Source organism: Palaemon carinicauda, chromosome 23 (genome assembly GCF_036898095.1).
Source record: "Palaemon carinicauda isolate YSFRI2023 chromosome 23, ASM3689809v2, whole genome shotgun sequence".
Taxonomy (NCBI): Eukaryota; Metazoa; Arthropoda; class Malacostraca; order Decapoda; family Palaemonidae; genus Palaemon; species Palaemon carinicauda.
This window is the reverse complement of record NC_090747.1, coordinates 81,143,764-81,287,942: the sequence shown is the minus strand read 5'-3', so window position 1 is coordinate 81,287,942 and position 144,179 is coordinate 81,143,764. Positions and strand designations below refer to the sequence as shown.

General features: G+C 43.3%; 1 long non-coding RNA gene across 1 annotated transcript; it reads right to left on the bottom strand.

The window, feature by feature from the left end:
• Positions 1-80,586: 80,586 nt before the first annotated feature.
• On the bottom strand, positions 80,587-130,265 carry LOC137616973 (uncharacterized). Its single transcript, XR_011039535.1, has 2 exons — positions 130,150-130,265; positions 80,587-80,999 (listed from the first exon to the last, which is right to left on the bottom strand). It is a non-coding gene; the product is annotated as an uncharacterized lncRNA (long non-coding RNA).
• Positions 130,266-144,179: the final 13,914 nt, after the last annotated feature.

Sequence of the window (144,179 nt, the reverse complement as noted above, 5' to 3'; positions counted from 1 at the left end):
GGGTCCCGGCCCTTCGGTCCAATTCCTTCAAGATTTCGAGTCTCCATTCTGTATCTGATGTCCCAAAACCTTCTCCTTCTTGCCAGTAAAGGAATCGAGGGGTTAGCTTTGGGAACAGCTGCAGTTTGTCCTCAGTTGCAGCCGATTTGGGAGCACAAGGAGGACACGGGGGAGAGTCACCAGTATACCTCTTCAGCTCGGACTCAAGGACATTCATCTCGACCTGTCTCCAGACCCTCCCCCGTCACGTCGCCCTACAGCACGATGTTGGATACGTCGCAATGTCCCTCACCTTCGAGTAATACTACTCTGTGACGCAGGTGCTACAAGCTGGAGTCTGGAAGCTTCTAATGACCTTCGCAGCCCGCTTCCTGCAGGGCGTGACCCACAGGAGTTTCGATACATTTTCTATTGCTCTGTGGTGGCTACACAACAGCTGGTCTAACCTCAGGCTCCTTTTTGGACAGGTAGCAGAAGGTTGAGGGAATTGTTATCAGGTTTTAGTCTGCATGAACGAAAGAAGTATGCCTGGCCCTTACTTCTTTCTTCATCATCCCCTCTATGGGGAAGCAGCATCCTGGTCTCTGCATAGCTGACCTCGAACCTCTGCAGGTAAACCATGCTTCCTTGTAATCCGAGTATTGAGTCAATACTGTCGCGTCCCCCATACCCTGACGAGGTGGTATTGGGAACGTCCTAACCCAGAGTTCCTTCTGGAACTCCAGGTCAACTGCCTAGGACGGGTCACACTTCTTCCTTCACACACAAGCTTATGTAGGCCACACGGTTCCTTGCGGAGCAAGGAACTTGTGAGGTGCAGGGACTCCTCTTCTCGAGTGCGACTCACTCGGATTCTGAGTCCCCGGGTAAAGCCAAAGCCAGTATGGCTGGGGACTTTCCACCCTACCTAAGGGGTAAGTCACTAATGTAAATAGCGTGGTTTGTATTTCGGTTACGGAACAAATGACAAATTCGAAGATAATTTGTATTTTTCCTAACCATACAAACCTTAGCTATTTACACACATTTGCCTGCCAGCCCTGTCCCCCAAGACAAGTCCTACCTCTAAGTGAAAGTGAGCTTCACCGGTGTGTGAGGGGGGGGGAGGGGTAGCTAGCTACCACTCCCCTACCCCCTGCTAACTAGTACGGGGGTAATACACCCTCGTTAAATTCTAATGGCTCGCCATTTCAGCTACGCTAAAAGGTAAACCCCCCAATGTAAATAGCTAAGGTTTGTATGGTTAGGAAAAATACAAATTATCTTCGAATTTGTTATTTTTAAAGAATAGGGTTAATATGAAAGCACCAATCTCATATTATACATGACTCCTATCATAGTTTTGGATAATTATCCAAACTGAACATTGTCTTATTCTTTTTTTTTTTTCTCAGAAACTCTGGTTAATAACAGTTCTTCGTTCAGATGTTTTAGTTAAGAACATACTGTAGCAGCATAGTCAAGTTTATCATTCAGAAGTGTCTGTTATCTTAATCTCTAAAGGTCTGTTATCTTAATCTCTAAAGAGGAAGTTGAATATGCTAGTTATACTAAAGGATAATCATAAAAGGTGACTCTACTGTATGTATCAAATTAATTATCAAGAGACAGGTTATAACTTGAAGGCAAAGAACATTTGGAATAAAGATATTTTACTTTTCTTTCAGGTGTGGTTATGTACCTGCACATTTTAAATCCAAAAGCTGAAGCCGGTAAACAAAAAAAACATTCTAGTGGCCAACCCAATTCCCCTAATGAGATCGGAAGGATATAGAAGCTAAAGGAATGCTTATTGCACAGAATTAAATTAATACAGTATCTAAATCTAAGCTGATAAGAGAGAGGGAGGCTGTAATATTTAACTGACATCACTTTAAAAGTTAAGTTAAGATTTTCATTATTTAATTTTCTTGTTCAAAATTTTAAATCCAAAAGCTGAAGCCGGTAAACAAAAAAAACATTCTAGTGGCCAACCCAATTCCCCTAATGAGATCGGAAGGATATAGAAGCTAAAGGAATGCTTATTGCACAGAATTAAATTAATACAGTATCTAAATCTAAGCTGATAAGAGAGAGGGAGGCTGTAATATTTAACTGACATCACTTTAAAAGTTAAGTTAAGATTTTCATTATTTAATTTTCTTGTTCAAAAGTTTACACTTCAGTTAGGTTACATAGTAAAAAATATCTGTAAGGTACCTAATGTAAAGTGTACAATCTAGTGTTGAGCTTAAGTGCAGTATCGCAGAAATTCTCTTGCAAGTGATATTGTTCTCAAATAATTTTTTGGTCATTACTGTACATACTTTACATTATCAGTTTAATGTCTTTCAACTATTGGGTCATTCTAGATATCCAAATATTTCTCAAAATTCTTATTAGGAAAGCAGTAGGTAATGTATACTTTCATGGGTCATAGATTTTAAACACCCAGCCTTATGGCCATAGAATTCCATATACAGGTATCTTAAACCTGTAGTATGATACTTGTTGAGTAATTAATAATTACTGTATATTTGTTCCTACACAGAATACAAACCTTATAATATTTACATGAGAGAAGAAATTAGTGCTAGCTGTCATATGGCTATAAAGCTTCTAACGAGGTGTAAACAACCGTTATGATGTTACCAAAGGTAGTGTGGAGAAGCACCATCCCCCGTTCAATCATACCTTCTTCACATTGGTCTCAGCTGTGGTTGAAGACAGACGTCACCTTCCATATTCCTAACTGGGTGGCAAAAATTTAAACTTTTCCTTTCTTTCTCTTCAGATTGCTGTGTGAGTGTACTGAAGGGTGCATGAGAGGTTCTTTTGCCCAGGCAAGGAGGGCTGCTTCTCTGGTACTTGCATCTCTCGGGAGGATATGGACCCTCACCTCTTAGCCGTTCGTACAGAAGACACTCCTGCACAAAGTCTTCCCCTTGCCAAGAACGTTCGAAGTGGCTATCCTCCCAGTGGGAGTATTATGATAGGTGGCAGAAGGAGAAGTCAAAGAGGGATTCTTTGCCCTTGGTTTCATCCTTGAGATTAAAAAAGTCCTGACTTCTCATCCTCACCCTCAGTTAGGCTAGCCTCCTCACTGATTATGCTCGGTCGGTCTCCCTGGGGAACAATTGAGTAAGAGCGATGGTAGTTTGACTTGGTCAACCTTTAAGTCAGACTGCCTATTCTTCCTTCCCTAGCGAAGAGGAAGACGTAGTTTCCCATAGGGGGATGACGCCTTGTTTTTTCTGTGGCCGTCCTTAGGATTAGGCTCCACCCTCTAGGCCCTCTTAACGAGAGAATGCCTTGATGAAGTCATTGGGCTTCAGCACGGCATATCATTCCCGTGCTGAAGGCTTGTGACGTGCAAGAGGGCTCTCGAACTGGGGAATTTCTTTTCCTCAGTTTGACTAAATTTCTCTCATTCTTTTTCTATTACCTCTTATTGCTTATTCCTCCTTCATAATTATCAGCTGTCTCCAACCTTGCTGTCAAAACTCTTTTACCCATTTCACTGTCCAGGTTTTTTAGAGGGGACATTGTATCCATGATCGGTTTTTATTTCAAAATCAATTGTGGGAGCTGTGGTGGTCTTGCCAACTGCCCGAAAATGTTTGGACACCTAGGAGTGTCAGTATTCCCATACTGGCACGCGGAACTATCTCTTAGGAAATTTGGCCTTCGGATTCCAGGGGTTGGCGATTTTATAGAGATAGGACTCTCGGCATTCTGTCCGGTTTGCCTGCCACTATGATTAGAGTGGGGATGATTGTATTCTTGAAATGCTCTCAGTCCCATCAAGCGGGTTTGGCATACGCTTGAGCCACTCTAACCATAGTGGTACCATCCCTTTGTGGTAGGGTAGGGAGTGGACATTTGGTAAGCAGCTTTCACAGGTGTCATTGGTGGAGAAATTAATCCCAGGAAAGGCTAACGGTGTCTTCTTTGGAATTTCAGACAGTCTTAATTTTTTCTCTCCCTTAAACTATATTTTTTTCCATTGTTTTTTTTTTTCCATTGTTATTATGACCCCTTCCCTCCCCCTGAAAAAATAATTAATGAGTAAACTTAATAGTCCCCGTACCCCTGGATCAAATGACGAAGCCCAGACACCGTTGACGACTTCTGCTTGTTTAAATAGGGAAAGCTCTGTTGACAACCTCGGCAATAAAAAGGATTCCTCCAACAATACTTCTTTGACCAGTGTTGTTAAAGACAATTTATCGGCACTGGTGGAAAATGAGGCTTGTAATAACCGTAATACTTTACTCTCTGGTTCTGGCTCATTACCAGATCCAACAAAAAATCTGAAAATTCTCCACTTAAAAAACATACCAATTGGTTGTAGCTATGACATAATTCATGAACCCTTCTGTAGATTTGGAGCAATCAAAGAAATTTTAATGGAGCTTAATGGTAGTAAAGGCCTTTGGGAAACTTGGGTATCATTTTCAAGTTTTGAGATTGCTTTAGAAGCAAATAAAAATTTAGAGAGCATAAAAATTGACAATTGTTTGATTTCTGGGGCTTTATGTGATAAAGCACCAAGACACCTAGAGGTATATAAACCAGAAAAATGGATGGAAAAAGAAATAGAGCATAGACTTCCAGAAGTAAGAACCCCCAAGCCCCCAACATGGATAATTGCATCTGGAAAGATAGATAATTATAACTATTATAAGATTAGTAAATTTATAAAAAAAAAAGTTGGTTTAATTAAAAGTAAGGATATTAGTAGATACAGTAAGCAATCTGTTTTGATTAATGCAAAATCAGATACTCAAGCTCACATGCTTTGTGGCATGAAGATTGCAGAAATTGATCCTATTAAGGATATTAAACCACATATGAGCTTCAGCTATGGTAAAGGAGTAGTTTTTGATAAAGATCTATATGAATTCTCAGAACCAGAAATTCTGGACATGTGCCCTGCTAATGTTTGGAAAGTAAGTAAGATCCCTCAAACAAGCATGGTAGTTTTAACATTTGAAACCCCTGTTATACCAGATCATATAATTATTGAGAATGAAAGAGTACGTGTTCGAGAATATAAACCTAGGCCTTTACAATGCTTTAATTGTTTCAAGTACGGTCACCCTTCCCGGTACTGCAATAATATGAAGATCTGTATTAACTGTTCTTTGTTAGAACATGGCCAATGCAACAGAGATACAACCTGTGCAAACTGTAAAGATAATCATAAACCAAATGATAAAAGATGTAGAGAATACAAGAATGAAGAAGCTGCAATCTTGAAAGCAAATGCTGAACATATAAGTGTAGGTTATGCAAAGCATTTACTCAATCGGCAACTTAATTTTGCTCGCGCGGTTAAGATGCCAACAAAAGATTATAATCCACTACCCCTTACTACCACAGGGGAACCAGTGGCAGCACCTGGCCCGTCAGGTGCATCTCCCTTAGTGGTAGTAGCCCAGCCATCTAGGTCAAGTGCTCAAGCTATAAAAGCCAGAGCACAAACCTCCAAAGAGGTCAATATGGTGTCCAACACACCAAAAGTATTGTCACCGATAGGAGCATCTCCCCTAGAGGTAGTAGCCCAGCCTTCTGGGTTAAGTGCTCGAACTGTTGAAGTTCTAGCACAATCCTCCAAGGAAGCCAATGTGGCTTCCACCACCTTAAATGTATTGTCTCAGGCAGAATCTCTACCTGATTTGATGGAGATTGGAAAACAAGATCTTCCAAAGAGGAAAAGGTCCCCATCATCCTCACCTTCATCTAAGTCAGGTAAGTGCCCTACTGCTCATGATCCTAAGGTTGACTCTTATAAAGATCCTAGAAAGAAAGAAAAGAAGAGTGGTGGCCTAGTAAAGCCTTCCATCTCCAGGCCTTACATGGCTTCATCTGAAAAGTCCCAAAAGACAAATGAGACAAAGAAAAATAATAACAAAAGATAATGTCTATCATCCAGTGGAATTGCAGAGGTCTAAGTACTAGCATTGAGCAAATAAAAACTTTAACTAGGGACTCAGACACGAAGGTAATTTGCCTACAGGAAACCAAGATCAGTGACAAACCATTTAATCCTGGACTCAATTATCATTTTTGTAGATCCCCTCCTTTGCAAGCTGCAAGAGCTCAAGGTGGTACAGGTTTTATTATTCACAAATCTGTAAAATTTGAAACAATCCCACTCAATACACCACTACAGGCATGTGCAGTTAGAACTCATATCGGGAAAAAAATTACTTTATGCTCGCTATATATTGAACCATCCTTAGAACTTTTCCTCTTAGATCATGCTGGTAATCCAAGAAGGCAGCACCTGGCCCGTCAGGTGCATCTCCCTTAGTGGTAGTAGCCCAGCCATCTGGGTCAAGTGCTCAAGCTATAAAAGCCAGAGCACAAACCTCCAAAGAGGTCAATATGGTGTCCAACACACCAAAAGTATTGTCACCGATAGGAGCATCTCCCCTAGAGGTAGTAGCCCAGCCTTCTGGGTTAAGTGCTCGAACTGTTGAAGTTCTAGCACAATCCTCCAAGGAAGCCAATGTGGCTTCCACCACCTTAAATGTATTGTCTTAGGCAGAATCTCTACCTGATTTGATGGAGATTGGAAAACAAGATCTTCCAAAGAGGAAAAGGTCCCCATCATCCTCACCTTCATCTAAGTCAGGTAAGTGCCCTACTGCTCATGATCCTAAGGTTGACTCTTATAAAGATCCTAGAAAGAAAGAAAAGAAGAGTGGTGGCCTAGTAAAGCCTTCCATCTCCAGGCCTTACATGGCTTCATCTGAAAAGTCCCAAAAGACAAATGAGACAAAGAAAAATAATAACAAAAGATAATGTCTATCATCCAGTGGAATTGCAGAGGTCTAAGTACTAGCATTGAGCAAATAAAAACTTTAACTAGGGACTCAGACACGAAGGTAATTTGCCTACAGGAAACCAAGATCAGTGACAAACCATTTAATCCTGGACTCAATTATCATTTTTGTAGATCCCCTCCTTTGCAAGCTGCAAGAGCTCAAGGTGGTACAGGTTTTATTATTCACAAATCTGTAAAATTTGAAACAATCCCACTCAATACACCACTACAGGCATGTGCAGTTAGAACTCATATCGGGAAAAAAATTACTTTATGCTCGCTATATATTGAACCATCCTTAGAACTTTTCCTCTTAGATCATGCTGGTAATCCAAGAAGGCAGCACCTGGCCCGTCAGGTGCATCTCCCTTAGTGGTAGTAGCCCAGCCATCTGGGTCAAGTGCTCAAGCTATAAAAGCCAGAGCACAAACCTCCAAAGAGGTCAATATGGTGTCCAACACACCAAAAGTATTGTCACCGATAGGAGCATCTCCCCTAGAGGTAGTAGCCCAGCCTTCTGGGTTAAGTGCTCGAACTGTTGAAGTTCTAGCACAATCCTCCAAGGAAGCCAATGTGGCTTCCACCACCTTAAATGTATTGTCTCAGGCAGAATCTCTACCTGATTTGATGGAGATTGGAAAACAAGATCTTCCAAAGAGGAAAAGGTCCCCATCATCCTCACCTTCATCTAGGTCAGGTAAGTGCCCTACTGCTCATGATCCTAAGGTTGACTCTTATAAAGATCCTAGAAAGAAAGAAAAGAAGAGTGGTGGCCTAGTAAAGCCTTCCATCTCCAGGCCTTACATGGCTTCATCTGAAAAGTCCCAAAAGACAAATGAGACAAAGAAAAATAATAACAAAAGATAATGTCTATCATCCAGTGGAATTGCAGAGGTCTAAGTACTAGCATTGAGCAAATAAAAACTTTAACTAGGGACTCAGACACGAAGGTAATTTGCCTACAGGAAACCAAGATCAGTGACAAACCATTTAATCCTGGACTCGATTATCATTTTTGTAGATCCCCTCCTTTGCAAGCTGCAAGAGCTCAAGGTGGTACAGGTTTTATTATTGACAAATCTGTAAAATTTGAAACAATCCCACTCAATACACCACTACAGTCATGTGCAGTTAGAACTCATATCGGGAAAAAAATTACTTTATGCTCGCTATATATTGAACCATCCTTAGAACTTTTCCTCTTAGATCATGCTGGTAATCCAAGAAGGCAGCACCTGGCCCGTCAGGTGCATCTCCCTTAGTGGTAGTAGCCCAGCCATCTGGGTCAAGTGCTCAAGCTATAAAAGCCAGAGCACAAACCTCCAAAGAGGTCAATATGGTGTCCAACACACCAAAAGTATTGTCACCGATAGGAGCATCTCCCCTAGAGGTAGTAGCCCAGCCTTCTGGGTTAAGTGCTCGAACTGTTGAAGTTCTAGCACAATCCTCCAAGGAAGCCAATGTGGCTTCCACCACCTTAAATGTATTGTCTCAGGCAGAATCTCTACCTGATTTGATGGAGATTGGAAAACAAGATCTTCCAAAGAGGAAAAGGTCCCCATCATCCTCACCTTCATCTAAGTCAGGTAAGTGCCCTACTGCTCATGATCCTAAGGTTGACTCTTATAAAGATCCTAGAAAGAAAGAAAAGAAGAGTGGTGGCCTAGTAAAGCCTTCCATCTCCAGGCCTTACATGGCTTCATCTGAAAAGTCCCAAAAGACAAATGAGACAAAGAAAAATAATAACAAAAGATAATGTCTATCATCCAGTGGAATTGCAGAGGTCTAAGTACTAGCATTGAGCAAATAAAAACTTTAACTAGGGACTCAGACACGAAGGTAATTTGCCTACAGGAAACCAAGATCAGTGACAAACCATTTAATCCTGGACTCGATTATCATTTTTGTAGATCCCCTCCTTTGCAAGCTGCAAGAGCTCAAGGTGGTACAGGTTTTATTATTCACAAATCTGTAAAATTTGAAACAATCCCACTCAATACACCACTACAGGCATGTGCAGTTAGAACTCATATCGGGAAAAAAATTACTTTATGCTCGCTATATATTGAACCATCCTTAGAACTTTTCCTCTTAGATCATGCTGGTAATCCAAGAAGGCTTAGACTTTCTGACCTCCAAGACTTGATCAATCAGCTTCCTGCCCCTTTTATTTTAATGGGTGATTTTAATGCAAAGCATACTTTATGGGGTGGAAATGTGTGCGATAGATGGGGTAATCTTGTTGAAGAATTGATCGACAACAATGATGTAATACTAATGAATGATGGTTCTCCAACTAGGTATGATGTATTCCACAACTCTACATCAGCCATTGATTTGTCAATCTGTTCCTCATCCATTCGATTGGACTACCTTTGTTCAGTAAATGAACACCTACATGGCAGTGACCATTGGCCAATAATGTTAAATTATGTCCATAATCTTCCTTCTCAGTGTCCACCAAAATGGAAGATAGACGAGGCAGACTGGGCAGCTTATGAAAACTGTTCACACACCGATAAAGAGTATGATGAATTTACATCTCCAGTGCATGCCTATCAACATCTTGAAAATAATATTGATGATAATGCTAGCAAGTTTATACCTAAAACATGCGGTTTACCTCATCGCTCTGTAGTTCCTTGGTGGAGTAAAGAATGTGCCAACGCAAGAAAAGTGACCCGAACTTGCTTCAGAAGATACTTGAGGACAAACTATTTAGCAGATAGAATAGCATATCTCAGAGCCTGTGCCAAACAAAAAAGAATTTTTAAAAAAGCAAAGAGAGCATCTTGGAAGAAATATATATCTAATATTAATACCAAAACTCCTTCAAAGGAAATATGGGACAAGATTAGAAAACTTCAAGGTAAATTCGTCCCTAAGCCTCTACCAATATTAAGGGAAAATAATAGATATATATCTGACTCCAAAGATGTAGCAGAGGTTCTTGCTAAGCACTTTGCTCATGTATCAAGTGCTGACAACTATTCCCCAGCATTTCAACAAATTAGAGCATCAACATCTGTTGTTCCTCCTGCTTCTTCAAATACTGAAGCTTTTAACCTGCCTTTTAGTATGGAGGAGATGCAAAATGCTATCTCTAGCTCTTCTTTAACTGCCCCAGGTGAGGATGGCATCCGGTATGAAATGATATCACATCTTCCAGTGGATACCAAGGAATTTTTATTAGAAACCTTTAATGGTCTATGGGCTTCCCATACATCTCCTGATTCCTGGCATACTTCAATTGTAATTCCAGGCCACAAGTCTGGTAAAGACCCAGAACTGCCATCTAGTTATAGGCCCATATCCTTGACCAGTTGCATATGCAAACTATTTGAGAGAATGATCAACAACAGACTTGTGTGGTATCTAGAATCAAAAAATCTTTTATCTAACAGACAGTTTGGTTTTAGGAAGAACCGAAGTACTCTAGACCCTTTGCTGATGTTATCAAGGGAAATTTCAAATACTTTTTCTAACCAAAACCAGGTGGTGGGTGTCTTTTTTGACCTCGAAAAGGCATATGACACCACCTGGAGGGGTGGTATTTTAAAGCAATTGGCCTCGTGGGGTATAGGAGGACATATGTTCTCTTTTATTGAAGAATTTTTATCAAACCGCTCCATTAAAGTGAGAGTAGGGTCAGAACTATCTTCATCCTACATGCAAGAAGAAGGTGTCCCCCAAGGCAGCGTATTGAGTGTGACCTTGTTTGCTGTTGCAATTAATAGTCTCATTAGTCACATACCTCCTGGCATACAAGGATCACTATTTGTCGATGACTTTGCAATTTATTGTAGTGGATCATCTGCACTACAAGCATGCCAAAATCTTCAAATTGCAATAAATGCTGCTTCCGCATGGGCAAATTCTCGCGGATTCATGTTTTCTCCTCAGAAGACCAAAGCCATTCGCTTTACTCGTACTCGTAAAAGGGAAGAGATCCCCACCCTTTTCTTAAATGATTGTATTTTGCCATATGAGGATAGTGTCAAGTTTCTTGGAGTCATTTTCGACAAGAAAATGACATTTGGTCCCCATATAAATGACCTATCTATCAGGGTTAAGAAGTCACTGAACATTCTGAAAGTGATATTGCATTTTGATTGGGGTGCTGATAGAACAACTTTGCTTAGAATTTATACATCTTTGTGTCTGAGCAAGTTAGACTATGCATGCCAAATATATGGGTCAGCTACAAAGACTTTACTTGGAAAACTTGATATTGTTCACAATGCTGGGCTTCGCATCTGCACAGGTGCTTACAGAACATCTCCCATTGACAGTCTCTATGTTGATTCTGGCATACCTCCCCTTTCCATTCGCAGAGAGGAGTTGAGTTTGAGGTTTTTAGCTAGGTCCCTTGCTGTGAGAAACAATCCTAACTGTAAATATGTTAGGGCGCCTTTAGATCGGGCTCCTAACAGATCTAGAGTGCCTAAGCCTTTGGAAGTACAGCTGAAAAATGATGCTAGAGAAGTAGGCTTGTTAACAGCACAGATAGCAGAGGTAGGATATCCCAAGTCTCCTCCTTGGTGTAATCCACCTGTTAAAGTATGTTTTATGGCAGGAGGGAAAAATACCTTACCTAGTAGGGTAATGAAAAGTGAGTTTTTAAATCATGCCGCTCAACATCATGGGAAACATGTTTTTACAGATGGCTCCAAATCGGCTGCAGGAGTTGGAAGTGCAGCTGTGGTGGGGGATATTGTTATTAGAAGGAAACTCCCATACTCTTGTTCAATTTTTACTGCTGAGCTGTACGCAATAATTCTCGCAGTCCAACATATTTTTAAAAATGGCAACCAAAATAGTTTTTATACAATTTTTACGGATTCCAATAGTGTTTTACTCTCATTAAAACAAATTATGCCAGGCCATCATCTAGTACAAGAGGTGCAGGACTGGTTAGTACTTCTGCAATCTAGGAAGAGTATCAGTGTTCACTTCTGTTGGGTCCCTGCCCATGTTGGGGTGGATGGGAATGAACAAGTAGATAAGGCAGCAAAGGAAGCTTCAGGGCTAAGTAATCCATCCCCCTTGAGTATTCCTTACTAAGATCTTAAAAGTGAGATTCATCTTTACTGTAAAAATAAGTGGCAAGCTCGATGGTCTGAACTGACCACCAATACAAAATTGAAACAAATCCACCCATTGGTGGATAAATGGTCATCTTGTAATTCTACAAGTAGAAGGGATACCATTATTTTAACTAGACTGCGTATTGGCCATACACATGCAACGCACAATTATTTAATGAAGAGTTGGGAAGGGAGACAGGCCCCTCTTTGTAATACCTGTCAAGTGACAATGGATGTTAAACATATTTTAGTCGATTGTCCTGTTTTTAATCTCCAGAGGAGGACACATTTACTCCAGGACAAACCGTTAAGAGATATACTGGGGGAAAACTGTAATACCCTGAACTTGAGAAAATTTATACAAAGTATTGGGTTATATTACGAGCTATAATTGATTTTTTAATTTATTTATTTATTTTACCCTTTTAATCCCTATTTATTTCACATCTAGATTTTATTGTATGAAAGTGTTACGATTTGTATTAAAGGTTAAAATGATACTAAATGGTGTGAGTGTACAGATATGATTGAATGATTTTCGTTATATAGCGCTGAATGGCCTTTGATGCCCCAGTGCTTGGCTTAATGCCTAAATCCCATATTCAATTCAATTCAATTACAAACTTACCTGTCCTCATTCGGAAGTGAGACCTCCCCCTTGGAACGTGGTTCGTGTTCTCCGGTCTCTAAAGAGGCCTACTTACGAACCATTATGCCAGGCAACAGATCGCCACCAAGCTTGGAAGACTGTGTTCTTACTCGCTTTAACCTCAGCCAAACAGGTTGGTGAACTTCATGGTCTCTTATACGACATTACCCATTCAAGGGGAAGGGGAAGGTAACGTTCAACTCCGTCTCTGAGTTTGTTGCCAAGACTCAGAATCCCAGGGTGTCGGATCCTAGATTCGACTCCGTCCGGATAACGAGTCGCCGCTCTGTAACTGATGATCCAGATCATCTGTTACTGTGCCCAGTGAGGAGTTTGAGGCTTTACCTTAAGAGAACAGCAGCAGCAGCCCACCCCCAGGTGCCTTCGCTTTTCGTCAGTACCGGGAGAAACAAGAGGAGGATCACCATGAACATCTCTGTATGGATTCGTAGAGTCATCGATGACGCTCTGAATCCAGATCCTTCTCCAAGACGTTGACCCAGTGGTCACGATATCAGGGGCATAGCTATGTCCCTAGCCTTCAAGAGAAATTACTCTGTGACGTAGGTTCAGGTTCTACAAGCAAGGGTGCGGAAGTGCCGGATGACTTTCACAGCCCATTAACTGTAAGCCGTGACCCACAGGAGACTTGATATGATCTCTTTCGGTCCTGTTGTGGCTGCACAACAACTGGTTTAATACCTCAAGCTCCTTATTGGACAAGTAGTAGAAGATTGAGGACACTGTTACCCAGCTTTAGTCTGCTTGAATGAAAAGGAATGACTGGCTCTCTCCATTTCTTCATCCTCTCCTCTCTTGGGGAAAGCAGCATCCTGGTTTCTCGACACAATCTGGTGGCAACTACTGTAAGCAAATCATGCTCCCTTGTGTACCTAGTATTGTGGCAATACTGTTATGTTCCCATACCCTAGCGAGATGATATTGGTCAACTCTGTTATTTCTAACGAATACTCTGAATGACTTTTACCGTGATGGTCACACTGCTATTATCTCAACACACAGCTTGCGTAGGCCGCAGACCTTGTTTAGCAAGGTTTAGCGAGATGTTAGGGTTTCCTTATTTTAGTAGTAGCCTACTCATAAAAAGGAGACCGTGGGTAAAGCCAAAAAGCTAGATTGACAGGGACATCCACCCTCGTAATGGGTAAGTCACCGGCATGATTTGCCAACCCTGGGAAGGTCAAAGGAAGCTCACCAAGAATGCTTTCTTGACTGGGATCCACAAGGTCATGAACTGGACATTGAATCCTTATCCTTCTTCTTGATTAGGTCTACCTCCTGTTCGCCCCTTTTAGTCTTCTGCTGACGAAGAGTCTTCTCGCCTTCTGCCGATCTCCTCGTCTCCCAAGATTTTGCAATTTTTTCTCTCTAACTACAGGCAATGTTTCAGCCCGTGTATGCAGCTCCGCCTGTCGAGGATTTCGAGATCAAGGACGATCGTCAACCCATGGCTTGCTCGACAATCGCCGGATCGACGGACTTTCCTTCTATTTAATGATTGCAGGGGCGAAACTCACCACCTCGTCTTCCTGGTTGGTCAGGATGTCATTCATGACAATCCAATGATGAGTTCAGAATTTATTCTGTTCAATGATCTTAGGGGCGAGACTCATCACCTTGCCTTCCTGGTTGGTCAGATTTTCGTTCGCGACAATCTGGTGTTAGGCACCGTCTTTTGTGATGATCAGTGATAATCACAGATATCGCTACGATCATGGGATTGTAGGTTATCGCGATCTCAACGTTCTTCTTGAAGACGAACGCCTGATCACGTTATTACTTCCTCAAAAACTTTCAGCAATCAGTTTCTGTCTTGACTACTATTTATATTATCCCAAGTATCATTTGATATCCATGGCTTTATCCTTGTAACTGTAATGTTTCAAATCTTCACTACCAACTGACTGATATATATGTTCATAATATCACACCATTCTTCATTCATTGTCTGCTCTGCATTTCTCACATTATACCTAATTATCTATTCATCAATATAATTGTTAGATTTTAATCTTATTACTTTCCTAATACTTCAAATGCCATGTTATTAGTGTAGTGACGATACTGGTAATCTTATCAAGAATAGTACTAGTATAACCATTTTTTAAAGAATAGGCTTAATATGAAAGCACCAATCTCATATTATACATGACACCTATCATATTTTGGGATAATTATCCAAACTGAACATTGTCTTATTCTTTTTTTTTCTCAGAAACTCTGGTTATTAACAGTTCTTCATTCAGATGTTTTAGTTAAGAACATACTGTAGCAGCATGGTCAAGTTTAACATTCAAAAGTGTCTGTTATCTTAATTTCTAAAGAGGAAGTTGAATATGCCAGTTATACTAAAGGATAATCATAAAAGTTGACTAGTGTATGTATCAAATTAATTATCAAGAGACAGGTTATAACTTGAAGGTAAAGAACATTTGGAGTAAAGATATTTTACTTTCCTTTCAGGTGTGGTTATTTACCTGCACATTTTAAATCCAAAAGCTGAAGCCGGTAAACAAAAAAAAACTTTCTAGTGGCCAACCCAATTCCCCTAATGAGATCGGAAGGATATAGAAGCTAAAGGAATGCTTATGGCACAAAATTAAATTAATATCTAAATCTAAGCTGATAAGAGGAGGGAGGCTGTAATATTTAACTGACATCACTTTAAAAGATAAGTTAAGATTTTCATTATTTAATTTTCTTGTTCAAAAGTTTACACTTCAGTTAGGTTACATAGTAAAAAATATCTATAGGTACCTAATGTAAAGTGTACAATCTAGTGTTGAGCTTAAGTGCAGTATCGCAGAAATTCTCTTGCAAGTGATATTGTTCTCAAATATTTTTTTTGTCATTACTGTACATACTTTACATTATCAGTTTAATGTCTTTATACTATTGGGTCATTCTAGACATCCAAATATTTCTCAAAATTCTTATTAGGAAAGCAGTAGGTATTGTATACTTTCATGGGTCATAGGTTTTAAACACCCAGCCTTATGGCCATAGAATTCCATATACAGGTATCTTAAACTTGTAGTATGATACTTGTTGAGTAATTAATAATTACTGTATATTTGTTCCTACACAGAATACAAACCTTATAATATTTACGTAGGAGAAGAAATCGGCGCATTGGTCTCAGCTGTGGTTGAAGACAGACGTCACCTTCCATGTTCCTAACTGGCTGGCAAAAATTTAAACTTTCCTTTCTTTCTCTTCTGATTGCTGTGTAAGTGTACTGGAGGGTGCATGACATGTTCTTTTGCCCAGGCAAGGAGGGCTGCTTCTATGGTACTTACATCTCTCGGGAGGATATGGACCCTCACCTCTTTGCCGTTCGTACAGAAGACACTCCTGCACAAAGTCTTCCCCCCGCCAAGAACGTTCGAAGTGGCTCTCCTCCCAGTGGGAGTATTATGATTGGAGGCGGAAGAAGTCGAAGAGGGATTCTTTGCCCTTGGTTTCATCCTTGAGATTAAATAAGTCCTGACTTCTTTCCCTCACCCTCAGTTAGGCTAGCCTCCTCACTGATTACGCTCAGTTGGTCTCCTCCGGGAATAATCGAGTAAGAGCGATGGTAGTTTGACTTGGTCAACCTTTGAGTCAGACTGCCTATTCCTCCTTTCCTAGCAAAGAGGAAGACGTAGTTTCCCATAGGGGGACCTAGCTTCATGACGCCTTGTGTTTTCTGTGGCTGTCCTTAGGATTAGGCTCCACCCTCTAAGGACTGGAAGCTGGAGGTGTTGGCAAAGGGTGCACAGCAGGAGAAGGTTTCCGCTCCTGTTGGGATTGGCTTCAGCACCTCCTCTCTACAGTCATCAGGGGGGAGTCCCTCCTTTGCAGTCTTGTACGATGCAAACCTTAGTTCTCTGTGGATCCTCTCCCACTTCAAGATTCACAGGGTGGTTCTCATCAGAGTTCCTCCCTAGCAAACTCATCTGTGGTTAGTGCACTTGCTGAGCTTTCTCAGCGCGAGGAAACCTTTGGTTTTCCTCCCCATTCAGAGATTGCCATCCCTTTGGGGTTTGGCAGATACCCTCACCATGAAGGGGCTTCCCCACAGTCAACAGGTCCGGGGTGTCCTTTGGGAGGCCTGGTGGTGGAGATCACCTCCTTAGGGGGAAGGCTGCCTCGGTACCTGAAACTACGTACATATACCAAGGCACTTCCCCCCAATTTTGGGGGGTAGCCGACATCATACAAATGAAAAAAGGGGACCTTTCCTCTCTATGTTCCTCCCAGCCTGACCAAGGACTCAACGGAGTTTGGCTGGTACTGCTAGAGTGCCAGAGCCTACCCTCCCCCGATATCCACCACAGATGAAGCTTCATAACACTTAATCCCCTACTGCTGCTACCTCCGCGGTCACCCAAGGCACCGGAGGAAGCAGCAGGGCCTACCAAAACTGCGTCATAATCGCTCGCCATTCATTCCTATTTTTAGCATGCTCTCTTGCCTCTCTTAACATCTATCCTCCTATCACCCAGAGCTTTCTTCACACCATCCATCCACCCAAACCTTGGCCTTCCTCTTGTACTTCTCCCATCAACTTTTGCATTCATCACCTTCTTTAGCAGACAGCCTTTTTCCATTCTCTCAACATGGCCAAACTACCTCAACACATTCATATCCACTCTAGCTGCTAACTCATTTCTTACACCCGTTATCACCCTCCCTACTTCGTTCCTAACCCTATCTACTCGAGATACACCAGCCATACTCCTTAGACACTTCATCTCAAACACATTCAATTTCTGTCTCTGTCACTTTCATTCCCCACTACTCCGATCCATACATCATATTCAATTTCTGTCTCTCTGTCACTTTCATTCCCCACTACTCCGATCCATACATCACAGTTGGTACAATCACTTTCACTTACAGAACTCTCTCTACATTCATGCCAAACCCTCTTTTTTTTTTTTTTTTTTTTTTTTTTTTTTTTTTTTTTTTTTTTTTTTTTTTTTTTTTTTTTTACCACTCCCTTCACTGCCCCCAACACTTTGCATCCTTCATTGACTCTCCGACGTACATCTGCCTCCACTCCACCATTTGCTGCAACAACAGACCCCAAGTACTTAAACTGATTCACCTCCTCAAGTAAGTCCATTCAACATGACATTCAACCTCGCACCACCTTCCCTTCTTGTACATCTCATAACCTCACTCTTACCCACATTAACTCTCAACTTCCTTCTCTCACACACCCTTCCAAATTCTGTCACTAATTGGCCAAGCTTCTCTTCTGCTTCTGCAACCAGTACAGTATCATCCGCGAACAACAACTGATTTACCTCCCATTCATGGTCATTCTCGTCTACTAGTTTCAATCCTTGTCCAAGCACTCTAGCATTCACCTCACTCACCACTCCATCAACATACAAGTTAAACAACCATGGTGACATCACACATCTCTGTCTCAGCCCCACTCTCACCGGAAACCAATCGCTCACTTCATTCCCTCTACTAACACACGCTTTACTACCTGGAACTGAGGGGAAGAAAGCTGCTTACCTTGATCAAGTCGAACAGGCATCTGCATGTCTTCCTGGATAATTTGGGGAAATGGGAACACCAGGAAACTTATTTGGTGGTTCCCTGAACCCTTTTGGGAAGGGGATAGGCTGTCCACCTCTTGCTGGTGAAGCTTGAGAAAGGTGTAAGCTGCTCCACTACTGCTACTATCTCTCTACTGGGTTGTTGGGGGTGCCGGAACTTGATTGCTTGCGAGAGCATGAAGCGTTCGCGGGAGTGTGTGAAGCACTCGCGGGAGAGCGTGAAGCACTCACAGGAGAGCTTGAAGCACTCACAGGAGAGTGCGAAGTGCTCGCAGAAGCGCATGAAGTGGGCGTGAAAGAATGGAAATAGTGTGCGGGAACTTCAATTTCACGTGCGGGAGATGGTGAGTGTAGCAGGGAAGGCAGGGTAGGTTTCGGAGACCTCTGATGGGCTGGAGATTGACGATCACACTCTCGAGATTGATGAGCTACTAGGAGCTGCACAACTACTTGAAAGCAACTGCAAGGCAGCTCACTACTTGCCCTAAGTGAGCAAGTAGTAGGTGCGTGCAACTGTCACTTAGGCAAAGCCGTCAGGCAGTCCATGGTTGACACAATCCGTCAAGGGCAGAGGTGCATGCCTCCAACACAACTTCCTAAGCAGAGGTCGGCAGTAGTTTCCAACCCGCGGATTCCTTTATATAAGTTGCTGTCCTCCTCTTCTTCTGCTTCTCCAACAGACCCTAGGAAATCCGTTTCTAGCAAGGCCCCAGAGCCCCCCATGGTTCTCTAGCCCATTTGAATACCATGTGGAGCTGTGAGAGGGGGTTGTTGCCGGGATTCAGCAAGACTTCTCTTACCTAGAGTTAACATCGATCCTTAACACGAAGTAGAAGAGGAGGATGCCGAAGCCGACCCCGCCTCACGCCGATCTTCACCATCCTCGTTCAAGCAGGGGCCTTGCTCATGCCTTGCGTCAGACCCTCTTCTGTAGAGGTCGTGCCACCGGAGCTCCGACCCGTCTCCAGACCACCTCCGGAGGACGAGGAACCTCCTGAAAGAGATTTTTAGACCTCTACAGAATGGCAAGGACCTTCCAGACCTCTGCTAGAAGAATGATTCACCTGCTGTCTCGCAGAGAGTCTAAGAACACCAAGGCGATCCCCAAGAACTCCAAGGTATGAGCAGCTCTTCTGTAAGAGAGAGCTAGGAGATCTTTCCCAGTAAGAGGAGTGTCGGCAAGCAACATTACCACGGTTGACAACCTTGACCCACCCTGGCCTCCTATGGGTGAGAGCTTGGAGGTGGATGATAACATGGACTTGGAAGATGACTACCTCCCTAGGGCTGCTAGTCCTAAATTCCACTCTGAAGCCGAGCAAAGGGATCCAGAGTACACCCTCTGGGAAGTTCTAGCCTGCATGAGGGCATCAGTGGGTTGGCTAACCCTGAGATGGCTCCTCAGGAAGGCAAGAACACGGTCGTGGATCATGTATATGGTACCCAACAACCGCCTAAAGCCAGTACAACCTTGCCGCCCTGTTGTAAGGGTTTGACAGCAGCCAGGAAGAAGGCTTTTTCTCAAGTCGCTTGTTCGTCTAGCTCTCTTTGAGCAGGCTCGTCCTCCAAAGTCCTCCCACCTCCCTTCATCCAGCAGAGTAGATACCACGAGGTCACGGATGATTCCCTCCCGGCTTTGCTTCTGGATCCATCCGAGAGGCTTTCTGGGCTGTCAGCCATGTTTTCAGCGTTTGAGATCCTGAACATGAGAAGGTGGTGATGTATGCCATGCAGGCTACTTTGTGGCTTGATCTGTGGTTGGGATCAATGGGCCACCTAGTTAGAATCGATGATTGGTCCAACGAATCTACGAGGAGGTCCATGGAGAACTTTCTCGTCAGGCACTTGCACCTTGGAATTCCTCTCCCACCATGGATGTCAACCATACTTAATTTTTACTTTGATGGCTGCTTTTCCAGTCCCATACAGCAGGGGAACCCCACTCTCTACAGGACCTCCACTGTCGTTTTACCTTGTTCGTTCAGAGTATTTAACGTTTCATATCGCGTATTGTTCATTTACTGTTAAATCGTCACTGTCAAAAGACTCATGAAATAAGAGAGTCTTCAGTTTCCTCTTGAAAGCTCTAATGTCTTCAATCATTCGAATGTTTCGTGGGAGCTTATTATATGGTCTCGGGGCCCCATATTTAAAGGCTCTGAAGCCTAAAGTAGACATAAATCTAGGTTCCAACAGTTTGAAGCCATGTGTAAATATTCTCGTGTCGACACGATTTGTTGACTGCGCAATATGTAGTAATTCTCTTAAGTATTTTGGATGACCGGTACTGATAACTTGGTGGGTTATTGTACATATTTTAAATTCAATTCTCGATTTAATCAGCAGCCAGTGTAAATCGATTAGTATAGGGGTGATCCTTTATCTAGGTGGGACACCTTTTATCAGTCTTGCTCCTCTGTTTATTATGTTTTGTAATTTCTTAAGTTGCACTTTTGGTAAATTGTAGTAGATAGAGTTGCAGTAGTCAATCCTGGTAATAACACAGTTTTCACAAGTTTCTTCACAAAATTTTTGTCCAGGTACTTTTTTATAAATGCAATATTTCTTAGATGATAACCAGCAGTTTTTATTACATTATTTATTTGGATGTTTAGAGACAGGTTACAGTCAAGAAATACACCTAGATCTCGAACTTTACTAGATATCGGCATCAAGTTATTATTTATGTTCATTTGAATATTGCCTAAGTTTCTCACGCTGTTTCTCTTGCCCACCACTATGAATCCAGTTTTGTTCTCATTTAATTTTAAATGTCAACCATTCTCTAACACTATCAAGGATTCGGTTTAGAGTTTCAGTAGTGTCATGTATATCATTTATGGGTGAATGCAATTCTTAGAGGCGTGATGCCATGATTGAAAGGTTATATAGGCAGGTCCCCAAGGCTGAGATTACTAGGCTCAGAAATTCCACCCTTGACTACTCGGTGCTGTTTAAGCTAGAAGAGGTCAAGAGGGCGGCTAAGCAATGGAGGAAGTCCACCAAGAACTCCCTTCTCCACTAGGCCTTAACATCCTGGCCTTATGGTAAGGCTCCTCCACCTACCAGAAAGCAGCCATAATCCTCCAAACTCTCGACCAGCAGGACGGCAGGGTTCTCTTAAGAAAATGTCGAAGCAGCCCTTTCCTGCCAAATATCCTAAGAGCTCCAAACCATCCAGAGGAGGTAATGGTGGTAAGGGAAGTGGCAGAGGCTGCTCCCGCAAGAGAGGGCAATCATCTCACCTGCCCACTGGTGGGGGATACCTGCAACGCCACTGGCAGAGGTGGCTGCAGCACAGGGCCAATCCTTGGACAGTCTCCGTGATTTGCTTAAGGTATCGCATCTTGTTCATTCAATCTATCCCTCCACTGACTCGGGATCCAGTTCAGCCAAGCTCCTATGCAAAGGGATCCGCAAAAGAGCTGGCCCTCCGCGCCTAAGTCCTGACCATGTTGGAGAAGGGTGCTTTTCAAGAGATCCTAGACTCTTTCATGTGAAAAAGGCTTCTGGAGGTTGGAGACCAGTCATCGGTCTCTTGGCTCTGAACAAGTTTGTTCTTCAGACTTCGTTGAAGATGGAGACGGCAGACACGGTCTAAAAACGGTAAGACCATAGGACTTCATGTGCACTCTGGATCTCAAAGATGCATACTTCCAGGTCCCAATCCATCCATCTTCAAGGAAGTATCTTTGGATCATACACGAGAACAGGCAATACCAGTTCAAGGTGCTGTGCTTCAGTCTTTCCACAGCACCCCAGGTCTTTACAATAGTGTTTGCCCTAGTGTCAGCTTGGGCTTACAGGACCGGATTCGTCTCCCAAGATACTTCGACGACTGGCTGATCGTAGCAGACTTGGAGGCAATCCTTTTTTAACACCAAGACAGACTGCTCAGGTGGAGCCCGCACACTTGCTCCCCGAATACGTTGGTTCCTATGAGACAGGAGCAACTGACAGATCTCCAGTTGTGGGTGACTGACGAAGATGGTTTGGACCTTTTTGGCGGAACTATTCTCAATTGTTGGGTCCTCGGAATCCAGAGGGATCCAATGCTTGGGGTAGGACTTTCGGCTTTTGGCCAGAAGACCATCATTACAGCTATGGGGAGGATGATTCCATAGTTTCTTGGTCTCGGTCCTAACAGGCGGGGTCAGCTTACACCTGTGCCTCTGTATCTGTTTTGGTGCTATCCTTTGTGTAGGGTATGGTGTGGACCATCTGGGAAGTATACTCTCATTGTGCCAATAGTGGAGAGGGCAAATTTCCTTTCCAACATGTGATGCCTTAGTACTCTCGAGCTGGTGAATCAAACTCATAATATTTTTTCTTATCTCAACACTTATGGATTCTTCAAACAACGGACCCCCCATCCTCTAGATACGCTGACTCTTCCTCGGCACTATTGATGACCTCGGCACTATTGATGACCTCTGGGAAGTCTAATAAGGAAAATTCTGTTGATGACTTCGGAACTGGAGAGGACCATTCAACTATTCCAAAATTGAGTAATTTGGGTAACACTAGGAAACTTTGAATCGTTCATATTATCAAAATTCCAATAGACACAAATTATGATAACCTATTTAAAGCATTTGAGTGCTATGGATGTATAAAAGAAATAAGGATGAAACTTGAAAATGATAAATGGGATTCATAGATATCTTACAGTAGTCATGATGAAGCATTTAAAGCAATAAGTAACATGAATAATATTAAAATTAATATCTTTAATGTAGCGGCTGCTCTCTGCGACAGAATCGAAGGGGGTTACAGGGAATTATTTTAAAATGCGCAAATTAATTGAGGAAAAAAGTAGGAACTATTGCACCAGGAGATATATTTTATGTTGAAATAATAGTTTCCATATCCATGGCAAATCAAGCACACAATCTGTAATACTGTCCAACCTAAATACAACTAACGATGATATTAAGTTTGATGTCAAACCCTACCTAAATTTTAGTTACGGAAGGGGAGTAGTTTTTAACAGAGATCTGTATGAATTTACAGAGGAGGAGATACTGGCCATGTGTTCACTAAATGTATGGAAAACACATAAGATTCCTGGAACATCAATAATTATACTTACTTTCCATGATGCTGATGTACCTTTCCATATTACTATTGAAAACAAAATAATCAAGGTACAACCATTCAAGCAGAAGCCACTGCAGTGTTTTAATTTTTTAAATTTGGACACCCGTCCAAGGTTTGCAAAAAATGAGAAAATATGTGGCATTTGCTCCAAATCTTACCATGGAGAATGTGCACTTGGAGAGAGGTGTTCAAATTGCAACTTGAATCATAAATCCACAGACAAAGAGCTGCAAGCTGTATAAGTTGGAAGAAGTTGCCTTTAACAAATCTAGTTTGGAACCTGTAAGTGTGGGACATGCCAACAGACTATTAAATAAATCAAATAGGTATGCTAAGGCATTAATATCAAACCCACTTGGTACTGCCAATAGCTCTAGTAAAAGAAATATACCCTCTGATAAAATTTCAAATGACGAGGTAAGCATATTACCTCCTGAGGCTTTACCACGCTGTATTAACACTAGGGCATTCCCCATTTCTGTACAGCCTTCGTCCCTCATTACAAAAACTAGTACAAACCTCTCTCAGGCCATGTCCTTGCCTGATTTGATGGAGGTTCCACTAAAAACCAACTTACCTGATGCACCTGTAGTGGGAAAGGTGCAAAAACCTAGAATCCCACCATCTATTAATCGTAAAAGAGAGACCTCCATCTCTCTCACCCCCCTCCATTAGAAACATTAAAGTTATGACATCAAATAAATTTGATGTTTCTAATGAACCAGAAGATAAACTGAATAAATGAGAAATTCAAGTTGAGGTCCACCATCCGCCTCAACAAATAGATCAAAAGGACACAAACGTAAAACCCAATACAGTATATCAAGACCATCTCTGAAGAAACCTACAGGTAATAATGTTAGATTAAAAAACGCTACTGGGAAGACCTCATCCAAGATGTCTTCCAGAAATAATCCATAGTTTTCTCCTCCATTTTGCAATGGAATTGTCTGGGTTTAAGGGCCAAATATGAAGAACTTAAGATCCTAATTCATGAACATTCCCCCATAATTGTATGTCTACAGAAAAGTAAGCTTGATGCTAACACTCTTAGTCCTCGAGAGTATGTTAACTATAGAACACCATATAATCAACAAGCAGGGAGCCATGGCGGAAGTCTCATGTACGTTCATCGAGATGTTCCCCAAATACCTTTGTCTATTCGTACACCCCTGCAGGCTGTGGTTGTACAGATTGATATAGGGAGAAAATATACAATATGCTCTCTGTACTTACCTCCAAATTATATTTTATATGATGATTTAGTAGAGGTCATTCAACAACTCCCTCAACCTTTTCTCTTACTGGGAGATATGAATGGTAGACATCCTTTATGGGGTGATGTTTTGGCAAACACAAGGGGCAATATCATCTCGTCAATTGTGGAGAATGAGGATGTGGGACTCCTTAATACAGGAGAGCCCACACACTTCCATATTCAGATCGGTACCTTGTCATGCATTGACCTTTCAGTTGCAAGCTCTAACTGCCTTCTTAATTTCGATTGGAGGACATTAGTTGATTGGCATACTAGTGATCATGATTAAGGATAAAACAGAGAATGCAATCTTGGAAATAAAGTGGGGTTTTAGAAGAGGTAGGGGATGTATGAATCAGATTTTTACTGTTAGGCAGATATGCGAGAAATATTTAGCAAAAGGTAAGGTGGTGTATGTTGCGTGTATGGATCTGGAGAAAGCGTATGGTAGAGTTGATAGGGAAGCAATGTGAAATGTGATGAGGTTATATGGAGTTGGGGGAAGGTTGTTGCAAGCAGTGAAAAATTTCTACAAAGGTAGTAAAGCATGTGTTAGGATAGGAAATGAAGTGAGTGATTGGTTTCCGGTGAGAGTGGGGCTGAGACAGGGATGTGTGATGTCGCCATGGTTGTTTGACTTGTATGTTGATAGATAGAGTGGTGAGAGAGGTGAATGCTCGAGTGCTTGGACGAGGATTGAAACTGGTAGACGAGAATGACCATGAATGGGAGGTAAATCAATTTGTTGTTTGCGGATGATACTGTGCTGGTTGCAGACGGGGAAGAGAAGCTTGGCCGATTAGTGACAGAATTTGGAAGGGTACGTAAGAGAAGGAAGTTGAGAGTTAATGTGGGTAAGAGTAAGGCTATGAGATGTACGAGAAGGGAAGGTGATGCGAGGTTGAATGTCATGTTGAATGTAGAGTTACTTGAGGAGTTGGATCAGTTTAAGTACTTTGGGTCTATTGTTGCAGCAAATGGTAGAATGGAAGCAGATGTACATCAGAGAGTGAATGAAGGATGCAAAGTGTTGGGGGCAGTTAAGGGAGTAGTAAAAATAGAGGGTTGGGCATGAATGTAAAGACAGTTCTGTATGAGAAAGTGACTGTACCAACTGTGATGTATGGATCGGAGTTGTGTGGAATGAAAGTGACGGAGAGACAGAAATTGAATGTGTTCGAGATGAAGTGTCAAAGGAGTATGGCTGTTGTATCTCGAGTAGATAGGGTTAGGAATGAAGTAGTGAGGGTGAGAATGGGTGTAAGAAATGAGTTAGCAGCTAGAGTGGATATGAATGTGTTGAGGTGGTTTGGCCATGTTGAGAGAATGGAAAATGGCTGTCTGCTAAAGAAGGTCATTAATGCAAGAGTTGATGGGAGAAGTACAAGAGGAAAGCCAAGGTTTGGGGGGATGGATGGAGTGAAGAAAGCTCTGGGTGATAGGAGGATAGATGTGAGAGAGGCAAGAGAGCGTGCTAGAAATAGGAATGAATGGCAAGCGATTGTGACGCAGTTCCGGTAGGCCCTGCTGCTTCCTCCGGTGCCTTGGGTGACCGTGGAGGTAGCAGCAGTAGGGGATTCAGCGTTAGGAAGCTTCATCTGTGGTGGATAAAGGGGGAGGGTGGGCTGTGGCACCCTAGCAGTACCAGCCGAACTCGGTTGAGTCCCTTGTCAGGCTGGGAGGAATGTAGAGAGGAGAGGTCCCCTTTTATGTTTCATTTGTTTCATGTTGGCTATCCCCCAAAATTGGGGTAAGTGCCTTGGTATATGTACTGTATGTGTATGTATTACTTGCTATGCTACAACCTTAGTTGGAAAAGCAGGATGCTATAAGCCCAGGGGCTCCAACAGGGAAAATAGCCCAGTGAGGAAAGGAAACAAGGAAAAATAAAATATTTTAAGAAAAGTAACATTAAAATAAGTATTTCTTATATAAGCTTTAAAACTTAATGAAAAAAAAGAGGAATTAGATAGAATAGTGTGCTCGAGTGTACCCTCAAGCAAGAGAACTCTATCCCAAGACAGTGGAAGGCCATGGTACAGAGGCTATGGCACTACCCAAGAATAGAGAACAGTGGTTTGATTTTGAAGTGTCCTTCTACTAGAAGAGTTGCTTACCATAGCTAAAGAGTCTCTTCTACCCTTACCAAGAGGAAAACGGCCACTGAATGATTACAGTGCAGTAGTTAACCCCTTGAGAGAAAAAGAATTGTTTGGTCATCTTTGTGTTGTCAGGTGTATGAGGACAGAGGAAAATATGTAAACAATAGGCCAGACTATTCTGTGTATGTGTAGGCAAAAGGAAAATGAACAGTAACCAGAGAGAATGATCCAATGTACAGTTGTACTGTCTGGCCAGTCAAAGGACCCATAACTCTCTAGCAGTAGTATTTCAACGGGTGGCTGGTGCCCTGGCCAACCTACTAACCCAAGTGTTTGGGAACTAGCCATTATTTTAGCCTTTTTAGAATCCGGTAAGGACAAGTTTTTAGTAGAAAACTACCGACCTATTGCATTGACATCTTGTTTATGTAAAATCATGGAGAAGATGGTCAATGCAAGACTGATGTGGTACCTTGAAAAGAAGGTTATTTTATCACCCATTCAATGTGGATTCAGAAAAATGCACTCAACGACATGAGTTGATACCACTTGCGTCCTCTATTTGTGAAGCCTTTGCTTCCAAACAGCACCATGTGACAGTCTTTTTTTTTTTACCTTGAAAAGGCATATGATACCACATGGAGATATTGTATACTTAAAAAAATTCATGAATTGAGATTAAGAGGAGAGCTACCACTATTTATTCAGTCATTTCTTTCACATAGAGTTTTTCAAGTGAGAGTGGGGGGGAAACTTTTCAAGTGAGAGTGGGGGAAACTCTATCAGAGAGTAAATTTCAGGAAGGAGTTCCTCAGGGTAGTGTGCTGAGTGTAACCCTGTTTGCACTAGCAGTTAATGGGATATCCTCAGTCATTTCCCAGGATGTTCTCTCAACATTATTTGTGGATGATCTCTCTATATCATTTGCTCATTTGCTGGAGCTAGAATGGCAATGGTTGAGAGAAAAATACAACTCTCAATTGACAAAATTATCCAGTGGGCCAATATGAATGGATTTAAGTTCTCGACAAGTAAAACTACTATTGCTCATTTCTGTCGTATCCTGGGAGTACATCCAGACCCGGATATATACATTAAAGGTCAACGTATCCCATGTGTAAGTGAAGCTAAATTTTTAGGTTTGATATTTGATAGTACTGTAGGCTTAAATGGGTTTCTCACTAAAGCATTAAAAGCTAAATGTCTTGAGGCTCTGAATCTTTTAAAAGTATTGTCCCATACATCATGAGGGGCAGACCGCAATACTTTTTTAAAATTACACAAGGCCTTGATTTTTTCCAAAATTAATTATGGATGTGAAATATACTCCTCAGCCACCCCAAGCCGGTTAAAGATATTAGATTTAATACATCATGCTGGTATTAGATTGTCCACAGGAGCATTTAGAACCTCGCCTATCCCAAGTCTCCTTGTTGATGCTGGAGAGTTACCTCTAGACCTTTACCGAATGTCTTTAATTATTCGGTATTGGTTTGGATTGCAAAAACTCCCTAATTCTTTAGCCTGTCAGACTGCAAGCCTTGTAAGGCTCTCAACATACTTTAAGTTGCACCCAAAATCTCCTCAACCTTATGGCTTTCAGTTGAAACAATTATTAAACAGTCTTGATATAATTAGAATTAAGGTGCTTCCATTTAAGGTATCATCAATGCCTCCATGGAAATTACCTGAAGTATCTTTTTGTAAATACTTTATTGGAGTTAAGAAGAATATGACTGATTTAGAATCCAGGTCTCTTTTCAAGGAATATGTTGCAGAACATAGGGGATTGACTTTTATATATACTGATGGCTCCAAATCTGATGCTGGCGTTGGATTTGGAGTACATAGTAATGGATTTAATTGTGGAGGTGCACTTCCTCTAACAGCTTCCATATTTACTGCCAAACTGTATGGCATACTAATTGCTATTGAGAAAATAGCGTTGGAAAAGAAGGGTAATTTTACAATTTTTAGTGATGCAAGGAGTGTCCTTCAAGCTTTAGAAGTTTATAATTCTAGTAACCCTCTAATTTTAAAGATTTTTCTGGGTCGAACCTGTGGCGCCCGGTGAAAAGTCCTTCTTGTATACCTTTTCTGATAAAAACCTTCCAATTATACCAGAGAAAGATAAAAGCATGGAATGCTGAGGTTACAACCCTCGCGCGAGCACCTTTTGGGTGTCGTGTATAAAGCAAAGGCGCGTGAAATCCACTATTCACAGGTTGTCTTCCATTTAGTTAATTCCTTCGCCAAAGGGATGGGCCGATACAGAGGCCCTAGACACATCCCCATCGCCGCACCACCCACGCCACGACGCGAGCGCCATCTGAACAACATCCTTCTTTTTGGAATACAAAGTGTTGAATGGTTTTGTTGTGCTCTCGGTCTTTTTTATCTATCGTGGATTTATTTTGTCATGTCCGAAGCTCCATCTTCTCACATTCCAATGTTAAGTACCATAGTTTGTTTTGACAGTATTTTATTGTACCGGGCTTTTGTTTTATATCCAGTATAGTCTGTTTTATTATTCCCGTCTGGCCTTTCATGGCGGCCATTGTTTGTTCACTTGTTTGGGAATTCATCTTTATCTGCCCGTTTAGTACTCTGTCACTTAGGTTCTTGGTTAAGTCCCTGGCCTTATGCCTTTAGAACCGTTATTATTTTTTTTTTTTTTTTTTTTTTTTTTTTTTTTTTTTTTTTTTTTTTGTGTATTTATGCTCATGGTACTTTTTGCTAGTAAGTCCAGCCTACGAACGAGATAGCGATTTAGCTTTGTTTTTGTTTAGTAACCGCCCGAGGCGTTCGTCACGACTGTGCTATTTATTTTAAGTTTTAACGGATGCTATTCTTCGATCGTAGTGTTATATGGATGTACATTTTTATTTTATACGTTTATAATAGTGTTTTGTGATTTTTAGTCCTGTTTTTGTGTCCAAGAGAACGAGAGATTGGGGTCCCCGTTTTCTGTTCGCAGTCACGAGTTACCCCTTTCTCTCATTTTCTTTCTTAGCTCCGGTGAGGGAGCGGATTTCCCGTTTTCCGTTTTGTGCGTTCAGCGGGTTCTCCCTCCCTCACCTCTCCCCCTCTGGGTGGATGATAACTTACGAGTTATTTATTTTTCGTGACTTTTCAATTGTTAGCGTTATTTTGGTCCATGTTTCGTCCTCTCCCCGTTACGGCTCGGGAGTAGTTATGAACGTTTTCCACTCCGCCTTGAGTTATACTCCGCCACGAGGGATTCTCAATAACTTTCGTTCTATTGTTATATTTATATTGTTTACTACATGGGACGGGCTTCATATTGTTTAGATACGACCCTCCGGTGGCCCTTACTTCGGTCTCAGGCCACGGCCATATCCACAAGAACCTTTGTTATTACAACTGTGTTGTTATTCACAATAATTATTCAGGACCTTTCTTCTCCCTCCTGCCTCACCGGAGATCGTAAATACGCTTTACTATAATCTAAGCTTTAGTCTTTAGCTACGACTTAGCTTTTTATCTTTCACAATTGAATTATTAGCCACAATTGAATTATTCAGGGCATCTCATTATCCTCCGGCGTCACCGGAGGTCGCCCAAACACTTCACACTTAAAGTTGCCTTAGCTAATTAGCTAAGGCTCCTTTATTCAGGACATTTCATTACGATCCGGCCTCACCGGAGCTCCGGCTTCACCGGAGGTCGCCCATACACTTCACACTTATATTTGCCTTGCCTTTAGCTAAGGATGGTGTTTGTATTTATTTTAAGGGCATGTCACTGCTTCCCCGACCCTTGGAGGTCGGCGGATTACTTTAAGCTTATTATCCTTATGTCATTAACAGACATTGGGTGCATTACAAATATACAGACAATTGAATTTTAAAGTGCCAACAATGGTATGGGGCAGTATCAACTTAAAGTTAATAGTCAGTTGTTTGGTCAATGCAATATGGGTGCTTAGATAATTCAGTGAGTGCCAGAACTCTAAAATAATAGGTTTTTATCCCTTATCAGAGTTTCAAGCATCACCAGACTCATGTCTCCTTTCTTTTACAGAAGGCCCGTTGTACTGCTGAAGGATGCTCTGCCTCGTTCAGCGACCCCGTTGGGCATGACCTCTGCCGGTCTCATGCTCACTGCTCCATTCCCTTTATCCAGGAACCGGGACAGGCCCAATACCCAGTGTGGTTCCCGGATTTGTGCTCGTTCTGTTACGAGTTGTCGTCAGTTCTGCTGAATGATGATGTAAGTGGGTTTTCCCTTTGTTCCTTATTTCTCGTTGGCAGACACTAATATAGACATGAATATGATATACACAGTATATTTGGGAGGGCAAACCCCCTCCTCCATCACTAATCACTGCAAATCTTACAGGCCGATGATGTCTCTCTTCGGTCAGCAAGGGCTACTCTTCGTCCGTGGGTGTCGGGCTTTGGCAGGAATGCCCCGTCTGGCGCACCCTATCTCCTCGATGGGGATATGGCCTCCCGTCTCTTCCCAGGCTCGACTACTGCTGCAGTCTCTCCTGACCTTGCTGCCCCTTTAATTGAAGAAGTCAGGGCTACCATTTCCGTGGAGGACGAAACCCTCGTACCGATGGACATGGCTGGTCTGGATATAGACGTAGAACCCAGGGACGAGCAGGTAAGTGGTGCCGAGTTGGTGGAAACCCTTTTCTCTCCTACTCCCTCTTCTACCTCTTCCTTTCTAGGTTTTGATAACTCTAAGGCTTCTCCTCGGGATCCCTCTGCCTCCGTACGACCCAAGGTGAAGCCACTTCGAACTTATAAGACTTCAGCTTTGCCAGTATCAACGTCACCGGTCCCCGGACCCTCGACAGCTCCTGATATTCATATTGCTCCTCGTAAAACCACTACTCCTAAGAAGTCTAAGTCTACCAAATCCAAGAAAAAACCAACGGGTGACTTTCAGGTACCCTGGGCTGATCTCCTCCCCATCCAACTGATCAAAGGATTGGTCAGGGATCAAGTTCAACATCACTCTGGTGCAATAACAGAGATTAAGGATATGATGGCTACTCTGATCCGCGCCGGAACTCAGTTCCCTCCCCCTTCTGCCCCAGACGCATCGAAGCTGCCGCCCTTCGATAAAAACAATCCTTGGCGGTTTGCTTTGCATGCTCCATTCGTAGATGGCTCCCTAACTCTGGAGGGCATGGGCACCCGCCCTCTAGAGGACCTGGAGTTCTATCCCCCGGGCCTAGCATTCCCGTTCAATGGTTTTGTACGGTTAAAGGAACATGCATTGGTCCGTATGGACAAGGTACCGAAGGAAACGGTCATATTTCCAAAAGAGCAGGCCCAGGCTATCTGGGCCAGAACACTATCAGAGTGGGGGTGTATTAACTCCAAGCTCACACCCCACAAGGGTTCCTACACTATTTTTACGACAGTGGCCTCCATCTCTTTGCCGCTCATAGACAAAGTCACAGAGCTGACTATACAGGCCATCAAAGAAGGCTCTTCCATGCCGGCTCTCAAGGAGACGGACCCCACCTCTTTGCTTATTCCGGGTTCCTCGGCAGCCTGGGATGCTGCGGCCTCTACCTTCACGGTGGGGAAACTAGACCCGGACTGTGCCTCTACTCTTTTCTCTGAGAAGCTTCCCAGATTAATAGAGAGTCTTCTCAAAACTGAGTTCGAGACCCGTACTAGACTTGCTAGGTCCCTCCAATCCATCACCTCCATGGAGTCCCTTGCATCTCTTTACCCAGAGGAAACGCTGTTCAGAGTCGCCACAAAGAACCAGCTGCTATCCTACCAAATAGATCTCCATGACTTCTGGTCAGCACGGGTTAGTTGCAGGAAGTTCGTTCTGTCGGAGGCCACCATCAGGCATGAGCCGAACAGACTGATAGCTTCCTCCTGCTGGGGTAAGACCCTCTTCCCTCAGACCGAGGTGGATAAGGTTCTTCAGGACGCAGCGAGGGCAAACCAGAATTTGCAGGTAAGGTGGGGTCTCTCAGCCAAAAAGAGGTTCGAACCCCAGAGACACACATTCTTCAAGAAGAAGCTGAGGTTTAGTCCTTACAAAGCGGCCCGGGGTACCTCGTCCCCACAGCCTTCCGCGGCCTCGACTTCTCGACAACAGGCGCCTCCTCAGCAGGTAGTCTACCTCGCTGCTCCCCCTGGTACACAGCCCAACCCCTCTTGGATGCCCTCACCTGCATACAACCCTGCCTACGAACCCTCCGGTTCCTTTCGTGGATACCAAAGAGGGAGTTCCAGAGGTAGAGGACAGTTCCGCCAACGCGGCGGGCCCAGAGCAAGGGGTTCCCGTGGAGGGAGGGGCCCTAAGTTCACTCCCTCCCAATGATGTGATGCCGGTAGGAGGGAGACTTTATCACTTCCGGGATCATTGGACCTTCAGTCCATGGGCTCACAGCATAATATCAAGGGGCTTGGGTTGGAAATGGTCACAGGGATCCCCTCCTCCACCGGTGACCTTCTTCCAGAGACCCACTCCCATCCTGGAAGAGTACACTGCGGAGTTACTCAAGAAGAGAGCAATCAAGCGGGTTCGATCCCTGAAATTCCAAGGCCGCCTGTTTACAGTCCCGAAGAAAGACTCGTCGGCGTTGAGGGTAGTTCTGGACTTGTCGAAGCTCAACTCTTACATCCTTTGCGACAAGTTCCGTATGCTGACTATCTCTCAGGTACGGACCTTACTTCTCGGTGGGGCCGTCACCACCTCTATCGATCTTACCGACGCCTATTATCATGTCCCAGTAGCTCGAAACTTCTCTCCTTACCTAGGCTTCCGTCTCGGCAAGAGAGCCTTCGCATTCAAAGTCATGCCCTTCGGTCTCAGCATTGCCCCCAGGGTATTCACGAAACTGGGGGAGACGGTGCTCGAGCAACTCAGACACCAAGGGATACAAATCGTCGCCTATCTGGACGATTGGCTCATTTGGGCCCAGTCGCACCAGGAATGCAAAAGAGCTACGTCGAAGGTACTCCATTTTCTCGCCAAACTGGGCTTCCAAGTCAACCTCCGGAAGTCCCGCCTACAACCATCAAGCCTCTTCGAATGGTTAGGCATCCGTTGGGACCTCTCAAAGCACAAGCTCTCCCTTCCTCCCAAGAAGGTGAGGGAGATAGCTTCCAAGGTCAGGAACTTTCTCAAACACAAACAGGTGTCCAGAAGAGCTTTAGAACGAGTCCTCGGCCTACTCCAGTTTGCCTCACTGACCGATCTCCTATTAAAAGCCAAACTCAAAGACATCAATCGAGTTTGGAGAAAGAGGGCGACAATACCTTTAAGAGACAAGACCTCGAAGATCCCCTCTGTCTTGAAAATGAGACTACAACCATGGTCCGATCGGAGGAACCTCTCCAAGTCGGTTCCTCTACAGTTCCCCTCTCCGCAAGTGACAATTCATACCGACGCGTCTCTGAGTGGTTGGGGGGGTTACTCCCAACATCAGATGTGTCAGGGCTCTTGGTCACCCGCCATGAGACAGTTCCATATCAATGTTCTCGAAGCCATGGCGGTGTTCTTGACCCTGAAGAGAATCTCCCCTCCGAGGTCGACCCACATCAGAGTAGTCTCAGACAGCACGGCCGTAGTCCACTGCCTCAACAGGGGGGGGGGTCCAAATCACCCAACCTGAATCAGATCCTGGTCACTATCTTCACCTTGGCAGCCGACAAAGACTGGTTCCTGTCAGCAACTCACCTAGCAGGAGTCCAGAATGTGATAGCAGACGCATTATCCAGGACGAGCCCACTGGAATCGGAGTGGTCCCTGGACATGCACTCCTTCCGGTGGATACTCAGATTGGTTCCAGGTCTCTAGGTAGATCTATTCGCGACCCGACTCAATCACAAACTCCCGTGTTATGTGACACCGAACCTGGACCCTCAGGCTTATGCCATGGACGCATTAACCCTGGATTGGAACCATTGGCAGAAGATCTTCTTATTCCCTCCAGTGAATCTTCTTCTGAAAGTCTTGCACAAACTCCGCTCCTTCAACGGGGCAGTAGCTTTAGTGGCACCTCACTGGCCAAAGAGCAGTTGGTTTCCTCTCCTCCTCGAGTTGAAACTCCGTCCCTTCCGGATCCCATTCCCCAAACTGACCCAGGTGGTCCAAACACGGACTGTCTCAGATTCCTCAAGGATAGCCAAAACCCTAACTTTGTGGATTTCATGAAGTTTGCGGCACGTAGGGACGCAAACATCGACCCAGATAATGTCCTCTTTATAGAATCAGACAAAAGGGACTCAACGATTCGCCAATATGATTCGGCGGTTAAGAAACTAGCGGATTTCTTAAGGACTTCAGACCATTCGGTTATGACTCCTAATTTAGCCATCTCCTTCTTTAGGTCCATTTTTGACAAAGGCCTAGCAGCTAGCACTATAACCACCATTAAGTCAGCTCTGAGGAAAGTCTTCCTGGTTGGGTTTAACATTAACCTGGCGGAGTCTTATTTCTCATCTATTCCAAAAGCATGTGCTAGGCTTCGACCTTCGGTCCGTCCTCAAAAGGTCTCTTGGTCTCTAAATGATGTCCTCAAACTGGCCTCCGACACGGACAACGAATCCTGCTCTTATATCACTCTTCTTAGGAAGACTTTATTTCTAACAGATTTGGCCTCGGGTTCCAGAATCTCAGAACTAGCAGCTCTCTCACGAAACTCAGAGAACATGGATTTCCTCCCTTCAGGTGAGGTACTTCTTTCACCAGACAGGGCGTTCCTAGCTAAGAACGAGGACCCCCAAAATAGGTGGTCCCCTTGGAAGATTATTCCTCTTCTCCAAGATACTTCTCTATGTCCGGTCACCACTCTCAGGGCCTTTTTAGCCAGGACTGCTACCCGATCGTCTGGCCCCTTGTTTATCAGAGAACAAGGAGGTACCATTTCCATACGTGGCATTAGGCAACAGATCCTATACTTCATTAAACAAGCCAATCCGGGATCATTTCCCCATGCTCATGATATCCGATCGATAGCTACCTCCATCAACTATTTCCAGAATATGGACTTTGATAACCTTAAGAAGTACACGGGTTGGAAATCTCCTATGGTCTTCAAACGCCACTATCTAAAGAACTTACAGGCTCTTAAATATCCAACGGTTGCAGCTGGGAGCCTTATCTCTCCCCATTGATCTTTTGTTCTTCCTTTCATCCATCTCTTCTCTTCTCCCTCCTACCCGCCACTCGCACCACGACACCGCTTCCTTGGTGGTTCGTTAGCCCTAAGTGTATTACATATTAGGTTAATATGATTGTAACTATTATTGTTTTCCCTTGTTATAAAGTTGGGATATTCTTAGCCATGTCAGTTTTGTTGCATGTTTTCCTCTGATACTCAGAGGTTTCCTTGTTATCATGTTTGTTTATCCTTACTCTCACTATGCCCTGTGGCTAGTTTATATTTTATGCCTACTTACCTTAATTATATATGATTTTCTTTACATGGTGTTGTTTCTCTCCCCTTATTAAATTAGTAGTTATTGTTGGGCTTGGAAGGCATTCTCTGGTACATTTTCACCGGGCGCCACAGGTTCGACCCAGAAAAGGGATTTTGACGAAGGAAAAATCTATTTCTGGGGAGAGACCTGTGGCGCCCGGTGAAACCCTTCCCCTTATTTTACACGATCCCACCCTTTCCTTTCCAAGCCATCATGGCCAATACAGAAGGATGTTGTTCAGATGGCGCTCGCGTCGTGGTGTGGGTGGTGCGGCGATGGGGATGTGTCTAGGGCCTCTGTATCGGCCCATCCCTTTGGCGAAGGAATTAACTAAATGGAAGACAACCTGTGAATAGTGGATTTCACGCGCCTTTGCTTTATACACGACACCCAAAAGGTGCTCGCGCGAGGGTTGTAACCTCAGCATTCCATGCTTTTATCTTTCTCTGGTATAATTGGAAGGTTTTTATCAGAAAAGGTATACAAGAAGGACTTTTCACCGGGCGCCACAGGTCTCTCCCCAGAAATAGATTTTTCCTTCGTCAAAATCCCTTTATTATGGCTTTTTATTATTGGACGGAGAGGTATAATGGTTCTTATTTTGTTGGGTTCCAGCACATGTAGGTGTGTCGGGGATGAGAAGGCAGATTTACTGGTGAAGAATGCTGCATAAGAGTTGCTACCAAGAAGGCATCCCATTCCCTGTAATGATTTCCTACCTAACATCAAGAAATTGTTTTGTAATAAACGGCAACAGCACTGGGATAGTCTAGATGGCAATAAAATGAGAGAAGTAATAAATGTCATATCTCCTTGGAGGTATAACATGATGCCCCGAAAATGGGAGACGACTCTTTTTCGTCTCCGTATTGGTCACACTCCGTTGACATGCAAGTTTCTTCTGAAGGGCCAACACCAACCATATTGCGACGACTGTTTAGTACCTTTAACAGTGAGGCATTTGTTGACCGAATGCCCTAATTATAACAGCTTAAGAAATAGATATCTGTTTGAGGCTCGAGGTGAGGATGGCAGGTTCATCCTTGCCAAAATATTTGGACATGATGTGTCCTACTATGTGAGGGTCATTTTTAGGTTTATTTCAAAAGCAGATCTTCTGAAAACTATTTAACTTCTATAATGACATTCAACTTTTATGGTTTTAATTGAATAATCTATTAATTTTTATATAAAATGAATGATATCGGTGTCGGTGACCTTAGATGTCAGGATGCCTGAAAACTTTAAATCAATCAATCAATCGTCCCTCCCCTGGAATTGATGCTCTACACAGATGCATCAAAAGACGGGGCCGGGCAAATGCGGCACCATACGGCCTCAGAGCTCTGGTCCGAGTCCGAAAGGTATCAGCCCATAAATCTCTTCGAGATTAGGGCAGCCTTTAGAGCTTCCTACAGTTCCTCGTGGGTTACTGTGGTTTGGAGCAACAACATCACAGTAATGGCTTGCATAAACAAACAAGACTGTACCTTTTGGTGTCCCTATCAGGTCGCTTCATTCCAGGCAAAAGGAATGTGCTCGTAGACAATCTGAGCTGAGTGATTAAGATAATGGGCTCCGAATGGTCTTTTGAATCATCTGATAGCCAACAAAGTAATTTGTAGGGTTCCCCGACTGTGGATCTGTTTGCATTTTCCCTGAACTTCAGGTTCCCACTCTAATGTTCCCCAGTCCTGGATTGTCAGGCGCTCTCTCAAGATGTATACCAACAACGGTGGGACATCAATGTGTACGCCTTTCCTCCCGTTCTGTCTGATACGAAGGGTGCTCAATAAGACCAGAGCATCCAACAACCTCTTCATGACGTTCATAGCTCCGCGATGGCATCACGCAGTGGTTCTCAATCGGTCTTGTGGTGGCTACACAACAGCTTGTTTAATATCTCAAGCTCCTTATTGGACAAGTACCAGAAGGTTTAGGGTGTTAGTTACCTGCGTTTTAGTCTGAATGGATGAAAAAGAATGTCTGGCTTTTTTCCTTTCTTCATCCTTCCCTCCCTTGTGGAAATGAACATCCTGGGTCCTCTGCACAAGCTGACCTCAAACTCCTGCAGGTAAACCATTGTTCCCTTGTGCAACCTAGTATTGTCCCAATACTGTTGAGTCCCCATACCCTGGCTAGGTGGTATTGGGAATGTCTTGATCTCTTCAGTTATTTCCTACAAGATTCGTAATAACTTTTACCTTGACTGTCACATTGCTAGTCCTTCATCACACACAGCTTGCGTAGGCTGCCGGCCATGCTTAGCAGGTTTAGCGAGGTGTCAGGGTCTTCTTATTTGCGCACTAACCGGCACAATAGGGAGTACCACGGGTAAGGCCAAAAAGCCAGATTGGCAGGGACATCCACCCTCCTAATGGTTGAGTCATCCCTATTAAATAGCGTTGGTTTGTATTCCAGTTACGGAACAAATGACAAATTTGGAAGTAATTTGTATTTTTCATAACAATACAAACCTTGGCTATTTATACATACAGTACATGCCCGCCAACCCTGTCCCTCTTCAAAGTCTTACCTCCAAGCAAAGTGAAGCTCAGTCACAGGTGTGTGATTGAGGGGTATAGCTAGCTACCTCCCCTACCCCCTGCTAACTAACGGGATGGGTAGTTAACCTTCGCTAAATTCTAATAGCTCATCCTTTCACCTTCGCCGAAAGTAATACCCCTAATAAATAGCTATGGTTTGTATCATTAGGAAAAATACAAATAGTTTCCAAATTTGTCATTTTGTTAAAGCTAGTTTCCATCTAAGAGGGCTATTTTTAGCAGACTCATGAATCAGTTTGTTTATATAAAATCTTTAATTATTCATGTAGATTACATGTTAAAAAAATTTTATAATCTGAATATATTGAATGCATGTGTGCTTGTTTCTGTTGGTTTTCAAGAAAGAATAGTTAAGAACGGGAAAATTATATTTTTTGCTATAATCTCATCTAATAGCAGTTTTTATATGATATTTTCTTATATGTTTCAGTCTGGGTATCAAAGTGTCTTATTTGTCCTAAATTGTAAGAAGTGTAATTCATAAAATATTTTTTCCAGGATACAGTTGGTCTCTTGCTTGAGATTAATAAATGACTGAAGGCAGATATGATGATATGTCCATTAATCACAAAAAAACTTCTTCCACTATGGAAGTGGAATTTAGGATCTGTGACTTCATTAAATAATACACGCCATAGTATTAGGTGTGGGTAAAATTAATAATTTTCAAAATTTGTGTTTTTATCTGTTTACTGTGAGGCTCTTGAGTACAGTACCTTGATATTGCTTAATTTATTTGATAGTGTTAGCTGGTAGAATTCAACTGCAAAACTAATATTTTTATATAAATCCTAAAATTTGTTGCTGTCTGTGCAATATAGCTTCTTTATTCACTATACTGAATAAGTCTTGACTATCGTAAATTCTACAGTCAGTTTTTTATTTGAAAATTTCAACAAAGAACAAAGTGTAGAATTGTTATACTTAATTATGCAACTTGATTTATTACTAAATTATCAATTCAATAACTTTGATCACCATCTCAGTCTTTTGCTATCTTGTTTCATACTAAGTTTACTAGAAGCCTCAATATTAAATCTCACTTTTACTAATGTATTGTCATCAATTGAAAATTTTACTTATAAAGGGATTTTGACGAAGGAAAAATCTATTTCTGGGGAGAGACCACTATATTTTTATTTTTATTTTTTTGTGTATTTATACTCATGGTACTTTTTGCTAGTAAGTCCAGCCTACGAACGAGATAGCGATTTAGCTTTGTATTTGTTTAGTACCCGGCCCTCCGAGGCGTTCGTCACTCGACTGTGCTATTTATTTTAAGTTTTAGCAGTTGCTATTCTTCGATCGTAGTGTTTTATGGATGTACAGGTTTATTTTATATGTTTATAATAGTGTTGTGTGTTTTTTAGTCCTGTTTTTGTGTTTAAGAGAGCGAGAGCTTGGGGTCCCCGTTTTCTGTTCGCAGTCACGAGTTACCCCTTTCTCTCGTTTTCTTTCTTAGCTCCGGTGGGGGAGCGGATTTCCCGTTGTTCGTTTTGTGCGTTCAGCGGGTTCTCCCTCCCTCACCTCTCCCCCTCTGGGTGGATGATAACTTACGAGTTATTTATTTTTCGTGACTTTTCAATTGTTAGCGTTATTTTGGTCCGTGTTTCGTCCTCTCCCCGTTACGGCTCGGGAGTAGTTATGAACGTTTTCCACTCCGCCTTGAGTTATACTCCGCCTTGAGTTATACTCCGCCATGAGGGATTCTCAATAACTTTCGTTCTATTGTTATATTTATAGTGTTTACTACATGGGACGGGCTTCATATTGTTTAGATACGACCCTCCGGTGGCCCTTACTTCGGTCTCAGGCCACGGCCATATCCACAATAGCCTTTGTTATTACAACTGTGTTTGTTATTCACAATAATTATTCAGGACCTTTCTTCTCCCTCCGGCCTCACCGGAGATCGTAAATACGCTTTACTATAATCTAAGCTTTAGTCTTTAGCTGCGGCTTAGCTTTTTATCTTTCACAATTGAATTATTAGCCACAATTGAATTATTCAGGGCATCTCATTATCCTCCGGCGTCACCGGAGGTCGCCCAAACACTTCACACTTATAGTTGCCTTAGCTAATTAGCTAAGGCTCCTTTATTCAGGACATTTCATTACGCTCCGGCCTCACCGGAGCTCCGGCTTCACCGGAGATCGCCCATACACTTCACACTTATATTTGCATTGCCTTTAGCTAAGGCTGGTGTTTATATTTTTTTTAAGGGCATGTCACTGCTTCCCCGACCCTTGGAGGTCGGCGGATTGCTTTAAGCTAATTATCCTTATGTCATTAACAGACATTGGGTGCATTACAAATATACAGACAATTGAATATTAAAGTGCCAACAATGGTATGGGGCGGTATCAACTTAAAGTTAATATTCAGTTGTTTGGTCAATGCAATATGGGTGCTTAGGGAATTCAGTGAGTGCCGGAACTCTAAAATAATAGGTTTTTTATCCCTTAACAGAGTTTCAAGCAACACCAGACTCATGTCTCCTTTCTTTTACAGAAGGCCCGTTGTACTGCTGAAGGATGCTCTGCCTCGTTCAGCGACCCCGTTGGGCATGACCTCTGCCGGTCTCATGCTCACTGCTCCATTCCCTTTATCCAGGAACCGGGACAGGCCCAATACCCAGTGTGGTTCCCGGATTTGTGCTCGTTCTGTTACGAGTTGTCGTCAGTTCTGCTGAATGATGATGTAAGTGGGTTTTCCCTTTGTTCCTTATTTCTCGTTGGCAGACACTAATATAGACATGAATATGATATACACAGTATATTTGGGAGGGCAAACCCCCTCCTCCATCACTAATCACTGCAAATCTTACAGGCCGATGATGTCTCTCTTCGGTCAGCAAGGGCTACTCTTCGTCCGTGGGTGTCGGGCTTTGGCAGGAATGCCCCGTCTGGCGCACCCTATCTCCTCGATGGGGACATGGCCTCCCGTCTCTTCCCAGGCTCGACTACTGCTGCAGTCTCCCCTGACATTGCTGCCCCTTTAATTGAAGAAGTCAGGGCTACCATTTCCGTGGAGGACGAACCCCTCGTACCGATGGACATGGCGGGTCTGGATATAGACGTAGAACCCAGGGACGAGCAGGTAAGTGGTGCCGAGTTGGTGGAAACCCTTTTCTCTCCTACTCCCTCTCCTACCTCTTCCTTTCTAGGTTTTGATAACTCTAAGGCTTCTCCTCGGGATCCCTCTGCCTCCGTACGACCCAAGGTGAAGCCACTTCGAACTTATAAGACTTCAGCTTTGCCAGTATCAACGTCACCGGTCCCCGGACCCTTGACAGCTCCTGATATTCATATTGCTCCTTGTAAAACCACTACTCCTAAGAAGTCTAAGTCTACCAAATCCAAGAAAAAACCAACGGGTGACTTTCAGGTACCCTGGGCTGATCTCCTCCCCATCCAACTGATCAAAGGATTGGTCAGGGATCAAGTTCAACATCACTCTGGTGCAATAACAGAGATTAAGGATATGATGGCTACTCTGATCCGCGCCGGAACTCAGTTTCCTCCCCCTTCTGCCCCAGACGCATCGAAGCTGCCGCCCTTCGATAAAAACAATCCTTGGCGGTTTGCTTTGCATGCTCCATTCGTAGATGGTTCCCTAACTCTGGAGGGCATGGGCACCCGCCCTCTAGAGGACCTGGAGTTCTATCCCCCGGGCCTAGCATTCCCGTTCAATGGTTTTGTACGGTTAAAGGAACATGCATTGGTCTGTATGGACAAGGTACCGAAGGAAACGGTCATATTTCCAAAAGAGCAGGCCCAGGCTATCTGGGCCAGAACACTATCAGAGTGGGGGTGTATTAACTCCAAGCTCACCCCACACAAAGGTTCCTACACTATTTTTACGACAGCGGCCTCCATCTCTTTGCCGCTCATAGACAAAGTCACAGAGCTGACTATACAGGCCATCAAAGAAGGCTCTTCCATGCCGGCTCTCAAGGAGACGGACCCCACCTCTTTGCTTATTCCGGGTTCCTCGGCAGCCTGGGATGCTGCGGCCTCTACCTTCACGGTGGGGAAACTAGACCCGGTCTGTGCCTCTACTCTTTTCTCTGAGAAGCTTCCCAGATTAATAGAGAGTCTTCTCAAAACTGAGTTCGAGACCCGTACTAGACTTGCTAGGTCCCTCCAATCCATCACCTCCATGGAGTCCCTAGCATCTCTTTACCCAGAGGAAACGCTGTTCAGAGTCGCCACAAAGAACCAGCTGCTATCCTACCAAATAGATCTCCATGACTTCTGGTCAGCTCGGGTTAGTTGCAGGAAGTTCGTTCTGTCGGAGGCCACCATCAGGCATGAGCCGAACAGACTGATAGCGTCCTCCTGCTGGGGTAAGACCCTCTTCCCTCAGACCGAGGTGGATAAGGTTCTTCAGGACGCAGCGAGGGCAAACCAGAATTTGCAGGTAAGGTGGGGTCTCTCAGCCAAAAAGAGGTTCGAACCCCAGAGACACACGTTCTTCAAGAAGAAGCAGAGGTTTAGTCCTTACAAGGCGGCCCGGGGTACCTCGTCCCCACAGCCTTCCGCGGCCTCGACTTCTCGACAACAGGCGCCTCCTCAGCAGGTAGTCTACCTCGCTGCTCCCCCTGGTACACAGCCCAACCCCTCTTGGATGCCCTCACCTGCATACAACCCTGCCTACGAATCCTCCGGTTCCTTTCGTGGATACCAAAGAGGGAGTTCCAGAGGTAGAGGACAGTTCCGCCAACGCGGCGGGCCTAGAGCAAGGGGTTCCCGTGGAGGGAGGGGCCCTAAGTTCACTCCCTCCCAATGATGTGATGCCGGTAGGAGGGAGACTTTATCACTTCCGGGATCATTGGACCTTCAGTCCATGGGCTCACAGCATAATATCAAGGGGCTTGGGTTGGAAATGGTCACAGGGATCCCCTCCTCCACCGGTGACCTTCTTCCAGAGACCCACTCCCATCCTGGAAGAGTACACGGCGGAGTTACTCAAGAAGAGAGCAATCAAGCGGGTTCGATCCCTGAAATTCCAAGGCCGCCTGTTTACAGTCCCGAAGAAAGACTCGTCGGCGTTGAGGGTAGTTCTGGACTTGTCGAAGCTCAACTCTTACATCCTTTGCGACAAGTTCCGTATGCTGACTATCTCTCAGGTACGGACCTTACTTCCCCGTGGGGCCGTCACCACCTCTATCGATCTTACCGACGCCTATTATCATGTCCCAGTAGCTCGAAACTTCTCTCCTTACCTAGGCTTCCGTCTCGGCAAGAGAGCCTTCGCATTCAAAGTCATGCCCTTCGGTCTCAGCATTGCCCCCAGGGTATTCACGAAACTGGGGGAGACGGTGCTCGAGCAACTCAGACACCAAGGGATACAAATCGTCGCCTATCTGGACGATTGGCTCATTTGGGCCCAGTCGCACCAGGAATGCAACAGAGCTACGTCGAAGGTACTCCATTTTCTCGCTAAACTGGGCTTCCAAGTCAACCTCCGGAAGTCCCGCCTACAACCATCAAGCCTCTTCGAATGGTTAGGCATTCGTTGGGACCTCTCAAAGCACAAGCTCTCCCTTCCTCCCAAGAAGGTGAGGGAGATAGCTTCCTAGGTCAGGAACTTCCTCAAACACAAACAGGTGTCCAGAAGAGCTTTAGAACGAGTCCTCGGCCTACTCCAGTTTGCCTCACTGACCGATCTCCTATTAAAAGCCAAACTCAAAGACATCAATCGAGTTTGGAGAAAGAGGGCGACAATACCTTTAAGAGACAAGACCTCGAAGATCCCCTCTGTCTTGAAAATGAGACTACAACCATGGTCCGATCGGAGGAACCTCTCCAAGTCGGTTCCTCTACAGTTCCCCTCTCCACAAGTGACAATTCATACCGACGCGTCTCTGAGTGGTTGGGGGGGTTACTCCCAACATCAGATGTTTCAGGGCTCTTGGTCACCCGCCATGAGACAGTTCCATATCAATGTTCTCGAAGCCATGGCGGTGTTCTTGACCCTGAAGAGAATCTCCCCTTCGAGGTCGACCCACATCAGAGTAGTCTCAGACAGCACGGCCGTAGTCCACTGCCTCAACAGGGGGGGGTCCAAATCACCCAACCTGAATCAGATCCTGGTCACTATCTTCACCTTGGCAGCCGACAAAGACTGGTTCCTGTCAGCAACTCACCTAGCAGGAGTCCAGAATGTGATAGCAGACGCATTATCCAGGACGAGCCCACTGGAATCGGAGTGGTCCCTGGACATGCACTCCTTCCGGTGGATACTCAGGCTGGTTCCAGGTCTCCAGGTAGATCTATTCGCGACCCGACTCAATCACAAACTCTCATGTTATGTGACACCGAACCTGGACCCTCAGGCTTATGCCATGGACGCATTAACCCTGGATTGGAACCATTGGCAGAAGATCTTCTTATTCCCTCCAGTGAATCTTCTACTGAAAGTCTTGCACAAACTCCGCTCCTTCAACGGGGCAGTAGCTTTAGTGGCACCTCACTGGCCAAAGAGCAGTTGGTTTCCTCTCCTCCTCGAGTTGAAACTCCGTCCCTTCCGGATCCCATTCCCCAAACTGACCCAGGTGGTCCAAACTCGGACTGTCTCAGATTCCTCAAGGATAGCCAAAACCCTAACTTTGTGGATTTCATGAAGTTTGCGGCACGTAGGGACGCAAACATCGACCCAGATAATGTCCTCTTTATAGAATCAGACAAAAGGGACTCAACGATTCGCCAATATGATTCGGCGGTTAAGAAACTAGCGGATTTCTTAAGGACTTCAGACCATTCGGTTATGACTCCTAATTTAGCCATCTCCTTCTTTAGGTCCATTTTTGACAAAGGCCTAGCAGCTAGCACTATAACCACCATTAAGTCAGCTCTGAGGAAAGTCTTCCTGGTTGGGTTTAACATTAACCTGGCGGAGTCTTATTTCTCATCTATTCCAAAAGCATGTGCTAGGCTTCGACCTTCGGTTCGTCCTCAAAAGGTCTCTTGGTCTCTAAATGATGTCCTCAAACTGGCCTCCGACACGGACAACGAATCCTGCTCTTATATCACTCTTCAAAAGAAGAGTTTATTTCTAACAGCTTTGGCCTCGGGTTCCAGAATCTCAGAACTAGCAGCTCTCTCACGAAACTCAGAGAACATGGATTTCCTCCCTTCATGTGAGGTACTTCTTTCACCAGACAGGGCGTTCCTAGCTAAGAACGAGGACCCCCAAAATAGGTGGTCCCCTTGGAAGATTATTCCTCTTCTCCAAGATACTTCTCTATGTCCGGTCACCACTCTCAGGTCCTTTTTAGCCAGGACTGCTACCCGATCGTCTGGCCCCTTGTTTATCAGAGAACAAGGAGGTACCATTTCCATACGTGGCATTAGGCAACAGATCCTATACTACATTAAACAAGCCAATCCGGGATCATTTCCCCATGCTCATGATATCCGATCGATAGCTACCTCCATCAACTATTTCCAGAATATGGACTTTGATAACCTTAAGAAGTACACGGGTTGGAAATCTCCTATGGTCTTCAAACGCCACTATCTAAAGAACTTACAGGCTCTTAAATACCCAACGGTTGCAGCTGGGAGCCTTATCTCTCCCCATTGATCTTTTGTTCTTCCTTTCATCCATCTCTTCTCTTCTCCCTCCTACCCGCCACTCGCACCACGACGCCGCTTCCTTGGTGGTTCGTTAGCCCTAAGTGTATTACATATTAGGTTAATATGATTGTAACTACTGTATTATTGTTTTCCGTTGTTATAAGGTTGGGATATTCTTAGCCATGTCAGTTTTGTTGCATGTTTTCCTCTGATACTCAGAGGTTTCCCTGTTATCATGTTTGTTTATCCTTACTCTCACTATGCCCTGTGGGTAGTTTATGTTTTATGCCTACTTACCTTAATTATATATGATTTTCTTTACATGGTGTTGTTTCTCTCCCCTTATTAGATTAGTAGTTATTGTTGGGCTTGGAAGGCATTCTCTGGTACATTTTCACCGGGCGCCACAGGTCGACCCAGAAAAGGGATTTTGACGAAGGAAAAATCTATTTCTGGGGAGAGACCTGTGGCGCCCGGTGAAACCCTTCCCCTTATTTTACACGATCCCACCCTTTCCTTTCCAAGCCATCATGGCCAATACAGAAGGATGTTGTTCAGATGGCGCTCGCGTTGTGGCGTGGGTGGTGCGGCGATGGGGGTGTGTCTAAGGCCTCTGTATCGGCCCATCCCTTTGACGAAGGAATTAACTAAATGGAAGACAACCTGTGAATAGTGGATTTCACGCGCCTTTGCTTTATACACGACACCCAAAAGGTGCTCGCGCGAGGGTTGTAACCTCAGCATTCCATGCTTTTATCTTTCTCTGGTATAATTGGAAGGTTTTATCAGAAAAGATATACAAGAAGGACTTTTCACCGGGCGCCACAGGTCGACCCAAAAATATTTTTTTCAGTCGTGTGCCACTTGATTCAAATTTGATTTGTTTGATATAATTTCTATATAGCATTTGAAGTGATAAACACTTGATCATAGTACTGTACTATTATAAATCAGAAAACATATCGGCTAAAACTTTTGGTACTAATGTTAAATGTCTAGTTTTTCACAAACATACATTGTGGTATCTTTAGGTTAATATTCTCATCTTTTTATGAAAATGACAGAGAAAATCTTCAATCTGATTATATGGTAAATGTATGTTTTTAAAATGATATATTATTACAATTCCAGATATTTAATTGTAACTTTTTGTGACTTAAAGGTCAACTGATTAATGGTTTGTCAAACAGCAGAGGTCCTTCTGAGGGAAGATCTTCTTTTATATGGTGATTTCTGGGGCGGCCTGTGACGGCCGGTGAGAAAGGTCCTTCCTTATACCTTTCCTAATATAAATCTTCCAAATATACTAGAGAAAGATAAAAGCATGGAATGCAGAGGTTACAACCCTCGCGCGAACACCTTGTAGGTGTCGTGTATTAAACAAAGGCGTGTGAAAACCACTATTCACAGGTTGTCTTCCATTTAGATAATCCCTTCATCAATGGGGAGGGCCGCGACAGGCCCTAGAGAACATGGTTGAACTCCCCAACGACACCTACCACGCGCGCCCTCTAGGACATCCTTCTGTAATTGGACTTGCATCAAGCCGAGTTTTGTTTGGGCACAGTGATTTTTCGAAGAGTTTCTCGTTATTTCAACATGACTGACGTTGTTACTTCACCCTTACCAATGTTAAGTACCATAGTTTGTTTTGGCAGCTTTTGGCAGTACCGGGCATTTGTTCTGTTTCCAATATGGTGGTTTTTAGTTTTGGAAGCGATTGTCCTGCCGAGGTATCGGCAGCCATTTTGGGTATGTTCGCTTCGGTAAATTTTCTAGTTATTTTTGCCCATCTGGTACTCTGTCAGCTAGGTTATATCACTTACGTTTTATGGCCTTTTGTGTTATCATTAATTATTATTAGTTTTTACTATGGTATTTATTTGCTTGCAAGTCCAATTTGGACCTACAAAGAATAGCGATTTAAAGCTAGCGTTTTAAAGCATAGTAGCGATTTAAAGCTTAGCGATTTAGTCTGTTAATTTGTACCCTGGAGGGTTCGTTTTAGACTATATCCTTGTTTATTTGTTACGTTGTCGTTATTCTTCGTTATTACTATTACTAAGAAAAAGCAATCAATTTTATTAATTTTCTTATTTTATTGTGTGATGTTAATTTTTTATATGTAACCTTGAGAGCGAAAGCATAGAGTGCTCGTTTCCTGTTCTACAGGTATGAGTTATCCTTTCTCTCATTTTCTTTGAGTAAGAGAGGTGAATTTCCCGTTCTCCGTTTTTATACGATCACGGGTTATTCAGGCCTCCTCTCAGTATCAGAGTTGATGATAGTACGTTAATATTATAAACGATTTATTGATGTGGTTACTGTTAATATAGCTAACACTATTATTAGGTACGTTAGTATATGAGTCATTATTTGGGGTCGTTTTATACCGACACCCTTAGCTCCGCCTTGAGTTATGCTTAGCTCCGCCTTGAGTTATGCTCCGCTATAATGGATACTCATTGGGTGAGAACTAGTTATAGTTCTGGAGCAGATTTTTGGAGTGCAACGGTGAAATCTGGCACTCGGACTCCGGCTAAAGCCTTTTACACACGAACCTTTGTCATGTTTGATCACAATTACACCGTTAAGGCCCCCGTTTTCATCGTATCTCCGGCTTCACTGGAGATAACTCATTCATTGAGGTTAATGTTATCGTACCGGAGACGGTCACGATATCACGATGACGGGCCTTTGCTACCGGACCTCCGGTACAAACAGAGATCAAGCAGGCTCCAGAACCGGAGTTAACAGTGTGATACCGATGAAGTTTAGAGATTCATGCTACGTGGTTACTGGTTTCTATTATAATTTCTTAATTTATTAGGGTGTTAGCTACTACCATACTCACACATAATTAAGATTTAAGTGTTTCTGATTCATAAGTCAATGACAAGAATCTCAAGGAACATCCAGACTTATGTCTTCTTTCTTTTTACAGAAAGTCCGCTGCACTGCCAGGGGCTGCTCCGCTGCCTTTACTGATCCCATGGGCCATGATCTATGCCGGGCACATGCCCATTGCGCCATATCCTTCTCTCGGGAACCGGGACAAGCCCCCTATACGATATGGTTTCCGGAGTCATGCATGCTCTGCTATGAGCTGTCAGCCCTACTCCTGAGCGAGGAGGTAAGTTGGTTCTAGTGTCCCTGTTAATATCCTTTGCGAAGAATTAATTGCTCTTTATATATTGACTTCAGTTTTGGCTTCATCATTAATTCCCCTCTCCTCTTTCAGGCTGATGATGAATCTCTCAGGGAGGCGAGAGCTACTCTCCGGCCTTGGGTGTCAGGGTTTGGGAGGAATGCGCCGGCTGGCGCACCCTATCTCCTTGATGGAGACATGGCTTCTCGCCTATTCCCAGGCTCTACTACTGCAGCAGTTCCACCGGAGACAGCGGCCCCGTTAATTGAAGTGGTTAGAGCAACCATTCTAACTGAGGAAGAGGTTTTAGTGACGGAGGCCGAGCCCTACCTAGGTCTGGACGAGGAACCCATGGATGAGCAGGTAGGTGGTGTTGAGTTGGTGGACCCCCTTTCACCCCACACTCCTTCCTCTACTACTTCCTTTCACGGCTTTGATAAACCTACGGCTTCTCCTCGAGGTCCCTCCGTTCCTGTACGACCCAAGGTGAAGCCACTACGTACATTTAAGCCTTCAGCTTTGCCATTATCAGTGTCACCGGTTCCGGGACCCTCAAAGGATCCTGATGTTCATATTACTATACCTACAACCGTGACTCCTAAGAAGTCAAAGTCCACTAAGTCCAGGGCTTCGTTAGAGGATCAGGCTCGGGAGCCCCCTTTATCCGCCGCCATGGTCAGGGATATTGTGAAAGAACAGATACAACAGTATCTTCAACAGTCTAGGGCAGACCAAGGAGCTATGACGGAGCTCAAAGATTTGGTGGCAAGTCTCATCCGTTCCGGAACTCAGATGCCCCCTCCTTCAGCCCCGGACGCATCGAAGTTACCTCCCTTCGAGAAAAACAACCCTTGGAGGTTTGCCTTACATGCTCCATATATTGATGGTGCCATAACTCTAGAGGGCATAGGCACCCGTCCTCTAGAGGACTTAGAATTTTACCCTCCGGGACTAGAATTCCCATTCAACGGCTTCGTCCGATTGAAAGAACATGCCTTGGTTAGGTTAGACAAGGTACCGAAGAAAACGGTAATATTCCCTAAAGAGCAGGCCCAAGCTTTCTGGGCCAGGACGTTGTCAGACTGGGGGTGCACTAATTCCAAGCTCACCCCACACAAAGGAGCCTACACCATATTTACAGCTTCTCCAGTTATTACCTTGCCTATTACAGATAAAGTGGCAGCTCTTACTTTTCAGGCTATCAAAGAAGGTTCTGCCATGCCGGCTCTTAAAGAGACCGATCCCACCTCCATGCTCATTCCGAGTACCGTTACTATCTGGGATGATGCCCCCGCTACTTTCACAGTAGGGAAGTTAGACCCAGACTGTGCCTCTAATCTGTTCTCCGAGAAGCTTCCTAAATTACCAGATATTCTTCTCAAGACTGAGTTTGAGGCACGGAATAGGTTGGCTAGGTCTCTCCACTCCATTACCTCCGTGGAGTCCCTAACCTCTCTTTATCCGACCGAGACCTTGTTCCGGGTATTCACAAAGAACCTGTCTCTGTCCTTCCAAATCGACTTACACGAGTTTTGTTCGGCTCGGGTTAGTTGCAGGAAGCACGTTCTTTCTGAGGCCTCGATCAGGCATGAACCGAATAGGCTGATAGCTTCCCCCTGCTGGGGTAAGAACCTTTTTCCTCAGGAGGAGGTGAACAAGGTACTACAAGACGCTGCGAGAGCAAATCAAAATTTGCAAGTGAGGTGGGGCCTCACTGCCAAAAAGAGGGTTGAAGGTCAAAAACAAACCTTCTTCAGGAAGAAACAGAGGTTTGCCCCTTACAAGACGAGCCGAGGTCACTACCAACAATCGCCGATTGCCCACTCGTCTTCACAGTCTCCCACTGCTTCGTCTCCTCTACAGCCGAAACACCCTCAACAGGTGGTCTACCTCACTGCTCCCCCAGGTACCCAACCCAACCCCGTTTGGATGCCCTCACCCGCATACAACCCTAGCTACGGACCCTCAGGTCCCTTTCGTGGACACCAGAGAGGTAGCTACAGGGCTAGAGGACAGTTCCGTCAACGAGGCGGACCTAGGACAAGGGGTTCTCGAGGAGGGAAAGAACCTAGATTCACTCCCTCGCAATGATATAGTTCCGGTAGGGGGGAGACTTTACCACTTTCGAGACCGTTGGACCTTCAGTCCGTGGGCTCACAGCATAGTCTCCAAAGGCTTGGGGTGGAAATGGTCACAAGGTTCTCCTCCTCCACCAGTGACCTTCTTCCAGAGACCCACAACCATTCTGAGAGAGTACACCACCGAGTTAATAAAGAAAAAAGCAATCAAACGGGTTCGATCGCTGAAGTTCCAAGGCCGCCTGTTCACAGTTCCGAAGAAAGGCTCGTCGGCATTGAGAGTGGTCCTGGACTTGTCAAAGCTAAATTCTTACATCCTCTGCGACAAGTTCCGGATGTTGACCATCTCTCAGGTACGTACCCTGCTTCCCCGTGGGGCCGTCACCACCTCTATCGATCTTACCGACGCCTATTATCACGTACCAATAGCTCGAAACTTCTCTCCTTACCTAGGTTTCCGTCTAGGCAGGAAAGCCTTTGCATTCAAAGTCATGCCCTTCGGCTCAACATTGCACCCAGGATATTCACGAAACTGGGAGAGACAGTGTTAGAACAACTCAGGAACCAAGGGATTCAGATCGTTGCTTATCTGGACGATTGGCTTATTTGGGCTCGGTCAGCCCTGGAGTGCAACAGAGCTACGAAGAAAGTACTTCGTTTTCTCTCCAACCTGGGATTTCGGGTCAATCTCCCAAATATCCCGCCTACTTCCATCAGACCGCTTCGAATGGTTAGGCATACAGTGGGACCTTGCACGGCACAAGCTGGTTCTACCTCCCAAAAAGGTAAGAGAAATAGCTTCCAAGGTCAAGAATTTTCTAAAACACAAACAGGTGTCCAGAAGAGCCTTAGAAAGAATCCTCGGCCTTCTTCAATTCGCTTCAGTAACAGATCGCCTATTGAAAGCCAAACTCAAAGACATCAATCGAGTTTGGAGAAAGAGAGCCACAGTACCTTTAAGAGACAAGGTCTCGAAAATCCCCTCTGTCTTGAAAATGAGATTACAGCCATGGTCCGAACCGAAGAACCTCTCCAAATCGGTTCCTCTTCAATTCCCACCCCCACAAGTGACAATTCATACAGACGCGTCTCTGAGTGGATGGGGGGGTTACTACGAACGTCAGATGTTTCAGGGCTCTTGGTCACCCGCCATGAAACACTTCCACATCAATGTTCTCGAAGCCATGGCAGTGTTCTTGACCCTGAAGAGGCTCTCTCCTCCGAGGTCGACCCACATCAGAGTAGTGTCAGACAGCACAGCCGTAGTACACTGCATCAACAGAGGAGGATCCAAGTCGCCCAACCTGAATCAGATCCTGGTCGCTATCTTCGCCTTGGCAGCAGAAAAGAACTGGTTCCTGTCAGCAACCCACCTAGCGGGAGTCCAGAATGTGATAGCGGACTCACTATCCAGGACGAAACCACTGGAATCAGAATGGTCTCTGGACATAATTTCATTCCGGTGGATACTCAGGCTGGTTCCGGGCCTTCAGGTAGATCTATTCGCAACTCAGATGAATCACAAACTTCCTTGTTATGTGACACCAAACATGGACCCTCAGGCTTATGCCATAGACGCATTAACCCTGGATTGGAACCATTGGAGGAAGATTTACCTATTTCCACCAGTGAATCTTCTAATGAAAGTATTGCACAAACTACGCTCCTTCCGGGGGGCAGTTGCCTTAGTAGCACCTCACTGGCCAAAGAGCAGTTGGTTTCCTCTCCTCCTCGAGCTGAAACTCCGACCCTTCCGGATTCCATTCCCCAAACTAACCCAAGTAATTCAAACACAGACTGTGTCAGATTCCTCAAGGATAGCCAAAACCCTAACTTTGTGGACTTCATGAAGTTTGCAGCTCATAAAGACGCAAACATTGACCCGGAAAGCGTTCTCTTCATCGAAGCGGACAAAAGGGACTCGACAATTCGTCAATATGATTCGGCTGTTAAGAAATTAGCAGGTTTCCTAAAGAATTCAGACCACACTCGTATGACTCCGAATTTAGCCATCTCGTTCTTTAGGTTCTTATTTGACAAGGGCTTGGCAGCTAGCACTATAACTACCATCAAGTCAGCTTTGAAGAAGATATTCCTGGTTGGGTTTAACATTAACCTAGCTGATTCCTATTTCTCATCTATTCCAAAAGCATGTGCTAGGCTTCGGCCGTTGGATCGGCCGCAAAAAGTCTCTTGGTCTCTGAACAATGTCCTCAAACTCACGTCGGACACTGACAACGAGTCCTGCTCTTATATCACTCTGCTTAGGAAGACGTTATTTCTATCAGCTATGGCCTCAGGTGCTAGAATCTCAGAACTAGCAGCGCTCTCACGTAACCCGGAAAACATAGATTTCCTCCCTACAGGCGAAGTACTGCTTACCCCAGACAGAGCTTTCCTAGCTAAAAATGAGGACCCGCAAAATAGGTGGTCCCCTTGGAAGATCATCTCTCTTCCCCAGGATCCTTCGCTGTGTCCAGTCACTACTCTCAGGACCTTTTTAGCTAGATCTGCCACCCGCTCGTCTGGCCCCTTATTTATCAGGGAACAAGGTGGTACTATGACCATTCAAGGTATCAGACAACAAATCCTCTACTTCATTAAACATGCTAACCCGGAATCATTTCCCCATGCTCATGATATACGGTCAATAGCTACCTCTATCAATTACTTCCAGAACATGGACTTTGATGACCTTAAAAAATACACGGGTTGGAAATCTCCTATGGTTTTCAAACGCCACTATCTAAAGAACTTACAGGCCCTTAAATACCCTACGGTTGCAGCGGGGAGTCTTATCTCCCCCCATTAATCTCTGATTATTTCTTTATTCCATCTCTTCTCTCCTCCCTCCTGACCACCTCTCACACCACGTCGCCACTCTCCTGGGTGGTTCGTTAGCCCTAACTTATTTTGCCATGTTTAATTGTTATGATTTAACTTTTATTGTAATTACCATTCCTGTAAAGTTTAGATATGCTTAGACATGTAAGGTTGATACCTTTTACGACGGGACACTCAGGTGATCCCTGGTCCTCATATTATTTTAGCATTACATCCCCTATGCCTATGGCTAGTTTATGATTTATGTTTACTTACAGTATTATATTATTGCCTTACATGGTGTTTGTTTTCTCCTTATTATGTTATTAATTTATTGGGCTTGGAAGGCATTCTCTGGTACATTCTCACCGGCCGTCACAGGCCGCCCCAGAAAAGGGATTTTGACGAAGGAAAAATCTATTTCTGGGAAGAGGCCTGTGACGCCCGGTGAAACCCTTCCCGGTTATTTGATACGGACCCCACCCCTCTTTTTTCCTTGCCAAGCCATATGTTCTTGCAGAAGGATGTCCTAGAGGGCGCGCGTGGTAGGTGTCGTAGGGGAGTTCAACCATGTTCTCTAGGGCCTGTCGCGGCCCTCCCCATTGATGAAGGGATTATCAAAATGGAAGACAACCTGTGAATAGTGGTTTTCACACGCCTTTGTTTAATACACGACACCTACAAGGTGTTCGCGCGAGGGTTGTAACCTCTGCATTCCATGCTTTTATCTTTCTCTAGTATATTTGGAAGATTTATATTAGGAAAGGTATAAGGAAGGACCTTTCTCACCGGGCATCACAGGCCTCTTCCCAGAAATAGATTTTTCCTTCGTCAAAATCCCTTTTCTATTCTTCATTGTTTTTCCATGATACTGTGCTCTTGATGGCACTTGTGGATATTGAATTAATTAAGACATAGTTTTTTTACCCTGTGTTTTAGCCTGTGATATAAGTCTTCATTTCTGTCTTTTTCTATTAGGCCTTCCTGTTCTGTAAATATTTGTTGGTTGTTAAGCTTTCCCTTTAATTAGAACACATCTTATGCACCTTGATGACATAAAACCTTGGGTGATTGTTATAAATCTTTGGAGTTCTCTGCTTAGATTCTGCTTTTTAGTGAAATGTAAAAAAGTTTCTGCAGAAGTAATTTAGTTTCACTTTTCTTGCTCTGATTGATGTGGAGCATGCGCACGATGTTGAATAATCAAGAGAATTGCTCATGATATACATTATTTGGTAAAATCATAATTCTTACCATGTGTTAATTGACTGGTTTGAATATACAGTGGATAACTGAGTTATCAAGTTTGTTGTTTGTAACTACTTATATAGGAAGGTTCTGTCTAGTAAGTTATTCTCTCGGAGAATCTATAATCTGATATTTTAACAAGTCTTCTGAAGTCTTTTCATAGATCTTGCTGGAGGCTGGTATTTTATCATTGGTTAATTTTTTATTCTTGTGTTGGAAATACTAGCATTTTTAAAGATCCTAAAAATTCAAAGAATATCTAAGTTGAAAAATTATCCCAATCAAATCCTGAAACATGACAATTAGACTTGAAATTTATTTATATTTTCATGATATGTTTATTGTGTTTTTATTCGGCAAATATTGATCTCATTCGGAGACGTAATGATAATTAAACAGCTTAGTTTTCTTTAGATATTTTTTTTTCTGAAGGCTTCTTGTTTGTCTACTATTTAAGGGATACTCTAGTTAAAATCATTGTGCTCCAATGGTTACTGGAGGAAAGTATTGAAATTTGATTTGAATTTAGGTTATTTATAGATATCTGGAGAATTAGATGGTTTGAGAAAAACAGCAACCAATAATTAGTTTATAATAATGTCTCATTTTGGTTTCCAGAGATATTAATCCTAAGGGCATCAGTATGGTTATGCTTTTCTTCTTTGAGACTTATTATTAGTTGTAAAGAATTTTTTAAGAAATTATATAAAGGTTTAGGATCTTCCCATGTCAATTCAAAATATTTTCAGTCATATTAAGGTTTGCAAAGTTTTACAAGGTTTTTCTAAGTTTCAGTATTATGTCTACCTTAAGGAAATTTTTGGACACTTGCTGACCGTTTTAAAAGGACCAGTTTAGTTTTAAGAGATTTTAAATTTTTCCTTGACTTGTTTTTTTTTTTTTTTTTGTGAGGGCATGGTACGGTCTGGTTTAAAGTATCTCTTTACAGTAAATTCTGATATCCTGTGTGTTTGTTCTTTGGTCTGTTGAGTTATTTGGACATTTCTTGCTCTATACAGCTGTTTGTGAGCAATCCTTGTTTACAGATTTTTTCAGATAATTCTGTTTTAGTTTTAAAGAGATGTTTTCGTTCACTTCGGAGTATAAAGGGCTTTCTTTAGTATCCAGGGTTTTTTATTAGTACTTTCTATTTGGAAATGTCGCGCAGTTCCCCTTGTTTTAAGAATTTTCTCTGTCAAAGATTGGCTATTGGGCAATGCCTTGATTTGCCAAGCTTATGTGATTAAACTCCTTAGTTCTAATTTCCTAAAAAACTATGGTAGCATTCCTTGGTCTGTGTAGTTATTTGAGGAACTCCCTAGCCATGGATTGTTGAGAAATTAAGGCTCTATAGGATTTTTTTTAGGTTATGTGGGATTTTAACTGGTCTATGCAGTAATATTGAAATTCTTTATCTATGGAGTTATTCAAGGAGTTTCTTGATTCAATATGGGGTTATTTGAGGGATTTCTTGATTCAATAAGCTATCTAGAGCACTTATTTGATTTACTAGTTATGAGTATTCCCTTGTTTGCAGAATTTCTTTGTAGCACACACTGGGTTATTCAGGATACCACTTTGTCTATGAAGTTATTTGGGTCTTATATCTTTTCCTATTCATGACCCTTTTTGGTCTTGGGAGTAATTCTGGACACTTTCATCTTTAGTGTCATATAGCACATTTCTAGGGCATTGTCTTAGGCACTCATTAGATACTGAATTGATCTATAAGTTATTTGGAGCATTATATTGCCTATGGAATTATTTTGAGCAATCTTTTGTGTATGGTATTATCTGCTGCACACCTTGATCTAAGGAGCTATTTTGTGCATTAATTAGATTGCTTATTTCATGTCACTCAATGTTTTCTTGTTTTTAGTCAAGCAATTCCTTGTTTAATTTCCTCTCTCTTGCTTTCTATAGTTCCAGTTTCCTTGTCAATCTTTAGGCTCCAGATTTATGTAGCCTTGCTTTGTGAATTAATATCTAATTGACAAAATCATTGTAATATGTGGATTTAAGATTTTTACATATTTTTAATAATTTAGCTTTTACCTTTTGGGGATATTTAAAAGAGAACTTCCATATCAGTGGAATTCAAGGTATGTTGCTAACATGTAGCACCTCAATTTGTTCTTCCTATGCTATCTGCAAACTATCATAAAAATGGCGAGAAATTACTTTCATCCCCTCTTGTTTCATAAATGAGAAAATAATAAAATTATATTTTGTAAATTTATTTTATATTTTATATTGCTGAAGAAAAACCGTGTACAATAATTAACTTTTACTTTCGTTTTTTTTTTTCAAAATTCTGTTTTTAAGGATGAAAGCAAACCAGAATCTTTCTTTTGATTTATATGTCAAGGATAAAGAATAGTATGGTATCTTTCATTTCTTATTCTTCAATGTGTGAATAATGTTAAGTAGTCAAATTTTGTCCCAATACCATGTATGAAATTTTTAAAAATATTAGTAAAATTTTGTCCTAGTACCACATGTAAATCCTTTTAAAATATTATTCTAATTTTGTCCCAATACCAGTATGCCCTTTGACCTTTTTTGTTACTTATAACAACCGGGCCTCTCTCTCTCTCTCTCTCTCTCTCTCTCTCTCTCTCTCTCTCTCTCTCTCTCTCTCTCTCTCTCTCTCGTGTGTGTGTGAAATTGAGGAACTTGAAGTGACTGAAATAATAAGAGAAGGTAGCTGTTGAACCTAATAGATGAAATGGTAATAAAATGGAGAAATATAGGTCAGTGAACATCCATTGAACAAAATGATTATGAAATGTCAGTTGTGGAGATTAAAGGTAATAGGATTTAAGTTATTGAAATGCTAGATATGGAATGAGGTATATTAACTCTGTAGGGGTGTAGTGCCATCCATCTACCTCTGGTGGTCCATTGCAGGCATTGCCTTATGGTCTTTGCAACATACTTTCTGACCCTAGTTGCACTTACACGCACATTGTTTCTGACCCTAGTTGCACTTGCATATTCCCTCTGACCCTAGTTGTACTTGCACATTCCTTCTGACCCTAGTTGCACTTGCATGTTCCTTCTGATCGTACCTGCACTTGACCATTCCTTCTGACCCTACCTGCATTTGCCCCTTCCTTCTGACCCTACCTGCACTTGTCTGTCCCTTCTGCACTTACTTATTCTTGCACCCTTCTGACCATACCTGCACTTGCTTTATATCCTCTCCTTTAACTCTCTGCTTCCTTTCTTTCATTTTTTTGACATGTAATGGCACCATAGGCTCCAGCACTGGGTTTTATAGTCAAAATTCCTAAATCAAATCCAATCCCAAATATATTATGAAGTGTGGATGATAGGCATCGTAAAAGAATGTTGGTGAATGAAAGAATAAGCTATGTTATATTGATTTATAGAAGTATAAAACAATATATATAAGAGAAATTAAAAATATCTCGTGAAATATTGGTGAAATGTAGTAGAGACCCGCTACTTAACGGAAGCAAGTATTTTTTTATAGTGTACGTAATGTTTTGGTAAATAGAAATATGGCAGGTCAATCCTAAGACCTAGATTGTTTATGAATCACTAACTGCAGACCTAGGGCATGAAATAAAAAAATCTAAATGTTGTGACTAATAACTGATATTAGAAAGGACCTTTTGTCAATTAGGAGTTATGAAAGGCATCATCAGCAAGCAGGTGATTACTAATAAATGTCTGTAGTGAATTGCATAGTTAGATAACATTTTTGAATTTTTAGGTCAATAAAATCTTAGTGTTAAATTGTTCCTGTTTAGCAAAAGGGAGGGAAAAGAGTTTGGGATCATATGGTTGTGTAGAAAAATGTGGATTTGTGATTATGTATAAAAAAAGGAGTTATGTATACTAAATGCATTTTAAGGGCAAAATTATTGTAAGGGAGCTCATTTGATTTTTAGGCATTTGTAATCTGGTATTTTTTCTCTCTCTCTCTCTCTCTCTCTCTCTCTCTCTCTCTCTCTCTCTCTCTCTCTTTCTTCTCTCTTCTCTTCCTTCCTTTGGGGCTACATGAATATACCTTGAAAAATATGTTAATTGATAAAAGTAAAAGATTATTTACATATTTTCAGATAAGGTTTAATTAAGAAGTTCTCTTTTATTTCAACCCAATGCTCACCTGCAATTTCAGATCTCCTATTCCCCATCCTTGATCCTTCCTTTTTCCCAAAAAATGGAAATGTTTAAAAACAGAGACTCGCCTTGTATGGCTGATGTGTCTCCCACTGCCCCCCTCCTCTTTGAGCACCAGCATATGCCTTTTTATCCCTCGTCACAAAAATGGCTAAAGAGTCCATGAGGTAAATCCTTATCTTAACTAGAGTAATCACTTGTTCTTTTAGACTGTTATTTTATTCCCTGTGTACAGAGCTTGTTTATTCTTTTACTGGTGTCTTGAGAGCTGTAGATCTGTGTTAGCTTGAATATATTTTACTTCTCAAAGGCCGACAGTCTGCTGCCAAACGTGCTGGACTTTAGTCTGTTTATTGATCCAGCTGTCTTGTCAGTGCAGGTTTTATCCTGACAGCTAAAGTCATGAAAAATTATGGCTGTGTTATGCCATTATTAACTTTTTCAAAAGACTCAAAATCTAAGTTTGTAATAATTTATCAGATTTTAGAATTTGATATAAATGATCTTATTTAAATTAAATATGTCAGAATGTTTAAGGAGCTTGTATTGTAGGAGGTTATAATGTCAAATGTACAGGTTTTGGTTCTTTCAATTTTATTTTTAGTAAAGTTTTATGCACTTGTGTCAATGACAAAAACATCAAATATTTTATGATCTGTGTAATGTAAGCAGTGGAAAGTCTATCTAATGTGAAACTATTGTGATTCATTGTGCTTCAGACATGTTTATGCTCTTTTTGAAGATAAATGTATACAGTAATTGATGATAATTTTTTTCTAAATTTTTTTATAAAAATTTCAAGTTCAACTATAATTAAAATACTGAATTATTGATAAGTGTACTTACCGTAAGTGTTTCAAGAAATCAGGTAAGAGGGTCATTTTCAAGTCTTGCTTTTCAGAATTTTTTGTTATGACGAGATACCTAGGCGCTCTGAAAAGGTGCACAGCTCGGTTCATAAATTCCATTTTGTTTTTAATCTCTCTTCATTTGTGCCTATGACATAAAGAAGGGATAAATAACACTTTAAATCATTTTAGATGAATTGTGTAATAAGTTCTTGAATATTTTGTCGTTGACGTGAACGCTGTCCAGATGTTGGTATGTGTGTTTGTGTTGTTTAAAAGATGTGAAAACTGATTTGGTATGAAGAATACGATTATAAATAGGTCACAAATAATCTTGTTAGGTTTTTGTATTTTATATGTGAAATTTCTTGGATTTATGGCAAAGATTTTTTTTATTTCCTTACATTGGTCAAGGTATGAAAGTTCCATTTCCATAAAATTTTTTTTACATATCCTCAACCTGTATTTTAAAGATTTAGGGATTCTTGGGTAGGTTTTTTGGTTAATGCAATACTGATGTGTAAAAATAGTTCTGCCTTCAAACAGTATCCTTCCTTGAGGAAAATTCATAACATTGTAAGAGGCGTATTGGGTTTTTTTTACGCCTGCCAAATTCACAATACAGTGAACCCTCGTTTATCGCGGTACTGTAGATAGGTTCCAGACGCGGCCGCGATAGGTGAAATTCCGCGAAGTAGTGACATCATATTTACCTATTTATTTAACATGTATATTCGGACTTTTAAAACCTTCCCTTGTACGTAGTACTGTTAACAAACCACCCTTTAATGTACAGAACACTTAATGCATGTACTACAGCACCCTAAACTAAAACAGGCACAAATATTAAAGGCGATTTTATATCATGCATTTCCTAAACACCTAAAAAGCACGATAAAAAATGGCAACCAATGTTTTGTTTACGTTCATCTCTGATCATAATGAAGAAACAAACTCATTTAGTGTACACATATATGTATAGGTTAGTTTTTGCATCGATTATATTGATTATACAGTACTGTATGTTGATTTTTTTATTACCAATGTTTTAGTTTACGTATTTTTCTTAGGACTTCCAAATGAAATGTTTTTCTTTATGACGCCGCCTGAAACGACGGCATCATAAAGTACTGTACGCTCAGTAAACAACCACGCTCAGAACAAACAAGGCATTTAACGCGCATGATGATAGTGATAAATAATGATACAGTACAGTATTTACAGTAAAAGCATTTACAAAATATGTTACCTTACAAATATAATTTACCGTATCTATATAAAATCATACAGTACTGTACAGCACATACAGTATTGTACGTAGCAAAGCAGGAAAACAATTTACGATAGAGAGAGAGAGAGAGAGAGAGAGAGAGAGAGAGAGAGAGAGATTGTTTTACGTACGTACAGTAAATGTAAATTTTAAACATAAAAAATAAATTTACGAGAGAGAGAGAGAGAGAGAGAGAGAGAGAGAGAGAGAGAGAGAGAGAGAGAGAGAGAGATTGTTTTACGTACGTAAATGTAAATTTTAAACAAAAAAAATATGATAGGTTACAACATGTAGACTTTTAAAACCTCCCCTTTAACTTAATGCATACAGTACGTACAGTACTAAACTATAAAACAGGCACAAATACAGTTTTAGAATGTAAGAATATTAAAGTAAAAAATAAAGATTGTTACTGTACTCACCACGAAAGAAGTTGAAGAAAAACTTGAATGATGATGGCGATGAATTTGCTGCACAGTAGAAATGATGATGATGAAGCTGATGATGTGTTCTACTGTGCAGCCAGGTAGTATTTTACGTCTCTTCAGACGGAGGTGTCTTTTCCTGGAACACCTCTTCAACTTCTTCCTGGGACACCTCTTCAACTTCTTCCTGGGAAACTTCTTCAATTTCTTCCGAAGGCGTACTAGCAGGAGGAACTGGCTCTTTTTTGCGAGGCTGGAAGAACATTGTGATCGGAAGTTGTTGCCGCTGCTTCTTTTTTCGATCCAAGAGCATTTTGTAGGGAGTCATGTCTTCATCGATCTTGTTGCAGAATTGCATCGAGCGAACCATATCCTCGTCCCACTCTTGCAACATTTCTTTCAACTCCTTCGCATGGTTGCAGGCCTTGGCAAGCCGTTCTAATGTTAAGCCCGTTTCTTCGACATTTTCTTGGGTCTCTTCCTGGGTTTCACTCTCTTCTTCGCTTGCCGATTTCGTCAGGTCTTCGAGGTCTGCGTCAGTTAGGGGCTGGGAATGGCAGTCCAACAACTCGTCGACGTCTAAAGTCGTCATGTCGCCAAACCCGTCGCCTCCAATTATGGCAGCCAACTGCACAGATTTGCGTACTGCAGAGTGTTGGATTTCAGCAGGTGTAAATCCCTCATCGTCGTAAACAATCTGGGGCCACAACTTCTTCCAGCTCGCATTCACAGTTGCAGGTTTCAACTCTTGAAGTGCCTTCTGAATATTCTGCAGGCACGTGGCTATGGTGTACTGCCGCCAGTACGCCTTCAAGTTAAAATCTTCATCCTCATCATCTTGGGCAGCATCCACACACGCAACGAGGTCCGCCAAGGTGTTCTTCGTGTAGAGGGCCTTGAACGCCCTGATAACCCCCTGGTCCATCGGTTGAATTAATGACGTGGTGTTGGGTGGCAGGAGCTCAACCTGAATGCCCTCATGCGACAGGTCAGTTGCTTGTCCACCAGCGTTATCCATAAGGAGAAGGATCTTGAATGGCAAGCCCTTCTCTACGAGATATTTGCTGACTTGCGGGATAAAACACTGATGGAACCAGTTGGAGGTCAGCATCTTCGTAATCCATGCTTTTTGATTATGCATCCAGTACACGGGAAGGAGATTCTTATTTTTATTTTTCAAAGCGCGAGGATTTTTCGACTTATAAATAAGCCCCGGCTTTAGCAAAAATCCAGCAGCATTGCCACACATCACGAGGGTAACGCGATCCTTGAATGCTTTAAAGCCAGAGGCTTTGGCTTCCTCTTTGAACAGGAAAGTTCGCGACGGCATTCTCTTCCAAAACAAGCCGGTCTCATCCATATTAAAGACTTGTTCCGGCTTGTATCCACCTTCGGCGATAATATTCTTGAACGTCTGGTTCACGTAAGTTTCAGCAGCGGCAGTGTCAGCCGAACCAGCCTCCCCATGCAGGGAAACGCTTTTCAGGGCGAAGCGTTTCTGAAACTTCGCGAACCATCCTTTGCTGGCGGAAAAACGTTTCTGAGGCTGGGAATCAGTGGATGTCCCTGGTTGAGGATCATCTGCATCATCATCATCTTCAGCATGGTTGCCGTCGTCGTCTTTAGGTTCCCTTGCAGCAAAATTCTCATATAAGCTCAAAGCCTTTGTTTGGATGGTGTTCGTATCCAAGGCTATGTTTTTCTTCCGGCAGTCGGCAATCCACACAGCTAAAGCACCTTCCATGCGTACGATCGTTTTATTACGCGTTGTAACGACTCGCTTCGCTGATCTGCTAAAGGTGATTGCAGCCGTCTTTCTAATGTTCGCCTCGTCCTTCTTGATATAGCGAACAGTAGATTCGTTGATGCCAAAATGGCGCCCAGCGGACGCGTAACTTCTACCATCTTTTAACATATCGAGAAGCGTAACCTTCTCAGCTATCGTCATCATCCTTCGGTGGCGTTTAGGCTCACTACCAGCCTTAAGAGAAGCAGAACACTTGGGAGCCATTACAGTAGGATTTGACAAAAAGTTCAACTTAAAAAAGTCGCACACAGCACAGATTCACAAACTTGAGAACGTCTACTCAGCAATACGCGGGAACAGAGAGTGGACGATCCGGGCCCGCGAGAACCTAGATGCTGCGGGTTGGAGATGATGGCAAAACACCAATCACAGGCTAGATAACAAAACTTGAGTTCTGATTCGTCATCTATCAGCGCTTGAACCAATCACAACCCGTCTTACAGTATATGATGCGTAGGTTACCAACTCATAGAAGATGCCCCGCGCATACCGAACGTACGTAGATTAATAATAATAATAATAAATAATGATAATAATACAGTACAGTACTGTAATAATAATAATAATAATGATAATAATAACAATCATAATTTTATTAACAACAAAAACAATAATAATCACTATTTAATAGCTTTACGTATGCTACAGTGTTTTATTCTTTTGTAGGATGTGTGTGTGTGTCTCTCTCTCTCTCTCTCTCTCTCGTACGCTTATTCGAAATGTGATTTTTGCAACAAAGAATATTATTGGATGCAGTACTGTACTACGTACGTATACATACAAAAGATTCATGGAAAAGAAGCACATCCATTACATTTGTAGTACTGTACGTACAGTAGTAGTCAACAGCAGCCTTACACCATTCTAATATTGTATGACTGCATCTGATTTGCGTTTCATGTTCGATTTAATTTTACTACGTACTGTATACAGTACTGAATTATCGTATGATAATACAGTACAGTACAGTAATACAGTAATAATAATAATAATAATGATAATAATAATAACAATAATAATTTTATTAACAACAACAACAATAATAATAATAATAACAATACAGTACTGTAATAATAATACAGCTTTACGTACGCTATTTTACGCTTTTGTTGTACTGTAGGATGTGTGTGTCTCTCTCTCTCTCTCGTACGGTTATTCGAAATGTGATTTTTGCAACAAAGAATATTATTGGATGCAGTACTACGTACGTATACATACAAAAGATTCATGGAAAAGAAGCACATCCATTACATTTGTAGTACTGTACGTACAGTAGTAGTCAACAGCAGCCTTACTGTACACCATTCTAATATGGTATGACTGCATCTGATTTGCGTTTCATGTTCGATTTAATTTTACTACGTACTGTATACAGTACTGTATTATCGTATGATCACATTCTCTTTTCGTGTTTTATTTCTTTCTGTGCTGAATTATATATCATATGTAATGCAATGAACAATCAGTAAGAGCAGATATTACTAATTACAGTATTAATGGATTTACAGGTAACAAAATATCGTATTTGGTTGTCTTCAGATTTCGCGGTATTTTCGAATTTTCCGGAAAATCCGCGATATGTATATATATATGGGTTATGGAAAAAACCCGCGAAGTGGTGAATCCGCGATTGTCGAACCGCGAAGTAGCGAGGGTTCACTGTATGGTAATTGGAATATCGTACTCAAAAGTTTAATTCCCTGAATGTAAATAGAAGTAATTCATAATCTGCTTTACTCCTTTTTTTCTTAAATCCATTAATTTTGCTTGAGAATGTATTGAAATTGTAAGGTTATTAGATTATACACTGGATCGTGGGCTGGTTCATATCCGTCATTTTAGCTTTTGTTCATTTATTTGATTGTCTGGTCTTTTGGCTAGTTTTTCTTTTGATTTGTTAGATATCTGGTACCAATTAATTAGTGAACTTTGATAAAAAATGTAATGATTAAAATGCTTCACACTCAGAACATTGATAATTATGAAAGTAATAACAAACCTTACTCATTATTTGTGATGAGAAAAGGGATTTTGACGAAGGAAAAATCTATTTCTGGGGAGAGACCTGTGGCGCCCGGTGAAAAGTCCTTCTTATATATCTTTTCTGATAAAACCTTCCAATTATACCAGAGAAAGATAAAAGAGTGGAATGCTGAGGTTACAACCCTCGCGCGAGCACCTTTTGGGTTTCGTGTATAAAGCAAAGGCGCGTGAAATCCACTATTCACAGGTTGTCTTCCATTTAGTTAATTCCTTCGTCAAAGGGATGGGCCGATACAAAGGCCCTAGCCAACCCCCCAGCGCCACACCACCCACGCCACGACGCGAGCGCCATCTGAACAACATCCTTCTGTATTGGCCACGATAGCTTGGAAAGGAAAGGGTGGGATCGTGTAAAATAAAGGGGAAGGGTTTCACCGGGCGCCACAGGTCTCTCCCCAGAAATAGATTTTTCCTTCGTCAAAATCCCTTTTCTGGGTCGACCTGTGGCGGCCGGTGAAAATGTACCAGAGAATGCCTTCCAAGCCCAACAATAACTACTAATTTAATAAGGGGAGAGAAATAACACCATGTAAAGAAAGTCATATATAATTAAGGTAAGTAGGCATAAAACATAAACTAGCCACAGGGCATAGTGAGAGTAAGGTTAAACAAACATGATAACAGGGAAGCCTCCGAGTATCAGGGGAAAACATGCAACAAAACTGACATGGCTAAGAATATCCCAACCTTATAACAACGGTAAACAATAATAGTTACAATCATATTAACCTAATATGTAATAAACTTAGGGCTAACGAACCACCAAGGAAGCGGCGTCGTGGTGCAAGTGGCGGGTAGGAGGGAGAAGAGAAGAGATGGATGAAAGGAAGAACAAAAGATCAATGGGGAGAGATAAGGCTCCCAGCTGCAACCGTTGGGTATTTAAGAGCCTGTAAGTTCTTTAGATAGTGTACTTTTTAAGGTCATCAAAGTCCATATTCTGGAAATAGTTGATGGAGGTAGCTACCGACCGGATATCATGAGCATGGGGAAATGATCCCGGATTGGCTTGTTTAATGAAGTATAGGATCTGTTGCCTAATGCCACGTATGGAAATGGTACCTCCTTGTTCTCTGATAAACAAGGGGCCAGACGATCGGGTAGCAGTCCTGGCTAAAAAGGCCCTGAGAGTGGTGACCGGACATAGAGAAGTATCTTGAGAAGAGGAATAATCTTCCAAGGGGACCACCTATTTTGGGGGTCCTCGTTCTTAGCTAGGAACGCCCTGTCTGGTGAAAGAAGTACCTCACCTGAAGGGAGGAAATCCATGTTCTCTGAGTTTTGTGAGAGAGCTGCTAGTTCTGAGATTCTGGAACCCGAGGCCAAAGCTGTTAGAAATAAAGTCTTCCTAAGAAGAGTGATATAGGAGCAGGATTCGTTGTCTGTGTCGGAGGCCAGTTTGAGGACATCATTTAGAGACCAAGAGACCTTTTGAGGACGAACCGAAGGTCGAAGGCTAGCACATGCTTTTGGAATAGATGAGAAATAAGACTCCGCCAGGTTAATGTTAAACCCAACCAGGAAGACTTTCCTCAGAGCTGACTTAATGGTGGTTATAGTGCTAGCTGCTAGGCCTTTGTCAAATATGGACCTAAAGAAGGAGATGGCTAAATTAGGAGTCATAACCGAATGGTCTGAAGTCCTTAAGAAATCCGCTAGTTTCTTAACCGCCGAATCATATTGGCGAATCGTAGAGTCCCTTTTGTCTGATTCTATAAAGAGGACATTATCTGGGTCGATGTTTGCGTCCCTACGCGCCGCAAACTTCATGAAATCCACAAAGTTAGGGTTTTGGCTATCCTTGAGGAATCTGACACAGTCCGAGTTTGGACCATCTGGGTCAGTTTGGGGAATGGGATCCGGAAGGGACGGAGTTTCAACTCGAGGAAGAGAGGAAACCAACTGCTCTTTGGCCAGTGAGGTGCCACTAAAGCTACTGCCCCGTTGAAGGAGCGGAGTTTGTGCAAGACTTTCAGTAGAAGATTCACTGGAGGGAATAAGTAGATCTTCTGCCAATGGTTCCAATCCAGGGTTAATGCGTCCATGGCATAAGCCTGAGGGTCCAGGTTCGGTGTCACATAACATGGGAGTTTGTGATTGAGTCGGGTTGCGAATAGATCTACCTGGAGACCTGGAACCAGCCTGAGTATCCACCGGAAGGAGTGCATGTCCAGGGACCACTCCGATTCCAGTGGGCTCGTCCTGGATAATGAGTCTGCTATCACATTCTGGACTCCTGCTAGGTGAGTTGCTGACAGGAACCAGTCTTTGTCGGCTGCCAAGGTGAAGATAGTGACCAGGATCTGATTCAGGTTGGGGGATTTGGACCCCCCCCTGTTGAGGCAGTGGACTACGGCCGTGCTGTCTGAGACTACTCTGATGTGGGTCGACCTCGGAGGGGAGATTCTCTTCAGGGTCAAGAACACCGCCATGGCTTCGAGAACATTGATATGGAACTGTCTCATGGCGGGTGACCAAGAGCCCTGAAACATCTGATGTTGGGAGTAACCCCCCCCCCCCCCCATCCACTCAGAGACGCGTCGGTATGAATTGTCACTTGTGGAGAGGGGAACTGTAGAGGAACCGACTTGGAGAGGTTCCTCCGATCGGACCATGGTTGTAGTCTCATTTTCAAGACAGAGGGGATCTTCGAGGTCTTGTCTCTTAAAGGTATTGTCACACTCTTTCTCCAAACTCGATTGATGTCTTTGAGTTTGGCTTTTAATAGGAGATTGGTCATGGAGGCAAACTGGAGAAGGCCGAGGATTCGTTCTAAAGCTCTTCTGGACACCTGTTTGTGTTTGAGAAAGTTCCTGACCTTGGAAGCTATCTCCCTCACCTTCTTGGGAGGAAGGGAGAGCTTGTGCTTTGAGAGGTCCCAACGGATGCCTAACCATTCGAAGTGGCTTGATGGTTGTAGGCGGGACTTCCGGAGGTTGACTTGGAAGCCCAGTTTGGCGAGAAAATGGAGTACCTTTGACGTAGCTCTGTTGCATTCCTGGTGCGACTGGGCCCAAATGAGCCAATCGTCCAGATAGGCGACGATTTGTATCCCTTGGTGTCTGAGTTGCTCGAGCACCGTCTCCCCCAGTTTCGTGAATACCCTGGGGGCAATGCTGAGACCGAAGGGGATGACTTTGAATGCGAAGGCTCTCTTGCCGAGACGGAAGCCTAGGTAAGGAGAGAAGTTTCGAGCTACTGGGACATGATAATAGGCGTCGGTAAGATCGATAGAGGTGGTGACGGCCCCACGGGGAAGTAAGGTTCGTACCTGAGAGATAGTCAGCATACGGAACTTGTCGCAAAGGATGTAAGAGTTGAGCTTCGACAAGTCCAGAACTACCCTCAACGCCGACGAGTCTTTCTTCGGGACTGTAAACAGGCGGCCTTGGAATTTCAGGGATCGAACCCGCTTGATTGCTCTCTTCTTGAGTAACTCCGCGGTGTACTCTTCCAGGATGGGAGTAGGTCTCTGGAAGAAGGTCACCGGTGGAGGAGGGGATCCCTGTGACCATTTCCAACCCAAGCCCCTTGATATTATGCTGTGAGCCCATGGACTGAAGGTCCAATGGTCCCGGAAGTGATAAAGTCTCCCTCCTACCGGCATCACATCATTGGGAGGGAGTGAACTTAGGGCCCCTCCCTCCACGGGAACCCCTTGCTCTAGGCCCGCCGCATTGGCGGAACTGTCCTCTACCTGTGAAACTCCCTCTTTGGTATCCACGAAAGGAACCGGAGGATTCGTAGGCAGGGTTGTATGCAGGTGAGGGCATCCAAGAGGGGTTGGGCTGTGTACCAGGGGGAGCAGCGAGGTAGACTACCTGCTGAGGAGGCGCCTGTTGTCGAGAAGTCGAGGCCGCGGAAGACTGTGGGGACGAGGTACCCCGGGCCGCCTTGTAAGGACTAAACCTCTTCTTCTTCTTGAAGAACGTGTGTCTCTGGGGTTCGAACCTCTTTTTGACTGAGAGACCCCACCTTACCTGCAAATTCTGGTTTGCCCTCGCTGCGTCCTGAAGAACCTTATCCACCTCGGTCTGAGGGAAGAGGGTCTTACCCCAGCAGGAGGACGCTATCAGTCTGTTCGGCTCATGCCTGATGGTGGCCTCAGACAGAACGAACTTCCTGCAACTAACCCGAGCTGACCAGAAGTCATGGAGGTCTATTTGGTAGGATAGCAGCTGGTTCTTTGTGGCGACTCTGAACAGCGTTTCCTCTGGGTAAAGAGATGCTAGGGACTCCATGGAGGTGATGGATTGGAGGGACCTAGCAAGTCTAGTACGGGTCTCGAACTCATTTTTGAGAAGACTCTCTATTAATCTGGGAAGCTTCTCAGAGTAAAGAGTAGAGGCACAGTCCGGGTCTAGTTTCCCCACCGTGAAGGTAGAAGCCGCAGCATCCCAGGCTGCCGAGGTACCCGGAATAAGCAAAGAGGTGGGGTCCGTCTCCTTGAGAGCCGGCATGGAAGAGCCTTCCTTGATGGCCTGTATAGTCAGCTCCGTGACTTTGTCTATGAGCGGCAAAGAGATGGAGGCCGCTGTCGTAAAAATAGTGTAGGCACCTTTGTGTGGGGTGAGCTTGGAGTTAATACACCCCCACTCTGAAAGTGTTCTGGCCCAGATAGCCTGGGCCTGCTCTTTTGGAAATATGACCGTTTCCTTCGGTACCTTGTCCATACGGACCAATGCATGTTCCTTTAACCGTACAAAACCATTGGACGGGAATGCTAGGCCCGGGGGATAGAACTCCAGGTCCTCTAGAGGGCGGGTGCCTATGCCCTCCAGAGTTAGGGAACCATCTACGAATGGAGCATGCAAGGCAAACCGCCAAGGATTGTTTTTATCGAAGGGCGGCAGCTTCGATGCGTCTGGAGCAGAAGGGGGAGGAAACTGAGTTCCGGTGCGGATCAGAGTAGCCATCATATCCTTAATCTCTGTTATCGCACCAGAGTGATGTTGAACTTGATCTCTGACCAATCCTTTGATCAGTTCGATGGGGAGGAGATCAGCCCAGGGTACCTGAAAGCCATCCGTTGGTTTTTTCTTGGATTTGGTAGACTTTGACTTCTTAGGAGTAGTGGTTTTACGAGGAGCAATATGAATATCAGGAGCTGTCGAGGGTCCGGGGACCGGTGACGTTGATACTGGCAAAGCTGAAGTCTTATAAGTTCGAAGTGGCTTCACCTTGGGTCATACGGAGGCAGAGGGATCCCGAGGAGAAGCCTTAGAGTTATCAAAACCTAGAAAGGAAGAGGTAGGAGAGGGAGTAGGAGAGAAAAGGGTTTCCACCAACTCGGCACCACTTACCTGCTCGTCCCCGGGTTCTACGTCTATATCCAGACCCGCCATGTCCATCGGTACGAGGGGTTCGTCCTCCACGGAAATGGTAGCCCTGACTTCTTCAATTAAGGGGGCAGCAAGGTCAGGGGAGACTGCAGCAGTAGTCGAGCCTGGGAAGAGGCGGGAGGCCATGCCCCCATCGAGGAGATAGGGTGCGCCAGACGGGGCATTCCTGCCGAAGCCCGACACCCACGGACAAAGAGTATCCCTTGCTGAACGAAGAGAGACATCATCGGCCTGTAAGATTTGCAGTGATTAGTGATGGAGGAGGGGGTTTGCCCTCCAAAATATACTGTGTATATCATATTCATGTCTATATTAGTGTCTGCCAACGAGAAATAAGGAACAAAGGAAAAACCCACTTACACCATCGTTCAGTAGAATTGACGACAGCTCGTAACAGAGCGAGCACAAATCCGGGAACCAGACCGGGTATTGGGCCTGTCCCGGTTCCTGGATAAAGGGAATGGAGCAGTGTGCATGAGACCGGCAGAGGTCATGCCCAACGGGGTCGTTGAACGAGGCAGGGCATCCTTCAGCAGTACAACGGGCCTTCTGTAAAAGAAAGGAGACATGAGTCTGGTGTTTCTTGAAACTCTGATAAGGGGATAAAAAACCTATTATTCTAGAGTTCCGGCACTCACTGAATTCCCTAAGCACCAATATTGCATTGACCAAACAACCGAATATTACTTTTAAGTTGATACCGCCCCTTACCATTGTTGGCACTTTAATATTCAATTGTTTGTATATTTGTAATGCACCTAATGTCTGTTAATGACATAAGGATAATTAACTTAAAGCAATCCGGGGACCTCCAAGGGTCGGGGAAGCAGTGACATGCCCTTAAAATAAATATAAACACCAATATAAGTGTGAAGTGTATGGGCGACCTCCGGTGAAGCCGGAGCGTAATGAAATGTCCTGAATAAAGGAACCTTAGCTAAAGGCAAGGCAAATATAAGTGTGAAGTGTATGGGCGACCTCCGGTGACGCCGGAGGATAATGAGATGCCCTGAATAAATCAATTGTGACTAATAATTCAATTGTAAAAGATAAAAAGCTAAGCCGCAGCTAAAGTCTAAAGCTTAGATCATAGTAAAGCGTATTTACGATCTCCGGTGAGGCCGGAGGGAGAAGAAAGGTCCTGAATAATTATTGTGAATAACAAACACAGTTGTAATAACAAAGGCTATTGTGGATATGGCCGTGGCCTGAGACCGGAGTAAGGGCCACCGGAGGGTCGTATCTAAACAATATGAAGCCCGTCCCATGTAGGAAACAATTTATAAATATAACAATAGAACGAAAGTCATTGAGAATCCCTCATGGCGGAGTAGAACTCAAGGCGGAGTGGAAAACGTTCATAACTACTCCCAAGCCGTAACGGGGAGAGGACGAAACACTGACCAAAATAACGCTAACAATTGAAAAGTCACGAAAAATAAATAACTCGTAAGTTATCATCCACCCAGAGGGGGAGAGGTGAGGGAGGGAGAACCCGTAGAACGCACAAAACGGAAAACGGGAAATCCGCTCTCCCACCGGAGGTAAGAAAGAAAACGAGAGAAAGGGGTAACTCGTGACTGCGAACAAAAAATGGGGACCCCAAGCTCTCGCTCTCTTAAACACAAAAACAGGACTAAAAATCACACCACTATTATAAACGTATACAATAAAAATGTACATCCATATAACACTACGATCGAAGAATAGCATCTGCTAAAACTTAAAATAAATAGCACAGTCGAGTGACGAACGCCTCGGAGGGGCGGGTACTAAACAAATACAAAGCTAGATCGCTATCTCGTTCGTAGGCTGGACTTGCTAGCAAAAAGTACCATGAGCATAAATACAAAAAAAAAAAAAAAAAAAAAATAATAACGGTTCTAAAGACATAAGGCCAGGGACTTAACCAAGAACCTAAGTGACAGAGTACTAAACGGGCAGACAAAGATGAATTCCCAAACAAGTGAACAAACAATGGCCGCCATGAAAGGCCAGACGGGAATAATAAAACAGACTATACTGAATATAAAACAAAAGCCCGGTACAATAAAAAACTGTCAAAACAAACTATGGTACTTAACATTGGAATGTGTGAAGATGGAGCTTCGGACATGACAAAATAAATCCACGATTGATAAAAAAGACCGAGAGCACCACAAAAAAATTCAACACTTAAGATTCCTAAAAGAAGGATGTTGTTCAGATGGCGCTCGCGTCGTGGCGTGGGTGGTGTGGCGCTGGGGGTTGGCTAGGGCCTTTGTATCGGCCCATCCCTTTGACGAAGGAATTAACTAAATGGAAGACAACCTGTGAATAGTGGATTTCACGCGCCTTTGCTTTATACACGACACCCAAAATGTGCTCGCGCGAGGGTTATAACCTCAGCATTCCATGCTTTTATCTTTCTCTGGTATAATTGGAAGGTTTTATCAGAAAAGATATATAAGAAGGACTTTTCACCGGGCGCCACAGGTCGACCCAGAAATTAACAAATTGTAAAATTGAAAGATGGTAGAGCTTGAAATGATACAGTACAATATCAAAGGTTATGTCTTTCGATGTATCTTTTTGAAGTTTTAATCTTTCCAAAATCATAAATCCCATCACTGTACCGACCTTGCAAGTAATTATTTCTGTAGTGTTGGTTCCTTGAGGTACAGTATTATCAGACCAGACGCGAGCCAGAGTAATTTTGTATTATATTGAGAATTATAAGGTTAAACGAAAACTTATTGATGGAGCTGCAAAAGTAATGGAAATGAAATGTGGGAAATTAGATATTGCATAACCAAGCAACCTTTGTGATTCTCTCTCTCTCTCTCTCTCTCTCTCTCTCTCTCTCTCTCTCTCTCTCTCTCTCTCTCTCTCTCTCTCTCTTTCTTGGGGGTAGGGCTATCAGTGCACCTTACTCGATTCTCTGTAGTCATAACTTAAGTCTTAACAGTGTTCCTTCAGACCCTCCGGTAGTTGCACTAGCTTTATAGATTTCAACTTTACCTCCTTTCCTGCTTTTATTTTTTCATCATGCTGTCAAAGCTCTAATAACTTTTTCTTCAAAAGTGCGCCTACATGGTTTTCCCCCGATTGCACTTTGGGCTGGGCTATATTCCTAAATTCAATCCAGTCTCCCCCTTAAAAAGTGCTAATCACAGGATTCTGTCAAATTTTTTTCTAACTTATCGAGATCCATTTTTAAAACCACTTTTACTCGTTAAGATGGTTATTCATCGGACATCGGTAAATGAAAATGATTAAAAACCAGTAAATTTATATCCTTGATATCACTTATTTAAACGTGATGAGAATGTGCTATGAAAGGGTTATGAATTCCACTGCAAGGAAATAGGGATTACTGTGCTATTATTTGAGTGGCTGGTGTGAGATTCTAAGGGAGAAGTTAAGTCGTTCTTTTGCCTATTTCCCTTCAATAGATCAGGTCCCAAGGTGGACAATTGAATTTAGAATTTTTTTGCCATTGATTCCTTAAAGAAGTCAGACTGGAAGGATTCTAGTTACAGCCTTTTTTAGGGTAGATCTTATGTAGACGAGTATGAATTAGGATTAAAGGTTTTTCATGTAGAATTAGGGTGGGTTCTGCATTGTAAATTATTTAGTTTAGTTTCTGAGGAAATTTCATTTAACTTTGTGAAAAGGTGAAAAATATCATCTGTATACTTAGCAAGTACAATACTCAGTCAACCCATTGGCAAGCTTCATACTTGTTTCTTCAAAAAATTATTTTTGTGAGTGTAAAATCCTCAGCTTAAGTAAGCAAAGCATTTAAGAAATAAGTATTGCAAGTTTTTGAAATAGCCTGTTATAATCTTTAAAAAATTTGATGTAATAGAGTAAAAAAATATCACAAATAGTATAATTTCCGAGATAACCATGCATTTAATTCAAAAGTTAGTTGTTTATATGAATTTAAATGAAAAAAAAAATTCTTTGAGGCAAATTATTTAATCAATTTCAGTTTAGAGGTATTAATTATGTGATTTGCTGAACTATCCAAGAAGAATATTTCAGTCTTCATAAAGTTGCCAAGAAGTAAATTATAGATGATTATAATTTGTCCTTGTGTTGTATGCTTCACTCTTTATTAGTAAATATTTTATCAAAAATAATTAATATGTATAAAAGGTATAATTCCTGGTCTTGCGTTTCTCTATTACAAAACAATTATTTTTTATTTCTGAATTAAAATCGATATTGAATTCATCATTATTAAATGTCATTCTGTTCGTAAACTGTTGGTTATAGTCGATAATTATTTGATAATTAAAAGATAAATTTGCCTTCGTTGGTATTTTTTTTTTTTTTTACCAACTACCTTGCATTGAAACGTAATTGGGAGCTCAGAGATGTTTGTGTTCCGAACAACACTAAAATCTGTTATTTAATGTGTTCCCTCTTGTTCCGGTTTTATGTAGAGAATATCGTAGTCCGTGAACGTGATCTCCATCTGACTGTTTGTCTTACGTCTGAGCTTATTGTCGTAAATTTGGAAAGGCATATTAAATTTCTTTCTCGGTTGGGTTATATAAAGTCTGTTAAAGACAAAAATCCAGAAAGTATCAGATTAAAAATAGCTTGATTGCAACTTTTAACCATAACTTGTAGTGGTACAGTATATCAGGTTACACAGGACTTCCGTAAAATATGTAATAAACAATAAAAAAATTGCCTCCTTTGATTATTGGCTGAAGATATCTTAGTCTGGGAAAATGTGCTCATGGTAGTATAGAAAGGGAAAATGAGCTGAGAATAGCGTACAGTAGTAAGAGATTTAAGGCGAGGAGTGTATTATAAATAATTATAAGCTGAAGATAGTATATTAAAGGTGAGGATATTTTCTAGTGGGATTGACTATTTGATTGTATAGGTGTGTAAGACTTCTATTTCTAGGAGTATTTTATAATTTTGGAGTGTTGGTTGTAGGCCTAAGTTTGTCATTATGAGTTACCGGTATATCAACTTTGAATTAAAACTTAATGTACCCTAGACTGTAGGTAAATATTCAATTAGAATCATATGTTTCATAACATTATCTGCATGTAAAATGATAGCCATATTTTTTTTTTTCTTTTTTATAAGTGTTGTTAAAGTGTTTTGAGGGAAATAAGCTTTCCAGTGTTGCTTTTACTAGGGTTTATATTTGAGAACTTTATTACACAGCTAAAGTGATTCAGGTGTCCATGTGTAAGGTGAATGCGTACTTCGGTCCGATCTGACTGTCTGCTGGGAGAAGTAGCAAGGATGGTCAGGGCAGTAGTCTTGCACGTCTCTTCTCTTTTACCCAACTCAATCATGTGCATTAAATGGGACGAGACAGGGAGGCAACCTGCCATTTGTGAATCTTGTCTGCTTTTGAGGGAGCTTCACGTGTCTGCGGTAATGGATTGTTCTGAAATTGCACAAAGGCCTGAAAATGACTTTTACTTAATAGACTTTTACTTTGTTTTCCATTCCAGAAATGTAAATGATTTTTTTCATCTCTATCTGTATAATTTCATGTTTCGTTAAATATTTAAATCAATAATTGCAGGAATTTATCTGTTTTTTAATGTAAATAATGGCATAAGTCTTCCACCATCTAACTTTAGGAGAGCTCCAAACTATTCCTGTCTTGAAGTCTTTAAATTACAATTCTGATATCACTTTTTGTAAAATTATTAATAAAACATTAGAAAAAAAAGAAGGATAAGGAAAGCATTCAAGGACCTAGTAACATTGCTTCATCAGACTGAATAAGTTTCTGGTTACTAGGTGGGACAGGGGATGGCCTTGGTGGGGCTTCCTTTTCCTCCTTTTTTTTTTAATAATTTTATCATTCTATTGGAGAGAGCACTGCTTACTTGCACAATCATGTAGTATGTAACCCCAAAAGCTGAACTTTAAATACACTAAGCTTTTCAAAAAGGAAAACTGACTTGCTAGAAAAACAAAGAAAATGGGATGTTTTGTCATTCTGTGCACCATATTGGATGAAGGGTGACTTGGCTAAGAGCCTTTCTTGGTAATTTTGTGCTCAACACATGACAAACATTATTTTCTTTGAATCTAGGGCATTTAAAGTTTTCAGAAAATGGGGTTTCATGAATTTGATAAGAGGTCATTGACTTCATAGTGATTGTATTTGAATAAATAAATTGGAAACCTGTCTCATTTTTGACGTTCAATCTTTTACAATAAAAGTCTAATGAATTAATAAATGTTTTTCACCCATAGTGCATTGATGGGAAGCTTTAATTACATATCTATTAGCTTCAAGGTATATAGAATTCAGAAGCTTTTGAGGAATATTAACTAATGGAAATAAGGCCATTATTATTATTGTGACTTTGTCAGGAAAAAACTAGACAGCTGGATTGCGAAGTTGACTGATGGTTCAAAATAAATTACTGCCATAGTTTAGCCATATTGACACTAATTTATATTCATAAAACACTGGTACTGCTGCTCTCGCTCCCCAGTTGGGGGTGAACAAACTCTGTTGGGGGGGGGGGATCAATAACAGTTCAAATGGACAAGTAACTAGTTAGGAGATAGGACTATTTAATGAACCTTTGGCCCATTTTTCATAAGGAAAAAGGCATTTGGTGGTACTAGAAGGGGCAGGGGGGCCGATCAAGGAGAACACTCTGGCATACAAGGGTTATATAGGGAAAATAATCTTAATTTTCCGTTTAAAATTTTTGTTTTTCTATATACCAGGGGAACTAAATTAAAAAGTAATAATTCCATATGCATTTTATTTCAATTCTTAGAAAGTTACAAGGGACAACGAATGTTATAATAAGTCCTTTAAACGTAAAAAAAAATCACTTAAAATAAGCCCTGTTGGCAGTCTTAACAAATACGGAATAAGGATTTTGTTAAAATATCGGGCCTTTATAAACAGCAAAAGTGCCCCAAAATTTTTTTGTTAAAATCTGAAATATTTTGTCCTAAATAATGGGTGTTACATGGTAAGGTTATTGCGTAATAATAATTGCTATGGATAAAAATAATTTTAGAAGAGCTAGCTCCTGAATGATAATTTATGGCCCAAAAAGTAATATGGGCATTACTAGACTACTGTCATATTCTAGGTTCATTATAGTCGGCAAGCTGGAAAGGGTTCATTTATTAAACAAGTACAAGATAGCCTAGCTAATTAGAATTAACTTCTTCACTTTTAACGGAAATGAGACATCTTAAGTTGACAAATCCTGAGGTTTAGCAAAGGTGGGGATTATTTTTCTTATATCGCCAATAATTAATCGTGAAGCCATAATATTTTGCTCATTTTCAAAATCGAAATGGATAGGGAAGGCCTGTCTTATTACATGAATGAGCTCGACTCTTGAAAAACTTCTGCTCGGTAAAATATTCCTAGTAAAGCCTTATTTGACTTACTCTTTCCATGATTATATGAACCTAGAGTACAACTTTAGTCCGTGATGCCTATACTAACCACTGATGCCCAAATGCTAGCCCATCAACCTTTACTTAATGTGTATAGTTATACCATTAACACTGGTCTTTTTTTTTTTCCCCCTAAATTATCATTCAGGACCCTTGATCTTGTATCTTCAAGTATTTTTGTCTATACCAATTATTCTTATACAATGGACCTAACCAAGTAGTGCCTATTATTTACAACAAAATATTTAAAATAATTCTAACCAATGTGCAGTTATGACTTATACAAGTATCTTACATGTCAATTAAGTTTTATTTATAATTTTTCTTATTATATATAAAAAGCAACTGTTTTTTAAGCATTTTATATCTGGCTAATTTCCATTTTCAATTCACATCCAATTCTAATTGAAATCTTCAACCAAAGTATTACCCTCTAAATATGAAATGTTATTATAGTACTTTAAAACAAATAACTTTCAATATACACCTTAAATATGCTATCATTGAAAAGAATCTCTCAGACATACACTATAATGTTTCGAGAAACCCATGCTAGTAATTATTTTTCTTTGAGCTTAGGTGATTATTCATCCCATTGTCCTAAATAATTGATTACATGATTATTTTTGCTGCTCTCCAAAGCATTGCCTTAGGTACAATTCCTAAATCCCTCTAAGTTTAACTGTATCAAGAATCAAAAATCTCTGAGTATTCTCTTAAGAAAACCTTAATGTTGACACTTTCATTAGGTATCTTTAGAAAATGTTAATGTTGACCCTTTCATTAGGTATAAATATTCCTTCAAATTCAAGAATAATCATCTTTCAAGTTTTACATTAAAACCACTCTTAGACCATCTACTTTAAGAAATATTCTGTGAATGCTGTTTTAAAACAACTTCACTGATGGTTTCTCCTTCTCTAAGAATATGATTTCTCAAACTGAATTACTATTCCTTTCTAAAACCTTTCAATATAAATTTCAATAAATTGAATTAGTAAAATGCCCCTAACTACAATAAGTTATTACCTATATAGGCTATATTCTACACTAGAGTACATAACATTTGTTTTCCATCTTGTAAAAACATATGCAAAGCCTAAAACCAGTAGGCAAGAGATTTTTATCATTTTAACACTGTAGCAATTTTGTCAAGGTTTTGAAACCAATTCCTATTCACTATATTAAAGGAAAATAAATATGACCTACTGCAAACAAGCATTTGGAATGTTATAAGTGACCAGAATAATTAAACTGTTGATAAATAGTTTTGAGATTAAGCCTACAAATACATGAGGAAAAATGTACCTTGCTTTGAAATGGTTATCATTTTTACATTATGGTCAGGTATATTTTATACATTGTGGATATACCCTTAAATCTATAAAGATAGAGAGAGAATTATGTTAAGACTTGAATACAGTGATTCCCTTAAAAATATTCAAAATTATTCTATTCATGACTTTCCTTGCTTCCCATTACACAAGATAAATGGAATTGTTGCTTGCAAAAATATTATACCTGATATTTAAAAATGCAGAACACACTTCCTTTTTTTTAATTGAAGTATATGAAAAATAATTCTAGTATTGGCCTTTTATATGAAATTTTCAGAGCAGTTTAGTACAATACTGTATTTGCCATTATAGAAAGAGGAAAGCAAATATGACTTATTTTGGAACAAGCCAAAATCATCAATTCACATTTTTTTTACTTTAGTATATTCATAATACCAGTACTTAAACACATGCTGATTGCTAGAATATAAGGTATACCTTCCCCACAGGTAAAAAATATTGACAATAGCTGGCTATTTAGAACATCTAATAGCTACTATCTTAGTCATCATCTTTCCAGTTATCCCTACATTAAAAGGTTGGTTGCCTAATGCGTCCTCTCCAATGCCTCCTATCAAAGGCATCCTCTTTCACGGAACCTCTACTTCATATCATCCTGTAATAGGTTCCTCCCAATCATCCATCTTCAACAAATGACAACACAATCTCAGAACCGACACTCTTATCAACTCGTATGGCAGTTTAAGTTGAGATAAATTTCCGGTGCTCCTTTTGACATCCGGAATAAAACAAAACGGATTATTTTCTCTTCCTTGGAAACTTTCTGGATTCTTTTAGTAGTAAATCCCCAGATCATTCACTGCTGATCTTCACCTTGATGTCAATAAGAATATTTCATTACACATTTTGAGCTACGGCTTTTTTTATGGTTCTAGTCTGAAAAATAAATAAAAGATGTTAATTGCACAGATATGTCTTATTCAATTATTTTACTATGCACTTCAAATTCAAAACTATACTCCGCATAACCTATAAAAAATATAAAATATTCTTGAGTAAAATTCTCGAAATGACGACAAACTAAACATGTGCATGTTATGTATAATAGCGAATATTACATCTGAAAGTATATCAGTTAAAATGGAAAAGTATTATTACATCTAAACCTTAACAAGGATATACTTCACTACAATAATCATATGATCAGCCTCTCGTAATCCACTAACAAAACTCCCATTATCCTTAAATTTTCTTCAAGAGAGATACTCAATACACAATAAATGCCTGAATAAAAAATTCTACTTTATACTTCAGAGGATACCTAGTCAAACACACAATGGTCATAAAACATTTTTTCAAGTATAAATTCTGAGCAAAAATAGGATTCACTGACGGTAACAGTTTCACATGTAAAATATTACTTATCATATAAGTTCACTTATAAAAAAACTACATTCAGTCTATAAACCAGCTCATTTTATCCATCTTTACAATCTTACTTATCTTGCCTTGAACTATGTAAAAACTTATCACACACACACACACTGGCTAACCTAGTCTCAATTAGTTCAGTGACCAGCATATTAATCATTGTTTTTTTACTCACAGCGTATACTTCACCCATAGACTAACCAACACAAACTGCAACCTTGCCTTACAGGAGTCTAAGTCTTTAAAGTTAATAAGCACAGACCAACTATGTCTCTTTTACTAATGGTTAACCAATGTTACCTCAAGTCAATGAAAAATCTATCAAACATTATTCATTAGTTATATAATAACTGCCTTTATCAACCATTGGCTTCCTTCTCCTGCCTTTGTCCCTTGACAGACTTATTTTTGGGCTCAAGCCATGGCGTCCTGATGGAAGGTTCCTTTTTGGTAGCTTCCTTGGGTATATAACTACTAAATATTCCCAGAGAATTTAACCACAGGTTATCACAGAATTCCAACTTCTGAAGCGAGTATCCTAAAGGTTTCCCTTTAAGACATTGTATATCAACAGGGGACGCATGTATTAACGCGCCACATAGCTATCTACACCCCACAGAGTTAACACTTCGATGTGTAGGGGCGGAGAATAGCTGGGGAACCGTTCCACAGCTAATCTCGTTCGTGGCTACTTTTGGTACTCGAGACGTAAACAAACGGGCGCCATTGCTAAATGACGTCACGTCCGTCCTCATCCTTCGCTTAGTAGCTTGCCTTACTAGTCGGATTTTTCCCTGTGCGTATCTTATCGACTTGCATCTTAGCCATGTCTCTACCCTCGGCTTCGCCTTCTTCTGGAAAGTTGAGTACAAGGTTCCAGTATTGTTTAAATAAGCTCTGACCGTAAAGTAACTTTTACTTTTCGAGATATTTTATGTTTTGTGGCAGAGCTGTGCCTCGACCGGACCCGCCATTTTAAGGCGTCGCTGTTGTTTTGCATGCCTTATTTAGCTAGCCTCAACAGCGTTTTTCCGGCCTCATTAACTAATCGATACTACTAGTTATTTAGTCTTCATAGCTAGGAACTTTATATATCGTGTTTTGACGCCTTGTTATCGGTCATCATCTGACCCCATACCAGTTCGCTAGTCTAGCCCCTAGGCCAGAGCGCCTAACATCGGTGTTCATGCATGATATATTTCAGTGATCCTAGGTTTAGTTATGAAGATAGTGGCATTATTTTACAATACTGTTGACTGCGATGCAAGTGTTTTCGCCTTCAGGGACCATATAGGGGATAGGTTAGAAAGTGTGCCTTTCTAACCTAACCTACACGTAGGACCCCTATATGCTTCCTTCATCCCCTGCCTTAGGGCATCCCCTCTGTGTAGTCTTGCTCCCCCTACCACGTAAGGGGATCAAGCTCATATCAGAGTATCTATCGCTTCTCTGTCCTCCCTAAGGGAATGATCCCCCCTTAGACTTGCGTCCGAGAATGAGGAACGGCATGTCCTTCCTTTATTGCTGGGGCTAGGTCTCCGACCTTTCCTGCAATAGCGATACGTCTTCCTTCCTTCCTAGTTCAGGGTGTAACATCCCTGCTCTAGGTTAGGCTTGGGGGGAGTTAGTTCTGTGCCTTGCTTGAAACGATACCCATGCACCGTTCTCAGACAGGCTGCCTTACCTTAGGCTAGGGAGCGTCCTCCCTTCCTTGGTGGCCGCTTTGGTACAGAGCCTCCTCCATAGAAGACCCTTCTTCTTCTCCCCTCCCCACCTATCTCGTGTATGGCCTAGCCTATACTTAGGTTAGTCTATACCCATCTGTCCCCTGTCCTACAACTCCTCCTTAGGGTGGAGTGATAGGGCTACCTTGAGCTCCTGTGTGCAGTCCGCTCTGGTACATATACCCTTCATAGTGTCCTATGGGGTTAGCCACTTGATGCGTTTTGTCCACAGGGGTTCTCCCCCCTCTTGGGTGTTCCCTAGCCCTCCCTTGGGCTACCCTGGCTCCCGGCCGTCTGTGGCCCCTGCTTCTGGGTGATAGGGCTAGCCTCTATCATGGGTACACCCACTCAGGTGGGATGTCTTGGGGTCCGTGGCCGTACCCCTACATCCCTCCTTCTGTCTCTTTCACTATCCTGGTGCCGGTCCCTTGCCGCTTCCCCTGTCGGTAATACCCACCTCCCAACCTTGGTGACACATCCCTTGCCTCCTGGGCCGTCAGTCCTCCGTGTGCCGGGGGACTGCCGCCTCCCGTCGGCGTCCAGCCGATGGCCTTCCCTCATACCTCATAGCTTCGGTCGTCCGTCCACCGGTCCGGCCCCCGGAGTGCCGGCATCCACTGCCGGCAGTCCGGTTCTGCTATAACCCATCCTTGTCCCTGTCACCAAGCCGGCAACCTTCGGCTGCCGGAGCTGCCGCTCCCCGCCGGCGTTCCGCCGTTGTGCCGGCGGCCGCCATCCTGGTATTACCCCTGACTTATATAATTGTCTTCCCTAATGCCAGAAACTCTGCTGGAGCGGCCTCCGGCTTGCCGCCGGTCTGCTGGAGCGGCCTCCGGCGTGCCACCGGTCTGCCGGAGCCTTCCGGAGGCGACAAAGCGACTTGCACCCCTTCTACTAGCTATCATATCATGCTGATAGCCCTACATTGCAACCAGATGGTTTGATTACATAAATAGATAGGTATTATCTTACCGTTCTATTAGTAACCATGCTGTCTTCTTGCATATCACAGATTTCCAGCATGCTGTGTGTATCTTAGCACGGCTGGTTGCCGGAAACCGTTACCCTATGGGATCTTCTACGTTCCCAATTCTATGGTCTGAGTGGCCTCAGTCCCAGTTTTATATCCTTGGCAATTCCCACTAGAATTCCCACTGCCTTCCTGGCATTCTATGTCGAATTCTGTCCTGTGCCCTCGGTCACAACAAATTGCCTATGGATAAGGTTACGGTAACCAGCCGGGCGGGTTACATGGAGTATGTGTATCTCCTCCTTTTCCGCCCATTCTCTGAACATCACATTGTTTATACCACTTAATATTAAGTTAAAGATTAATCCTTTAATATTTAACTTTAGAATAGAAGTCATTCTTATGACTCCCTCATACTCATGTTCTCTTTCTCTTACAGGAGGAGCACGTGAAGTGCGACCACGGCTTCTGTGGAGTGAAGCGCCCGCACTTTTATGGGCACACGGCGTGTAGGACTCACGCCCCTTGTGCCAACAAGAGAGGTGATCTGAAGTTTTGGGACCCGCAGAACTGTACGGTCTGCCAGGACCGCCTGGTCGAGGCGTTCAATAACCCTCCCTCAGCAGAGGTTAGGGACGCTTCTCGAGAGAAGCTACGCAAATGGGTGCGTGGCTTCCAGAAGAACGCCACTGGACCATACCTTGCCACTGAAGACTTGAGGGCCTTACTGTTCCCAAAGGCATCCCCAGACTCTGTGGTCCCCAAGGATCAGATCCCCACCGTCCAGATCACGGTGGAACCCGATGTTGTCATGGCCCAGTCCATGCACGAGTGTCGCCTGGATACCGACAACGCGGAGCGTATGTCGGAGACAACGGAGAGAAACCTCATGGCCGAAGAATTGGACTATGAGGAGGACCGAGTGGAATACGCCGAGTCGGAGCAAGAGGTCGCTCGGCCTTCCACCACCGCCCCAACTCCTACACCGACGGAAGTATCACTCCCGTCTACCTCCGCCACCCCGGACCCCATCCCAACCAGCGCCCAGGAGATGTTCCGAATGCTCGAAGCTCTCATGGACAAGAAACTCCGTGAGACACACGAATACATCAGGACCATGGGAAGTTCCAAGGAGCCGAAAAGGATTTCGGTTAGGGACCTCCCGGCATGCTCGCACGCCAACCCCTGGAGGTATGCTGAGCATATGCCTATCGCAACGGGCAGGATCTTCGTCAGTGAGAAGGTCGGCTCGGTTGCCCTGGAAGAAGTGGAGTTCTTCCCGAGTTTTGAGGCTTATCCGGACTGTTACGTCCGGCTTCGATCCGAACCTGCCTCTAAAGAAGAGACCGAACCTAAGGAGGTGATAGTGTTCGATCTCCCGAAGGCCCAGGCTATGCTGGCCAACGCTTTTAAAAGTAGGGGTTTTACCTGCTCAAAGCTTCCGGCGCTGAGCAAGAAGCACCCTACCTACGTCGCACCAGATGATGCGATCCTCCCCTTCATGGAAAAGGCCTTCGCTGCGGTACACAAAGCAGTGGAAGAAGGGAAACCTTGCCCTGCACTGGAGGAGTGCAGACCCTTCTCCCTGGTTACTCCCCCCGATGTTCGACACTGGAAAGATATCCAGCATACTTTCGTGGTGGGAAAACTAGATCCTGACGTTGCTGGATGTCAGTTTAACGAAGACCCCGACCACTACATGGTGCTCGCCAAAACACATTTAGCGACTGTAGTTAAGGACTTGTACAGCTTCATGAAGGCTCGGAGAGCCTGTCGTGAATTCGTGTTCTCAAGTGCCACAGTGAGACACGAACCCCGGAGGCTGATTTCCTCCAACATCTGGGGTAAGCACCTCTTTCCCTCTGATCTAGTGAAAGAGATCACCGACAAGGCCGCCACGGAGAACAGGAACCTTCTCCACAAGTGGGGCATGTCGAAGAAGAGGAAATCCTCCAAGCCAAAACCCCAGCAACGTCGACAGAGACGGCAGTTTCCGGGACCCGCTACTCCCCAAGTGGCTGCTCAGCCACAGCAGACCTTTCAGCTGGTCACCCAACCGGTCTTGTCCCAGTCACCGGTTTTCACCCCTGCTTTCGAGCAACAGACGACTACCTTTCGTCCCAAAGGTAGAGGCTCAAGCAGAGGTGCAGGCAGAGACGCATCTCGCCGTCCCTCCAGAGGCAGAGGAGGAAGGGGAGCTAGCGACCGAGGCAGTAAACCCTCGGGACACCAGAAGCAATGAAGTGCTTCCGGTGAGAGGAAGACTCCGCCAATTCCAGAATCGTTGGACCTTCGATCCCTGGGCACACAGCATCGTCAAGAAGGGTCTAGGCTGGAGTTGGACTCAACCACCCCCAACCTTCCAGCAATTCTTCCAACAATCAACCCCCCTTCTGGAAGAATATGTCCTAGATCTCTTGAACAAGAAGGTGATAAGGAGGGTAAAGTCAACCAGGTTCCAAGGGAGACTGTTTGCGTCCCCAAGAAGGACTCCGACAAGCTCAGAGTCATTCTAGACTTATCCCCCCTCAACAAGTTCATAGCGAACAACAAGTTCAAGATGCTGACTCTTCAACAGATAAGGACCCTTCCGCCTCAAGGTTCTTACACGGTCTCCATAGACCTGGCGGATGCCTACTGGCACGTTCCAATGAACCACCACGCTTCCTCCTACCTAGGATTTCGACTCCAAAGGAAAAGCTACGCCTTCAGGGCCATGCCCTTCGGCCTCGACGTGGCCCCTCGGATCTTCACAAAGCTGGCGGACGCCATCGTACAACAGCTTCGCCTCCGAGACGTCCAGGTGATGGCCTACCTCTACGACTGGCTAGTCTGGGCTCCATCGCCCGAGGATTGTTTAAGATCCTGCAACAAAGTCACCCAGTTCCTAGAACACCTGGGATTCAAGATAAACGCGAAGAAATCTCGCCTCTCTCCAGCTCAGAAGTTCCAATGGTTAAGAATCCAGTGGAACCTTCAGTCACACCGCCTTTCCATCCCCCAGAAGAAAAGGAAGGAAATAGCAGGGTCTGTCAAGCGGCTGCTGAAATCCAAACGGATCTCAAGACGTCAGCAGGAACGAGTTCTAGGCTCTCTACAGTTCGCCTCAGTGACAAACCCAGTGCTACGTGCACAGCTAAAGGATGCCGCGGGAGTCTGGAGACGTTCCGCATCCATCGCTCGAAGAGACCTCAAGAGACGGCTCCCAAACAGACTTCGGCTGCTCCTCAAGCCGTGGTCGGAAGCAAAGGCCCTGAAAAGGTCCATCCCTCTTCAACACCCACCTCCATCACTCAACATCCACACGGACGCTTCGCTGGAGGGTTGGGGAGGTCACTCCCACCAAAAACAGGCTCAAGGCACATGGTCTCCCCTATTCAAGACGTTTCACATCAACATCTTGGAGGCCATGGCGGTCCTAACTCTGAAGAAACTCTCCCCGCCTCCCTCGATCCATATTCGTCTAACCCTAAACAACTCGGTGGTAGTTCGATGTCTCAATCGCCAAGGCTCAAGATCGCCCCAGATAAATCAGGTGCTTCTGACAATCTTCTGTCTGGCAGAGAAGAAGAAATGGCACCTGTCTGCAGTTCACCTACAAGGATTCCGCAACGTGACGGCGGACGCTCTATCCCGGACAAGCCCGATAGAGTCGGAATGGTCTCTAGACGCAAGATCATTCTCCTTCATCTCTCACCAAGTCCCAGAACTTCAGATCGATCTCTTCGCAATGAGCGACAACAATCAACTTCCTCGATATGTGGCCCCGTACGAGGACCCCAAGGCAGAAGCAGTGGACGCCATGTCACTGGACTGGAACAGATTGGTCCAAGATCTACCTGTTCCCTCCCACCAACCTTCTGCTGAAAGTCCTCTCCAAGCTGAGAACCTTCAAAGGGACAGCGGCCCTAGTGGCTCCCAAGTGGCCCCAGAGCAATTGGTACCCCCTGGTGATCCCTCTCCCGGGCCCAGTTCTCTCCCAGCAAGTACAGAAGTCGACTGTCTTCGCTTCATCATCGAAAATCAGGGACCTTCATCTCATGATTTTCTCTCCCTAGCCGCGAAGAAAAGGTTTGGGATCTCGAAGAAAAGTCTAGACTTCCTCGAGGAATACAAGACCGAATCCACACGACGGCAATACAAATCATCCTGGAGAAAATGGGTCTCATTCGTCAAGGCAAAAAATCCTACGGAAATCACCAATGATTTTTGCATGTCCTTCTTTATTCACCTTCATGGACAGGGCTTGGCAGCCAACACGATTTCTACTTGTAAATCGGCCTTGACTAGACCACTGATGTATGCCTTCCAGATTGATCTGTCCAACGACATCTTCAATAAACTGCCGAAAGCATGCGCTCGTCTGCGCCCAGCACCCCCACCAAAACCGATCTCCTGGTCTCTGGACAAGGTGCTCCATTTGCCTCCAACTAGGACAATGATTCGTGCCCTCACAAGGATCTGACTCAAAAAGTTATCTTTCTTTTTGCTCTTGCCTCAGGAGCCCGAGTCAGCAAAATAGTGGCATTATCAAGGGACAAGGGCCACATTCTGTTTACAGATTCAGGTGACCTTACCCTCTTCCCGGATCCGACGTTTCTCGCCAAAAACGAATTACCCACCAAAAGATGGGGCCCTTGGAGAATATGCCCCCTGAAAGAAGATGCCTCTCTATGTCCAGTAGAGAGCCTCAAGGTCTATCTTCGTAGAACTTCGGACTTTGGTGGGGGCCAACTCTTCAAAGGAGAAACATCGGGCAGCGACCTGTCACTGAAACAACTAAGAGCGAAAATCACCTACTTCATTCGCAGAGCGGATCCTGACAGTACACCTGCCGGTCACGATCCTAGAAAAGTTGCATCGTCTCTGAATTTCTTTCAGAGTATGGATTTCGAAAGCCTCGAAAGCCTCAAGAGTTTCACAGGCTGGAAATCCTCGCGTGTTTTCTTCAAACATTATGCGAAACAAGTGCATGAAGTCAAACATTTTGTGGTAGCCGCTGGTAGTGTTATGAAACCTGCACCTAACTCTGCATAGAACAGTGAGTTACTTGGGACTCTAACTCCTCGGGTGCCTATGTTGACCCTCGCGTGATACGTAGTGATTTCAAAGACACTTAAGTGTTTTTTCATATACTGTTCTTCTCCCAGGTGAAATGTCATAGTCGTCACACGAGTGCCGCATGCCTAGAGCATGATGTGTTTTAATTTTAAAAGACCGACGTTCCTCTGGAACGAGTGCCTACTAATAATTTGAAATTCTCTTTCAGATTCAAGAGCAAGTCTTTCATTACTATGTACATTATAATTTGTTGTAAATTACTTTTACATATTTATTGCATTTAATTAATATATTCTGCAATTGTGAAATAAAATTTCTATTTTATTACTTGTGCGTCTCAATCCGCTCCTACTTATACTATGAAATACACGACTGTCATAGTTTTATTATCCCCTTCCTCTTATATTCGATGAAGATTACTAAGGTTTCAACCCTTATTATGTACTCACCTGTGCAATGTAATATTCCTACACGAATACTTACTTCATACCTTAGAGACCAGACGATTCTCCTATATGAATGCCAACCATTCAGTCTTGTCTCCGAGTTCATGTTCTCCCAGCAAGGTGAGTAGCCCTTCGATGACCACTTTGATCTTCAGCATGGCCCGTGGGGACTTCACTGCCAGGGGGGCAGGAAGTTCTCTTCCCTACGGTTCTTCTATTAAGATTATTATGCTAACCTGTTCAAAGCCCTCGGCACTTACACTAAAAAGGGGAAAATCTACCACGATACATTGATTCTCTGGTATTCTTCCATCAGGACGCCATGGCTTGAGCCCAAAAAACGGATTTTGAGCGAAGCGAAAAATCTATTTTTGGGTGAGATAGCCATGGCGTCCTGATGGACCCTCCCTGCTACTTCGTCCAGTTTTTTCAGGTCCCACCCTGTTCTGCTGTATCATGGTGATCGGCAAGCAACTGGCTTCAGGATGAGGACGGACGTGACGTCATTTAGCAATGGCGCCCGTTTGTTTACGTCTCGAGTACCAAAAGTAGCCACGAACGAGATTAGCTGTGGAACGGCTCCCCAGCTATTCTCCGCCCCTACACATCGAAGTGTTAACTCTATGTGGGGTGTAGATAGCTATGTGGCGCGTTAATACATGCGTCCCCTGTTGATATACGATGTCTTAAAGGGAAACCTTTAGGATACTCGCTCCAGAAGTTAGAATTCTGTGATAACCTGTGGTTAAATTCTCTGGGAATATTTAGTAGTTATATACCCTAGGAAGCTATCAGGACGCCATGGCTATCTCACCCAAAAATAGATTTTTCGCTTCGCTCAAAATCCGTTTATTGTCAAATCAAAACTAACCTTATTCATCATCAACTAACATTAATTATTATTTTGACTATTTTCATGTTTACATCACTGAATCTTTGGCAAGAGTTTGCATGAGTCACAATTACAAGCTACTAGTATTTAGGGCTTAGTATGACTAAGCTTCCGGATATAAACTGTATCTAATAATTCAATAACAAACAATGACTTTGGTTTAGCCATCTATCCCACAACCCACAGAATTAATAAAAATATCAAAGGATCAGGACTTAGGCTTTAATTGTATTATTCTTAATGCATTGAAAGTACTATATAAGTTTTGTGGATTTTAAAATGAATTTTTATATATAAACCCATCAGTAATATAAACCATTTAATGAAGTACAGTACAGTAAGTGATGTTGCCTGCCACTAAATAAATAAATAATTACATAAGCACAGCTAAATAAACGGTGCTAGGACAATTCGGTCCCGGACAGTTCGGTCCCGGACAATTCGGTACTAGGACAATTCGGTACCAGGACAATTCGGTACCAGGACAATTCGGTACCAGGACAATTCGGTACCAGGACAATTCGGTACCAGGACAATTCGGTACCAGGACAATTCGGTACCAGGCTTGTCATTTTTTAAAATCAGGAAAATATGATATTTTTATATTACATAATATGAACTATTTATATTTAATATCACCTCAATACTTAACTACTTAGTTTGGTTATTCACTGGTTGTTTACAAATAACATAAACAATCCACCTAACTATTTTATTACTAAATGATTACTTTGGTTATTCCTTTAGTTTAAAAAAAATTATTTAAAGAAAACGACTTTATTAGTTTCTTTATTCCAGAATTTTTAGTCTATTTTCACCCCATCATTCACACAATGGAGTCTTGCAACTACATACAGTCGGAAAAAGGAAAAAGGAAATTAGTTGAGAAGGAAAACTACGTGTACCAATAACAGAGAAAATGCTGATGGTACGAAGATATATTGCCGTTGTGAAAGGCGGACTTGCAAAGCATGGCTTCACTCAGATGTTAATTTTCATGCTCTCAAATATATTGGAAAACAAATTCATAGCACAACTGCAGCTAAAGTGAGTGCAAAGGTTGCTACTACAAATAATAAGGAGGGACAATCACAAGTCAAACATCTTCTCGTTTAATTCTAACAGAAGAACTAGGAAATCTAAATGAGTGCGCACTTACTGATATAACGGAACTAGCTCATATTACTCGAAATATGAGACGATGGAGAAATATAATCAAGCAGAAAGAATGCAGTTCCTTAAAGCAATCGCTCATAATATCAAAGTTTAGATTTTTTATATACTTTTAACGACAAGAAATGTATAGTTTTTACTATTTTATTTTTATATACCTACTTTTAACATAAGAAATGTATGGTTTTTACTGTTTCATTTTTTATATAATAAAGAAACAAAAAATGTATTTCTTTTTTTATTTATCGCAAAAATAAGGATAAATCAATTGGACTTTTTTTATATCTATACTAACAAAAGCAAAATTTTCTTTTTAAAAGTAATGCTTAAAACCGATAGGAATTTTAGAAACGATAGAAATTGGAAAAATACTGTTTTTCTATATTATAAGAATTAATTGGTACCGAATTGTCCTGGTACCGAATTGTCCTAGTACCGAATTGTCCTAGTACCGAATTGTCCGGGACCGAATTGTCCAGGGCCGAATTGTCCGGGACCGAATTGTCCGGGACCGAATTGTCCGGGACCGAATTGTCCGGACACCAAATAAACAGCTATTACAGTTATTATATTAAAATTAAACCATAATTTTTAAAGAGTTAAAATACCAAGTGAAAAATGTGTGGTCTCAAAAATTACACAACTTTTACAATTTTTTTTCTTGTTGAAAAGTGTACATGATTGTGCACAGGTTGGAAAGACTGTTGCTTATCCCAGTTTTCTCTCACTTCAAATTATGACTCCCTCCTCAACTTAGAAATTCAAGAAGTAACTGTCAATGCACTATGCCCTTTTATGCACTTATTGTTTTGGCAAAGCATAGCAACTATAATGCGTCAGTCTGGAGATTGCCACTATATTTTCTTCTTAATCTTGCTGCACAACATGGATTGGATTTATGAATTTGGGCTCTTTAGTTGAATGCTGTGGTCTGTGAGGCCATTAAATAAAGTGAACTTTAGGGGAAACCCCTGCAGTTAGAAGAGAGCAGACAGCAAGATGTAGGAAAGGAAGCAGTAATGGGGAAAGGGTAACACTACTAAGAGCCTTAAGTACCCAAAGTGAGGTGCACTGATGATACCAATTACTCTATGAGGATACCACACATGGCTATGATACTATACTCCACTGACCTTGAAACTCAAATAACTCATCCATGGCTGAAGTTATGCAAAATATGAATGAGGTTAATGCCAACAGTCAATGCTATTCATTTTGTCTTGTTGATGAGCTAGACATTGTAGCACTTGTTAGTTGCTAAATTCATGCATTTGATTTTAATCTTCGTGCTTCTGACATCCATCATCACTCATTGTCTGACAATTATGCTTGCCCATTAGTACTCCTAACTAAGATGATGAATTTGGAGGTAATTTGTATTTTCCTAACCATACAAACCTGAGTCCTTTACATAGGAGGGTTAACAGTGAAGCTGGAGAACAAGGCAGTTACAACTTTTATAACATGGTGTAAACAGGTAGCGGTAATTACTGGGCCGGGAGCGAGGCAGCTCCACCCCTCTGCTTCCTCACTGAGTAGTCACTTTGATTGCAGCTGGGACTTTCTAGAAGAAAGGGTGCAGGCAGGAAAGAATGAGTAAAGGACTCGGGTCTGTATAGTTAAGGAAAAATACCAATTACCCCCAAATTCATCCTTTGTTTCGGTACAAATACAAACCTTTGTCCTTTACAGGGAAGGAAGTTCCTTTCCTAACTGACTGGAGAACTAATCCTGGGATTCCTAAACTCAAGACCTTGTAGGTAGTGAGAGTTCAGGTTCCTTACACCACATGTACCAATGATGTGGCTATACGAGCGGAACCACGGCTTGTGCAATAAAAGACACTGAGCAGAAAGTCTGTGTCGTAATGCTGAGGAATAAATATACTAATGGGTTTGTCTAGTTCTAACCCGGTAGCGTATTTATCCTAATGGCTTTGCTTGGATTTCAACCTGTGGTACATAGAGTATACAGTATATTGAAATAGGCTTGCCTGGTTACTACACATAACCCCTCTAAGTGCATGTGGAATAACATTTCTATTACCATACAATTGAAAAGTTACCAATAGAGTAGGGCTTGGCTGCATGCAAATCTATTCCAGCAGACAGGGTTTCGGATGCTGGGCCTTAGTGAACAGGAATATGAGAGTGAAAAGAAAGGACCAATCAATCTTCATTTTCAATCCAGTCTAACATGTAACCTCCATCCTTGATCCAATGTTAAAAGTACAATGAAAGAACCCGAGGCAGTTTTAACACCTGCCGAGTAGCTATTGCAAGTCCTAACGAAAAGAGTCTAGGGACCAGTGGGTCCAATCCCGCATATAATAGCTCTTAAGTTGAGGGGCGATTCTCTTTTTGTATACATTGATGGTAATACATTAAGTAGATGTAGGATTTACATTCTCTTGGTTTTGTAAAATTTGACTTATATTCAATTATAGGTGATTGCAATGGTACAGTATATGTTTCCACTAATATTTATTATTTTTGCCCAGACTTCTGTTAAGTTAGTCTTCTAATTAATTTTCGATATAAAGTTTGTGGCCCCGGGGGGCATAAACAATTAGAATAGCGTCAACGTATCCCTGCGTGTCGTAAGAGGTGAATAAAAGGGACGGGACGAGGGGGCTGGGAACCCCTCTCCTTTATTATAATCCTGTGAGACATCAAAGAAGTGGAGCTGGGGGGAGAGTGACTGCTCCCCGCACTCTAGTTTTGGGGTGTTTGAACGTGCGTGGATGTAGTACGATATAGAGTAAAAGATGCGAGAATGGAAGCATGTTTATGAATAGAAGGATGGATATATTGGTGCTGTGTGAGACAAAGATAAAATGGAAAGGTAAAGTGATGTTTTGTGAAATGTCTGGTAGTGTGTCTGGGATTGAAAGGGGAAGAGCAAGAGAAGGTGTGGCTTTATTGCTGAGTGAATGGATGACAGGTAAAGTAGTGGAATGGAAGGAGATATCATCTAGGTTAATGTGGGTAAGGGTTAGGTCGGGTAGGGAATGTTGGGCTTTTGTCAGTGCGTATGGGCCAGGTTGTGAGATAAGTGAAGAAGAGCGGGATGAGTTTTGGAATGAATTAACCAGGTGTGTAGAAGGATTAATGTAGTTGTCATGGGTGACAAATGCTAGAGTGGGCGCTGGAGAGGTAGGTGTCATTGGGAAGTATGGCGTACCAGGTGGAAATGAGAGTGGTGAGAGACTGGTAGATGTGTGTGTTGAGCAAGAGATGGTGATAAGTTCTAGTTTTTTCAAAAAGAAAGATAAAAACAAGTATACATGGGTAAGAGTGGCAATGGAAGAGTGGTAGAAAGGGCGTTAATGGATTATGTGTTGATAACTAAAAGAATGTTTGGAAGACTGAAAGACGAACACGTGTTTAGGGGTATGGCTAACAGTATGTCTGATCATTTTTTGGTGGAAGGAAAACTAGTTGTAGCAAAAGAGCGGGGAAATGGAGTAGGTGGATGTAAAAGGGAGCTAGTGAGGGTTGAAGAGCTAATAAAACCGGGGGTAAAAGGTAAATATCAAGAAAAGTTGAAAATGGCATATGACGAAGTGAAAGTAGGAGAAACTGGTAATTTAGAGGAGGAGTGGAAGTTAGTAAAAGAAAATTTTGTTGGAATTGCAAGTGATGTGTGTGGCAAGAAGTTTGTTGGAGGCAGCATGAGGAAGGGCAGTGAATGGTGGAATGAAAGAGTGAAGGTAAAAGTGGAAGAGAAAAAGAGGGCTTTTGAAGAATGGCTGCAGAGTAATAGTGTAGAAAAGTATGAAAGATATAGAGAAAATGTGGAAGTAAAACACAAGGTAAGTGAGGCAAAGAGGGCAGCTGACATGAGGTGGGGTCAGGGATTGGGTCATTCACATGAAGAGAATAAGAAGTTTTGGAAAGAAGTGAAGAGAGTAAGGAAGGCAGGTTCAAGAATTTAAGAGACAGTGAAAGATGGAAATGGAAGGTTGTTAAAAGGAGAGGAGGCAAAGAAAAGGTGGGCAGAGTATTTTGAAAGTTTACTGAATGTTGAGGATAATAGGGAGGCAGATATAATGGCTGTTGCAGGTGTTGAGGTGCCAGTGATGGGAGATGAGAATGAGAGAGAGATTACAAGAGAGGAAGTGAGGAGAGCACTACATGAAACGAGAATGGGAAAAGCATTTGGTATGGATGGTGTAAGAGCTGAGATGTTGAAGGAAGGGGGTGTGACTGTACTTGAATGGTTGGTGAGATTGTTTAATGTGTGTTTTGTGTTGTCAATGGTACCAGTAGATTCGGTTTGTGCGTGTATTGTACCACTATACAAGGGTAAGGGAGATGTGCATGAGTGTTGTAATTCAAGGGGTATTAGTTTGTTGAGTGTAGTTGGAAAAGTGTATGGTAGAGTACTGATTAAATAGGATTAAGGATAAAACAGAGAATGCAATCTTAGAAGTACAGGGTGGTTTTAGAAGAGGTAGGGGTTGTATGAATCAGATTTTTACAGTTAGGCAGATATGCGAGAAATATTTAGCAAAAGGTAAGGATGTGTATGTTGCGTTTATGGATCTGGAGAAAGCGTATGATAGAGTTGATAGGGAAGCAATGTGGAACGTGATGAGGTTATATGGAGTTGGTAAAAGGTTGTTGCAAGCAGTGAAAAGTTCCTATAAAGGTAGTAAAGCATGTGTTAGGATAGGATATGAAACGAGCGATTGGTTTCCGGTGAGAGTGGGACTGAGACAGGGATGAGTATGTCACTGCGGTTGTTCAACTTGTATGTTGATGGAGTGGTGAGAGGTGAATGCTCGAGTGCTTGGACGAGGATTGAAACTGGTAGACGACAATGACCATGAATGGGAGGTAAATCAGTTGTTGTTTGCGGATCATACTATACTGGTTGCAGACGCAGAAGAGAAGCCTGGCCGATTAGTGACAGAATTTGGAAGGGTGTGTGAGAGAAGGAAGTTGAGAATTAATGTGGGTAAGAGTAAGGTTATGAGATGTACGAGAAGGGAAGGTGGTGCGAGGTTGAATGTCATGTTGAATGGAGAGTTACTTGAGGAGGTGGATTAGTTTAAGTACTTGGGGTCTGTTGTTGCCGCAAATGGTGGAGTGGAAGCAGATGTATGTCAGTGTGAATGAAGGATGCAGGGGGCAGTTAAGCTAGTAGTAAAAAATAGAGGGTTGGGCATGAATGTAGAGTTCTGTATGAGAAAGTGATTGTTCCAACTGTGATGTATGGATTGGAGTTGTGGGGAATGAAAGTGACAGCGAGACAGAAATTGAATGTGTTTGAGATGAAGTGTCTAAGGAGTATGGCTGGTGTATCTCAAGTAGATAGGGTTAGGAACAAAGTAGTTAGGGTGAGAATGGGTGTAAGAAATGAGTTAGCAGCTAGAATAGATATGAATGTGTTGAGGTGGTTTGGTCATGTTTAGAGAATGGAAAATGACTGTCTGCTAAAGAAGGTGATGAATGCAAGAGTAGATGGGAGAAGTACAAGAGGAAGGCCAAGATTTGGGTGGATGCATGGAGTGAAGGAAGTTCTGAGTGATAGGAGGATAGATGTGAGAGAAGCAAGAGAGCGTGCTAGAAATAGGAATGAATGGCGAGCGATTGTGATGCAGTTCCGGTAGGCCCTGCTGCTTCCTCCGGTGCCTTGGATGACCACGGAGGTAGCAGCAGTAAAGGATTCAGCATTATGAAGCTTCATCTGTGGTGGATAATGTGGGAAGGTGGGCTGTGCCATCCTAGCAGTACCAGCCGAACTCGGTTGAGTCCCTTGTCAGCTGGGAGGAACGTGGAGAGGAGACGTCCCCTTTTTTGTTTCATTTGTTTGAAGTCGGCTACCCCCCAAAATTGGGGGAAGTGCCTTGGTATATGTATGTATGTATAAAGTTTACCCAAGACTGGCGCTTAGTATGTTTGATTTGGTATCTAAACTTGCCTCTTGCTTTCTCATAACAAACCAAGTACTAGTAGTCACAAGGATGACGCCAATATCGAGTAAATGCAGCTCTCATAGCTTTAAGAGTTTTTCAACTTTTGAATATTCCACCAAGGGACCGGCTTTCGTGTAAATTGAGCTGTAGTTCAAAATTGACTTATGAGTAGAATCTATAATAACTTTATTAACCCTGGATAGGTACGGTCCTCGGACACCCCTTTAAGGGTATACTCGGACGCGAACGACCCCGACGCCAAAAAAAATTCTTGAAAAATCAGTTTTTGCAGTAACCTCCTTTTTTCTTTTGCCAAAAAAAACTTCAATGAATGCTTAAAACAAGTGTAAAGATAAATACTACTCATCTGCAGAAAAACTATTTATTATAAATATTTTTAAAAATTAAGTAGAAAAAAAAAAGACCTGACATAAAAATTCATAAAAAAAAAGTTTATACATATATACACAAATCCTTTTAGGAATTGATTCTTGAATGTTTAGGACACATCTTGATGTATTTTGGATGAAGTCAGACCCATGGAGGTGAAGATCTGAAATGAGAAAAAAAGGGTAACTTTTTTTGGCCAAAAAAAATTGTCCAAATTTCATGAATTTTTTTGGGTACCCAAATGAAATAGGAAGTGGCTAATTTTTTTAGGGAATAAACATATGTTATCCTAAAATAGAAATATGTAAAAAAATCTTCATTATTTTGTAAATTACATTTATATCAGGGGCCATATCTAAAGGTAATTTTTTGAGTACTTGGAAATTTCGTAAAAAAATACATATATTTAATATATAATATGATATTTATGCAGGTAAAAATATACCAAAATATCACAAATTCTATAGGGAACAAGAATATATATAGATAGGGCAGCTTACGCTTCGGATATGTCCACAAAATGGCCGCCAACCACACTGACTCAGACTCCCTAACCTGCCACTTGAAATGTAGGAAGGGTATGTCAATTTCAAGGTGTTATTTACTAATCTAATTATTATTGGATATGCATAAAAATTGTATGGTGGGTTGCTGGATAATTGTCGATTATTTTCCGACTATAAAATTAAAATTCTGACCCAAAAAAATTTTGTTGAAGGGAAAAAAAATCGAAAAAAAAAATGTAAAACAATATTTTAGCTAAAAAAATTTGATGATATTCAATCAAAAAAAAGTAAACAAAATTTTCCGACAAATAAACATCTAGAGGAATCATTACTCTGTGATAGTTCCTTAGTACGTAGTAATTTTGAAAGAATTGGGAAAAAACGAAAAAATGGCAATCACCGGAAAATCGAACACATACCTATATATACGCCATATCTGGCTAAAAAAAAGATAGGCATGGGTAGCCAGATCATCTAGAAACACTTTCCAACACTATAAAAATATAAGTTTTGCGACACTACTTGCCAATTCCTTACGGTAACATGACTAAGCAAAAAAATGCAAAACAAATAAAAAGGGGCACTCGTGGAAAAATGGCCATTCTAATATACGGCATTTCAGAAAAAAAAAATTTCAGCCACGTGCTAGGCAAACCATCAAGGCATATTTTCCGACAAATAAACATATAAATGAAATATTACTCTGTGATAGTTCCTTAGTACGTAGTAATTTTGAAAGAAATGGGAAAAAACGAAAAAATGGCAATCACAGGAAAATCGAACACATACTTATATATACGCCATATCTGGCTAAAAAAAAAATAGGCATGGGTAGCCAGATCATCTAGAAACACTTTCCAACACTATAAAAATATAAGTTTTGCGACACTACTTGCCAATTCCTTACGGTAACATGACTAGGCAAAAAAATGCAAAACAAATAAAAAGGGGCACTCGCGGAAAAATGCCCAACATTCTAATATACGGCATCTCAGATAAAAAAAAAAGACATGCACGTGTTAGCCCAACCATCAAGGCACACTTTCTAACACAAACATGAAAAAAAAATCAATAATATACGGCAATTCCTTACTACGTAGTAAATTTTTACAAATATTGAAAAAAAACAGAAATTGGCAACCGCAGTTAAATACCCAATATACCAATAACTACGTCGTATCTGACAAAAACAAAATCACGCATGGGTAGCCAGATCATCTAGACACACTTTCCAACATTAAAAAAGCAAAAGTTTTACGACACTATTTCGCAATATCTTACGGAAAAATGACTTGGCAAAAAAATTAAAAAAAATTAAAAAGGGACACTCGCGGTAAAATGCCCGACATTCTAATATACGACATCTCAGATAAAAAAAAAAGACATGCACGTGTTAGCCCAACCATCAAGGCACACTTTCTAACACATAAACATGAAAAAAAAATGAATAATATACGGCAATTCCTTACTACGTAGTAATTTTTACAAATATTGAAAAAAAAACAGAAATTGGTAACCGCAGTTAAATACCCAATATACCAATAACTACGTCGTATCTGACAAAAACAAAGTCATGCATGGGTAGCCAGATCATCTAGACACACTTTCCAACACTAAACAAGCAAAAGTTTTACGACACTATTTGGCAATATCTTACGGAAAAATGACTTGGCAAAAAAATGAAAAAAAATGAAAAAGGGGCACTCGCGGTAAAATGGTCCTCGTGGTGATGAACGACATTTTAACAAAAAAAAAAAACATGCACATGGTAGCCAAACAATCCACCAAGACTTTCCACAACTGATAACCTATACAAGTTGCACCATTCTACGACAATTTCATAATACGTAATAACTTTGATAATTATGCAAACTACCTCAGAAGGGTAAACTCGGACGCGAACGACCCCGACTTGTCTCAGAAATCGGGGAAGGAGTACAGCTACAGCAATGCACATCTGGACACTACTAGAGCGTGTAGGGGAGACACCTCCTGCAGGTCGATCACCCACAAATTCAGTCACAGGGGTGAGTCACGTGAGAAAAACCTGTTTTTTTTTGACGCTCGGGGTCGCAAACGACCCACCGTACCTATCCAGGGTTAAAAAACTCAAGGGCTTCCGCCACAATGAGAAAGTTATCAGCATCAATTTCAAATAATTTAAGAACAGTAAACAATGCCATTACCTATCATGGAGATCTTGGTGCAGTTACTTCATCTACTTATTCAATTAGGATTGGAAAATGGTCACTTCCAATACCTTTATCCATTACTTCCCATGAAAATTCTAAAAAGCACTCAGGATTGCATAATGAGATATCTACAGACGTAAGGGTTCCATTTTGTACATGAAAACGTGTTGGTACTCCAGTATTCAAAACAGCAAGCTCTTATTCTTCAATGAAATAAAAAAATTTATTTCCTTGGGAGATGAAAATTATATCCCCTCCATAGGATGTCTCCTATTAAAGTCTCCCAAGAGTAAAAATGGCTTAGGGAGCTGATCTATCACATTATCAAGTTCTTGCTTCAGGTTTTGATTTGGTGACAAATATATGGAACATATGGTGTAAGCTTATTTAAGATGTATTTGTACTGCTCTGGCTTGAAGATATGTTTGTAAATAATCTTGTTATGGATGACATCTCGCAGTACCAGTAATACACTCCCACCATGTCTACCTTGTCTTCCTGGAATTCGTTATGATAAAATAAATATTCTCTGGGACCTAATTTATTTTGGCCTAGCATTGTTTCCTGTAAGCTAATATGATTAGAAAATTTTCCTTAATTAGTAGAAGTTGACCTGAAGTTCTTTAGATGGAAACTTTAGGCTAGGACTCTCCCAATACCACCTCGTCAGGGTATGGGGACGCGACAGTATTAACTTAATACTAGGAACACAAGGGAACATGGTTTACCTGCAGCGGTTTGAGGTCAGCTGTGCAGAGAACCGTGGATGCTGCTTTCCCCAAGAGAGGGGAGGATGAAGAAAAGAATAAGGGCCAGACATACCTTTACTTTCATGCAGACTAAAACCGGGTAACAATGCCCTCAACCCTCTGCTACTTGTCCATTAAGGAGCCTGAGGTTTAAACCAGCTGTTGTGCAGCCACCACAGGGCCGATAGAGAACGTATCCAGCCTCCTGTGGGTTACGTCTTGCAGGTAGTGGGCTGTGAAGGTCGTTTGACACTTCCATACCCCTGCTTGTAGAACCTGCGTCACTGAGAAGTTCTTTTTGAAGGCCAGGGACGTAGCTACACCCCTGACATCATGAGCTCTAGGGCGACGTGATGGAGGAGGGTCAGGATTCAGGGACAGATGGATTGTCTTTCGAATCTTTTCGGATATAGCCTCAGACTCCTTACTGGGCACAGTAGGAGATGGTCTGGGTCATCTGTTACAGAACGAAGACTCGAAATCCGGAAGGAGTCGAACCAAGGGTCCGGCCCTCCCGGATTCTGAGTCTTAGCAATAAACTCAGGGATGAAGTTGAACATTACCTCCCCCCATCCCCTTGAATGGGCGATGTCATACAAGAGACCATGAAGTTCACTAACTCGCTTGGCTGACGCCAAAGCTAGTAGGAACACCGTCTTCCAAGTCAGGTGGCGGTCTCACTTCCGACTGAGGGCAGGTAAGTTCATAACTATGTATGAGTAGGGAAAGTTCCAGCGAAGAAGAAATGTCCACTCCTTTGAGCCTGAAGGCTAGACTTAAGGCTGAGCGATAGCCTTTCACTGCCGAGACTGAAAGGCGCATTTCTTCTCGCAAGTACACGAAGAACTCCGCTATTGCTGGAATAGTGGCATCGAGTAGAGAGATAGGCTACCCCTTCCACGACACCAACCACAGAAAACTCTCCACTTTGCCTGGTAGACCCCTGCGGATGACTTTCGCAGGTGTCCAGACATCCTCTCCGCAACTTGTTGCGAAAATCCTCTCTGCGAGGAGATGCTGGATAGTCTCGAAGCGTGAAGCCAAAGCGAAGCTACGGCTTTGTGAAAGATGTTGGCGTGTGGTTGTTTGAGTACCTCGTGTCGCGGAGGGAGTTCTCTCGGAGGCTCCGTAAGGAGTTGCAGAAGGTCCGGAAACCATTCCGCGTGATGCCACAGCGGAGCTATGAGGGTCATCTTGAGATTGACCGATATTGTGGTCTTGTTGAGTACCCTCCTCATCAGACAGAACGGGGGAAAGGCGTATACGTCGATGTTGTCCCACCGTTGTTGGAAAGCATCTTGCCAGAGCGCCTCGGGATCCGGGACTGGGGAGCAGTACAGCGGCAGTTTGAAGTTCAATGCTGTCGCGAACAGATCCACAGTCGGGGAACCCCACAAAGTCAGGACTTTGTTGGCTACTTGACGATCCAAAGACCACTCGGTACTCGCTATCTGAGACGCTCTGCTCAGACCGTCGGCGAGCACATTCCTTTTGCCTGGAATGAAGCGAGCTGATAATGGAATCGAGTGGACTTCGGTCCATCTCAGTATCTCTACTGCAAGATGGGATAGCCGTTCTGAAAAGGTACCTCCCTGCTTGTTGATGTAAGCCACTACTGTGGTGTTGTCGCTCATCACCACCACAGAGTCGCTCATCACCACCACAGAGTGACCCGCCAGGTGCTGTTGGAACTGTTGAAAGGCCAGAAATACGGCCTTCATTTCTAGCAGATTTATATGGAGGCACTTTTCTGATTCTGACCACAGGCCTGAGGTCCTGTGGTTCAGAACGTGCCCCCCCCCCCCCCTTTCTTTGAGGCGTCCGAAAACAGCATCAAATCCGGGAGGAGAACGAGAAGTTCCACTCCCTTTCGTAGGTTATCATCTGTCACCCACCACTGAAGGTCCATCCGTTCCGCGAGACCCATAGGGATCAAGACGTCCGGGGAATCGTATCCTTGACTCCACCGAGACTTGAGTCGCCATTGCAGAGATCTCATTCTGAGACGACCGTTGGGAACTAGACGGGCCAAGGATGAGAGATGGCCGGGAGACGTAACCACGACTGGGCTGGGAGTTCGTCTCGTCGGAGGAAAGGACTTGCGACCTTCCTCAGCCTTGCTATCCTGTCGTCTGATGGAAAGGCTTTGTGGAGATTGGTGTCCAATATCATGCCTAGATATACCAGTCTTTGGGTAGGAAGCAGAGAAGACTTCTCGAGATTTACCATGATCCCTAGATCTTGGCATATTCCCAGAAGTTTGTCTTGGTGTCGAAAAAGGGTTGACTCAGAGTCTGCTAGGATCAGCCAGTCGTCCAGATAACGGAGGAGACGGATGCCGATCCTGTGTGCCCACGAAGATATCAGGGTGAACACTCTGGTGAACACCTGAGGTGCAGTGGAGAGACTGAAACACAGCACCTTAAACTGGTAGATCTTGTTGTCTAGGCTGAATCTTAAGTACTTCTTTGAAGACGGATGGATTAGGATCTGGAAGTACGCGTCCTTCAGATCCAGTGTACACATGAAGTGTCGCGGTCTCACTGCGAGTCTGACCGTGTCTGCCATCTCCATGCTGAACGGGGTCTGCTTGACAAACCTGTTCAGAGCTGAGGGGTCGATGACTGGTCTCCAGTCTCCAGAGCCTTCTTTACAAGAAAGAGTAGACTGAAGAAGCTTAGAGACCTGTCGACGACCTCTTGGAGAGCGCCCTTCTTCAACATGGTCTCGATTTCAGCCCAAAGGGTTTGCCCCCTTGCCGATCCCATGGCAAGAGAGCTCAACGACACTGGATTCGCTGTCAGGGGAGGTAGAGATGTTATGAACGGAACGCGATATCCTTGACTGATCACAGAGATCGTCCAGGAATCGGCCCCGAGTTGCTGCCACCTGTCTGCGCAACTTTAAAGGCATCCCCCCACTGGTGGACATGCAGGGGGATTGCCAATCCTAGCGTTTGCGGCCTTGGCCACTCCCCCTAGGATTTTTCCCTCCCCCGGAGGACTTTTTGCCTTTCTTGTCTTTGACAGGAAAGGGGTGCATGGACACCGTAGCCTTTGCTGTTACTGCTGGTTTTGTCGTCTTTGGCGAGGTTGTTGAGGTGCTGGAGGTTTATAGGGCTTTGATGTTAAAGCCCTATGGAGGAGGGAGTCCTGGTTGGACTTCTTCCACCTCTTCCATGACTTGACCGCGTGTTGTCCTGCAGGCTCTCGTGCGGGAACGCGCTGGCGTTCGCGCGATAGGTTATTGCCTGGATCGGGAGTGGGCGATGGCGATGGCGAGGCCGCGCGGGCGAGCGATGGCGCGCAGGCGATCGATAGCGCGCAGGCCAGCGTTGACGCATGGAAGAGGGCGCTCGTTGGCGCGCAGGAGAAGGAGCTCGTGGGCGCGTAGGTGACAGGGCGTGTGGGCGCGAAGGTGAAGGGGCGCGTTGGGGCGCAAGTGCGCGTTACGGAGACCTCAGACGGTGTTTAGCCACAGGATCCCTTCCGCATTGTAGAGGCCAACTTCACAACACTCTAGAAAAAGAAAAAGAAAAAAACACGGATTAATAATGGCTGTCGTGTAGGCGAGGGTGACAGCGGACACGTCCGTCTAGCACCCGAGCTGATAGCAAAGTGAACTTACCACACGGGTGTGAGGGGGGAGGGTAGCAAGCTACCCTCCCTACCCCCCGCTAACTAGCGGTGGGGTAGTAAGGGCTTAGCCGTTGGGCGCGGCAGAAGGGCACTCATCTGGAACCGTAGTTCTAGCAGTGGGCGCGCGATAGAGACTGCGGGCGATGGCGCGTAGGCGAGATCTGGTGGCGCGTCGGCGATCGGTGATGCGGTGGAGAGCGCTGGCGAGCAGGGGAGGAAGAAGTCTTCCCTCTGGAGCCCAGATCCGAAGATCGTGGGCGAGCAGGCGAACGATGGCACGCAGGCGAGCAGGAGAGCGCTGGCACAAAGGAGATCGCTGACGAACAGGAGAGCGCTGACAAGCAGGAGACCGTGGGCGTGCATGGCGCGCATCAGGCTGAGGGCGCGTAGTGGTGCACTGGCGAGCAGGAGATCGTGGGCGCGTTGTCTCTGGAACTGCCGGGCGAGCAGGAGATCGTGGGCGTGCAGGTGAGCGCTGTCGAGACGAGTCTGCAACTGGCGAGCGCTTGCGCGTAGGAGAACGTTGGCGCACAGGGGATACCTGGCGCTTAAGGGACTTACACACAATGTGTGAAAACCCCTTTTGCCCCGAAGGGACCAATGCCCGTTGGATAACGGGATGGGTGGGCGGCCACAGCGCATCTGCAGCCAGGAAGGGCGACGGCAGGTCAGCAGGTCTGGCAGGAGGAGGAGATCGAGAACGATCTGCGGAGAGGCCCAGGTCCAAAGAAGTAGCATGAACGGTCGCTGAAGGACGAGGTTCCTCTGCGGCGGACTGCGAGGATGAAGACCCAAAGAGGCTCTTCCTAACACCCTTGTGAGGAGAAGGTAGACCTCGGCGACGAAGAGGAAGGCGAGCCTTACGTCTTATGTCCTCAGGGAGCAGCAGGCAGACCATCGGCAGTCCTCTGAAGAGGAGAGTCTGTCAGTGAATTCCCCCGGGGGGAGGAGAGAATCACCTGCAGGAGAGACCGTTGGACTTAGTTCCTCCCTCGAAAGATATTCGGAGGGGGGAGCCAAGCCTTCAGCTACAACAGGAGCAGAGGTTTGAACACTCTCATTGGAAGCCTCTGCCACAACAGCCTCGACGATAGACAGAGGGTCAAACTCTGATACCGCCGGTGACTGTTTGACAGCTGCTCCCAACCTGATCATGTCAAACAGGGCTTCCTTGGAGGGAGAGCCCTGAAGCCCCAAGGAAGCCCAAAGCTGTAAAAGATCATTATTATTCACATTCACAATAGGAGAAATAATTAAATCCTCCCCCGGGGGAGGAGGAGGAGCTGTCTCGCTATGGGAGGCAACTCCCTCTCCCAAACCCCGAGATCGGTCAACAACAATACGGCCTACGCTACCACTCGACGGCCTCTCGCGAGATTGATTGATTGATTTAAGGTTTTCAGGCATCCCGACATCTAAGGTCATTGACGCCGATATCATTTAGTTTATATATACAAAAAAATTAAAGATTATTCAATTAAAACCGTAAAATTTGGATGTCATTATAAACATTAGATAGTTTTCAGAAGACCTGCTTCTGAAATAAATCTAAAAATGCCACTTGCATAGTAGGACACATCATGTCCAAGAATCTTGGCGAGGATGAACCTGCCACCCTCACCTCGAGCCTCAAACAAATATCTATTCCTTAAGTTATTATAATTGGGGCATTCGGTCAACAAATGCCTCACTGTTAGAGGTACTAAACAGTCTTCACAATAAGGTTGGTGTTGGCCCTTCTGCAGAAACTCGTGTGTCAACCGATTGTGACCAATACGGAGACGACAAAGAGAAGTCTCCCATTTTCGGGGCATCATGTTACACCTCCAAGGAGATATGGCATTTGTTACTTCTCTCATTTTATTCCCATCTAGACTATCCCAGTGCCTCTCGCGAGAAGCCGATCAAGTGGGAGCTTCGGAGGAGGTTTGGGCCATGGAAGAAGAGTCCTTAGGATTTTCCTTCTTCAAAGAAACCTTTGAAGGAGAAATATCCCATTTGGACTTCTTCTTCCGGCGCCGGGAAAACCTCTCCCACTGGGAGGTAGACCACTCCCTACATTCAATACATACATTACCACTATCACACCATTGACCCCTACAATAAGGGCATAAGGTGTGCGGGTATTGTAGGGGTCAATGGTGTGCGGGTCGGTGTCTATTGACGACATGAAGGTCCCACAAGGGTGGTCAGGCAACCCAGGACACTTCCGCATTGTAGATTGATTGATTGATTTAAAGTTTTCAGGCATCCTGACATCTAAGGTCATTGACGCCGGTAACATTTCATTTATGTATACAAAAATAAAAAAATAAAATAAAAAATAAAAGAGTACAGTATTCAATTAAAATCATAAAAGTTAATTAGTTTTCAGAAGACCTGCTTCTGAAATAAATTTAAAAATGCCACTTGCATAGGACACATCATTTCCAAGAATCTTGGCAAGGATGAACCTGCCACCCTCACCTCGAGCCACAAACAAATATCTATTCCTTAAGTTGTTATAATTGGGGCATTCGGTCAACAAATGCCTTACTGTTAGAGGTACTAAACAGTCGTCACAATACGGTTGGTGTTGGCCCTTCAGCAGAAACTCTTGTGTCAACCGAGTGTGACCAATACGGAGACGACAAAGAGACGTCTCCCATTTTCGGGGCATCATATTATACTACAAAAGGAGATATGACATTTGTTACCTCTCGCATTTTATTCCCATCTAGGCTATCCCATTGCTGTTGCAATTTATTGCAAACCAATTTCTTGATGTCAGGTAAGAAATCATTACAGGGAATGGGATACATTCTTGGCAGCAACTCGGATGCAGCCTTCTTAGCCAGTGAATCTGCCTTCTCATTCCCCCACACACACCTACATGTGCTGGAACCCAACAAAATTGAACTGTTATACCTCTCCGTCCAATAATAAAAAGCCATTCTAAAATCTTTAAAACTAGAGGGTTATTAGAATTAAAAACTTCTATAGCTTGAAGAACACTCCTTGCATCACTAAAAATTGTAAAATTACCCTCCTTCTCTAACGCTATTTTCTCAATAGCGGTTAATATGCCATACAGTTCGGCAGTAAATATGGAAGCGGTCAGAGGAAGTGCACCTCTACAATTAAAACCATTACTATGTACTCCAAATCCAACGCCAGCATCAGATTTGGAGCCATCAGTATAGATAAAAGTTGATCCTCTATGTTCTTTAACATGTTCATTAAAAAAAGACTTGGTTTCTAGGTCTGACATATTCTTCTTATCTCCAATAAAATATTTACAAAAAGATATCTCTGGTAACTTCCATGGAGGCATTGATGATACATTGAATGGAAGTACCTTATTTCTAATTATATCCAGACTGTTTAATAATCGTTTCACCCGAAAGCCATAAGGTTGAGGAGATTTTGGGTGCAACTCGAAGTATGATGCTTGTCTTACAAGGCTTGCAGTCTGAAAGGCTAGAGAGCTAGGGAGTCTTTGCAATCTAAACCAATACCGAATAATGGAAGACATTCGATAAAGGTCTAGAGGTAACTCTCCAGCATCAACAAGGAGACTTGAGATAGGCAAGGTTTTAAAAGCTCCTGTAGACAATCTAATACCTGCATGATGTATCGAGTCTAATATTTTTAACCGGCTTGGGGTGGCTGAAGAATATATTTCACATCCATAACTAATTTTGGAAAAAATCAAGGCCTTGTATAATTTTAAAATAGTTTTGTGGTCTGCCCCCCATGATGTGTGGGACAATACTTTTAATATATTCAGAGCTTCAACACATTTAGCTTTAACACTTTTAAGTGAGAAACCCATGTAAGCCTACAATCAAATATCAAACCTAAAAATTTAGCTTCACTTGCACATGGTATCCGTTGACCTTTAATGTATATATCCGGGTCTGGATGTACTCCCTGGATACGACAAAAATGGACAATGGTAGTTTTACTTGTCGAGAACTTAAATCCATTCATGTCAGCCCACTGGATAATTTTATCAATAGAGAGTTGGATTTTTCTCTCAACCATTGCCATTCTAGTGCCAGCAAATGATATTGAAAGATCATCCACAAATAATGTTGAGAGAACATCCTGGGGAATGACTGAGAATATCCCATTAATTGCTATGCAAACAGGGTTACACTCAGCACACTCCCCTGAGGAACTCCTCCTTCCTGACACTTACTCTCTAATAGAGTTTCCCCCACTCACTTGAAAAACTCTATGCGAAAGAAATGACTGAATAAATAGTGGTAGTTCTCCTTTTAATCCTAGTTCATGAATTGTTTTAAGTATACCATATCTCCATGTGGTATCATAAGCCTTTTCAAGGTTGAAAAAAACTGTCACATGGTGCTGTTTGGAAGCAAAGGCTTCACAAATAGAGGACTCAAGTCTTATTAACACATCAGTTGTTGAGTGCATTTTTCTGAATCCACATTGAATCGTTGATAAAATACCCTTCTTTTCAAGGTACCACATCAACCTTACATTGACCATCTTCTCCATGATTTTACATAAACACGAAGTCAATGCAATAGGTCGATAGCTTGCTGCTAAAAACTTGTCCTTACCAGGTTTTAAAAAGGCTAAAATAATGGCTAATTCCCAAACACTTGGGTAACTATGATCATGCCATATTCTATTAATAATACTTAAAATAAATAACTTTGTATTAAAATGTACATGTTTAACCATTGCATATGGAATTCCATCGGGTCCAGGAGCTGTATCATTGCAAGTAGTGAGTGCGGAATCAAGTTCTCTTTCAGTAAAAGGAGAATTATACGATTCTTCCCTTCCTGTTGCAAAATTTAAAATTTTCTTTTCTTCAATGCTCCTGTACTGGTGACCAGGAGCTGCTACACTCTTGCACGATACATTTGAAAAATGGTCAGCCAGGGCATTACTAACTTCATTTCCTTCAGTCACAAACTGACCATTCACTTTCAACACTGGTGGTGGGTTCGGGGTAAATTTGCCTGCAATTTTTTTTATTTTCCTCCATACAGAAGATGGTGGTGTTCTACTATTAATGGAGGAAACGAAAGCCACCCAAGATTGGCGTCTAGCTTCTTTCATGGCACGACGAAACTGTGCTCTACACTTTTTGTATGATATCAAATTTTCATCAGTACGGCGTCTACGCAATCTAGTCAGGGATTTTCTGGTGGCTCTGTGCAAGGCTGTTAATTCTGAGGACCACCACGGGACTGGTCGTCTTTTGAATAGTCCTGTGGTTTTGGGAATCAAATTGATTCCTGCTGTATGAAGAGTTCCATTCTGTAGGTCTATGGCAACATCAATACTTTCAAATTGTTCTGCTCTCCCTTCGATTTCACTTAGCTCAGAAAATTTAACCCAGTCTGCCTTGTCTAGATTCCAACGTGGCGATGTTTGCAAAGGCGGACCCTTGTTGGTGTTTATAATGATTGGTGCATGATCACTAGTATGCCAATCATCTAATGTCCTCCAATCAAAATCAAGAAGGCAGTTAGAGCTTGCAATTGAAAGGTCAATGCATGACAAAGTACCTGTCTGAACATGGAAGTGCGTGGGCTCTCCTGTATTAAGGAGCCCCACATCCTCATTCTCCACAATTGATGAGATAATATTGCCCCTTGTGTTGGCCAAAACATCACCCCATTAAGGATGTCTACGATTCATATCTCCCAGTAAGAAAAAAGGTTGAGGGAGTTGTTGAATGACTTCTGCTAAATCATCATATAAAATATTATCATTTGGAAGTAAGTACAGAGAGCATATTTTATATTTTCTCCCTATATCAATTTGTACAACAACTGCCTCAGGGTTGTACGTATAGACATAGGTATTTGGGGAACATCTCGACGAATGTACATGAGACTTCCGCCATGACTCCCTGCTTGTTGATTATATGGTGTTCTATAGCTAACATACTCTCGAGGACTAGGAGTGTTAGAATCAAGCATACTTTCCTGTAGACATACAATTATGGGGGAATGCTCATGAATTAGGAGCTTAAGTTCTTCATATTTCGCCCTCAAACCCTGACAGTTCCATTGCAAAATGGAGGAGAAAACTAGGGATTATTTCTGGAAGACATCTTGGATGAGGTCTTCCCATTAGCAGTTTTTAATCTAACATTATTACCTGTAGGTTTCTTCAGAGGTGGTCTTGTTATGTTGGGTTTTACATTTGTGTTTTTCTTTGTATCCTTTTTATCCATTTGTTGAGGTGGATGGTGGACCTCAACTTGAATTTCTGATTTATTCAGTTTATCTTCTGGTTCATTAGAAACATCAACAGACAAAACATCAAATTTATTTGATGTCATAACCTTAACGTTTCTTATGGAGGGTGGAGAGAGAGACGGAGGTCTCTCTCTTTTACGATTAATAGATGGTGGGATTCGAGGTTTTTGCACCTTTCCCACACATGTGCATCAGGTAAGTTAGTCTTTTCCCACAACAGGTGCATCAGGTAAGTTAGTCTTAAGTGGAACCTCCATCAGATCAGGCAAGGACATGGCCTGAGAGAAGTTTGTATAATTTTTTGTAATGGCGGCTGAAGGCTGTACAGCAATGGGCAATGACCAAGTGTTAATACACCGTGGTAAAGCCTCAGTAGGTATTATGGTTACCTCGTTATTTGACATTATGTCAGATAGTATACGTTTTATGAGCTATTGGCAGCGCTAGGTTGGTTTTATTTGAATGCCTTAGCATATGTATTTAATTTATTTAATAGTCTTCTGGCATGGGTCACACTCATATGTTCTAAGTTTGATTTGTTGAGGGCAGCTTTCTCCAACTTATATAGCTCGCAGCTCTTGTCTGTGGATTTGTGTTTCGAGCTGCAATTTAAACACCTGGCTCCAAGTGCACACTCTCCATGGTAAGATTTGGAGCAAATACCACACTTCTTCTCATTTTTGCAAACTTTGGACGGGTGCCCAAATTTAAAACAATTAAAGAACTGCAATGGCTTCTGCTTGAAGGGTCTTACTTTAATCCTTTCGTTCTCGATAATAATATGAAAAGGTACATCAGCATCCTGGAACGTAAGGATTATCATTGATGTACCTGGGACTTTATGAACTTTCCATACATTTAATGGACACATGGCCAATATCTCCTCCTCTGTAAAATCATATAGATCTCTGTTAAAAACTACGCCCCTTCCGTAACTAAAATTTAGGTGGGGTTTGACATCTAACTTAATGTCATCATTACTTATTTTCATATTGGACAATATTACCGACTGTGTACTGGATTTGGCATGGATAAGGAAACTATTTTTACCGAAACGAGATATATCGCCTGGTGCAATAGTTCCTACTTTTTTTCTGAATTAATTGGCATATTTTAAAATAATTCCCTGTAACCCCCTTTGATTCAGCTATAAGCCACATCGGTGGTTTTGGATTTCTCTGGGAGGGCATAACTAAATCTGCGTCTTTTTCCAACCAATCGGCAGGCCTGTAGGCCTACACATCCAAATCTTTTGGTACCTTATCGCAGAGAGCAGCCGCGACATTCAAGTTATTAATTTTAATATTATTCAAGTTACTTATTGCAATAAATGCTTCGTCATAACTACTATAAGATATCCATGAATCCCAAGTTTCATCCTTATTTCTTTTATGCATCCATAGCATTCAAATGCTTTACATAGATCATCATAATTTGTCTCTATTGAAATTTGTGTAACATGAAGGATTCGAAGTTTCCTCGTGTTACCCAAATTACTCGATTTTGAAATATCAGTAGAATGGTCCTTTCCCGTTCCGAGGTCATCAACAGAGCTTTCCCTCATCACATTAGCAGAGGTCGTCAACAGTGCCGGGGGAGAGTCAGCGTTTCCAGGGGATGGGGGTTCGTTCCTTAAAGAATCCATTAGACGAGAGAGAGAAAAGGGTTAGTTTGATGTACCTGCTCGAGAATGTTAGGCCATCACACGTCGGAAAGGAAATTTGCACTCTCCACTATCGGCACAATAAGAGTATACTTCCCAGATGGTCCACTCCATACCCTACCCGAAGGATAGCATCAAAACAGATATAGAGGCATAGGTGTAAGCTGAACCCGCCTGTTAGGACTGAGACCAAGAAATTATGGAATCATCCTCCCCATATCTATAATGACGGGCTTCCGGTCAAAAGACTGGATTCCGAAGACCCAACACTTGAGAATAGTTCCGCCAAAAAGGTCCAAACCATCTTCGGGATGGCTGAAATCATCCAATACTCTCACATATAGCTTTGAATGCAAACACCTCCCAACCGTGATACCTCCTCCCACTCATCAAAGCAGGCAGCAATAAAGGATGTATGAACATCCCCGCCAAGGCTACAATGGATGTAGAAACATCCAAGCCATAGGAGAAAAAAAAAATAATAAATATATATGTACATAATATATACACATATATAATGAGGGAAATTTTTCTCATAGAATTTGGAAAGCAAGACTAAAGAAAGTTTATGAAATTAGGATAAGGTCGAAGTAATATTGAGCAAAAGAAAAAGGTGAAAGAGAAATTTAGATTCGAACTGGGGGAGCATTTCCCCTAGTTCAAGAGCCCTCTTGCCCGTCACCAAGTTTCAGCACGGGAATGAAATGCCGTGCTGAAGCTCAATGACTTCATCAAGGCATTCTCTCATTAAGAGGGTCCGCATTGTAGAGGCCAACTTCACAACACTCTAGAAAAAGAAGAAGCCAAAAATGATATTTTGATTATAAAATAAATTTTTGAATATACTTACCCGGTGAATATATAATAGCTGACGTCTCCGACGGCTCGACAGAATTCAAAAACTCGCGAGCGATCGCCATGAAGGTAGCGGGTGTGCCCACCAGCGCCGACTATCGGCCAGATACCGCATATACATGTAAACAGCTCCAGTTCTTCTCATCCCGCTGGGTCTCTATCGGGGAGGAAGGGGGGGCCTTTAATTTATATATTCACCGGTAAGTATATTAAAAAATTTATTTTATAATCAAAATATCATTTTTAAATATTAAACTTAGCCGGTGAATATATAATAGCTGATTCACAACCATGGTGGTGGGTAGAGACCTGTATTAATACAGTTTACGGAGTATATGCTTAGAGTTTTTGACAGTTATATCATAACAAAACCCAAATAAATATAGGTACCTGGTAAGGAAGCTGACTCTAACGATTACTCTGCCTTGTTAGTCCGCTTTCCTCACGAAGCCCAGCCATCCTCTTAGGATGCTGAAAGACTCCCAGGAGCTGAAGTATCCAGGGCGACAACCCATACAACAGGACCTCATCGAAACCCTTAATCTGGGCGCTCTCAAGAAATGACATTTGACCACCCGCCAAATCAAAAAGGATGCGAAAGGCTTCTTAGCCTTCCGTACAACCCAATTAAAAACATTTCAAGAGAAGATTAAAAGGATATTGGAATTAAGGGAATGTAGTGGTAGAACCCTTACCCACTACTGCACTCGCTGCAACGAATGGACCCAGTGTGTAGCAGTCCTCATAAAGAGTCTGGACATCTTTTAAGTAAAATGACGCGAATACCGACTTGCTTCTCCAAACGGTCGCGTCCATAATACTTTGCAGAGATCTGTTTTGCTTAAAGGCCACAGAAGTTGCTATAGCTCTTACTTCGTGCGTCTTAACCTTAAGCAAGCAACGATCTTTTTCACTAAAGTGAGAATGAGCCTCTCGGATTAAAAATTTAATAAAATATGACAAAGCATTCTTTGACATAGGCAATGAAGGCTTCTTAACTGAGCACCACAAAGCCTCAGATCCACCTCGTAAGGATTTAGTCCGAGCTAAATAAAACTTCAGAGCTCTAACTGGACACAGCACTCTTTCAAGCTCGTTGCCTACGATCTCTGACAGGCAAGGTATATCAAATGACTTAGGCCAAGGATGAGAAGGCAGTTCATTTTTGGCCAAGAAAACCAAGCTGAAGTGAACATGTGGCTTTATCTGTAGAAAAGCCGATGTTCCTACTGAAGGCATGGATCTCACTGACCCTTTTACCCGAAGCCAAGCACACTAAGAAAAGCGTCTTGAGGGTGAGATCCTTCAGGGAGGCTGAATGTAATGGCTCAAACCTGTCGGACATTAGGAACCTTAGGACCACGTCTAAGTTCCATCCAGGAGTTGCCATACGACGCTCCTTAGAGGTCTCGAAGGACTTAAGGAGATCTTGGAGATCTTGATTATTGGACAGATCTAAGCCTCTATGTCTGAACACAGACGCCAACATGCTCCTGTAGCCCTTAATAGTGGGCGCTGAGAGGGAGCGAACATTTCTCAGATGAAGGGGAAAGTCTGCAATTTGGGCTACAGAGGTACTGGAAGAGGAAATGGATGATGACTTGCACCAGTCTCTAAAGACTTCCCACTTCGACTGATAGACCTTGATGGTAGATGCTCTCCTAGCTCTCGCAATCGTTCTGGCTGCCCCCTTCGAAAATCCTCGAGCTCTTGAGAGTCTTTCGATAGTCTGAAGGCAGTCAGACGAAGCGCGGGGAGGCTTTGATGAAGACTCCTTACGTGGGGCTGCCGTAAGAGATCCATCCTTAAAGGTAGACTCCTTGGAACGTCTACCAGCCATTGAAGTACCTCTGTGACCCACTCTCTCGCGGGCCAGAGTGGAGCAACCAATGTCAACCTGGTCCCTTCGTGAGAGGTGAACTTCTGCAGCACCTTGTCTAGGATCTTGAAAGGTGGAAAGGCATAAACGTCCAGGTGAGACCAGTCCAGCAGGAAAGCGTCTATGTGAGCTGCCTCTGGATCTGGAACTGGAAAGCAGTAAGTCGAGAGCCTCTTTGTCAGAGAGAGTAGCAAAAAGATCTATGGTGGGTAGACCCCATGTCATCCATAGCTTCTCGCACACAGTCTTATGCAACGTCCACTCCATGGAGATGACTTGTCCTCTTCTGCTGAGGCCATCCGCCAAGACATTCATTTCTGCACAAATCTCGCCAAAGGAGAGATGTTACTGCCTTAAATGGAGTTCCTTCTGATCCGTGGATCAAAGAACCGAGCCTTCCAGACTGTCCAGTGGAGCTCCCTAACCCAAATCCGATGCATCTGAAAACACCACATGGTTTGGGTTCTTGATCGCAAGAGAAAGACCTTCTCGAAGTCTGATGTTGCTGTCCCACCACGTCAGACATGTCTAGACTGAGTTGGAGATTGGGAAAGAGATACTCACTAAGCCCTTCTCCTTGTTCCAATGTTTTAGGTGAAATAGGAAAGGGCATAGGTTGAGTCTCCCCAGAGAGATAAACTACTCCAGCGATGAAAGAGTTCCCACGAGGCTAGTTCAAACTCTTACAGAGCAACTGTTTTTCTCTTGCAAGTGAAGGACTTTTAACAGAGCTTGTTCCATTCTTGCGGGAGACGAAAAGGGCCAAAAAATCAGACACTGTATCTCCATTCCCAAAAAAAAGAATAGTCTGGGATGGGATACTGTAAGTTACGACTTCTCTACGTTCACTATGAGACCTAGCTCCTTGGTTAGGTCTAATGTCCATTAGAGGCTCTCCAGACAGCGATATAATGACGACGCCCTGATTAGCCAGTCGTCAAAATAAAGGGAGGCTCTGAATCCTCAAAAAATGTAGAAAGCTTGCTACATTTTGCAAGGGCCTTGTAAAAACAAGAGGAGCAGGAATGAGGTCGGAGTACAGTGCTCGACAGTGGTACATTACTTTCCCGTCCACAAACCTCAGATGTAGTTGAAAGTTTGGATGAATTGGGATGTGGAAGTATGCATCCTGAAGGTCGAGAGAGACCATCCAGTCGCCTTCCCTTAATGCTGTCAAGACAGCTTGGTAGTCTTCATCGTCAAGTTTGTCTTGACAATGAACACATTGAGCGCACTTACATCTTAAGTACTCCTGCAGTGAACGTGGCTGCCAGATCATTGGAGCCATCCCTGATAGTCTTGTTCCTGCAGAGAACGTGGCTGTCAGATCATTGGAGCCATCCCTGATAGCCTTGTTTATGCATGACATAATTATACAGCAAAACTTCAAACGCTCGAAAAACTCCTAACAGGAGATGGTCTAGCTCTGAAGCCGACCATAAAATCTTGGAGCGTCTCATGGCCAGGCGCCGGGGAGAGTCTATGAGGCTTGAGAAGTCTCTCTGGGCAGAGGCAGGAACTCCCAAGCCGAGAACTTCTCCCGTGTCATACCAGACGCTCGCTCTATAAGCCAGTTTAAAAGGAGGGAAAGCAAAGGCTGTCTCCCCCAAACTCCTCCTGGTGATCAACCAGTCGCCTAGCAAACGTAAAGCTCTCTTAGAAGAGCGAGAGAGCACTAGCTTAGAAAACAACGGCTTCGAAGTAGCTAGGCCTAGTGTAAACTCTGGCGTTTAGGCGAACGAGGAGCAGCAGTTACAAAATGGTCCGGACAAAGATCCTTAAAAATCAGCATGATTTATTTAAAGTCCATAGAGGGCTGAGCAGCTTTAGGCTCCTCTCCGTCTGACAAAGTCCCCAAGGGAATATCAGTAGGAGGGGGATCAGCAACTTCCTCATCTGAAGGAACCTCGTCCGACAATTGCCGAGTCTCAAGCAAGGGAGAGACCTGCCGTGGTGGCAATGCTTGACAAGCAGAGTCCACACGCAAAGGAGCATCAGTAGCAGTCAAGGACGCTACGTCATGTAAATGCTTAAAGGACTGACCAGCAACAACAACAGGTGCGGGAGGACGCTCGACGTCAAGTCGAGACTGCCTTGACTGCCTAGATAGAGCAGTTAAAACAACTCTTGACTGCGGTGCTTGACGTTCAACGTCAAAACAAGGCAACTGAGCTGGTTGGCGAACGTCCTGAACGTCAACACGAGACTGCGGCAGCGGCTGAACGTCAACACAAGGCTGCGGCAGCGGCTGAAAGTCAACATGGGACTGCAGCGAGTGAGGATCCAAGTCACGTGACTGACGTGACAAACTACCGACATCACGTTTCATAACGTCAAAAGGACGAGTAAATGCTCATTTGGGCGGCTGACGGCCAGAGTCTCGTTTAGTGAAACGGCGACTCGAAAGCGAAGGTTCATCGTGAACCTGCTCAACGTCATACTTCTCCATAAGGGAGGCAAGCTTAGTCTGCTTGTCCTGCAGGACAACCCATTTAGGATCAACAGTAGTCGGAACGGGCCGAGACGACGGTAACGTCTGTGTTGGCAAAACATTGCCTTTACCGCGACCCTCGGACACCGTGTTACGCTTGCGTTTAATAGGCGAACCGTCTTCCGACGACTGCAAAGGGTCAGAGCTGTCCCCATGGCTACAGCCAGGACGCTGGACCTGTCCTGAAGGGACTGACTTCCGCTTTAAGGGTCTAGAAACTTTGCTCCAAGGTTTCTTTTGCGAGAAGCCTTCGGATGACGAGGAGAAAAACAGCCTCGCTCGTCTTATGGTAGGGGCGATCTTGCTAGACACGCCCGATACCATAGAGGGAACCTTTGTTCGTTGGTTAAAGCCTCTCGTCCCCATAAGTCCTACGACATTACTTCTCCCTGGTACTGTAGCATGGGAGCCTGAAAGAGGTCTCGGACTAGGTGAACGACAAGCACGAACAGACGAACCCTCGGTCGTAACACTAAAAAACACTTTGCGCAATTATCACTTTATCACTACGATTTTCTGTTTTTGCACTTACTTCACTGAAATCGTATTTTTCAATAATTTCACATTAGGCATGAATAAAACTGATTTCTACCTGAAGCACGCAATTCTCCCCTACATCAAAAGGTTATAATTGCGAAATGAGTCGTATAATGTAAGCACATTAGTACAAGCAAAAATCAGTAAACATATATATCGAATAAAACGGAAATATATAAAGTTAAAAGGATCAGTGACTGGGGAGGAGACTAAACACTAGTTCATTTAAAAACTACGTTTTCAATCTCTCACCGTACAGTGCCTTGGGAAGAGAATAAAAACTAGAAACGTTTTATCCTTTCTCCCCGTACAGAGACTTGGGACGAGAGTAAAAAACTGAATCGAGAACAACGTTACTCGCTTGGGACGAGAATAAAGATCGGAACATTCTCTCTTCCTCTCTCTCTCTCCGTCTCTCTCTCTCTCTCTCTCTTGATTTCACACAGAAGAGAAAAGCCCACTCACCCTTCGTCAATAAACAGGTTATTTGACCAAAGGAAAAAACTGAAAGGACTAAGAAATTGAAAATTAACAAGTTCCTTTAAATTAGTATTTAAAACACTTCAGTTTGAAAGAAGAATGAACAAAACGTCAAAATCGATTTACTCTTTCTGCAAAGTGAAACCGTGATTCTCTCTTTCTCTATCGTAACAATAGAGCGCAAACTGCGTAGCATAAATAAACCAAACGTTAGTTCATCTTTGAAACAGCACGAAGACTATTCAAAGAAAATCTTTCATAAAATATCTACTAAAAAATATTCATTTCATAACTCTTACAGAGCAAATGATTTAAACTTAACGAAAATAAAAGTTGAATGGGCTCAACGTTGTTTAACTTCGGTTTCCAAGTTAGGACCGCCTACTCTCGGACTAGGGGAGGAGTAGGTAAGGCCGCATATAAACAAAACAAAATTTATCTTGATGTTTAGTATAAATGGAAAGCCAATCGAAGAGGCCTAATAAAGGCGGGTGAGATATAAAATATATAGAGGAAAATCTATAATTAACAACAACAATTTATAACGTGATAAGATAATTGCTAAAAGCCTAAAACACACTTCCGTACACTAAGGGAAGGGTCGGCCATCTTTACTCTATGGAAAAAACCAGAGATAAAAGAGCAAGGGCAAAACACTTTTACTCTCCTTTCAAAAGCATTTCTTTTGAGGATAGTATTGAATAATCCAACACGGCGAAAGCAATAAAACCAAAACCAAGTACTTCACCAATTCGGTAGAAAACTCGAGGTCATAATAGCGAGTGGAATCGACTTGTCGATGAAACCGACAGAGAAGAACTGGAGCTGTTTACATGTATATGCGGTATCTGGCCGATAGTCGGCGCTGGTGGGCACACCCGCTACCTTCATGGCGATCGCTCGCGAGTTTTTGAATTCTGTCGAGCCGTCGGAGATGTCAGCTATTATATATTCACCGGCTAAGTTTAATATTTAAAAATACGGATTAATAACGGCTGTCGTGTAGGCGAGGGTGACAGCGGACACGTCCGTCTAGCACCCGAGCCGATAGCAAAGTGAACTTACCACACGGGTGTGTGAGGGGGGAGGGTAGCAAGCTACCCTCCCTACCCCCCGCTAACTAGCGGTGGGGTAGTAAACCCTCGTTAAAATTTTAATGGCTCGTCCTTTCAGCTACGCCGAAAGTAATTACCCATATTAAATAGCGTGGTTTGTATTTCAGTTACGGAACAAATGCATGATAGGTTATATCAGTGAGGTAATTCTGTGAAAGTGAATGGTCATATCAGAGGGATAATATCATGAACGTGAATATAGGTTGACAACCGACTACACAGATTTGATCAGCTGATTTGAATGTAAACAATGCACAACATCATAATTCGCTGTTTTCAATTACAAATATGCTACTAAAACATGACAAATTCGGAGATAATTTGTACTTTTCCTAAGCATACAAACCTTAGCTATTTACATAGGGTTTACTTTTGGCGTAGCTGAAAGGACGAGCCATTAGAATTTAACGAGGGTGTATAACCCCTGCGCTAGTTAGCGCGGGGGGGGGGGGGGGGGGGGGGGGGGGAGTGGTAGCTAGCTACCCCTCCCCCCTCACACACCGGTGAACTGCTTCACTTCACTTAGAGGTAGGACTTGCCTTGGGAGACAGGGCTGGCGGGCAAATATGTGTAAATAGCTAAGGTTTGTATGGTTAGGAAAAATACAAATTATCTCCGAATTTGTCATTTGTTCCGTAACCGAAAAACAAACCACGCTATTTACATAGGGTGACTTACCCTTAGGAAAGGTGGAAAGTCCCCAGCCTTACTGGCTTTGGCTTACCCGGGGACTCAGAATCCGAGTGAGCAGCACTCGAGAAAAAGAGTCCCTGCACCTCGCAAGTTCTTGCTACGCAAGAAACGTGCGGCCTACATAAGCTGTGTGTGGAGGGAAGAAGTGTGACTTGTCCTAGGAAGTCGACCTGAAATCCTTTAGCTGGAATTCTAGGCTAGGACATTCCAAATACCACCTCGTCAGAGTATGGGGGATGCGACAGTATTAACTCAATACTAGGAACACAAGGAAGCATGGTTTACCTGCAGAGGTTTGAGGTCAGCTATGCAGAGAACCCAGGATGCTGCTTTCCCCAAGAGAGGGGAGGATGAAGAAAGAAGTAAGGGCCAGACATACTTCTTTCATTCATGCAGACTAAAACCAGATAACAATGACCTCAACCTTCTGCTACCTGTCCAATAAGGAGCCTAAGGTTAGACCAGCTGTTGTGTAGCCACCACAGGGCCGATAGACGTATCGAGGCTCCAGTGGGTCACGTCCTGCAGGTAGTGGGCTGTGAAGGTCGTTAGACGCTTCCAGACTCCAGTTTGTAGAACCTGCGTCACAAAGTAGTTTCTCTTGAAGGCCAGGGACGTTGCGATGTCTCTGACATCGTGTGCTCTAAGGCGACGTGACGGAGGAGGATCTGGATTCAGGGCGTGATGGATGATCCTTTGCGTCCAGGCTGAAAAGGTATTCTCTTCGTCCTCCCTGTGCTCCCAAACAGGGCTTGCACGCGAGGACGAACTGCAGCTGTTCTTTAAGATAACCCTTCTGACTCCTTACTGGGCCTAGTAGGAGAAGGTCTGGGTCATCTGTTACAGAACGGAGACTCGAAATCCTGAAGGAGTCGACAGAAGGTCCGGGTCTCCCAGGTTTTGAGTCTAGTAACCAACTCAGGGACGAACCTGAACGTTACCTCCACCTATCCTCGTGTGGGCGACGCCGTACGAGAGACCATGACGTTCGCTGACACGCTTGGCCGAGGCCAGAGCGAGCAGGAGCACCGTCTTCCAAGACCGGTGACGATCAGAAGCCTGGTGTAATGGTTCGCAAGGAGATCACAAGAGCCCTAAGAGCCCGAACCATGTTCCAGGAGAAGGTCTCATTTCCGACTGGGGCAGTTAAGTTCGTAGTTTGTATGAGCGAAGAAATATCCAGCGAGGAGGAAATGTCTATTCCTTTCAGCCTGAAGGCCAGGCTAAGGGCTGGGCGATAGGTTTCCACCGCCGAGAGCGACGGGAGCATCTCCTCCCGCTGATAGATAATGACTCCGCTATTGCTGGAATAGTGGCATCAAGGGGAGAGGTACCTCTCCCACCACACCAACCACAAAAGATTCTACACTTCGCCTGGCAGACCCCTGCGGAAGACTTTCGCAGGTGTCGAGACATCCACTCCGCAACTTGTTGCAGAACGCCTCTCTCTGTGAAGGAATGCTGGATGGTCTCCAGGCGTGAAGCCGAAGCGATGCTACGGCTTCTGGTAGATGTTGTAGTGTGGTTGTTTGAGTAGGTCGTGTTGTGGGGGAAGCTCTCTCAGGAGTTCCGTCAGGAGATGTAGAAGTTCCGGGAACCACTCTGCATGATGACGCAGAGGAGCTATCAGTCATCGACAGGTTGACCGATAGTCTGGTCTTGTTGAGCCCCCTTCTCAACAGATAGAACGGTGGGAAGATGTAGACGTCGATGTTGTCCCACTGTGTAGAAAGGCATCTTGCTAGAGTGCCTTGGGGTCTGGGACTGGGAGTAGTACAGCGGCAGCTTGAAATTCAAGGTTGTCGCAAACAGGTCCACAAGGTCAGGACCTGTTGGCTACCAAGGGGGGCCGAAGACCACTCGGTACTCTCTATCTGTGAAGTCCTGCTCAGACTGTCGGAGAGCACATTCCTTGGCCGGAATGAAACGAGCCGATAGGGGATGAGTGGACTTAAGTTTATCTCAGTATCTCCACTAAGATGAGAAAGTTGATATGAAGAGGTACCTCCCTGCTTGCTGAAACGAAAGTCACTACCGTGGAGTTGTCGTCCACGGAGTGACTCGCCAGGGTCTGTTGGAAGTGTTGAGGGGCCAGACTACGGCCTTCATTCCTAGCAGATTGATGTGGAGGTACCCTTCTGGTTCTGACCATAAGCCTGATTCAGAATATGGACCCCCCCTTGTTTTTACAAGTCCGAAAACAGCATCAAATGAGGGGGAAGGGCGAGAAGATCCATTCCCCTGCCAAGGTTCCATAGGTCAGCTATCACTGCAGGTCCATTTGTTCCGCAGGTCCCAAAGGGACCCGAATGTCCAGGGAATTGTTGTCTTGATTCCACCGGGACTTGGGCCGGCGACGCAGGGATTCCATCCTGAGGCGGCCGTTGGAACTAGATTGGCCAGGAGGAAAGGTGACCTGGGAGGCGTAACCAAGATTGGGCTGGAAGCTCTCCTCGTCTGAGGAAAGGTTCTGCGATTCTCCTCAGCCTTGCTATCCTGCCATCTGATGGGAAGGCTTGGAGATTGGAGTCCAATATCATGCCTAGATATCCCAGTTGTTGAGATGGGAGCAGAGAAGACTTCCCGAGAATTACCATGATCCCTAGATCTTGGCAAAGTCCCAGAAGCTTGTCTCGGTGTTGAGTAAGGGTCGATTCCGAGACTGCTTGGGATAGCCAGTCCTTCAGAAAGCGAAGGAGACGGAAGCTGCTCCTGTGTGGCCATGAGGAGCAAATGCATGATAGGTTATAGGAGCTGCGGGGAGGTCGAAGAATACCGAACCTTGAACTGGTATAACTGTTGTCTAGGCTGAATTCCAAGTACTTCCTGGAAGATGGATCGGGATCTGGAAGTACCCGTCCTTCAGCTCCAGTGTGCACATGAAGAGTTGTGGTCACACTACAAGCCTGATTGGCTCTGCTGTTCCACGCTGAACGAAGTTTGTCTGACAAACTTGATCAGGGTAGAGAGGTCGAGACAGGTCTCCAGACTTCGGACGCTTTCTTACAAGAAAGAGTTGACTGAAGAAGCCGTGGGGGGGAGCCGTCGATGACCTTTTGGAGAGCCTCCTCGAGAGCATGGTCTCGATTCCTGCCCGAAGGGCTAGCCCCTTTGCCGATCCCATGGCATAGGAGCTCGGCGACACTGGATTTGCTGTCAGCGGAGGTAGAGATGTAAAGAACGGGACGCGATCCCTTGGCTGATCACGGAGATCGTGCAGGAATCGGCCCTGGGCTGCTGCCACTTGCGCGCGCAACCTTGGGTATCCCCCCACCGGGAACCCTGCAGGGGGGTTGCCAATCCTAGCGTTTGCGGCCTCGGCCGCTCTCTCAGGATTATTGCTTCCCCAGAAGGACTTCCCGCCCATCTTGCCTCTGACAGGAGGGGGCTGCTGTTTAGACACCTTGTCTTAGCTGCCGGGGATGGTTCCGATGTCCTAGGCTGACGAGGCTGCTGCTGTTGAGGCGCTGGAGGTTGTAGGGTCTGGATGCAAGTGCCTATGGAGGAGCAAACTGTGATTCGCTTTCTCCATCTCTCAGTTGTCCGTTACCTGTCCTTGGGCTCAAAACAAGGTCTTTCCAAGAGTGGAAGAGTGTCTGAGCTTGCCGACACCCATTTGGGACTTCCGAGAGGAATATCTCGGTCACTGCATATCAATGCTTCAACATCGAGTTTGCCCACAAGTTCGAAATTTGGTGAGCCGGGAAACGAGATGCTTGTGCCCGAGAGGAGGAAAGTTCCCATGACTTTCCTGGAGCTCTCCCGGGACAAAATCTCGGATCGCAGCAGGATGCCCTGAGATCCAAGCCAGACAACCAGCCACGAAGTGGCCCGCATGGCACACTTTGCGGCTCTCTTCTGGTTTTAAGATCTCCTTAGACGAGAAAGTCACCAGCCGGGCGGAGAACTTCTCGAGAGAACAACTTCCTGGGGAGGCCCTTCCACGGAATGGTGGAGAGGAAGGGCTAAAACCAGGTTACCTCATGATCTCGAAGTACCTCCTCTGCTGCCGGCTGACAGACGCAGTGTCAGCGACTCCCGCTAGGGGAAAGGGAATCGAACGATCCTGAGGAGTAGAGATGATGGGGACTGCCCGAAAGGAAGAAGGATGTTGCCCCGACCTCTCTGAAGATCCTTCCTGCTCTTGTATGTGCCATGCTCTGCGTTTACGAGGCTTCCCGCCCTATAAGATCGTGAACTGGAAGTACGCGCCCCAAATGACTCGCCAGGTTGCCCATGTTACGATAACACGCTACCCGCCCTACGGGAATAGAGGTCGAAATCACCCTGGGGCTCGCGCGATGGCAAATCGTTGGTTCGCGCGCGGGCGCGCAGTCGAAAGTGCGCGTGGGCGCGCAGGTGAGGGCGAGCGCTGGAGGTCGGGCGAGCGCTGGAAGTCGGGAGACCGATGGCGTGTAGGCGAGCGATGGCACGTTGGCACGTTCAGCAAGCGATGGCAAATCGATGGTTCGCGCGTGGGCGAACACAGGTTCGCGTGGGCGTAAGGGCGAGCGCAGGCGGCCGGGAGACCGATAGCACGTAGGCAAGCGATGGCTCGTAGGCGGGCGAAAGCGCGTTGGCAAGCGATGGCGCGTGGTCAAGCGATGGCGCGTGGTCAAGCGATGGCGCGTGGTCAAGCGATGGCGCGTGGTCAAGCGATGGCGCGTGGGCAAGCGATGGCGCGTGGGCAAGCGGTGGCGCGTGGGCAAGCGGTGGCGCGTGGGCAAGCGGTGGCGCGTGGGCAAGCGGTGGCGCGTGGGCAAGCGGTGGCGCGTGGGCAAGCGGTGGCGCGTGGGCAAGCGGTGGCGCGTGGGCAAGCGGTGGCGCGTGGGCAAGCGGTGGCGCGTGGGCAAGCGGTGGCGCGTGGGCAAGCGGTGGCGCGTGGGCAAGCGGTGGCGCGTGGGCAAGCGGTGGCGCGTGGGCAAGCGGTGGCGCGTGGGCAAGCGGTGGCGCGTGGGCAAGCGGTGGCGCGTGGGCAAGCGGTGGCGCGTGGGCAAGCGGTGGCGCGTGGGCAAGCGGTGGCGCGTGGGCAAGCGGTGGCGCGTGGGCAAGCGGTGGCGCGTGGGCAAGCGGTGGCGCGTTGGCAAGCGGTGGCGCGTTGGCAAGCGGTGGCGCGTTGGCAAGCAGTGGCGCGTTGGCAAGCAGTGGCGCGTTGGCAAGCAGTGGCGCGTTGGCAAGCAGTGGCGCGTTGGCAAGCAGTGGCGCGTTGGCAAGCAGTGGCGCGTTGGCAAGCAGTGGCGCGTTGGCGAATAGCGACCACTCGCGTACAGGAGTTAACGCGTGGGCGCGTAGGAAACCTACGACGATTGAAACGTTGGCGTTGAAAACGCTTGTGCGCAGGCGACGAATTGCGCGGGCGCGTAGAGGATCGCTGGTGCATAAGGAGAGCCCAGGGATGCCTGTGAGCTTCTGTGCGCTAACTTAGGTATCTCTTGGGCGGCGGTGAAGTAAGTCTAGAAGAACCTGTGAGCGCCTGTGCGCTAGCGAAGGAACTTCTTGAACTGCGTGACGAGGCAGGAACCAGATCGTAGAAGCGTAGTTGTGTGGCCAGCTGAGAAATGCGCGGCCAGACGTATGAGAGATCGTCGGTGAGGAGGCGAAGGAATAACTCCTTGCCTGCGCCCAGATTCGAAGATCATGGGCGCGTGGGCGAACGATGGCGCGTATGCGCATATCAGGAAAATGTCCTTGCCTGCGCCCAGATCCGAAGATCATGGGCGCGTGGGCGAACGATGGTGTGCATGCGCATATCAGGAAGGTGGCGCAGATGCGAGCTGGCGAGCATGTGTACGTGGAGTTCAGTAAAGAACAACCTCCCTGCTTGTGCCCAGATCCGGAGATCGTGGGCGAACGTTGGCGCCCAATGCGCACATCAGGAAAGGGTGACCAGACGTGATGCTGGCGAGCAGGCGATCGTGGGCGTTCAGGAGACCGTAGGCGCGCATGGCGCGTAGCCGCACAGAAGGACTCAGAAGAGTTGGCGATCAGGTTGATTCAGCAGAAGTCTGGTCCACAGCAGGAGACTTGCGACCAGATCCGGAGATCGTGGGCGCGAGGGCGCGTTGGCGTGCATTGCGCACATCAGGAACTTTTGCGAACTCACGCGCATTAGAACGAGGTAGCACAGGTAAAAAAAAACCTGGCACCAAAGGGCTTACTCCCATGTGAGATAAGCCCTTAGCCCCGAAGGGACCGGCGCCCGTTTGGAAAACGGGGTGGAGGCGCCCACAGCGCTACTGCGTCCTGGAACGGAGAAGGAAGACAAGAAGATCTGGCAGATGTCGAAGATCGCAGGTCTAGAGAAGCAGCAGCAACAGTCTGTTCTCATCGAGGAGGATCCTCTGCGGCTGAAGATGAGGACGACCACGGACAGGAGCACCATCATCAGTCCTCAGAAGAGGAGTCTCTGTTAGTGAACTCCCCCGAGGGGGAGAGACACTCGCAGGAGAGACCATTGGACTTGGCTGCCCCCTCGAAGATGTTCGGAGGGGGGAACTGAGCCTTCAGCAACAACAGCAGTAGGGAGTCCTCCAAAGAGGAGTCTCTATGAGTGTCCTCTCTCGCGAACGAGAAAGAAGAACGCTTCGTAGAAGAGATTGATGAAGGTGCCCCTTAGGGCCGCTGGATCAGCAAGCTGACCATAAAGAGCAACCCTCCGAAGAGGAGCTCCTGCAGTTGCTCAGCCCCTTGAGCGTAGCTGCGAGTGCGACCGCTCAGCACCAAGAGCAAAATCGCACGAACACCATGGTCCGGCCTCGCAACCGCTCAGCACCAAGAGCATAACTGCCCGAGGACCAGAAAAAAATTAAGGTAGGAGAACAAACCCCCCTGAGTGTCCTCTCTCGCGAACGAGAAAGAAGAACACTTCGTAGAAGAGATTGATGAAGGTGGCCCTTAGGGCCGCTGGATCAGCAAGCTGACCATAAAGAGCAACCCTCCGAAGAGGAGCTCCTGCAGTTGCTCAGCCCCTTGAGCGTAGCTGCGAGTGCGACCGCTCAGCACCAAGAGCAAAATCGCACGAACACCATGGTCCGGCCTCGCAACCGCTCAGCCCCTTGAGCATGGTTACAAAAGCTGTAGCTCAGCACCAAGAGCATAACCGCCCGAGGACCAGAAAAAAATTAAGGCAGGAGAACAAACCCCCCTGAAGGGGAAAAAACTCATACCTGGGAAGGGAACCTCCCTCGAAAGGGAAGAACCCACCCAAGGAGGCGAACCTCCTGAGCGTTCTATATGAACTAAGGAGCTGACAGTTGTCACGGGAGAACTTCTAGGAGAAGAAACACGCCCATGACGAAGTTGTAGAGGAGGCGGCAACGGCAGACTCCCCAGGACCCAACAGGACAGCTCTGCTTCGTAGGCACATTAGGCAAACAAAAAACCAGATTGTTAACTGTGAAAATAAAACAATTAGTTAACATTAATTCGCCCAGGGGAACTCCGAAGAGGAACCCCCGCGGGAAAAGAATAATAAGAATTACACATAGGGATGCGCCCTCCTTCCCAACTGCCACTCACGGGAAGGGGGAGGGAAGGCGGAGAATTGTAACAAAACAGAATTAAAACAATTAAAAATATGTAATTCAACTAAGAATGTTACTAATCGTAAGAACGAATGAACCCCAAAGAGAAGCGTTCTACACAGAAGCTGAAAAGTTAACAAATGCAATTAGATTTAAATAAAAAAATAATTGAGACAAAATAAACGGAAGCCATTCAACCCGCAACGGGAAGGAAGCTACCGTAATACGTAATAATAATAAAAGGGTGAACGAACTCAAGGAGATAGAGACCGTAGTCAAACAAAACTCCCAAGTTCCCCACACTGATAGACCAAGTTCCCCGTAGGGAAGGAGGAACAGCGGAGAAACATATTAGTAAGTAGAGTCCAGCGATGACGATTCCCCACGACGCCCGCCGAAGGGAGACCGAAAGACCAAGGGAGAGATCGCGACCCATGAAAAGTCACCGTAGTGGCCCGAGACCACACGGAGAAGTTGTCGTACAATGAGTGGACTTCCTACACACACACAGCGCATACACTGAAAAGGAAACTTACTGTATTTCTATACTCAAATATATACATTAACATAAGAATGTTTACATATATATTAAGTATAAGAACAGTAAGTAATTAAGTAAGACAAAGCATTAATGGCTGCCATGCAAGGACGGGACAGAGACATCTGTTCATTGTCCAAGCCAAAAGTGAAGTGAAGCAGTTCACCGGTGTGTGAGGGGGGAGGGGTAGCTAGCTACCACTCCCCTACCCCCCTGCTAACTAGCGCGGGGGTAATACACCCTCGTTAAATTCTAATGGCTCGTCCTTTCAGCTACGCCGAAAGTAAACCCTATGTAAATAGCATGGTTTGTATTTCTGTTACGGAACAAATGAATATTACATGCATTATTGGATACAGTTAAGTGAAACACCAGTTTAATCAAAATCCGGATTATTTCAAATATAGCTGTAATTTTTTACCACAGAAATTGGATACACACTGTACAGAGAGAGCTAGGACCAGCTAGGTGTAGAGATAGGTAGTGGTGCGCAACGCTCCCAGTGTAGAGGAGCGCGGGCTATTTGAAATCATCGCCCAGCTTGAATATCACAATTATTATGAGAATTTTTATTTAATAGTTGCCAACTATTAGAAATCAAATTCCTAATGTTGGGTAAACATTCATCAAATTCTTTTTTCTTCTCCATGGCCGTGCAGCAAGAAACCACGATTAACGAGGTCTGACTGGATGTATAAGAAAAAGGTTAAGTTAAAAGACAAAAATAATGGCAGCCCAAAATAGGCGAGGAGAAAGAGCGGTAACAACCGGTCTCCATACGAGCCAAAAGTAAAGCGAACTAAATCACAGGTGTGTAAGTGGGAGTAAGCTAACCCCCATAACCCCCGCTAACTAGCGGGATGGGTAGTGAAACCTCGCTAAAATTTTAATGGCTCGTCCTTACAGTTTCACTGAAAGTAATACCCCTAATAAATAGCGTAGGTTTTTATTCCAGTTGCGGAACAGAATGCTTATTATTAACATTACCTTTAAAATTCCAACTATGACAACCAAGTATATGCTTTTCGATGACTGCTCTCATTGAAGAGCAGCAAAATGATCAATCTTTAATTTTCTGTCTTCCATACCTTACTGCTCAAGATGCACCTGAGAAAAAAAAATGAATATATTTTAAAAGTTTTCCCTCCATTTTTTTTTAATCATATAACAGAACTGAACACAACATCCTTGTTTTTATAATTATCTAAAGGGTCCTTTCAAAAAGTAATGTACCTATTCATTTGTACTAATGGATTGACTATCCTAAGTTTAGTTTAAAAAATATCAGAATTTACCTATTGACCTATTTTTCAATGAACAATACTATTAAATAATTATTTACTTCCCATCCATGGTACCCAAATAAAAAGAGAAAGAATAACCGTAAAGCAACAATTTGTCCAATGACTATGGCAAAGCCTTGAGGAGGAGAGAGAGAGGAGACAACCTCTCTTTACCAGCCAAAGAAAAAAGTGACTAAATCACCGATCTTTGAGTATATGTAAGTAGAGGTGGCTGGGTAACCCCAGCCACCCCGTACTCAGGGTGGGATGCCACCTTATACCACAATTTTAATTTGCTGCCTTCCAGATACGCTGAAAGAATACACCCATATATAAATAACATAAGGTTTGTTAGTGTCTGAATAAACCTAGATTCTATTATTTTTGGTACAAAAATATCACTGCTGTGTGTCTACCACCTATGATCCCCATCATTAAAAGGAGCACAGATATAGAGACATTCCTCATGAAGCTGAACAACAGGATTTTTCCATCTGTGAAATACAGAAACTTTACAGAAAGGGGACACTGTGATGCACAGCCAAGAGGAGAATCCTACCCAAAGAGCTACAGGTTACGATATCACTATGATGACAATCTCTCGGTGTAGTAAGGATTGTAAAGGTAGACAGACATTCACATTTCCCCGAGTGGAGAGGGTACTCATAATTTCCTACTGCTGGTATGTCAGTACGATCTGAAATACAGTACTGTATTAGGCTCATGCACTTGTTAATCAAACCAAGGGGAAACAGTCAAAGGGTTAGCTCTGTTATTCCCTTCTTAGGCGGCGAGTGGAATCCAAGGGAAGCGTGTGTCTTACCCATACCAAGCCTATGGTAATGGATCAGTGTGGGACAGCTCACCACTAACCTGTGTAATAAGCTATAGCTGCCAAAGCCTAATCTTCCTCTGTTTGATGAACCCAAAATCCATGGTAGGATAAGCTTCATTACTTGTTCCTGGCAGAGGTGAGCGGCTCTCTAAAGGAAAGGTCCTTCCTTCTATGTCACAGTAGAAATGGGGAGCGTGGGCGTACCTCTTTCACCGGATCAATGGTACTGGTGCTCGGTCCCTGGTGGGACTGTTCAACTGCAACTACACTATCCTCATAATATTCTTTCTACAGCATTCAGTCACATTATATGGATTGGTGACTGCCTTAGTCTGGCTAGGTAAAGTTCCAGCACAGTAAGTTAGGTTAAGGTCAGTTCACATTCCTGTAATTTAAAAGTGCTAAGGTAAGGAAGGGAAGTAAATCTTAATTAACAACATGAGGCAGCCCCATTTTTGCTTTATAAAATAGGTAGCATTGTGTAGTAATGCTTAAAAAGGGGTGCCTTAAATTTTATGTCTTGACCATGACTTTGGGTGTATAAAACATAGCCTACATTCAGGAACGTAATGCAACCGATGCACCCACCTAACTTGATTCAATTTACATTTTCTTAGATCTCGATAGGTAGGAGAGGAGTTCAGGTTAACTAGGTTAGGACATGCTGCCTAGGCTAGGTCATACACATTGTTCTCTGTGTATTCATATTCAGTACTGTACATAGATTTTTTTTTTTTTTTTTTTTGCAATATTACATAAGGAGCAATGAATTTTGATGTTGAGCTTATAACAACATTTATGGAAAGTCTCCTTTATCTAATCAGTAGGTTGGCCAGAGCACCAGCCACCCTTTGAGATACTACCGCTGGTGTTAGTGGGTCCTTTGACTGGCCTGACTGTACTACATTGGATCCTTATCTCTGGTTACGGTGTATTTCCATTTGCCTACACATACACCGAATAGTCTGGCCTATTCTTTACATATTCTTCCTTGTCTTCATACACCTGACAATACTTGAGATTACCAAACAATTCCTCTTCACCCAGGGGTTAATAACTGCACTGTAATTTTTCAGTGGCTACTTTCCTCTTGGTAAGGGTAGAAGAGACTCTTTAGCTATGGTAAGTCACTCTTCTAGGAGAAGGACACTCCAAAATCAAACCATTGTTCTCTAGTCTTGGGTAGTGCCATAGCCTCTGTACGATGGTCTTCCACTGCCTTGGGTTAGAGTTCTCTTGCTTGAGGGTACACTCGGACACACTTTTCTATCTTATTTGTCTTCCTCTTGTTTTTTTTTTAATTATTCATAGTTTATATATATATTTATTTTAATGTTGTTACTGTTCTTAAAATATCATATTTTAATTGTTAATTACTTCTCTTATTTCCTTTCCTCACTGGGCTATTTTCCCTATTGGAGCCCCTTGGCTTATAGCATACTGCTTTTCAAACTAGGGTTGAAGCTTAACAAGTAGTAATAATAATAATAATAATAATAATAATAATAATAATAATAATACACTACCATAAAATCCTGACTTCTCCATAATCTTGGAGTTGTGAGGCATACTCAAATCGCATTGGGTGGTTTAGGCCCACTTAAAAGATGTCATGCCTCTTCTACTTTTTTTGCAAGCATCTAATACACACAACATATTACCACTAGAATAAACCAACCTGGGACAATTAGGAGTACACAATCACTCAGCTACCAAAATTCTCAGATTTCAAAAATTGAGCACACCACTAACAATATTTGACCACCATGGTTTTAACTGAGTATTGGCAAAAATGAATCATATTACCTATCTTTAATCATTGAGCATCACATGAATAAATGAAAAGCTGTCAATCAATATTATTTAGTTTACGCTATTCGAGTTTAATCAAGACGATCTATAACTTAAAAAAAAAAGTAGAGATTATGATTACTAGCTTAGCTACAACCCTAGTGGGAAAAGCAGAATATTATGAGTCAAAGGGCTCCAACAGGGAAAATAGCCCAGCGAGGAAAGGGTAGCCTTTGTACTGCAGTGGGTTGGGACAGACCGGGTGTAAAATTTAAAATTCGTACCAAAAAACCAAATTATAAAATGGAAACAAACACATGAGCACAATCTAACCTAACCTAACATGGGAAGGTGCTACTATAGCGTGAGGTCTACCACACTATAGCGTGAGGTCTACCACACTATAGCGTGAGATCTACCTCCCGTTACTACTATAGCGTGAGGTCTACTGCTGAATTATTCGTCCCTCATAGATAAATGTTATTTTTATTTGTAAAATAAATTTTTGAATATACTTACCCGATAATCATGTAGCTGTCAACTCCGTTGCCCGACAGAATTCTATGGAGGGATACGCCAGCTATCACAATACTAGAAGGGGGTGTATTTACCAGCGCCACCTGTGGCCAGGTACTATAGTACTTCTTGTTGACACCTCCTCAATTATTCCTCGGTCCACTGGTTCTCTATGGGGAGGAAGGGAGGGTCGATTAAATCATGATTATCGGGTAAGTATATTCAAAAATTTATTTTACTAATAAAAATAACATTTTTCAATATTAAACTTACCCGATAATCATGTAGCTGATTCACACCCAGGGGGGTGGGTGAAAAACCAGGGTACAAGACTAAAGGATAGCTAAGTATCCCGTATTTCATATAATCAGTTATCCACAATAACAATGAAATAATAAGTACCTGGTAAGGAAGTCGACTTGAACCGTTACTCTGCCTTTAATAAGATCGTCTTCCTTACTGAGCGCAGCGTTCCTCTTGGGAGGCTGAATCAACTCAAAGGTGCTAAAGTATACAGGGCTGCAACCCATACTAAAGGACCTCATCACAACCTTTAACCTCGGCGCTTCTCAAGAAAGAATTGACCACCCGCCAAATCAACAAGGATGTGGAAGGCTTCTTAGCCGACCGTACAACCCATAAAAAGTATTCAAGAGAAAGGTTAAAAGGTTATGGGATTATGGGAATGTAGTGGCTGAGCCCTCGCCTACTACTGCATTCGTTGCTACGAATGGTCCCAGGGTGTAGCAGTACTCGTAAAGAGACTGGACATCTTTGAGATAGAATGATGCGAACACTGACTTGCTTCTCCAATAGGTTGCATCCATAACACTCTGCAGAGAATGGTTCTGTTTGAAGGCCACTGAAGTAGCCACAGCTCCCACTTCATGTGTCCTTACCTTCAGCAAAGCAAGGTCTTCTTCCTTCAGACGAGAATGTGTTTCTCTAATCAGAAGCCTGAATAGTAAGAAACTGAGTTCTTAGAACTTGGAAAAGAAGGTTTCTTGATAGCACACTATAAGGCTTCTGATTGTCCTTGTAAAGGTTAAGACCTTTTTAGATAGTACCTAAGAGCTCTAACTGGGCAAAGTACTCTTTTCAGATCATTCCCCACCAAGTTGGACAGGCTTGGGATCTCGAACGACTTAGGCCAAGGACGTGAAGGAAGCTCGTTTAGCAAAAACCGAGCTGCAAGGAACATGTAGCCGTTTCAGATGTGAAAACAATGATCCTGCTGAAGGCGTGGATCTCACTTACTCTTTTAGCTGTTGTCAAGCACACGAGGAAAAGAGTTTTTAATGTGAGGTCCTAAAAAGAGGCTGATTGGAGAGGTTCAAATCTTGATGACATAAGGAACCTTAGGACCACGTCTAGATTCCAGCCTGGATTGGACAACCGACGTTCCTTTGAGGTCTCAAAAGACCTAGGGAGGTCCTGTAGATCTTTGTTGGTGGAAAGATCCAAGCCTCTGTGGCGGAAAACCGCTGCCAACATACTTCTGTAACCCTTGATCGTAGGAGCTGAAAGGGATCTTACTTTCCTTAGATATAACAGGAAGTCAGCAATCTGGGTTACAGTGGTACTGGTTGAGGAAACTGCATTGGTCTTGTACCAGCTACGGAAGACTTCCCCTTGAGACTGATAGATTCTGAGAGTGGATGTTCTCCTTGCTTTGGCAATCGCTCTGGCTGCCTCCTTCGAAAAGCCCCTAGCTCTTGAGAGTCTTTCGAAAGTCTGAAGGCAGTCAGACGAAGAGCGTGGAGGATTGGGTGTACCTTCTTTACGTGAGGTAGACTTAGAAGGTTCACTCCTAGAGGAAGAGTCCTGGGAATGTCGACCAGCCATTGCAGTACCTCTAAGAACCATTCTCTCGCGGACCAGAGCGGAGCCAACCAACGTCAGCCGTGTCCCTTAGTGAGAGGAGAACTTCTGAAGTACTCTGTTGACAATCTTGAACGGCGGGAATGCATACAGGTCGAGATGGAACCAATCCAGCAGAAAAGCATCCACGTGAACTGCTGCTGGGTCTGGAATCGGAGAACAATACAACAGGAGTCTCTAGGTTATCGAGGTAGTGAACAGATCTATGGTTGGCTGACCCCACAGGGCCCAAAGTCTGTTGCAAACATTCTTGAGAAGGGTCCACTCTGTGGGGATGACCTGACCCTTCCGTCTGAGGTGATCTGCCATGACATTCATACCGCCCTGAATGAACCTCGTTACCAGTTAGCTTTCGATCTAAAGTCCAGATGAGTAGGTCCCTTGCGATCTAGAACAACTTCCACGAAAGAGTCCCTCCCTGCTTGAAGATGTAAGCCAGGGCTGTGGTGTTGTCAGAGTCCACCTCCACCACTTTGTTAAGCTGGAGGGACTTGAAGTTTATCAAGGCCAGAATAACCGCCAACAACTTCTTGCAAATGATGTGAAGTGTCCTTTGCTCCTGATTCCATGTTCCCGAGCATTCTTGTCCGTCCAAAGTCGCACCCCAGCCCGTGTCTGATGCGTCCGAGAGGAGAAGGCGGTCGTGTTTCTGAACAGCCAAAGGTAGCCTTCCTTGAGAAGAAAGCTGTTCTTACACCACGCGAGAGAAGACCTCCTCTCTTCGGAAACAGGAACTGAGACCGTCTCTAGTGTCATGTCCTTTATCCAGTGAGCAGCTAGATGATACTGAAGGGAGGGGAGGTGGAGTCTCCCTAACACGATGAACAGGGTCAGCGATGAAAGTGTCCCTGTTAGACTCATCCACTACCTGACTGAGCATCGGTTCCTTCTCAGCATGCTCTGGATGCATTCTAGGGCTTGGAAGATCCTTGGGGCCGACGGAAAAGTCCGAAAAGCTCGACTCTGAAGATCCATACCCAAGGAGACAATGGTCTGGGATGGAACGAGCTGAGACTCCTCAAAATTGACCAGGAGGCCCAGTTCCTTGGTCAGATCCATAGTCCATTTGAAAATCTCCAGACAGCGACGACTTGTGGGAGCTCTTAAAAGCCAGTCGTCTGACGGAGCCGGACACAAGATCATGATACTGCTGCACAGTCTGTGAACTGTCAATCATGGGCAAGCGAGGAAGTACAGTGACAACCCGAATCTGTCTAGACTGTCTGGGTCGTACAGACAACTCCTTAACGGGTTGCTGAGGTTGCCGCACTGCGTCACAACAAGTCACTTCTGTTGGTTGTTGAACGTCTTCCCCGTGACACATTGACTCCGTAAACAAAAAATCCTCTAACAAGGACTAAGCTTGGACTGCATGTCATGCAACACAGCTCAAGGTCATGGGAGCAGGTGTGGTAACAGACGGGATTAGCGACTGAAGTGGAACCATAACCTTCCCTGGAAGCATGTTATGCTTAAATAAAAGTCCATAAGAGGTTATGCAGCTAAAGGCTCCCTCCAAATGACAGAGTCCTCAAGGGAATATCAGAAGGAGGGAGAAAAGAACTTTCTCATCTACAGGGACCTTATCCTAGAAAAGCTAAGTTCTCTGAGTGAGGGTTCACTGGTGCAAAAGCAGCAGACTAGAAGGCAACGTTATGAAACTGCTTGACAGTCTAGTGAGTTGGCAACAACCCAAGATGTGTGACTGAGAAGCATGCGGTAAGGTATGCAGAGCATGATGTATGCAGAGTATGCTGTATGCAGAGCATGCTGTATGTAGAGCATGTTGTATGCAGAGCATGCTGAATGCAGAGCATGCTGTATGCAGAGCATGTTGTATGCAGAGCATGCTGAATGCAGAGCATGCTGTATGCTGAGCATGTAGTAAGCAGAGCCTGCTGTAAGCAGAGCCTGCTGAAAGGAAAGCAGAGCGTGTGCATGGCGTTTAACATTTCTCAGAAATTCCATGACCAGTGCTAGAGTGCTTTATGCATGCTTGCATGGGGTTTAAAAATCAACATAATGTTTACCTTACATTCATAACTCATGATTCATATTTTTGCCATGGTTTGAAAATGGAGGTAAGGTATGCTGAACAGCAGAGTCAGAACGAGCTGGAACAACAATAGTTGTGGTTTCCTCTTCAAGACTCTGTTGAGGGAACACCTGAGGCTCAGTCTGCAAAGGCTGAATAAAAGACAAGCAGAAGGAAGGCGCATGGGTGGAGGAGGCTGATTCCTAGCATGAGTGGTTGAACCCAAGGGTTGCGCTTGCTGAGCGGTTGGCGGAAGCGGAGTAACAAGTTCCAGTTCCTGTGGTGTGAGCGGAGCGCGATGAGGAAGAGGCTGCGCAGAACAAGGTAAATGTCTCGCAAGCTGAGGCTCCTGAGGCGCAAGGCTAAGGTGTTGTGGTGCTTGCCTTATGGAGGGTTGAGCTCGCTGCAGCGAGAGCTGAGGAGACTAACTCATGGACGGGAGAGGTTGTTGTACCTCAACCGAGTGTTGCATCACTGGTGGAACAGCAAGTGGAGGCGGAGGAAGAGAGGAATAATCCTCCTGATCCCATTGTAAAGGTTGCCTTAAGGAAGGCGGAGGCTGAACACCACTGGGAACAGCAAACTCAGCACGTGGCTCAACATCGTACGCCTGGCAGATGGTACTGCGATCAGGCGGATCGAGCGTAGGCGGAGGGAGTGTAGGCGGAGGCGGAGGAGCAACACTCTCAGCCCGACACTCACGCATCAAGTCCGAAAGCTGTGCTTGCATGGACTGTAGTAGAGTCCACAACATCGTACGTCTGGCAGGTGGTACTGCGATCAGGCGGAGCGAGTGTAGGCGGAGGGAGTGTAGGCGGAGGCGGAGGAGCAACACTCTCAGCCCGACACTCACGCATCAAGTCCGAAAGCTGTGCTTGCATGGACTGTAGTAGAGTCCACAACATCGTACGCCTGGCAGGTGGTACTGCGATCAGGCGGAGCGAGTGTAGGCGGAGGCGGAGGCGCAACACTCTCAGCCCGACACTCACGCATCAAGTCCGAAAGCAGAATCGTCTGCGGGTGGGAGTGACGGTCTCGGTAAGACACGCCCACAACCACCGAGGATACTTCTGTGCGCCGATCAAGGCCTGCTGAACCCTTCTGCCCTTCGACATTGCTTCTCCCCTGGGCTTGGGAGCTTGCAAGAGGTCCCGGACTGGGAGGACGACTGGCGCGCACAAAAGTACCCTCACGCACAACTGACATACTTTGCGCTAATCACTTATCACTTTGATTTCTGTTTGCACTTATTTCACTGAACTCGAAACTTTAAGTGGTTTGTACCTGAAACACGCAATTCTATCCTTTCTCAAAAGTTAGTAATTGCGAAAACAGAATTACAATGTAACAGAAAAATCTAATGAAAGATAATTCAGTGGCTGGAAAGAGACTAAACACTAGATCACTCTAGAAACGTTTAGTTTCTTCCCCTAAAGAGACTAGGGAGAAGAGCAAAAACGATAACGACGTTACTCGTACGCCTGGCAGGCTTGAATGAAACGTTTATCCTCTTTCTCCCTCCGTCTCTATCTCTCTCTCTCTCTCTCTCTCTTGACTTAGAACCTGAGAGAAGAGCCCAATCATATATATCGTTAAAACATATTATTGTTAAAGGAAAAAAACTGAAAAGTTCCTTTATTAGGATCAAAACCATAAAGTTAAGAAAGAATGAACAAAACGCTAGACACGGTTACTCTTACTGCAACGTGAAACCGTGAACATTCTTTCTCTATCGTAACGATAGAGTGCAAGTTGAACGTTCTGAACGTCAACAACTGCAGAGACAAAACAAAACGTTAGTTCAACTTTGAAAACAGTACGAGACTATCAAAGAAATTCTTTCAAACTCTGTGGCGGAAATAGCATAATATGTTAACAGGTAAAACCGAAAAGACGGGCTCAATGTTAATTAACTTCGGTACCAAGAAAAGACCGCCTACTATTAGGAAGGTCGAATATAAACAAATATAAAAATTAATTTTAATAAGTTTATAATAAAAGGAAGTTAATCGAAGAGGCCTGTAAGAGGCGGAGAGATATAAAATAAATCTATAACTTTTGTTAAGCAAAATAAGAAAGAGAGTCTATACTCTCTTAGACACCAACACTTCCGTCTAAGGGAAGGGTCGGCCATTAAAAAGTGAAAGAGAGTTCATACTCTCTTAGTCACCATAATTAATCAAATTAATTCCAAAAGCTAACTAAGCTAATATAGAAGTTTCCAGTAAAGCGACAGCCGAAATCAAAGAGAAATACTTCACCAAAGTCGTGAAAATACTCCAAGAACATAAGCGTATCCCAGAACGTCTTGCCGGAAGTACGACAGAGGAATAATTGAGGAGGTGTCAACAAGAAGTACTTGAGTACCTGGCCACAGGTGGCGCTGGTAAATACACCCCCTTCTAGTATTGTGATAGCTGGCGTATCCCTCCATAGAATTCTGTCGGGCAACGGAGTTGACAGCTACATGATTATCGGGTAAGTTTAATATTGAAAAAACACATTTCATACGTTTGTTTAAGCAATAAACACTTAATTCAAACATATCTTAGAAATAACTTAGATAATTGGATTTCTAATTACATTAAAAAAAGGATTAAATGTAAAAATAAACATGTTATCATATGTTTCCATACATTTATGAGATACACTCTTCGTACATCAAACATGTTATCATATGTTTCCATACCCTTTCGAGGGCAACGTAACACAGGCTTGAATTCTCCTCCTCTGTTACGCTTTCTTTTTTCCTGCATAACAGAAACACATTTATGGCATGGATCTACTTCTTGAACTGTATCCAAGAGATTGTGCTCTCATAAAAAGGCGAGCGCTGCTTCTTCTGTCAGAATGACTTCGATAAAACTCCTTCAGCAACATTTTTAGTACCCTCAATCGATGATATCTCTTTCAGGCCGAGGGAAAAACTGATTTAGGAGTTGTTGTTGTAGATTATAGCCAACAGTTCTCGTTGGCACGGTCCATTCCCTTGGTCGGCCCGTAGCGCGATTGAGGAGCTCCATTTGCTTCCTTTTATATGGGCAGGTCACGTTTTTGATGGATTTGGGCAGTTCACATGTTTGATGGTTAGGTGCGTGGCTCCGGGACGCTGGTCACGCTGTAGAACTCACCTTCCTCCAGGGTAGGCGACATATGGCGGTAGACCTCACACTATAGTAGCACCCATGGGAGATGTATTCTCACCTATTTAACTGTATTTTTCTATTATCATTTTTTCTTTTTTTGATAATGATGGAATAGACCGGGTGTAAAATTTAAAATTCTTACCGAAAAACCACATTTTAAAATGGAATCAAACACATGAGCACAATCTAACCCAAGGTTCCCCACCTAACCTAACATAGGAGATGTATCCTCACCTATTAAACTGTATTTTTCTATTATTATTATTATTTTTTTTTTTTTTGATAATGATGGAACAGACCGGGTATAAAATTTCAAATTCTTACCGAAAAACCACATTTCAAAGAGGAAACAAACACATGAGCACAATCTAACCCAAGGTTCCCCACCTAACCTAACATAGGAGATGTATCCTCACCTATTAAACTGTATTTTTCTATTATTATTTTTTTTTTTTTTTTGATAATGATGGAACAGACCGGGTATAAAATTTCAAATTCTTACCGAAAAACCACATTTCAAAGAGGAAACAAACACATGAGCACAATCTAACCCAAGGTTTCTCCACCTAACCTAACATAGGAGATGTATCTTCACCTATTAAACTGTATTTTTCTATTATTATTATTATTATTTTTTTTTTTTTTGATAATGATGGAACAGACCGGGTATAAAATTTCAAATTCTTACCGAAAAACCACATTTCAAAGAGGAAACAAACACATGAGCACAATCTAACCCAAGGTTCCCCACCTAACCTAACATAGGAGATGTATCCTCACCTATTAAACTGTATTTTTCTATTATTATTATTATTTTTTTTTTTTTTTTGATAATGATGGAACAGACCGGGTATAAAATTTCAAATTCTTACCGAAAAACCACATTTCAAAGAGGAAACAAACACATGAGCACAATCTAACCCAAGGTTCCCCACCTAACCTAACATAGGAGATGTATCTTCACCTATTAAACTGTATTTTTCTATTATCGTTTTTTCTTTTTTTGATAATGATGGGAAAACAACAAAAAAAATTTATCAATCTGTTTAACTTACTGTATTTTTTTTGTTCTAATTTGTGCATTGGGGTGTAATTTATTACTGTATTTTGTAGATTTGCCTATACATTTCAACATTTATTATATTAATTAGAAGTTATAAACAGCCAGGTTACCCTAAATCCTATTTTTCACAAATCATAAACTATCTTCATATCGTATTACAGACCATGATAAACAATATTTTCCCCATAAATAATATCTATTTGACAAGTAAAAAGAAGGGGGTGTATGTATGAGGGCATAGCCGTATAACACTCGTATTTTCAACCCTATTGTAAACTTGTATAGAATAGGAACTGTTTAAAATGGTCTAAATACCCAGGGTAAGTACTTACCAAATAGATATAGAATAATGAAAATCACAAAAACTGCCTTGAAATTTACAAGTCGAACGAGCTCTGTATCCCGACACTTAATTTCTTGCTCCCGTAGTCCTTAGAATTCACCGTACAGGACGTTTCAACTCAATAGCGCTTTTGCATCGGACTACTGAATTAATCGACGGGTCCGATAATTTGAAACAACCCAATCAGACCCTGCTTGACCTGGGAAATTTTCTTAATCTAATCATTACTGAACATTTCCGAAATTCAAACAGGGTAATGAAAGCATCAAGTGTGGGTTGGAGATGCCCATTCCTAACCCCAAAGAACCAAAAATGGCAATGCATCACTCTGAGAACTAAAACGTTCTACCTGATACATGTGAATCCTTTTGTAAATCGATCAATAGAAAACTGGGCTTCATCTTATATTAACAAAATTTCCCAAAATCATTTTAATCAGCATATTCCAACAAACCATTACTAGTAAATTTGTTTATCTCTCATAACCATCAATCGCTGGGTAATACCACTCGAGGTATTCAATTTCTAAGTTTGTATAATTGATAATTAACATTGAAATACCAGCCCACGGAGATAATGTGTGTAGCGAAATATATTCCGCTTGCCAGAACATAGGATCAGTGAGATAATGTATAATCACGATCGATGCGAGTATACGGCAGAGCAAAAACTAATAAATCACTAGCTCAAGTAAATAAGAAGGTAGGCCTACTTGACAAGACTTGGTATTTGCAATATGATGACCACATACAAAATGGGATGGAGTAATGTTTTCTATGCATTTGGAAGTCCTGACAAACTAAAGATCCAGTGTTTTGACTGTTTTATTACTGAGAATCAAGTTTGATTACGATGACATTTTTTTACTACAATGACAGGCTTTTAATGATGATGACTAGTATTAAGAAAAAAGTTTAACAATTTAATTTAAATATTGTACAATTAGACTAGTACAGGAATACCTTGAAATACGAACTTCATGCGTTCCGAGACTCAAGCTCGTATGTCAATTTGCTCGTTTCTCGGATCAGTTTTCCCATATAAAATACAAAAAAAAAGAAAAAAGAAAAAAAAAAATTACTCCGTTCCCATCCTCTGGAAAAACACCTAAAAACAGTATATTACAGTGGAAAAACATGTTCTTAATTGTTTTAATTCACAACCTACGTTCACAAAATAGCAACTACAGTACCTAGGTAGTGGTTATGATCTGCCATAAAATGTGACATTGTTATGGAGTTCTTACCTTCGAGACAGACGGTAGCGGCTAATGGCTGTGTGCGCGGAGGAGGGAGAGAGAAAGGGGAGGAGAGAGACTTGATGGCAACATGTTTGGTACACTACACTTTTCTAATACTACGTAACATAACTTAAAATTTAAATTTAACTTATATGAAATTAGCTTACTGTATACACACTTAAAAATAAATGTTAATTTTACGTTACACTAAACTTAATTACTGATTTTGTTTTCATTTTAATTTTTTTACTTTTCTTCTTCCGACTTGGCTCTTTTTGCCTCTCTTTCACCTTCACTTTTTGCCGGCCTTTTTAATAGGAACCTATCTAGGGATGTTTGCTTTTGTCTCCCCTTCAAAATGTTACGAAAATGACGTACACGTGTCGTCCGAAAAGGCTAACGCACGACCACACGCCAACTTGTCCGGGTGCCTCTTTTCCATAAAATCAGAAAACTCCTGCCACTTCGCTAAAATGTCTCTGATTTCCTTCTTTATAGCATCCTTCTGCTTGAGGATGGTACATATTGTTGATGTACTCCTCTCATATTGGCGAGCCAGCTCAAGTCACTCGTACACCACTCGTGTTTTTCGATTACTTCATGCTTTATCTCTATTGTCATCATACGCTTTTTCTTTTCACTACCCTTGTTTGCACTCGCTTGCTTTGGACCCATTGCTTATTTACTTAATTCTGTACTAATTAATGCAAAAAAAAACCTAAAAAATGCAAACACTACAGCCGATGCTCGGAGATAACTTTACGTGACTGAGATCAAACAGGAAAGAGCGAGCGATGCTGTCCACGTGAGCAGCCTCTTGCACACTTGGCCACCTAGCGGCCGCATAGGGAACCGTGTCATATCTCAGGGCAAAAATTTGCTCG